This window comes from Mytilus edulis, chromosome 3, assembly GCF_963676685.1.
Source record: "Mytilus edulis chromosome 3, xbMytEdul2.2, whole genome shotgun sequence".
In the NCBI taxonomy this organism is placed as follows: Eukaryota; Metazoa; Mollusca; class Bivalvia; order Mytilida; family Mytilidae; genus Mytilus; species Mytilus edulis.
The window spans coordinates 50,878,926-51,023,104 of record NC_092346.1 but is presented as its reverse complement, the minus strand read 5'-3'; the positions used below and the strand labels follow the sequence as shown (position 1 = coordinate 51,023,104).

At 31.4% G+C, this 144,179-nt stretch overlaps 5 protein-coding genes across 6 annotated transcripts; 2 read left to right on the top strand and 3 right to left on the bottom strand.

Moving 5' to 3' along the window:
- Positions 1-63,704: 63,704 nt before the first annotated feature.
- LOC139516742 (dual specificity protein phosphatase 10-like) lies at positions 63,705-70,189 on the bottom strand. The gene is made up of 4 exons (XM_071307026.1): positions 69,295-70,189; positions 67,030-67,176; positions 66,484-66,669; positions 63,705-64,757 (listed from the first exon to the last, which is right to left on the bottom strand). Exons 1-4 carry the CDS (start codon positions 69,887-69,889, stop codon positions 64,492-64,494), a joined length of 1,194 nt encoding a protein of 397 aa, XP_071163127.1. The 5' UTR covers positions 69,890-70,189; the 3' UTR covers positions 63,705-64,491.
- Positions 70,190-85,498: 15,309 nt separating this feature from the next.
- On the top strand, positions 85,499-88,152 carry LOC139516740 (uncharacterized). The gene is made up of 4 exons (XM_071307023.1): positions 85,499-85,732; positions 86,164-86,503; positions 87,006-87,237; positions 87,546-88,152. The coding sequence occupies exons 1-4, from the start codon at positions 85,595-85,597 to the stop codon at positions 88,057-88,059; spliced, it is 1,224 nt and encodes a 407-aa protein (XP_071163124.1). The 5' UTR covers positions 85,499-85,594; the 3' UTR covers positions 88,060-88,152.
- Positions 88,153-89,572: 1,420 nt separating this feature from the next.
- On the top strand, positions 89,573-107,005 carry LOC139516741 (kelch-like protein 9). Of its 2 annotated transcripts, XM_071307025.1 has the most exons (6): positions 89,573-89,655; positions 91,404-91,786; positions 96,417-96,603; positions 105,198-105,313; positions 106,112-106,270; positions 106,571-107,005. In XM_071307025.1, the coding sequence occupies exons 2-6, from the start codon at positions 91,405-91,407 to the stop codon at positions 106,792-106,794; spliced, it is 1,068 nt and encodes a 355-aa protein (XP_071163126.1). In that variant the 5' UTR covers positions 89,573-89,655; position 91,404; the 3' UTR covers positions 106,795-107,005. The 2 variants fall into 2 exon arrangements, with proteins under 2 accessions (XP_071163126.1, XP_071163125.1); XM_071307024.1 differs by lacking the exon at positions 89,573-89,655 and having other exon boundaries at positions 91,298-91,786.
- Positions 107,006-109,548: 2,543 nt separating this feature from the next.
- Positions 109,549-127,860, bottom strand: LOC139516739 (uncharacterized). Its single transcript, XM_071307022.1, has 6 exons — positions 127,504-127,860; positions 126,356-126,386; positions 124,450-124,636; positions 118,559-118,699; positions 115,898-118,027; positions 109,549-113,360 (listed from the first exon to the last, which is right to left on the bottom strand). The coding sequence occupies exons 1-6, from the start codon at positions 127,762-127,764 to the stop codon at positions 112,508-112,510; spliced, it is 3,603 nt and encodes a 1,200-aa protein (XP_071163123.1). The 5' UTR covers positions 127,765-127,860; the 3' UTR covers positions 109,549-112,507.
- A 3,669-nt stretch (positions 127,861-131,529) lies between these two features.
- On the bottom strand, positions 131,530-142,834 carry LOC139516738 (delta(3,5)-Delta(2,4)-dienoyl-CoA isomerase, mitochondrial-like). Its single transcript, XM_071307021.1, has 8 exons — positions 142,682-142,834; positions 139,389-139,557; positions 138,058-138,146; positions 137,207-137,325; positions 135,957-136,070; positions 135,353-135,495; positions 134,541-134,691; positions 131,530-131,710 (listed from the first exon to the last, which is right to left on the bottom strand). The coding sequence occupies exons 1-8, from the start codon at positions 142,719-142,721 to the stop codon at positions 131,615-131,617; spliced, it is 921 nt and encodes a 306-aa protein (XP_071163122.1). The 5' UTR covers positions 142,722-142,834; the 3' UTR covers positions 131,530-131,614.
- Between the last annotated feature and the right edge of the window lie 1,345 nt (positions 142,835-144,179).

Genomic DNA, 144,179 nt, shown 5'->3' with positions numbered 1-144,179 from the left:
GAATTACATCTAGAAACTATCTTAATTTTAAGTTTTCTGTAAAACGTTTTATTTACTGGTTTATTTTTTTTTTGCCATGGTGCTTGTCCGCTTCTATATTATTATTGTCCTTTTTGGTATATTCTGCATCTTTTTATCAATCCTCTGTTGGTTTTAAAGATGAAAATACATGATTATGTGTTCCCTAAAAATGCCATACTTGACATACATAGTTACTTTTTCGGTTAAAAGTTCCGTATCGATTTGTGACAATGCATGTGCTTGTTCTTCGACTTCGTTCTTTATTTTGCCTTTTTAACCTTTTTTTTATTTGAGTGTCACTTATGAGTCTTTTGAAGACGAAAAACGCGTGTCTGGCGCAAATACAAAATTTCAATTCGGGTATCTATAATGAGTTGATTTGTATATGCTTTGATACTTTTCGTAATATTATATATGTTTGAGAATACCATTAGTTTTGAAGACATGCATAGGAATTCTTACAACTTACAATCAAACTACTCAGTTTGACGAGGCCTTACTCCTTTTTGTTTTATTGTTGGGGTCAGAGAAAGAAGCGAGGTCAGAGAAAATTCGTATATACTACGAATTGCAATTGCAAGTTTAAGAGTCATGAATGGTGTACTAGCCTATAAAATTTGATTATATTGCTTGACATTGGCTGTTACCCAGATAATTCGTTGTGTGCTGTATGTCGAATACTCACTCCCTTTCTTGTGTCATTCTAGCTATGTTATCTCCCCTTATTTGTGAGTTATTTGAATATCATTTATAAGTGTTGATTATTTATTTTTTTCGTTTGAGGAAACACTTGATTAAGTTACGATTATTATTGTACGATATTTTATATTGTGTACTTTGTTAATGTAATTTTCTACCTCAGGAATAGACTACCTTAGCTGTATTTGGCACACATTTTAGCAATTTTGTTCTTCAATGGTCTTCAACTTCGTACTTTATTTGGCCTTTTTAACTTTTTGGATTCGAGCGTCACTGATGAGTCTTTTGTAGAAGAAATGCGTGTCTGGCGTATATAAAAATTTAATCCTGGTATCTATGATGAGTTTATTTACAACCACTGGGTTGATGCCACTGCTGATGGGGTTTTAATTCCCTGAGGTTATCACCAGCCCAGTAGTCAGCTGTGCTGACATGAATTATCATTGATATGTCATATTTAAAAAATTAACTGTTTCCAAAATTTGGAATTTTTCAAATACTATGGCTTTTCTACCTCTGGAATAGATTACCTTATCTGTATTTGGCACAACTTTTTGGAATTTTAGTCCTAAATGCTCTTCAACTTCGTACTTTATTTGGCCATTTTAACTTTTTGGGATTCGAGCGTCACTGATGAGTCTTTTATAGACGACAAGCGTGACTGGAGTATATACAAAATTTATTCCTGGTATCTATGATGTATATGTTATAGTTTAAATCCTGTCCTCTTATGCGTAAGAAATGTAAGAAAAATGATTAAAAATTGTAAGATATAAAGTATTATTTCTATACTATATATTTTTTTGTTTTCTTTTCTTCTTCCATATTTAATATGTTATTTAACGAACACAAGTAAAATTTCTGTCGCTAGACTTTAAGCAACTATGCAATAATCCTTTAGTTTGTAATGACTCTTGTGAATTAAATTTGAGAAATTAAATTCAGAAATTAAAATTCTATTATATTGCTATTTGATAAATAAGTAAAATGCATTTCTTATTGTCTTATACACATTTACAAATTGTTCCTGATTATTAATTGGTGTTTGGAGATCTTAAAATAATGCATAAGACTAAAAACAGTTGTCTACCGAGCTTGAAAATTATTCCTATTGTCTTTGTTTCAATTTGATACTAAAATAGTTATTCCAAACATATTCATTATTAATGTTTTGCATATTTATTTTTAAAATTATTTAATTCCAAAGCAAATAGCGCACACATAACAAGTAACTTGTTAGTCACCGGCAAATTAATTTAATTCTTTTGTAATAACAATGATAACAATGAAGATCTTGTGCAAACTTCAAAAGCTTTATCGTTTTTTTCTTTATCTTTTAATGATCCGTGTAATGCATAATCAAACTGCATATCATGCGTTTATTCTCACCTGCCGATGACCTATTTAGATGATTCATACCTGGAAACTCCGACACGTGCTTCGAAATGAGTAATACCTTTTACAGAACAATATTAAATTCGGATTTAGATTTTCTTTCTTGTCTTAGATTTTGCATGCTATTCGCTCATTTCATTCATTATTTTTGTTTTTTAATATACATTCACAAATATATATGATGCTTAATTACAAACTTTAAAATATATTATTAAAATATTGCAGTATGTTACAAAAAATTAATTAATAAATATGCTACATGAATTATGATGTTGTTTTCAGGAGTAACACTAATCCGTGCATGCCGTCATATATACTAAGGTAAATTCAATTTGACTTTTAAAGTCTGAAGTTTAAATTTTTAAGGAAACAAATCATCTAAAGTTTGCTTTGCATCTACGACAAATTCATTCTATATATCGGGGCAGGAAGTGTGCGTCATCGGCGCGTTTCGTAAACAAAATGCTCATCAGTAACGCTCGAATTTAGAAAGTCAGGAGTCGGTTTCACGAAAAAAAACTTTAAGACTAAGATTGATCATAAGTATACTGAATTGTTCATGACTTACGAGCAATCTTGGTCGTAATTTTTTTGTTGTGAAACCGATTCCTGAAAGGCCAAATAAAGTAAGTTATTGAAACTACCCTTGCAATGGTTATAAGACGGTGTTAACTGACCGTGATCGATTCAATTGTTTTTATTAAATTTAACCTTATTTGGATCGTTTTGATACGACTGCCATACAAGTGAGAGGTTTAGCTAGCTTTGAAACTTAGTTGAATCCACCATTTTTGACATAAGAAAATGCCTGAACTAAGTCCGGAATATGACAGTTGTTATTCATTCGTTTGATGTGTAAAAGCTTTTGATTTTGCCATTTGATTAGTGACTTTCCTTTTTATGAATTTTCTCGGGGTTCGGTATTTTTGTGATTTTACTTTTTTCTCTAAAACCGACTTCCTCAGTGGAACTTAAAAGATCCATCGTAAGCTAACTATTCACTCTCTACAATATGTGAACAAGCTTAAGATCATTTCTCTACCCCATAGTAACTAGATTATCATAGATCGATAGCAATCGATTACAATCGGTTATACTTGTTCAAGGCATTACAGTAATAAGTTCGTCAAATAAGTGAATATAATTTCTTAGTAAACCTTTTCAATCGAAAGGTAAACGTATTTGTCATCTCCAGTGATTGGGCGGGTACTCAATACAACGTGCGGTAACAATAAGCCATGACACAACATGGTTGGTTATTTCCCGCCACATTGTCCCTTGACTTGGTGCCAGGTGTTCAGTTTCAACGGTTGCTGTTTATCAAACTGGAAATAGTTTAATAGCACCTGGTGGCCGGTTAAATTTTCATTGTTATCTCCTCCGATAATCAATGTTCTTAATGCAACTATAGTCAGGGGCGGATGCAGGAATTTTCGAAAGGGGGGTGCTAACCCAGGGCACCCAGGGCAAAGGGGGGGGGGGGGGTGCAAAACATATGTCCCGATACAAATGCATTGATCGGCAAAAATAAAGGGGGGGGTGCGCACCCCCGGAACACCCCCCCCCCCCTGGATCCGCCACTGATAGTCAATGAAAATATATATTATTTTTTAGAGAGGGAAATGATATATGTAACGTCTTTATGTGAAATTATTCATAACCATCCCAGTAGCCAGTACTTCGGTACTGACATGAAAATACGGATATTGTGCTATTGAAATGCTGTAACAAAATTATAAAAAAATATTCTAAGTAAAGGATTATATCTTCCTCATGCTAAGTAAAGGTCTGTTTCCTTACCTGACTATGGCTATATACCTTTTGTCCATTTTTGGTTTTTATATCATAAGCTCTTTATTATTTAAATAAGTTTTGAATTTTCAAATACTTTTGCATCGGGCATTACTGGAGGGACATTTATTGTCAACATGAGCATCTGGTGTAGACAAATTTGTACATTAAATATTATTACAAAGAAATTCATAATTTCGAAATAAAATGGTGCAACCACTGATGTTTAGGGTTAAAAGTCAAGATACCTCAACTTTGAAAAAAATCAAAACAATAAATTATATATAAAGAACACGAAAGGGTTACTTTATATTTCAACCTTAAATGTCTTAAAAGGTGGGTTTTTTTTACTTGATGGTTGAACTAAAATAAATTCTTTATTATCATTTATTTCAAATCCTATCACTTTTCAACTACAATAATTTAGTGATTCTTTAGTTTTGTGACTTTAATGTTTGCTATTCTCTCAACACACAATATAATATGAAGAGCACGTCAAAATTAACAAAAAAATGTCTGATTTGTCATCACAATGCTCATCCATCGGAATCTGGCTTGTTTAAAATGTGTCATCAAGATTTTTTCACATCAGAATCAATAATTCTGCAAATTTACAAGAAAAAAGTGGATTAGGTCACCCTCATTAAGATTTGACCGCGCGTGCTTCTAGAAATGCTGAGTCATTCTCTGTCCTATCATTCCACAAAAATGAACTGACTTAACATTACTAATTCTTAATGTGTCAAATTAATTGAAGAAACCGCCTTATCCTATCAGAAGGGATGATCTCATCTTTACAAGACAAAAGAAAGAAAGAAAGAATCCGGAATTTTCTTTCTAAATGTGATAAAGATATTTCAAAATAATAAAATTACCCTACCAATAATTTCAATTTGAAATATAGTATATTTGAATACAAGTACCAATGTAATTATTTAAGGAATGATATATTTTAACACCTCTCAAGTCGAATATGCAAATGCAGTGAAACATTAGCGGTACCAATATTTCTGCACCAGAGGCAGAGACACATTTCGACAATAAATGTCTCTTTGATACAGTGATGATCGAGGCCAAACTATTTGAAAATCCAAAGCTAATTAAAAAAAATGAACAGCTTAAATAAGGTCTTATAAAATGAACTCTTTTTTTATCATGTTACGTTTCTTTTTATTCGTGTTCTTTAAGTAAAGATTTTCAATAGACTAAATTTTACAATAAGGTTTCAAATTTTTGCAGTGGTTTTAGGGTTCTGGTTTTTGAACCCCTCAATTCTGGAATAATTTATTGGATTTGAAGATAGGAAAAAATTACTTTAGTCACTGTTTGTCAAGTACATAAATATATATTAATCACCAAGGCGTATTAATAGGGAACTGGGCACTACGTTATAATTGGAAATCAGATATGAATATTTCTTTCTCATTGCTGCAACATTTTCAGCATCCGCCCTTGAACTATTACAGTAGCTGACTGTTAGCGTTTGTAGTATGTGTGACACTTAAAGATAAAATGAAAATCTGAGTCATATATTTTAGACATGAACTCATGATCACTAAACCATCTGTTACAGTCGTCATTTATTATATCATATGAAGATTGATATCATAATCATCCACAGGCAGAAAAGGGACATTCGTCGTGTTTCAAAAGGGAACGTGTATTTTTTTAATTTATCTGTAATTTCAGTTTTGCAGAAAAGGTGCATGCTGCAGCTTTTAGATTGTAGTGAAGAAGAAGAAAATATTTGAAAACCGTTTTAAATAGAAAATACTAATACTCATACTCATACTCATATTAATACTAATACTAATACTAATACTAATAATATTGCTATTGCTAATACTAATACTATATAAATACTAATAGTAATACACATATTAACACTAATACTTATTATACACATACTAATACTAATATTATTAATAATTACTTTTATTTAAATCATTTATTAGTTGATGCAGTTTGCTTCTCTTTGGTAATAATTTAAGTATCACAGATATGTCCAGGAAAACCCTGAATGTATAAAGATATCAAGCCAGGTAGCATTACCAGTTTTGTAAAACAATTAAATCAGAATCAAACAAAGCAAACACAAAACCATCAAACAAAGCTCAACTAAACATGAAAAAGATGCATTGCATTATGAAAAAATGGAATTGAATATAATAGCTTTGCGTTCTATTTAGATTTAATCGTTTGTCTTTTGCATTCTACATTTAACAGTAATACTTTACTTTGTGTAATGTTAAACGGTTTTTTAGTCGTTTAATTAATAGCGAATGTTCTCACGATAATTTTTGATTGCACGAACGTATAGTTTTCAATTAAAATTAATGTTTACCTTCGAAACAAAAAATGATAGAGTTTTGTCATTAAACAAAAGTGATGATATTTTCAGGTAATGATCCGCATATAAATCAATCGAGTGCTCCTTTTATCATTGAAAAAAATGGAAAATATTTACACTATCAAGAAATCAGTTCCATCATATTCAATTACAATAATTTGTTCGATTGTTCTTTTTTTTACAATGATATAGATTAAACATCATATTTGATATGAAAAAAATTATTTGATTGATAATATCAAATAAACAATGAATCATCTAATAGAAATCGAATTTCTATAGCAACTATATAAAAGGTTCTTTTTATACAAAAACTATAATACAGATTTGTATTAATAAAAAAATCCTTAAGTGATTGAAAATAGTTCTATGATATATATTTTTACTTATATCATTGAAAAGTAAAGTTAAAGATACAATTTGCATTTAAACTTATGGTTACTTACGCGACCTTATTATTCTATCAATTTCGCCTGATTTGAAGTGGAAATAGTTTGATTATTCATAAAAAAAAAAGATAATCATATCTGCAATTTGCCCCGAAAAGAAACATGCAAAGACCTAAGAAAATAATTTTAAATTGGCCTCTTGCAATTATATTCTTTCAAATTGGCATCTTTTTCGTGAATAATATGTCTACCTCGGGTAATATAAAAAAAATTAATAGTTGTTAATTTGCCACTTTAATTTTTCTGATTCGTTGCTAAAATGTTACATTTTAATTATGACTCTTTTTTTTTTTAATTTCTGGAAAAAATAGAATGAAATTCAAAACAGTGTGGCTGTGGCCATTGATTGACACATTAAATTCATCCATTGACTGGGACAATTTAGGTGAACGTTTGTATGTAACGAACACTGCTCACTATGTACTTTTTAAAGACACTTAAACTATGGGGTCACCAAAGGTTCTCAACACCTTAATAAAGTAATTCGAAAAATTAATCAGAAATAACACGATGTTTTGATTTATATCAATTATATAAATCAAAACATAAAGGTTATTCCTGATTAATTTTTCGAATTATTTTATAATTAAAGGCGTTAAAAAACCTTTGGTGACCCCACAGTTTAAATGTCTATCGTAGGTACGTCGTGAACAGTGGTCGTTACAGACAAACGTTCACGTAAATTGTCCCAGCCAATTGATGAATCTAATGTGACAATCAATGGCCACAGCCACACTGTTTTGAATTTCATTCTAAGCTTAAAGCAAGATGCAGCTCAGTATATTCTATACATAAAATAAGTTATCTTTTCTCGAAGGACACTAACTGTCAGTTTGATACTTAATCATATTGTTTGTTGTTATATTGACCAAACTTACCAAGGTCATTCACGTACCGGACATATGCCAGGTCATGTTATTGAATAGCAGTATATATCTATTATTATTCTATGTATAGATATGAACGCACGAGGCAGAATTAATGAATAGGAAAATATTGATCACTTTGAAATATAATATCGTAATAAAAGATCGAGGTAAATTGGAGGTTATATCTTTTATAAATACATTCCACATTGAAGAAACACGACATGTCCAACTTTTAATTAATTTTGGTATAAGATTATATCAATATTAAACTATACGAAATTACAAACTTCATTTTATATATTCTCGTGCCAGATTTTCCCCTAATTTTTTGTTACCTTAATCTGCAAATTTGTTATGTTAGACCAAATGTTTTAAATATGCATTTTTTTTTAAAGGTTTGGCCGCCTCTACAGTCTCATGGTAGTGTATTTATGTATCGATTGCTAGAGGTCATGGCTGGGTTTAATCTGGACGTGTCAAATAGAGAACTTGTAATTGGTATTGCTGTTTTTCTGCCATTTAGGAGTCGAAGCAGATACTGGTCGACTCCGAGTCAAAACTGTGTGACCGTCACAGTGTAGATTAACTTGTCATTGTGTGGACTGTTACATTAGAAACTAGCAAGTAAACATTCCAGCTATGCTTGTCGGTGAAAGCAGAATTTATAGTCAAATCTTATCAACATGTCCTCGTTCTCATCATTGTAAAAGAGGGACGATAGGTACCAGAGGGAGAGTCAAACTGATAGATAGAAAATAAACTGACAACGCCATGGCTAAATATAAAAAGACTAACAGACAAATAATAGTACAGAAGACACAACATAGAAAACTGAAGACTAAGCAACACGAACCCCACCAAAAACTGGGGGTGATCTCAGGTGCTCCGGAAGGGTATGCAGATCCTGCTCCCCATGTGGCACCCGTCGTGTTGCTCATGTTATTACAAATCCGGTAAATCCTGTAAGGTTTGTACATATGTAGGAACATATAAAGAATTGAACTGAATGAAAAAGGTTCAGGTTTCTTTTCCTGCTTTGTATATTCAGTAGCTATTTACAAGATACAGAAAATAATCTGAAGCCCCATATACCTATTTAAAAAACTATTTCTCCCTAGATGTGCTCGAAGACAAAAACTGGCAATTAACAATTAAATCGACGAAATTAATGCTCTAAGTAAAATAATGGAGAATATAAATAATGTATTTCCAATTTTAGTAGACTCGTATCCATATGATGAATCAAATCAAGACACAAAATCACTTCAAGATCTTGAGAAAAAAAACTTAATCTTGCAAAACAAAATCAGGTTCAACATTTTAAGTTTTACGCTTTTCTTTCATCTTAACTGCAATTTTTACCAGATTCATACTTCGTGATCACTGTTAAAAATATGAAACATTTTAGGATTGTATTATTTGGCAAAATTCATGACGATATTTTAAGTGGAATTATTTTAAGTTGAAAACTATTAATTTCTAACTTCGAGTCTATAGTAGAAATGCTAGTTTCAGCTATGACAAAGATGATGATTCAATCGTAGTGAGGTCTTTTAAAGCAACTATAAAAACAGAAGAAACAAATATTATTTTTTTTTTTACAATAGTCATTTTGGCTTTTACGGAGTTTTATCGGTCTTAATGTAAGGTATGGTATCCTTTACAGATTAAACATGGCTTAAAAGAACATTTTTCTGTCTAGAATCAGATGGTGCAATTACAGCGGATGAAATGAGAGGTCATTCCGGTGTTATGTTGCTGCAGAATTCTCTAAACCCAAAAATTCCGATAAATTTAATCATAAATGTGCGGTAAACAATTGTTGCAGCAATTTTGAAAATTTTATTTTAAGTAACAATGTTGCAATATGGTTTGATAGCCAATGAGACAAATAACCACCAAAAGACAGCATGAAATATACGGAAGTAAACAACCACGACCTTCAATAATATTTTTTTTAAATGAATATATAAAGACTTTATATAAGTTTTACTTTTGCAGACGATTGGTGATTATTATTACGGTTATCATGGCGGATGATCACTATTTTTATTTATAAATATCAGTGAACGTGTTCCTACATCTAGATAGTTGATATCATGCACAAGGTATTTACGAGACAGGTAGTAGCGGGTGGTTACAGTTCAAACACCTTTCAAATGATTCCATCAAAAGATGTAGGTGTCATCTCATACATCATACAGAAAACAAGCAGAAAGAATCAGGAAAAATATGTACTTAATGTCTTTGATGGATGGTACCGTGCAAGAATATGTCTATACATCAACGTATAACAAGCCTTGAGGAATGATATATATATATATAAATATATCTAAATTCAGCAACAGAAGATAAGCAACACCATGAATGGTTTATTAAATCAAATGTGTAATGTTTTGACTACCCCCTTAATAATGATAACAATGAGAATTTCTCAGTCGTCTACTACTTTTCTAAGAAATTTCAAAATATCCACAACCTATTATCATAGTTTTAGAACTACTCATATTTCCCTTTCTACAATTTCAGGTTTCCTTATTCTCTTATCTATCTTTTTAATAAAGCATATGAAAAAAAGGAATCAATTTATTTTGGAGTGTAAAAAAACTCTAATTTTTAGACAAATTACATGCTTTGGTGGCCCTTTCAATTCTGTTGACGGTTTACCTTTCCTACTCTATACACTAGCCTCCAAACACAGCCTTATCGAACAGAAACTTTTTTATTTAAATCAATGTTCATTTGAAAAATATTATTGCAAAATTTGCTTCAACTCATATAAAGACTTGTTCTGAAATGAAAGATAAATAGGCTAGGTATACTGACTGGTACTTTGATCAGATGCTTAAATTTTCTTCACAACATCATAAAAAAACAAAGGATATAGAGTATTCATCAATGACACAAACATACACACACAAAAAGCGAAGGAATAGCTCTTTTGTTGCTGTTCTTCATCTCAAAGTCACAGTGAGGCCTTTTGATGAGCATTTTTTTTTTCCTTTCTGCAGAAGCTGTAAAAATAAACAAACACCTGAATTACTTTGATACTGTCCACTCACTGACTCAGATAAACTCTTTAACTCACCTGTATTTGTGAAGATAACTCTTGTCCATGTCAATTAAGGACGATCAAAACAATACAAACCAGTTTTTTACCTGAGGGAGCATCTCATAGTTGTACCACAACTTAGTTAATTTTCACACCTTTTGCATGAAGGAAAAAAATGCCCATCAAAATCCAAAAGAGATTTTATCTTTCTGAAACACAAAATGCATTAACTTTATTATATCTTGTGGATGCCAGGCATTAAAACTTGTCCAACTTCACAGGTAAGTCTGTACTCAGAGTAATTTTTGGCATGAAAATACAGCCATATTTGTCCGTTTGTTATGATGAACCTTAATGTGCTTTTTATCTGTCTGTTTGATTGTTGGTGGGTTTTTTTTTTACTTTTCATGTTGTGTTGTTGGTCGCATATATCTTCTTTAACCGCGCTTCAAATTATGTATGTGCCGGACTTAAATCAAGTCAGGTGCCTGTAATGCAATGGTTGTCGTTGTTCGATGAATGTCAAATTTTTTTTCGTAAATTGTCGTATCATAAATTAGAACGTTGGTTTTCTCATTTAAATTGTTAAACATTTTGTCATATCAGGGCCTTTTATAGCTTACTATACAGTATGGGTTTTGCTCATTATTGAAATTTGTATTGTGAGTGTCACCTGCAGTAACTTTATGTCTGGTGTAGAGTTTTCTCATTGGAAATCCCGCATTTACTTATTTCTGTAAATGTAGCAAGAAGAGCAGGAAATTTGCTGCTGAGTATATTCAGTTATTTTACCATATAACATTGTTAATCAACTAAATGTCTTTCCTTGAGAACTGCTGTTGAATGCCAGATGCATTTACACGTCTTTTACGATTGTTGTCAAAGGACATTGATCATTAAAGGTTTTATTCGCCCCAATTCAGAATAATGTTTTAATTTAGCCAAACTATTTTCATTTTGCATTATAACCTGTTTTAAATAACTAGGTAGCGGTTTTACGACCCTTGTGCGTCCGACTGATAAGAAAACAAAGCATATGTACATCAGAAACACTATCACGATAAAAAATGAGGGGCGAAAGATACCAGAAGGACAGCCAAACTCATAGATTAAAATTTAACTGACAACGCCATGGCTAAAAAATAAAAAGACAAACATACAAATAATAGTACACAAGACAAAAAATAGAAAACTAAAGACTAAGCAACACCAACCCCTCCAAAAACTGGGGGTGATCTCATGTATACCAAGATATACCACTTTCAAATGTTGACGTTTTTTAAAATATTTCTATGCACTTTTATAATTGCTTTTCCATATCATGGTGTTTTATGCTAATAAATATTGATTTATAGTAATAATATGTAATATGTAATGTATTTTTAATGTGCTATACAGTCTCTTTTGACTCTTAATAAATTGATCTGTTATTAATATATTGTATATATCAAATGTTTTAAAGAGGTGAGACTCTAATAAAGCATATGTTTGTTTGTTTGTTTGTTTGTTTTTAGTTTGTCCATAATCTCTTCCGATTTTGTTGGCTCGTGCTGATCCTTCTGTAAATATCATTACCTTGATGCATGAATGTATTGGTATTCATTAATAAATACTATCATATGATTATTATTTATACATGCCCTTGATGCAAGGGTAAATCTTTCTGGTTAAAGTCGTTCGTTTTCTTCATTGCATTTATTTTACTGTAGTTTGCAGGTAAATTTAACCGTATCAGACACATATAATACGTCTCTGACCGTATTAAACATAAAAACTAAATATTTGTATGTAAACAATTCCCCCAATCCAATTTTTATTTGATTTTTTTTTAACTAAGCCTTTCATCAAACACTACTGAAAATCGAATATACAATCTGCTAGTTGAAATAGAAACAAGTACTTAATAATGTCGCTTTATGATGAATCAATGCGCATGTTTGGTTGAACATTCACTCTCACTATTATCTGTTGTGGTAATTCCGTCTAATCAAACTAAATCGGTCTATATTTGGAAAGATTTAAATTTTCATCAATATTACAAATAATATTGTTATGTTTATTCTGTTTCTCATGTTTGTATAAGAAAACAAAAGCTTAACCTTCTAGCTATTTAAAAACCCAGAAATGTTAACGGACAACATATTTGCAAACATAAATACCATTATTTTCTCTAAATAAATAAGAGTAAATGTGAGGTTGAGACCGATGTGGCGAAAATATGTCTATACATAACCGACCTTGCATGCTTTATCTATTTGTAAGACAATTTCAGACTTTTCATGCATTTCAATACAAATTGCAATTCCAAAAAATTTACTTAGCAACGACCACTTCATTGTTCGCTAGATTGCAATTAATGCTACAAATAATTAACTCTTTATTCGTCCCACTCATTACACATAATGACTATGATGATCTAATATAAAATCTATTTTACATAGCCTGAATGGTGATTTGATTACAAAAATATGCAGCGTATATATGCATGTAAATTGCAGAGGTACAATTCATTCTCAGTCGACTAGCGTTCTGACTGATTTAATTAGCCTGATTTTTTGTAACATTTGACCCTACTAAGTATGCCCCCATCTAACTAGTGGCTGTCACAACATATATTCGTTTCTCGCATTTGTCCGTCTAAAAATATAAGGGAGCTACCATTTGAGTTTAAGGGGGGAGGGGGCTACGATGAATTTTTTTGTCCTGCATTATTTTTTTTTAAGTTGTTATTTCTGTACTGCCTTTTTTTTTATCTTGTTTTTTTTAGCATAAATTGTCTATTCATGTCGCACACTTTCTACCAAAGACCAATGAGCAAGGGTGTCAATTACTACAACTCACTGAATGGCCTTCAACAAGGAGTTACTGTAAATCCCATGTAATATTAGAACTTGGGATGACAAAATTGATATGATGTAATTCTTTAGTGGGATCCAAAAATAATATATGATTCTAAGAAGATGGTTTTCCTCTATAATATTGAATATCCATTTATTCAAGTTAAAAGTTTAAACGAAAAGAAAACTGTTTTCAGTAGAGACAAACATAAAGCTGTCGAAACGATTGGTAGTTTTGGAAAGTTTTCTGTCCTGTACTATATCATTTATCCAAGTTATAATGCACGCACGCGGGTAAAATTAAATTAATCAAACATATATATTTGGTATTTAGTCCTAGTCAAGCAATCCGGACCGTGTAGATATAAAATTGAAGATGTGGTATGATTGCCAATGAGACTAATCTCCAAAAGAGACCAACTGACACATAAATAAACAACTATAGGTTACCGTGCGGCCTTCAACATTGAGCATTATAGAGTTTGTGCTTTTTGTCTTTCAAATTGTACTATTAATTAAATAAAAAGAATCATCAACAAATATTATTATTATCCAACGCTAGACGATAGGAATAAAACATAAAGCCACGATAAATCACAAGGACCTGTTTTGACATTGATAACATTTTAAAAAATGATGTGGTATGATTATCAAAGAGACAACTCTCAACAAAATTAAGATACCAAATGACATAGAAAGTATCAACTGCAGGTCACCTGTAGCCTTCAACAATTAGCAAAACCCATACCACATAGTCAGCTGTAAAAAGCCCCGAAATGACAAATGACAAATGAACAATTCAAAGAAGAAAACTAACCGTCTAACGGTCTGATGTATGCAAGAAAAAATGAATGAAAAACAAATATGATATACAGCAACAAACGACAACCACTGCATTAGAGGCTCCTGACTTTCGACAGGTACAAACAGAATGTGGCCGGGTCTATCTGTTTTGAAGGCACCAACCCTCCTCTAATCTTGAATAGTGGTGTGACTGTACAACAAATCTATTCCTAAGGTAGAAATTCATTAGTATTTCAAAAATTCAAAGTTTTGTAAACTCTTCGAAACCCTTAATTAAACATTTACCAGCAATACATATGTTAATACTCGATGTACATTATATTGTATATATTCAGGTTGCACTCTAATTAACTATTTATTCATTCATTCATTCATTCATATTACGTTCATTAAAGCTTTATTATGGAACACCTTCGGATATCCCAAGTGCTAGCTTCTGATATCTTTGATGTTTTAAGTTTACATTTACCTATATTGCATATGTAAATTGCATTGCACTGAACTGAAAAAAGAAAAACAAAAAGCAAAATGGTTGTTAATTGATTGTTTTTGAACAAGAAGTTAAAAATTAATTAACAATGTTTATATAAAGGCGACTGTGTGGGGAAAATCAAAACATCCAAAGATCAAAACAAGACCGAAACAACCCTGAAAGAACTACGCCTTTCTTTTGTATTTTGTGAAATACCGTTTATTAAGCTCAAGGTGGCTTTCGACTAATTTTCTGTTTCGTAGGTTCCTGTCCGCGATTGACGTTTACCCGACGTCTGCTCACAATAAAATGTAACGGTAATATATAATGAAGTATTATTATACCATATTGTAACAAAATCTGAAATATCCGGTAATTTAGTCATGTCATATTCGGTTTTAAAAACGATACATTATGAAGAAAAACGTGTCCTTTCGTCTCCAAAATAGAAATTTAAACTTTTGACGGCGAACAAATAACAAATTCAATGAAGATACCAACCTAGTCTGAAAGATTCCTTGAGTGCTTTCTGAGATATCTATTTCCCGGAAAAAGTAGTTATTGACAAAAGCTCTTAAACATCAAATGAACTAATTTCTGCGTCATTTGGTCTCTTGTGAAGAGTTGTCTCATTGGCAATCACACCGCATCTTCATTTTTAATCTCGAAATGAAAAACAACATGTAGCAGAAAAAACAAGTTTATTAACCTTTACAGGAAAAGAAAAATTATCTTTTCTATAATTTAATCAAGCTGATGTATTTTGAACTGCAAAATAGGACAAAGAAAAGATAGACTTTATATGGAAACTATAGTCCTAGTTCTGTTCTTTATAGCTCTCGCCGTAATGGATACGCGCTCATTTTAAAAATGAAACTGCGTTATTAAACCAAGTGGCGAATCCTGGATGTCCGGGGGTTGGAACGATCAATGCATTTAAATAGGGACATATGGTAAAAGCCCCCTTTATCCTTGGTTGGGGACCCCCTCTGTTTTTAAAAATGGCTGGATCCACACTTGATTAAACAAAACCAATTGTTGTTGTTTTGACGCATACCTGTATATTTGCACAAAATGAACTTCGTGGTACCCGAACTAAATAAACAGAAACTGTAAAGACTTTATTATTCATTGTCAACAACTACAAGTTTACTTGCTATTCTTAAAGACGTGGTTGTTATGAGTTACACTTCAGTTGACTAAAACATTTGATCAGTAGTATCAGTGGGAACTATGATAATATAGAAAACACTCTACTATCAGACTTTGTCATTAATATTAACCTGAAATCATCATGTTTGGTAAAACAACTGCTGCTCTTTTATGTAATATACACCAACAAAAATTATTTGACGTCACTCCCACGAGATAGAACGACACGAACCGCGTTCATCCTGATGTAATAATATAAAGTGTAACTTGGAACTGGTCCACTTTGGTGTAGGTGGTAACTAGTAACGTGTGTGCGTTTATTTTTGGCTCGTGCAAAAGAAGAGTTAATGCATGTTATGCATGTACAACGGTAATATCGTTGTCTGTTTACCTGTGTGCTGTGCACTGGTAGTTGTGTTTCATTTATTAATCTTAATAAAGGTATTTCGTTTCTTCGTTTGGTGCTTTGTTATGATAAAGAGGCTGATTGCTTATCGAATCCTAGAGAATCTGTCAATCTTTGATATGATTTCCCACAAAGTATATCCGAGTAAAATCTGCATGATCCTATTGTTCAATTGAAATTTTACTGAAAATTTAGATTGACATCTGAAAAATAGGTATAGTGTCATTTGGTCTCTTGTGGAGAGTTGTCTCATTGGCAATCGTATCACATCTTCTTTTTATATATAAAAAAACGAAAAAGCACAATGGCGTAATTATTTGATTCTACCATATAAAACACAATATAGTTGTTATTTGAAAGGTATAACAAATCATTAATGATGATATCAATGTAGGAAGGACTACGAAAAGTGTTAATGATTCTATCGATGCAGACATGAATGGTGATATCGATGGAGAAAGGACGCCCCAATGGATGATTATATATATCGATGTTAGAAGGGCTTCCCAATGGGTAATAGTTATATCGATGTAGGAATGGCTACCAAATGACTTTATTTATATCGATGTAGGTTGAACCACCAAATGGGCAATGATGGTTATAGCAATGCTTAAAGGACCTATAAGTTTGCAATGGTTATATACATATATATTAGTACATGGTTAATGGTTACATCAGTATAGGCTGGACTACCATTTAGGCAATCTTTTTTTGTTATACAACTTTAAATAAAGTTTGATGAACAGATCTAGCGAGTTCTATTATGTTATGCATTTACTGTTGTTGGTATAAAAGAGAGGCGAAAGATACCAGAGGGACTTTTGTCACTAGCTACTAATGCAAGATATTTTTTTAATCTTCGAGTTAGTCTATGCTAATGCAGCAAAATGCAAAAAAAAAACAATTCGCCGACCATTTTTTTTCCTTAGCAACAATAAATATCACGAAAAGACAGAGAGTACTACAGAGATAGTTTATTTGAAAACATCAAGTCATTCGCCAAAGTATAATAAAAGAAGCATTGAATGAGTATGAGTCAACTTCCCTATTTGATATTATATTTGGACGTAATCGTGCAAGCAGACGACCAACACGATCCATGTCGTGTAAACAAGACACCAAACACTATGAACTTTTTGAACTGTGTTTTTGATTTCTTCGGTGTATTGACATCTGTGAATCATGTTTGTATAATATAATCCTAATTATTTGTGCGTTTTGGATAATTCAAAACTGTAAGCAGGACTAATAAATCTTTTGCAACTAATTACAGTTTATTATTAAACGGTAGTTACCCTATAGCTGATAAACTGTGTCTTTGTTCAATGCCAAAACATCTATTCGTGAATAAATAATGTTTTATCTATGACGTAATGTATTATCTTCCGTCAAGGTTTTTGCCAAACTGAAATCATATTCATTAGCTGAAGTGTTTCATCTCTTCAAATAAGAGTCCTTAATGCTTATTTTTATGTTGTTAACTATATGTACTTTGTCGGCAAACATGATATGCGTAGAACCTTTAGAAATGAGTAATATGTCAACTCCAGGCGAGCTTTTCTCACCTGTAATTTGCGTCAACTATGTCCATGTTAGTCTAAAAAAATAAGATTTTCACACTTAGAAAGACTATACAAGAGGCAGGTTGATATTTTGATGTCTTTAATATGGAACAGGTATTATTCGGTTACCAATTTTCGTACTTTGCATGTTTGTTTGAAGTAATTACTGTTATTGCGATAAAAAACAAAAATGAGAAATGTATTCATGATGACATGTTTAAAAAACTAAAGCTGGAAACACATTTTACAAAAATTTGTGTATTTTGCTTAATCATTGGTGTATTTATTTTTGTTTTTCCTGCTGTAGAAGTCCAAATTTCAAATTTATTAAAGTGACTTATTTGGGAAATAATCCTTTTTTTTTATACGAAATATAACTTATCTTTTATACTGTCGACGATAGCTTTGGATTTATTGCTGAGTATAAATTACGAAAGACATTTTCAGACAGGAGTGTAAATGTGCTGTTTCATTTAAATATACAACTTATTTAGATATAAGAAGAGTGGTATAAGTGCGTCATTAACACGGAGCCTTGGCTCACAATGAAAAACAAGCGTATAAAGGCCTAATGATAAGTGTAAACTAATTCAAAAAGAACAACCAACGGTCTAATCTATATAAAAAGCAAAATACAAAAAAAAAACCCACGTACGACTCACAATATCAAATGACAACCACTGAACATCAGGTACCTTGCTTGATTTAAAAAAGGACCGGAAAAAAACTTGTAATTCCGTTTTTATTAAGCTACTAGTAGTTGCATTTACTTTATCTGATAAATATTACATTTGTCTTATTGTTTTGCGTATAGTTTAAGAAGAATTCTAAGACTATGGGTGGCCCATCAGTCTGAGAGTGATCTCGGTCAGTGATTTTGATTTTGATTAATTTATAAATTAAAATTGTATGTCTTGTGTACTATTATTTGCCTGTTTGTCTTTGTCTTTATTAACCATGGCGTTCTCATTTTGTTCTCGATCTGTGAGTTTGAATGTCCCTCTGGTATCTTTCTTCCCTCTTTTGTATGTTAAGATGAAACAACACATTTGCATTGTCATTTTACTAGACTTTTCATTTTATACTGCATTACTCAACTTCAACATGTATATTTAAGCGAAGCAACACATTTGCATTGTCATTCTTTTCAGTATTTATTCTTCATGGAAATCGGATTTGTAACAAATTACATGGTAACCGCGAAATAATTACTCTATTAAAAACTAATCATTTCTAACCATAATACCATGCTACAAACCTATTTCTTGTGTTATGTAATTATATTATCCCCTAATTAAAGTTAATGGAAATATGTTGCTTCTGAGGAAACTAAATCTTCGGGAGTCCTTAATAATGGATGAAAGAGTATATAGCAAGGAGATATTCGAAAGGCCCATGAATGAAGACATTGTTGATATATTATACATACAATCAATAATATCGTAGTCTTTTCATTAATAAACCATGCAATATTCACAAAGCAGAACAGGAAGCTATGTCAAGACCTATTTCTGCTTGCATGACTTTCTGTATATTTACTGTGGTTTATCATGAATATTCTCACTAAATTGTCTATGATCAGAAATTTAGCTTTCGTATGCATGCACATTAACACATTTAATTTAAATCTCATCTTATTTGATTTGAAATTTTTGATTCATGTCACAGATACAACAACCTAATGACACACTTAACTAAAACAACAATATAGGTGTAAAATATTTACTATGTCTCGAAAATGTAAAAATATAACTATTCATATTTTTACATATTAAAAGCCGATTTTCAAACTTAACGTTATATTCAATTATTAATTTGCAAGGTTTGAAATCAGCTCGAAAACCCCTTTGTTTTTTGTTTGCTGACTCTTCACATATGTATCTTACAAATGTACCTCCGGGGCTTTTTTTTATATAACAATGTTGCAGTCACATTTAATCAGGAACCTATGACTTCAGATTAAATATAAACATTTCAGTTTGTGATCTTGTAAATCTGGTTTATCAGCAAAACACAAAATAACAAAATAATGCGCTACTGCAATAGCTGGTTCCGTAGTGATTAAAAACTGAAACAGTTAAAATATTTACTAGAATTACATAAAAAAATCGAACACAGCTTTAATTTCAATATTATTGACAAAGGTATTTGATCAAAATATTCACCTTTTCTCCACATGACCTGCAATGGGAGTTAAAAATTGCACAATGAATAGATATTTACAACAATTTTCAAAATTTTTGTCAAAGACGCAAAACTTTTGCAAACCATTTTAATATATTTGTTATATTTGTGACTTTTCTAAAGCACAACCTGACATGACTTTTCCGGTAAGACATGCTGTCTTTACCATTTTTGGCAGGTGTATAATGCTAATACACGAATGCTCAATCGACAGCCAAATCACCACTTGTTTACTTTTCCACCATTCTGTATAATAAACACAGGAATGATATGATATGCCATCGCAGAGTGATTTATCACTTGTTTTTGCGGTTAACCTGCTCGCGTGGCTAATTCATAGATATGACCAATAGAGACGTCCATAAGGGTTGCTAATTATAGGTATCTCAGGTAACCACAGGAATGCAAGAGATAGGCAGGTGCTATTTTGATTGACAGATGATAGTCATTCTACTGATAAATATTAGTTCATTCACTTCGCCAATGCATTGGATCAAAATATATTAAGTTGATGTTAATCGTCGGTCACCTTTATTTCTTTCAGCACACATGTACTGGGTCAGAAGATATTTACGTGTTTTTTTTAAAAGGAGAAAAATATCAAGAGGGCAACGAAAAACCATACTGACGCAGAGAAAGTCGGACAACACAACAACTAACTAGAAAAGGGAAGAACAGACACACATTAGTTAACTAAAACACTCATTGCCATTTTCATCGTAAAAGTTGCCATCAATAAGATATTTTGTTTTACTATTTTTTTTTTTTATCTTTTAGATTTAATTCCAAATTGTTTGAAGCAAGAACAGAAAATTCGTGTATTACAGGGGCTTGTATTAGAGAATTTTAACCCAGGAGTTGCGAGCATTCTTTGAAATAGTACTAATTATTGTTATTTTAGTTGCATCTTTGTTTTCGTTGTCGATATAGAACAAAGCATTTTTTTCGGAGCTGATTTTAGACGCTTCAAAAATTGCAATCACCTTTGTACATCCGTCCGTTCGTCGTTCACTTTGTCCAACAAATATTTTCGCCACACTTTGTATAGTAAATATTGAACTAACTGTTGTGAGTTGTAAAGTGTGTTAATGTTTTTGTCATACAAAATGACTTCATATTTGGTTAACAGTGATGTATTGAAGCGTGTTGTTGCATTTCGATCCGTCAGAAACCATTTTATTGAAATATACCCTACATCATAGTCTACATATAGACTATGCGGTAAGACTATGCGGTATGGGCTTTGCTAATTGTTACAGGCCGTACGGTGACCTATAGTTATTAATGTCTGTGTCATGTTGGTCTCTTGTGGACAGTTGTCTCATTGGCAATCATACCACATCTTCTTTTTTATATCATCTTTAATATATTCATATCAAACTGAAAAGAGTGAAATGTTTTTATGCTTTGTTATATCAAACCGCAAAAACATAATAAAATAACTGTCCTTTTCACTATTCCCTCTTTCTCTTTTTTTTCAACCTACCTATTGTAGTAAAGCATGAAATATTTGACACTGGACGTCTAGCAAATATCAATTATGCCTCATTTTCGTCATGCAGTTGGATTGTTGAGTATCGTGCACTGTGTAGGAGAAAAATAATAAATAAAATATATTTCAATTTTTCAATTATATTTTTTTAAAGAATTGGATAAACTATCTCGCAATAGTTCTCACCTTGCAATCACAATATGTTTACAATCAACTGTAGTTGAGCGCTCCTTTTGAATGACGTAAACAAGCTTATCGACAAATCGTGACAACAATAATTCTGAAGAGGATTTCTTTTATTCACAGTTTTGTCATCCTGTCGTATTGAAGAGTGTGCACGTACAATTGGGACGATTAATTTGTGTAATTAGTCACTTAATTTGCCATAAATTACCCTCCACGTTGAAGAGGTTTATTATAGAGGATCATATCGATTGGATCCCACCATAAGTGCTTGTCCAGACAATTATATGCACTAACTTTGTATCAGGCATTGGAAACATGGCGATTTTTATTCTGTTTAAATTTTATAAAATAATTACGAATTACTAATTAATGATCAACGCAAAACTTATTAAACATATATAGCAACTAAAAGTGGAGGAAATAAATAGGGAAGAGCGTATTCAAACATTTATATTTGATATTGAAAGATTTAATCAATAATATTAATGAATTTCCCATACTGCCCTAGGGTATATTGAAAAAGATAAAAATGTTGTATAATGTGTGATGTTGTTTTTGTTAATTGTCCTCCAAAAAGACTGCAAATTTTTATAAAGATATGGTACACATGTACTATTGTATCAGTAAAGTTGGTCTTATGCAATGGAAACGGAATTTCTATTCCAACAGATGAATTAATTGGCACACTTATATTGTGCATCAATACTAATTTACTGCACATCTATCTTTCGCCTATCAATCAGCTGTTGTGTGAGCCAAGTTTAGAAACAATTAGTAATCTGTCTCATCACATTGAGGGCATCTAAGTATAGTTGATGTTTGTGTTTTGCAGTTTGTTTTCCCACGTGCTGTGTTGTAAAGTTGATGATGCTCTCAGATGAAAACAAAATGACTTAAGCTGTAAGGAATTTCATCAGCTTACCTATGACGTTCGATTGCTCGTTCTTCCTTTAATGGAACGCAAATGATCATTTGGTCGGCAGGCTGTGAGCTAAATTTTAAACAAGTTAAAAACGTTATTCTACAGAGACTATATAACAATAGAAAAACAAAGGATATAGGGTATCTATTCATGACACAAAATCAGTACAACAACAAAAAACACACAAACAACAAAGACACAGCGCTTTTATTGATGTTCTTCAGCTCACAGTGAGACCTTCAACAAGGAGCAAAACAAACTCTGACCTAACTGCAAATTCAAGACGCCCCATAGCACTGGTTTGAGCGGTATGCTTTGCGAAAGTATTTATGAATAGACTTTGTAAGATTAAACATAGTCCAATTTATCGGGCCCGGTCAAAAAAGAACATACAGACAAGTAGTACAAATTGTCCATTTCCACTTCAGCCAGTAAGCTTACAGTCATACATATGAAAATATGAAATCTTTTTCTCGTCAAAAGAATATCTCCTTTATGTTTAAACTTGGCTTAAATGCATCTTTTCCGAGTTCAAAGCACGTTATCTTGACGGTCAATCATGAAAGGTGCTTTGGGAGCAATATACTTAGATACTAGTAATCTGATTTCCCTTCAATAAACTTTGCAATTAGAATGCATGTATTCGGATTTACTGCATAAGTTATCAGGTTTGTTTTAGCTGCAACAGATTCAAACAAAAACTCGTAAAACGGGTCTAAGGTTTCCAATAAGGGTCCTCTTTTTCACTTTACCATAAGTAACCTCAACAAAAAGGGTCTATGTTAAAGCACAGTGTAAACAGTGCATATTGATTTACTTGGTACATTTTTTTACAACATAATGATGGATAAAACAAGGTCAGACAATCTTTCATCCAAACAGATATGTTAACATCAAATGCACGTACACATTTCTTCAAAAGTACAGTACTCGCAAAAGGTCACGTTTAAAATCAAATGGAACTAAGACGGTATCCTTTGAAAGGAAACCAGCATTAAACAATCTTGTTTTAATAAGAGATGTATGATTGATGTAAAACCAAAAACAATAATGCTGAAGATATACACTAAAATAAAAACAATCTGTATTGTTTCGTTATTTATGTTTAACTTAATCAATTGTTTAATTAACAACTTTTCCATGTAAATACAACAGAATTTGACGAAAATCCAAATTCGACAAACTGACACCAAAAATATATCTTAAGCTTGCATGCATAATATATTCTTGAAATATATCTAAATCTATCGATGCAAACTTATGCCAACCAAATGATCTAAAAATAAGTAATCTGGTTATTATTGATTGAAAAAAATGAGATTTCCTTACATTTCGACCTCAGAATATATTTCAAAGTGAATACATAATGGTTCTAAGAAACAAACGAAAAATGTTTGAATCAATCGTTTATTAAATGATTGTTAAGTTGTTATTGTTCAGATTAATTTAATTTGCACAACCTAATATAGTTTATACAGTGGAATTATAGAGAGAAAATATATCCAGGGGGCAATTACTAATTATTAGTTGAAGAGAAACAGACAGCAGTATGGTGAAAGCTTACTCATAATACTAACTTCCCTTTGTATTTTTTTTGAAGATTTCAATTCCGATATTTAACGTACAGAAAGTAACAAATCTTACAGTGTAAACAAAGTAGAATTGAACAGACGTCTTTCTGGGCAAGACTCCAAGTAATTTTATATAGATACTTTATTAACTTTGTTTTTAAGATTTAAGAATGATAAGAATAGATCTAACAGGTTGGAATATCTAAAATTAAATTGTATGATTCACTATACTATGATTTACGCTTTTTCTAAGTTCATTCATGAAAGTTTGAAGAGTCAGTGGCCTTGTTTTGTAGCCTTGTGATCTTGAATGTTTAGAAGAAGCGTGTTTGATTCGTTTTTGCACACTTGTGAATTTTCTGAAGATAAACTTTTCCAGATGTTAAATTGAACCAGTTCTTTTGAATAGCAGGTCTAAGGTCATGTACAACATGTATAGTTTCTCTCTCGATATCTTCTGCTATTTAGTTTTTTTCCAACTAAGCAATTATTCCACCTAGATTATCAGAGATATGTGAATCCGTTTTTGTTTTTTTTTTTGAAATATTAATATAATGTGCGTCAAAAAGAATTTGATCTTCCTGAATAGAATTGCAAAGTAACAAATGTTTATGAAATATTTTAAAAAGTGAATCATACTATTAGAAAATCCCGATGTTTTTAGTTTTTAATTGAAAATTTTTACATAGATTTTCAAAAATTGCAGTTCTATAGAATTACAAAAAACGCCATAATACATAAGCCAACATTTTAAGCTTTCCAAGGTTCCTATGTCATACAAGTGAGAGGTTAAGCTAGCTATAAAACCAGATTTAACCTACCATTTTTCTACATAAGGAAATGTCTGTTCCAAGTTAGGAATATGACAGTTGTTTTCTATTCGTCTGATGTATGAGCCTTTGATTTAGTTATATTATGAGGGACTTTCTGTTTTAAATTTTTGTTTGAGTTCGGTATTTTAATTTATTATTATACTTTTTACTTCTTAATTTTAATATTGGAAAGATATGTGTAGATTTTATCATATGTCTCTATTTTCCGTTGACTCCAAACCAAAGGTCAACCAAATTATTTCATAAAAGGCTTTGTTGAAAATAAAATGGGAATATACCATTTGAAGATCGATTTATAGAAGATAAGAAAAAACATCAGGCAATTTTTTGATTTCACATTTAGATATATGAATGATGTCTTTTAACCCAATGATATCTAATAGTTGAGTATGTTAATCTCATAGAAATTTAGGATACTGCAAACATAAACTGATTGAGGAATCCAAACAAACATCCATGACAATTTTAACTTTTTCTTTTCTTTTTCATCATTATGCTTAAGTAATAACAAATCAACGACTTCAGCAATTTTTGTCATTTAGCAACTCGATTATTTATACATCCTTTGCTCCAAGTTATAATTTTTCACAGATGTGATAATTTCTGACGATGGTCACTTAGGGCTCTAATATCTATCAAAGTGTTAACAATTTCTTTAGCTCTGGATCTATGCCACTTCAGATTTAACTTCCTAGAGGTTATCAATAGCAGTGGTTCGCCACTAACATAATTTATAAATTGTATTTTTAAAATTCTTAATTTATACATTTTGAAGAAAACTAAAGGTTCTTACGCACTTTGTGTTTTAACGTTAATTTTCATAATCTAAAAACGCCATTCGGATGCTAAAATTTTCATTTTGGGGTTCGAATACTTATATTATCCCCTATTTTTTAGATTCTAAAACGTCAATTGATGCATCCAAATTTTGGACAATTTTACCTATTACATACAAGTGAAAGGTTTATCAAGCTTTTAGACCCTGTCACAAATAATTGTAGCCGTCTGTCTGTTAGATAACTTGTGGATGCAATTAATCATTCTATGTGTTTGAGATTTTGATTTTGCCTTTTAATAAAGGACTTTCCGTTTTGAATTTTACGAATAGTTAGGTATTTTTCTTTTGTTCGGTGGTGGTGATACCCGACATACATATTTTGGGATGTATACTCTTTTCGAATCCCTTTCTTTTACTGGTATATAATAATATTTATAGTTTACTATGGTTTCGTGTAACATTTTCCTGGATCTGGAGATTCATTTAACACTCATCAAAAGGTCAAAAAACAATCAAACAATTTATCTGTAAAGAATAATAATTGAACTAGAACGCTTTTTTTTAGGAAAATATATTTTGCTAAAGTTTGCCTTTTTTAAATTGTTTTCTTTGATTTTCTATTTCATTGTTTTGAATACATATCTTTTTCACTTCAGTCTTTCCATAATTTTTGTTTTGTTTACTATGAAACGTGCTATTTGTCCACGAACTGTTGTTCTATCCCTTAGGATTTTTTCAGTACTTGTAAACAATGTCTCTGACCTTGCTGCTTTTAATATCTTAAATGATGAAACAATAGTAAAATATCAACGTCTTTAAGAAATTTTTCAAAAGATTGCTATCAGATAGAAAATTAAGACTTTTTTTGCGTCATAAAATATATTTCGGTCGATAATAGTTGTATCTTCATTAAAAGTACTACGTCTTGAACACTATGGTATTGATTACGATTGGAATTACTTGAGAGAACGATGGCAATGGTCTAGGCCAACATTATTTCAATTATTTCTGAGCATTATATTAGGAAATTGACTTGCATGAAAATGGGAAAAAAAGATATAACATGGTGTGATAATAATGAAATAAAGTCCAATAACATTTAATAATAGAAGTTATGTGTCCAATGAACACTTTGATATTGTGTTGACGAGGGGTAATGTCAAATGTGAGAAATTTAAATAAGCACAGAGAACATACAAAGATAGCATTCGAATATTACAATTGAAAAAAAAAAAACGCAAAACAAAATCCTTGGCCAAACGAAAGACAGATAACACATACAACACTATACAATGGACAATAAAGATTGTACAACCGGGACCCGTGGGCTTTTGGGCAAATAGTTAGGGCAATACAATCTTTTTGAATTAAAGTGTACACATCATGAATCAATGATTAAAGTATGTTTTGCTTCTTGATGCAGTTATGAATGAATAGTTATGCGTATACCACATATTAAATAAAGGCAACAGTAGTATACCGCTGTTCAAACTCATAAATCCATGGACAAAAAACAAAATCGGGGTAACAAACTAAAACTGAGGGAAACGCATAAATATAAAAGGAGAACAACGACACAACACTACAATGTAACTAACACACACAGAAACGGACCAAGCATCAGACAAAATCCCACAAGAATAACAACTATAACATCAAAACCAAATACATGAATTTGGGATAGACAAGTACCGTGACACGTCTTATCGCAATGTCAATTTACACTCAAAAATAAGAGAAAATATACACATATTAACAGTTACATCTTGGGGTAGTAACTTACTACGATATACACAGGTAAGTAAATTCTATATGGCTCGAACAATAATAAATGGTGGGGTTTTTTCAAGAAAAAATGCTTCTTTGTTGGGTACCACATTGATCCAACTTATTTCAAGAACAAATTCACTACGGAAAATGATATAAATATGCTGGATTTATACACCGCGGGACGTGCACCTGACACAAAAAAGTGCTGCAACAGAGTTTGGAGGAAAAACGACCAAATTCTACATACGTTATACGGTCGCCATCACAAAACGGTTGAACTATAAGATGTGCCTGTGTATCAATTCACCAGCGACATGCTTTTGCAGTCTTAGATACCAAGATAGTAATCGCCTTATCTGAAAATTTACCGACTTTGTCCTTTTTCAGACTATGACATGTTGATTGAGTGATGATTCACATGGTATGTGCTACGTGCATAGTAGGAGATGTGTACTTATAAGTGCACCTTGTTTCACATCTTTGGAGTCCATGTGATTTCCTCAGTTTTTTGGTTGTTTTTGCTTTGATTTATCTTGGTAATCGATTAATGATATTTGAATATCGGGAAACTACTGTTGCCTCTAATTTACATTTTAAGACTATGTACCTTCAATATTCCAAAAAACACTTTTAACCTTTTCTCAATGAACGTTTATCTGCAATGATAGTAAAAATGGTTGAATAAATTGTCTCTATTTTAACGTTGTATGGAAACTTATTAAAAAAATTTAAAACAAGATCCCTTATTTTGCGTTAACTAATACTAAAGTGGAAACTTTAGTAACATATATAGATACAGTGACAGTTTACCTAGATATAAGAAATCTAATGAGTGCCAATGGACAACTGTCCATCCAAGTCATTATTTGTAAAAGTAAACCATTATAGATCAAAGTACGGTCTTCAACACTGAACAGCAAGCTATATAAAAGGGCTTGCATATTTCAAATACACTTTTAGATCTTATTGTTAAAAGTTTACCTCTTATCCCACTGTCCCTTAATGGCTATAACGTTTTCTGTTGTGATTGGTTATATCGAATTTAAGACACATTTTTGAATATCTGTGATCATTTTATAAATGGCGTATACCATTTTTGAGGGATCGTAACAAAATTAGTTCACCATATATTAAATAAAATTCAAAAATTGATGATAATACAATCTTATTATTTTTATTTCTTAATTAATCAATCTATAAACTGTGCTATTAAAACTAAATTTAGAATGGCGAAATTCCGATAATCATAACATATAACTGAATATCATTTATAATCAATAATCAATGAGTCATTAGTGTTACGTTCTACAGTTGTTTATAGTATGGACATTGTTCTCTGAATAACCATGTTTATAGCAACTAGAGACTCAGTTTTAGGTGTGATTCTGACACATCGTGACCATACAAATTCTGATAACAAACCTTAGGGATATTGTTGAATGGTTTTAATATGTTTTCGGAAATTTAGCGATCGTGATTATCTCATCCCCATGGCAAATATATTTGTTGTAAATTGACTGGCTAAATGTGTTCCAAAAAACTGTGAAATTTACAAAAAAGTAAAATCACAAAAATACTGAACTCCGAGGAAAATTCAAAATGAAAAATCCCTAATCAAATGGCAAAATCTATAGATAAAACACACCAAATAAATGGACAACAACTGTCATATTCCTGACTAGGTACAGTCATTTTCTTATGTAGAAAATGGTGGATTTAACCTGGTTACATAGCGCTAAACCTCTCGTTTGAATGACAGTCGCATCTCATTCCATTAAATTGTCAACGATGCGTGATCAAAAGAGACATAATAGGTAAAATTGTTAAAATAGTGGTTCAACTGGGACACAGTGCAACATTTTCATGCAAAGCTCTGATTCCTTGGTCGATTTTTGCTTAACTTTTTTGTTAATTTTTGTTTATAAGCTCTATATTTTTTAATGAGCTTTGTATTTTAAAATTATTTTTTTTCAAGCTTCACTTAACACACATTTATTGTAGAATTATGCATCTGGTGCAGATCATTGGCAACATCAATGCTGATCATCAACAGAGATTAGTGAAGAAAACAACACAAACAAATTATTAATTAAAAACTAATTTTAGATTGAACACATAATTTTGATATGAATTATTTGCCTCTTTTAGTTTATATTTTAGTATTCATTCGAACGTTTTGTCTTCGTATCAAAGAATTTTAATACTCAAAAGCTCACATTTGTCCTTATTGTTAAAGAAAAACCTAAAACGATAAGAAAAAACACTCTTTATTTCGGATTAATTGTGAAATGTAAAATCACAAAAATACTGAGGAAAATTCAAAAAGGAAAGGTCCCTAATTAAAAAAATCAAATGACAAAATCAAAAGCTTAAATACATCAAACGAATGGATAACAACTGTCATATTCTTGGTACAGCCACGTCATAAATGTATCAAAGAAACATAAAAGGGCATATACACAAAGCACATTATCAAAAATGAAAGACAAGAATACAAAAAAGTTTTATAATATCACACTAAAGGTATGTATAAGAACAGATACACGTCAAATGTATCAAAGAAACACCGAAATGCACATAGAAAAAGCACATTAACAAAAATGAACGAAAAGAATACGAAAAGTATCATAGAAAAATAACACAATGACGGGATGTATAAGTATTGAGCCACATCAAATGACAGGTTCCATTTACAAACTATTTTATATTTGTATCAACATTTGAATAAAATTTAAGCTAATCTTACGTTACAGAAAACTATAAATAGAAATATTTGGCACCTACTGAAGGATATAAAATAATTACATATCGAAATCCAGGATTTTTTTGAATATTTTCCTAAAAGGCAAAGTAAAACCTAGATATTAGACATTTATGCATTTATGTCTAATATCTAGGTTTTGCTTTGCCTTTTAATTTTTCTACGTGCACAGGTTTGTCTGTATTAAGAGTAAATCTTGTGGTTAAAAATACAAATGTTTGTCAATACGTATATCTTATGATAAATCTTAAATATTTATAACACGCAGGTTGATCAATTACAATAAAATATGCCAATGATAAAAAATATATGTAAATATGATTTTTTTTTCTTTCCTTTTTTTAATATCAAATGGATTGGTACAAAAGATGGATTTCTAATTAAAAATGGTGAAACAACACAAGCACCCGAAATTATAACTCCATACTTTTAACTGATTCATGACTGTCCTTAGTGATATATGCATAATATTATGTGTACCCAGTATATGATTAAATCACACATTTTAGATAAAGTGTTATCATTTTCTAAAAATAAATCTTATTATGACTTTTTTGTATTGTCATATCTTTGTCATATTTAGAATTTCAGTGTGGAACAATTCTCGACATAGCCAGTCAAGTGATGCTGGATGACGATTTCAATAATCATACTAATATGTAACTCATCAATATATTTTTTTTATTAATCATTTATTACTATTTTGACTAGATGTTTTTCTTACTAACTATGTACTTTTTTTGCAGCAGGTTTTTAATTCATTTATTTTGGATTTCATTTTTATTGAAATTTTCTCCCCTTCCAAAATAACAGGTGAACCAAAGGTTGACCCTTGTATTTTATCAACCATGAAAATATTTATAATAAGTAAGAGTAAGTCGATTAATCTCACACTTTCATAAATGATATATTGATCAAACTATCTTGTTAAAGGAGTATTAATTCAATATTTTAAAAAAAGAACTGTATTTAGCATTGATCGTAAGAAAATACAAAAAAGTGATACACCTAGAATTTGTCAATTTCTAAAATGTACTTGTTTGTTGCTACTAGAAATAGATCAACAAACAAGTAAACAAACACTGCAACAGAGCGATGATTTATAAGAGGAATTCCAGAATCTGAATGAGTTGTCATCTAATTATCGATGTAAAAAAATACTGTTCACTGTATCATTATGTCTTCTTCTATTTAATTAAATCTATACTTAAACAGAATAGTTTCTTAATTGTTTTCAATAGTAAGCTCCATACTAGTATAAGATGTGTAAAATATGTGTCGGAAAGGAACAAAATTAGATCACATTGTTATAAACGGATGCACACACATTAACAGACCCTTATAGAAAACGACATACATCCACAAATCATAACATATATAACATAAATACTCATGGTAGTCTGTCAAACATCAATTTCAAATGTTCAAGTCAAGGTTTCAAAGATAAATAATATGAAGAGAGATGGTTGCGCCTGTCCTAAGTTAGGATCCCTGGCCTTTGTTACTCTTTGATGATTTTTTTGTTTTAGTTTAATTAAATGTTTTGGATTTTAGTATCAGGTCCATTTCCAGGGAACTTGTTCACATTTTTGTTTCGGGACCAACTAGAGACCCTACCGGGTGCGGGATATTTTGCTGTGTTGAAGACACATTTGCGGACTTCGGCAGTTTTTTTTTTTTTTTTTTGCTGTTGGTTGGTGTTGTTGTCTCTTTGATACATTCCTGTTCCTGATTTCCATTCTCAATTTTACATTTATATTTGCAATAAAAAAAAATCAATTACCCTGCTTCTGAAATGTCTTTAACCCTTACGTGTCCCTTCAGTTAAAAAGTTTATCATATGCTTTAGTCTAAAATAAATGTTTGTTAAATTAAAAAATAAATTAAGTTAAGTTTGAAGCCATCGAGTTCTGAATCATTACATAAAAGGCAAAATTGGAAAATTGAACAATGCATCCATACAATGTGTTCCAGTATCGAAGAGAATTAACAACTGATAGTTTACTTTTCTATATTCCATCTAGTCTTTGCGTACTGTGATAGGAAGGATTTTATTGCAATCTTATTGCCTATTATTGAAGTTTTTATTGAATGGTTATCCTTTTAATGAATTCCTATAAGAATTTATAGTGTGATGTGTGTTTTTATGGGGATTCTTTAAGGTTTTACGACAATCATCGAGAAGGTGGTTGTTTAACAGACTATTCAAAAAAGATGCAAAGGAGATGTCAAAGTGACAAGAAAATTCAAGAAACCGGATACAACCAACACCGTTGACAGAATGGAAGAAAGACGATCAATGGTCTACAAAATGCTACAAGGAAGACTAAAAAATATATAAAATGACCCCACCCCCGACTCCCAAAAAAGAAAAAAAGAAAAAGAAAGGAGGACGAACATTAGGGATTCGGATAGACAAACAATTTTCCACAAGTCGTCAACTTGCTCCTGTCAAGTATAAATCTCAGGAGTAGCCGCAGTTTTGTCTAACACGAAAAAGAAAGGGGAAGGGAGTGTAACTGTCACGAAAAGAACACATTCATTGAAGATAACGACATGTTTTACACGAAACAACAAACTGAAAAGATACAGTATCCTGATTTCAGCTAATATTACGAAGAATGCTTAAAACCTCAAAACTTTCATTTTGATTTATGACGTTTGAACAGCGGTATACAACTGTTGCCTTTATGAAATATACATATGGAACTTAACAATGTAGTCAATTTCAAAAGTATTGGTTGCTCTGTATGATCTTTTTATGTCCTAAAACTTTGAATAAATTTGGACATCGTCAAAACTTAAAATATTGCCATGATTTCGAATATTGTCATTTCTTTAAAATATCAAAAAATTTCCCGTAGCAAAACATCGAACTGAAAAATAATAATCTCCATGTATAGTAACTTAAAAAATATGAATGCTTAATAAAGATTTAAAGTTTAGATTAATGTGTAACTTATTCATAACCTTTTTTATTAATCATAGTAACCAGTAACTTCTCTGACTAATATGTATGTTGCTTTCTTGTGGTTTTTTATTCTTGGAAAAAACACGTGTATTGGTAATCTCATTTCAATTAATATTCTTTAATATCACAATAATTGGAGAAATGAACTGGTGACCCCTGTATATGATCAACCCGCAAAACAGTTCAAACAATTCGATTAAACTTGGGGGTTTTTTTCAGTGAAAATAATGATCGAATTATTAAATATTTTATAACATAAAAGGTATATCAGCGGGGAATTGTCATTTGCACAAAATTCTTAAATGCTAGGTTTATAACTTAGGAAACCAGAAACGCGTTTCATCCAGATGAAGTGTATTTTGTCTGCTACGAACAGAAAATTCATAGAAGATACTAGGTTCCGTCTATATCAAGTGCATTTTGTCTGTTACTTTAAGAAAATAAAGCTCAAAATATAAGTACTCATAAACTTCAACAAAGTGATGATTCAATAGAATAAGAGGATTTCCAAAATATATCGTGATATATTCATCTGAATATCGATGTTGAAAACAGTTTTTAGAATAATTTACAGAATTACAACTTTTTGCCAGATTTTACGAAATCTACCAAGCAGTTTCTGTTCCATAGTGACACCATTCATTCTGCTAATATCGAGTAGAAATTATGTAATAAGTTTAAGTAAGTTGATTTTTATCAGAAAGTCACGGGATAGTAGATACATATATACTCATAGTCATCTATCACACATGCATTCCATAATTTTCAAGTCATGGTGACGGCGGTTAATAGTTGATATCTTTACAGCACAAATAAAAACCTATCTTTAGAAACATGGACTTACATCAGCAATAACACTGCTTCTTCATATATAGTCCTTACTTGTCCCTTAAAAAATGTTTCTGTAATATTGTAAAATGAAAGAAACCTAACGTATCGTATCATTTAAGGTAAGAAGATGCAAAGGAGACAAATTAAACCTTATAAACTGAAGACACATTGAATACGAAAAAAATGAATAGTTCACATAACACTACAAGGTCACCTAAAAATAAGCAATACGACCCCTTTCCACCTAAAATAAACGAGGACAAACTCAGGTACTCCGGAAAGATAAAATAAATCCTCTACGCATACTGTTACGTCCTGCTCGTGACAAGATAAATGTCTGTAATAAGTCGCATTCTAGTAATGTCATAAAGAATGAAAGGTAATTTGTAATGTGATTAAAACGGGTAAAAACATGTATTTATATCATATTGAGCTTTTTCGATTGTTTTTTTTTTTACACAATAAACCGTGTGGAACCATACTTTTGGGCTTTTTGTGCTCTATGGTCGGGTCGTTGTCTCTTTGACACATTCCCAATCTCCAATATCAATTTAACTAAATGAAACGAAAAAAATATAATATGTTGAGTATCTGCTTTATATTTCAAATATTTTTTTTCTTTTTTCCATTACTACATTTTGTATGTGTCTGTCCGAATTCGGGAGCTTCCATATAGTAGTTTTCGTTTTTTTTTTCTCGTTTTGATTGGTACACTTCTTCAAAATATTTTGGCCTTATAAAGCTGGCTATACGGTGTGGTTTTGGTAATTAATGAGCCATTCGGTTACCTATAGTTACTTTCACTTACATCAGTTGGACATTGCTTATTAGTTGTCTTATTGACAATAGTACAACATCTTCTTATTTTGTTTTTTATATTTGTTCAAATGGTTAGAATTTATTCAATATTGAAATTTCAAGTCATAATAAAAGAAAGGATGAAGATTTGTTGACAAAAGTACAATCACAAAAATAATGAACTCCGAGGAAAATTCAAACGGAAAGTCCCTAATCAAATGGCAAAATTAAAAGCTGAAACACATCAAACAAATGGATAACAACTGTCATATTCCTGACTTGTTACAGGCATTTTCTTATGTGGAAAATTGTGGATTGAACCTCGTTCTATAGCTAGCTGAACTTGTCACTTGTATGACAGTCACATCAAATTCCATCTTCTCATTACTTCTATAGTCCTTTCGGAATACAAAGAGGCATTTAATTTCAAACTTATTATCTTTTATTGCATATTTTATTGACTGGTTATTTGATAAATCAATTTCTACAAGAAATTAATTGTGTATGTGGTGTGATGATTTTCTGAGAGCTTAACGATAAGCCCCAAGTAACTGTGTATTAAACAATTACAAAAGAAGCAGTATAAAATGGAGACAAAAAACGAAAAGTTAAAATCAGTCACAAAATATCACAAGGAAACGAAAGATTGGTAAACACGAATCCAAACACAAATTAAAGTACGCAGAGGGATAAGCAATTCCATTTCCTTGGTTACATCTTTCGTTTTGCTCCTTAAAAGTGAAAATATTTGAGGTTTCAACAATGAAGAAAGAGCACAGGAATGATGTGTACGGCTACCACAAAAAACCCCACTAATGTTCAAGATATAAATGAAGTTTTACGGTAAACTTTAGAATAACAATAGGAATAAAAATTATCAATCATAAAGTTAGGGTATGTTTATGTACAGGTAGTTTTGTGAACTCTGCTTTAAAACTCACTGGACAAAATTGGACATTAATAGATTAAATTTATTGACAAAGGTTTTATATTTTGGTAAACGTCTCCTAAACATGAATAATTATTGTGAGATTCTATATCTTCATATATTTTAAAAATCAAGAAAATTCGCCTATAAAATAAACGAGTGTGTCAAGAATTCTCAGGATAGTTATTCAACGTATCCATAAAAGTTTCTCACTGAACTAACTAATAATGTAACTCATCAATGTAATTTTTCATTTCTTAATCATTTCTTATTAATTTTACCAGTACTTTTTCTGACTAATTGTGGCTTTTATAACTCTTAGTCAAACACGTTTATCGTTAATTTCTCTTTTGTTAAACTATTTTATAAATATAAAAAAAAATGGGAGAAACCAACAAGAGAACACTGTATTTTATCAAAAATCGAAAAGTTAAAAATTGTTTATTCAGCTTACACTTTTCTGATTCATGTTAAAATTTTGATCAAATCATTAAAACGCAGTTTGAAACTAAAGAATTCACATCTTTATACTTGATCACTAGCAATTATAGAAAGAAAATACGAAAATGGGATACAGCGAGGATTTTTCAATTACTAATGTTATCTTGTTTGTTTCTGTTGGAAATAAACAAACAATCAAGTACACATACACTCATACATAGTGGTGATTTAATGAAATAAGGGAAATTCCAGAATCTCAATGAATTATATCTTAATTGTCATCTAAATATCGACGTGAAAATGTGTTTTAGAAGTACTTACTGTATCACAATTTCTTTAATCTATACTTAAAAGAGAGGCGAAAGATACCAAATGGACATTCAATTTTTTAATATGTGTTTTCAGTTAATCGTCACTTTTATTGATATTGTACCATATGTGGAAAGTTAATATTTGACAATAAAATTTAAGATAGCCAGGCACTTATATATCATCGTATCTATTTTTGACATTTTTACCCATGATGTCTTTTTGTTTTGATCACACATCGTCAATATAATGCTAATGTCGTACAATAGAGAGGTTTAGCTATCTATAACATCTACTCAAGAAAATGTTGTACCTAGTCATGAAAATAACACTTATTATCTATTCGTTTGATGTGTTTGAGCTTTTGATTTGCCATATGGTTATGTACTTTCCGTTTTGAATATTCCTCGGAGTTCAGTATTTGTACTTTTGATCCTAATAAAAAAAAAGCTCAACAACACTAAAAATCGAATGAACCCGAGTGCCCCGAAACAATTAATGTTAAACTAGATTCACCAATCATATAATTCAGGTAGTTGCTATGGATTCACTAATTCTCGTGGGTACCAATTTTCGTGGTATAAGGAAAACTTGCATATTTGTTGATATTTAGTTTCGTGGTTTTGACTAAGTCTGCATGCATACCTTTGAACGATTTGTAATTTGTTGAACATTTAAATTCGTTGTTCCTCTGTACTCACGAAATTCACGAAAATTTGTATCCAACGAATATCAATGAACCCACAGTAGTTGTAAGTATTGGCAAGTCGTGATGTATCAGTGATTAGTCATTATTTACTATTGCTAAGTCATGATTTGTAATTTGTGAGACATGCTTTATAATTGATAAATCTTTATTTATATTTGATGAATCATGAGTCATAAATGATGAGGCATGATTCATAATTGATTAATCATGATTCATAATTGATTAATCATGATTCATAATTGATTAATCGTGATTCATAATTGATGAATCATGATTCATAATTGATGAATCGTGATTCATAATTGATGAATCATGATGCATAATTAATGAGTCAAGATTCATAATTGATGAGCCATGATTTATCAGTGATGAGTCATTATATATCAGTGATGAGTCATTATATTTCAATGATGAGTCATTATATATCAGTGATGAGTCGTGATTTATTAGTGATGAATCATGATTTATTAGTGAAGAGTCATGATTTTTCAGGGAGTGATAGGATAGTCAGTATATGCTTAATAATGGTCGTAAATGACATAGATATTCTAGAGCAATGAAGTTATGATCCCAAAGGTATTTGTTTTTAAGATTTTTTTGTATCATTACAATAACAACCAATAACCTATCTATCTTCAGTAGCTCAAATCAACATATCTGCACGTATCTACTCTACCCTTATCTGTCCCTGAAGTTGATACGATAAAAATAAACCTGATATTTTTTTTTCTAAATAGGGTAACTTATTTGATGCAGAAACCTTTAATAAAAAATAATGAAATTTGCAATCCATCTGTGGACAGTATGAAACAATGATTTAGAGGATCAACAACGAATGAATTTACACCGTTTTCATTTCTTCTAAGTCTTTGTTGAATATTAAAAGAGGCCTTTTATTGCAATCGTATGACATTTTATTGTAGCTTTTATTGAATGGTTATGTTTTTAATCAATTTATACAAGAATCTTATTATGTGGTGTGAGTTATTATTGTGTTTGTGTATGGTTTTAAAGCAATCATCAAGGAACATGCTAAATCTTGTTCCTCGTATTATTTAAGGTAAGAAGATGCAAAGGAAACAAATTAAACCTTATGAACTTAAGACACCAAAAATACAAAAAATAAAGAATAGTTCACATAACACTTCAAGGTCACCTTTAAAATAAGCAATACGACCCCCTTCCACCTAAAACAAACGAGGACAAGCTCAGGTACTCCGGTAAGAGAAAATCAGTTCTACTCCTCTACGTAAACTGTTACGTCCTGCTCGTGACAAGATAAATGTCAGTAATAAGTCGCATTCTAGTAATGTCATAACCAATAAAAGGTAATTTGGAATGTGTTGAAAACGAGGAGAAAATATGTATTGATATTATCTTGAGATCTTTAAATTTTTAAATAACTACAATAAACCGTTTGGAACCATATTGTTGGTCGTTTTCGTGCTCTATGGTCGGATCGCTGTCTCTCTGACACATGCCTAATTCCCATTATCAATTTAACTAAATGCAACGAATATTTGGAAAAACAATATAGTATGTTAAATACATGCTATATATTTCAAATCTGATGAACAAGCAGCCATACAGTCTAATACAAATGCATTTTTAGATGATTATTGAAACCTTTTCAGTTTTATCAACAAAGAATTTAATAATTTTGGTTTACATATTATGTATTTCCATTTAAACTGCATTTTTTTTATATACTCACAGTATATTACTACACATCCTATATCATGAATAAGAAAGTAACTAGAATATATGACGTTAAATGTTTATATACAACTACATTGTTAAATAAAATATGGCATGATCTGTAACTAAGTAGAATGAAATTCATAACAGTGTAGCTATGGCCATTCATTGACTGGGGAAAATTAGGTGAACGTTCGTCTGTAATGCCCACTGCTCACGACGTACTTATCATAGAAATTTAAACTGTGAGGTCACCAAAGGTTCTAAACGCCTTAATAAAATAATTAAAAATACTATCTCAGGAATAACCTTTGTAATTTGAAAATAAATAAAAATGGCCTTCAACACGGAGTCTTGGCTCACACCGAACAGCAAGCTATAAAGGTTGAATACTTAATATTCTTTACTTGATTTTTTGTTATGGTTTGACCATCAATTTTCCTAATATGATATCGCACGTTCTTTCAGATTATTTTTTTTACTTAATTGGCTTTAAAAGTTACAATGCATGATGTCGTCTGTTTATGTAGTTCATATGTGTTTTTCGTTTCTCGTTGGTTTTCCCGTTTGAATGGTTTTACACTAGTAACTTTGGGGCCCTGTATAACTTGCTGTTCGGTGTGAGCCAAGGCTCCGTGTTGCAGGTCGTACTTTGACCTATAATGGTTTACTTTTATGAACTATTACTTGGGAGGAGAGTTGTCTCATTTGCACTCATACCACATCTTCCTATATCTATCTATATCTATACATTTTTTTTCGACAAAAGAATACATCACAAGAATATAAGTTTTGTAAGAAACGTGAGAAATTGTGTTGGACTTGAAGATAAGGCAAAGTGACAAATATCTGAAAGAATGAATCGTTTTATGGTATTAAACAAAGAAATCAAATGATTTTTTAATTATCCAGAACTCTTCACAAACAGAACCCACATGTATACGCATTGAATAAATAGTAGGCTTCTTAAATGATCACACCGTAGAAGTAGTTGTGCTCTTAATCAATGAGATATTTTGTTAATGAACCCCATCAACTTAATAGTTTTTTTTACAATGGATAAACCTATTTTTTTATTATTATTAAATACTATCATCTCTGAACATTATTATTCTTATAAATGACACGGTTGTATGTGATGATTATAATTAATATTTAAAACAAATTCCTTTCAAGCTTTGTAAAAAGAAAGTTTCATTTTATGTATCGGAATGTGTAACAAGTGAATATTTCAATCCCCACTGGAAGGCCTCTGACAGACTGGGTGAGCATAAAATAATAGCCGTTGACAAACAAGTTACAACCTACAAACGTTTTACTGTCGACCACACTGTTATGCAATTAATTCTAATCATTGAAAATTAGTTAATAAGAAATGAAAAAAATATATTTCAGTCACTTTTATAGAATTCGATTTATGCATGATAAATTATTCAAACTCATTAAGAATAATATGTGTCATTTTTTCGTAATGGAAAGTACATAAAATGACATGAAAAGATGGGGGCGTCGACGTAATTTAGTCTTGATTTCTTATGAAAATTACATTAGTAAATATAGTAAAAAAAATGAATATCAAGACAATATCAGAATTAAAGCAATGGTTTATTGCATGATATGGAATTTGGTACCTGTACCCGAGAAAATTGTATCATTCATGTTATTCCTATCACGATTTAAATGCGATGTCACCTATCAAGAATACTGGAAAACACATATCAACCAACATAAACTGATAACCTACAAACAATAAAATTCGATCAAAAAGTGAATGAGAAAGATTTAATCAAAACACGACATGTATCTAATTTAGTATTAGTGGGTCGTTTTTCTACTAACTGTAACAAATACCCTCTATCACTGCTATCAGAGATAGCAGTATACTATAAATGTTATATAATTCTGGGAATTCTAAGTAGTGTGTTTTTTTGTTTTTTTTAACTTTGCGGTTTCTAGAACCAGAATTATTTAAGAGATATGATTGTCAAATAGTCGGCTTCTGATATGATAACTTGACATTTACTCTTAAGTTGATGATGTAACTGTCTGCAGTCAGTTTTCTGGGTTATGTTTTATTCTCTAATTTCATCAGTATGGTCGAGGTTTCTTCTTGATTTTTTCTTCCAAATTGTATTTTCAGATTATTTGTTTCTCAATAAAAACGATCCCTTGCAGTTTAAGGACGATTTCATTTCAAATTGATCGATATATATTGTGATTCACTAAATATGATAGCTTCGTGATTTAAAAATAATACCAACATTAATAATATTGCAAATTCAAAACCACATCCTTTTACTTTCACGCACACGCAATCCTGGGTACATGTAACAATTGTATATCATTAGTCAATGTAATGTTAAAAATTACAAAAGAACATTATCAGGTTAAACATGGTTAGACATTTACAAAATGAATGATAATTGTTGTATGTAAACCAACAAAGTATTTTGTAAGAAATATATTTAGTTTCGTCATTATTAAAGTAGCATCCACCTTCCTACTGAATGATTTGATCAACCAAAAATAATAATCAGACATTTTTTTTTCAATCCAAGCAAGAAAGTTTGGTATTAAATTCTAGATACTAATATGAAAATAAAGAGAGTTAGCGATATATGTCTTATCTCCTCATTTTCCAAAAAATGGGATAATAGATTTAATCAGATATAAACACTCCCTCCCCATGCACATATTTAAATGATGACCTTTTTGTTTTCATCTTAATACCTATATAATTATGAAATCATTTTCATAAAAGAGGGGCTAAAGATACAAGAGGGACAGTCAAACTCATAGATCGAAAGCAAACTGACAACGCCATGCATGTCTAAAAATGAAAAAGACAAACAATAGTACACATAACACAACATAGAAAAAGTAACAGGAACCCTACCAAAAACAGGTTTCATAACACCGTGGACAAAACCATTATTACTGACTCTTAAATGTGAAATTGAGACGTATTTGTAAAACTTACATCAGTTGTTGTTAAGAGTGGTCAATATTTTTGGTGACTGGTGGACTATATCTGTATTACACTAAGTTAACTTATTTGGAATGGACTATACAAAAACAAATGTCAACATATCAATTTATTATCAACAACAACAATTTCAAACAGACTTTTTTATTACAATTTAATTAACAGCATTCACCATAACAAATGTGATATTTGCTCAAAAACTTCTTGGTGATGAGGTAAGATAAATTTGTAATCACTCCAACCTTCTACAGTTTACCAACAAATGCAGGTGCCATGATCATTTATGCTAAATCCAGGATATTTTGACATGAAAAAAAAAACATATTCAGCTGCTACAGTGTTATTTCATTTGACCTTGAAATAAATGATTAGTTATATAATAAATGAATATTGAACAATAATCTAATGTCAAATCATATCACACATTTCTACTGGTAATATAAAGATTTCAACTTAAACTACATTTACAAGGATGTTTTTCTGATAATATGATGAATCTGTTCTAAAATACAATTTCGCGACCATCTAAATTTTCTTTATATAAAAATTCCTCATTTTTTTTTTGTAATCTTGCTATGTCTTCTTTATCGATTGATGACCTTTGAACATCGGTAAACCATTGTTACCTCAATTTATGAATCAAACCATTAAGTCCGCCATTTCTATTGGTTTTATTATATTCTAACTCTTGCTTCTGGACGGGACTTGAAATCGTGTGACGACCGATTTATGTATATTACGAAACATTTACTTTTCTTAGCTCCAGGGACTTCGGTTATAAAAAAAAGTACTTGGAGTACAAAATGTTTGCTCGAACCTCCAAATTCAGATTAGGTTCAAGTTCAAGTATGATAATTGAGCTCGAAATGTTATGACTGCAAGGTCACAATCCATTTGGAGCTCAGACTATTTGTTTGTTTTCCCTTTCATGAGTATTTATTTATTTCCCTTGACTTTGACTTTGAGATATTACCTGAAAATCGATGTACTACTTTAATGTTACCAAAGTCTTAAACTCGTTTCGGCGGATCGATGCGAATGTTATATGCAATATCATTTATATCTTGAAATCATAATAGAATTCTTTATAAATTAAATATCTACATCTGTTTCATCCTAATTATTATTCTTAAAAAGTGAAACTTTATTACATTAATAATCCATTGCATTAATGTTTACAGAAATGAGTGTACTTTTATATGATTTACCTTGACTGAGATTCTACTGGACTTATCGGGCAGTTCTTCATGTACTTTCTAAAGAAGGGCATCTCGAAATAGGTATGCAAAATGCAATGCCTCGTTTATGGAGGGTTCCATTCTCCATTTATGTTAAAACATCTTTAAACAACGTTCGAGTGGTCAAAAATGAGAAGTTACAAATGAAATGCAGAATAAAAAACATATATTCTGCCCTATTCAGCATAACCGATTTTTTTTTGTGGCAGTCGAAATTCCTGCATTAGTTTAATTCGACCAATTTTGAAGAATCTACCTATAAAGTTATTCTTAATTGTTTTGTTCATAGGGATGCATTAAAAAAATCCATTTTATTCCTTAGAAAAATGTGCAATATGGAATACAAAATGCAAAATTGAATGTGGTTTCATATCAAATCAATGTTTAACGGCTGCATGGAATGCCGGTTAAATTACTATTATATACTGGCATAATAAATAAAGTACATTCAGCATTGTATGGATCGAATTACATATCTATTCTTCAGCCACAACAGTTCTACAATGATGCTTTTTTACGCAGAGAAAATTGAATTCTAATCGATATCGTATGATTCATTGGTTCTGAGCTATGATCAAATATCAAATTGTGTAGTACTTTGATTCTGTTCTGTTGTAGCCTTTCCATCTGTTTTATTTGACGCGACTACAGATATAGAATACAGATTAGTTTTATAAAAACAAAATTGATTTAACTATCTTGAGGGAAGACCTTTAGTTTGTGTTTGATATAAGATGCCGATAGCTGCAAAACAACTTGGTTAAAGATCTATGTCTTGTATGCAACAAAATCGTTCAAATTCAGAAAAGGTGCAATGTTCTTTCATTGCAGTAAAAGTAATTATTTCAAATACAGATATGCCACTACACTCACTCATATATTTTCACACAATCAGTCACATAGGACATATGTCAATGGACAAACCAAACAATAACTTGAAATTTGATAATAAAAATAAAACCAGAACTTATCTTCCCATTTTAAAAAAGGTTTCTTCGATTAATGTCAATGGTGCCAAATATATGTCTATTTCTGTATATCAAATACCTTCTTTATACTTATTTTTATTTGAATGAATCTACACAAGACTCATCAGTGACGCTCAGATTAAAATGGTTATAATGCCACACAAGTACAAAGTTGAAGAGCATCGAGGACCCAAAATTCAAAAAGTTGTGCCAAATACGGCTAAGGTAATCCATTCCTGGGATAAGAAAATCCTTATTTTTTCGAAAAAGTCAAAGTTTTGTAACCGGAAATTTATTAAATAAAGACTATATAAATGATATTCATGTCAATACCGAAGTGCTGATTACTGGGCTGGTGATACCCTCGGGGACGAAACGTCCACCAGCAGTGGCATCGACCCAATGGTGTAATTAGTTTTCAAATGTACCAGGATTATAATTTAGTACGAAAACCTTCTTCCAGAATCGAGATCAATAGTTTAGGATGGAATTTGTTTTAATGCTTGAGAGATTCAGAATCAAGAAAAGGGTCTTACAGAACAGGCAAAATGAAAATGACCAACATATTAATACTTCTTAACCCTATTATCCGACTTGTTACTCCGTTATCTCGTAAGCAGTGTACACTGGACATGATTAGTATGGTACATTAATTGTATGGTGATATTTAACGTTGGTAATATATAGATGATTTGGTTTTTCATGTGTCTAAATGAAATGTGTACATATTAAATAACCTTACAGTTATTGAACGGTGTATCTTACTTATGAATGATCCTCTGTTAATTTCAAGGCTTTAAAATCTGTCCTTTTCCAGGTAAATAAAATATTGATTGTTTCTATTCTCGTCAAACAGTTTTGTTTCGATGTTTTGTCTTATGAAGTACGCTGACAAAACGAGTGTAAATTATACTTAATTAAAATCCTGTTCTTTTGTTTCTGCACCTATTGCTAGACGCTTGACCCCAAAAGAAAGGAATTGCTAACATCTCTAGGAACGCATCTCTAGGAACGTGTCTGACGTATTAAATTATGATCCTGGTACCTTTGATAACTATTCACAAGACTGGGTCGATGCCACTCCTGGTGGACATTTCGTCCCCGAGGTATAACCAGCCCAGTAGTCGTCAACACTTCGGTGATGAATATCAATTATATGGTCCTTTTTATAAATTTCCTGTTACAAAACTTTATTTTTTTTCGAAAAACTAAGGATTTTCTTATCCCAGGAATGCATTACCTTAGCCGTATTTGGTATATTTTTTTGGAATTTCGGGTCCTCAATGCTCTTCAACTTTGTACTTGTTTGGCTTTATAACTATTTTGATCTGAGTGTCACCGATGAGTCTTATGTAGACGAACCGCGCGTCTGGCGTATTATATTATGATCCTGGTACCTTTGATAACTATTTACACCACTGGCGATGCCACTGCTGGTGGACGTTTCGTCCCCGAGGGTATCACCAGCCCAGTAGTTGGCAATTCGGTGTTGACATGAATATAAATAATATGGTCCTTTTTATAAATTTCCTGTTACAAAACTTTGATTATTTTTCGAAAAACTAAGGATTTTCTTATCGCAGGAATAGATTACCTTAACCGTATTTGGCACAATTTTTTCAAATTTTGGGTCCTAAATGGTCTTCAACTTTGTACTTGTTTGGCTTTATAACTATTTTGATCTTGGCGTCACTGTTTAGTCTTATGTAGACGGAACGCGCGTCTGGCGTTTTAAAGTATGGTCCTGGTACCTTTGATAACTATTTACTCTTGTCGAGTTCTTAACAACAATGTTTTTAATATCAATAAGTTCACAATGTTCTTTAAAATTGTTTTATAGAAAAAAAACGGTGGTTTCGAAAATTTTTATTGGTTTTAAACATTGAAGTACCAAAGTTAGTCTGATGATTACCTAAACGTTCTTTACTGATGAAGCGTCATTGATTTACGGTAGATTCATGGTATATCGCCATCTTGGATTGTACAATCACAGTACAAAATCGGTCTAGTTATTTGCCTAAATCTGCAAATTTGGAGACATATTTGCAATTAAATGGTTAGACTGTTTTTTTCTATATTAAGAAAACTTGTTAATTACTTGTATTGTACAAAATATTTTAACAAATATCAATTTTTTTTGGTTTTAAAATCATTTTTTTCAAATGAGCCATTTAAGTGGAGATAACTCTTTTAGAACAAAATTTATACTGGGCTAACAGGGAATTTTTTTATTTTTACTTGTAGCAAGAAAACAAGTTCGGTGACACCATGTTTTCTTTTTATTTTCTTAAAACATATTATGAAACCTATCTTCTCACAATTTATTTCAAAATTCTATCTCATAGAATTTTTTCTATGCACACTAATGTGTTCTTTCATGAACAAACTAACCAAATTTAGTCAATTTTCAACGACTTATAGCTTGAAAAATAGCACGGTTACCCATACTTTTTATTAAATTTTTGAAAAGAGCATAGTAAAATCTTCATTTTGGCAAATTATAAAAAAATTCTGTCTCAAAAAATATATACTTATGATCTACCTTAATGAGGAAACATCCTCTTCAATATGAAGTGGACTGAAACAGTATCAAATTAACGAATTAAATGTTTATATTTATTTAATATTTAATTACAAAAGATACATTTCATAACCAATACAAATGGATTTTGTAATTAATAGACGATAAAATTCGAATTACCTTGATTTGCATGCAATGATTTAGTTACTTTATCAATAAACAATGCTAATTATTTATTTGATACCATATGGCCTCTTGCCTTGCTATTTCCTGTATTAAAGTGTAACTACATATGTATTGACATACATTGTAACAAGTATAAGAAAATAATTATAAATATTTGCTGGAAAATATAGGTCACGAATGAAGAACATTTGGGGAATGACGTGTTACAACAAACATTTCTTTATTACTGACCAGCAGCAAGATCGACGGAAATGCCTTCGGACGGATTTATATGCTATATATAGTATAAAGTAAAAGTATGGATAATGAATCGGTTCTTAGTTGCAATAAATCTCCAAAGTTTGTTATAATCTTTAGTAAACCGAAATAGACATTTGTCTTTACAACATTTTTACAATTATTAGAGTAAATATATATGTTAAGGCAAGCGCTAAGAGTATAATGTTTATTAAATAGGCGCTATATAAAAGCTATGAAATAAATAAAATAAATAAAATGGGTACAAAGGTGTAAACGTAACGTTAGTTCATTAGAAAACAAAATATTCTTATGTCTCCTATCTATCGTATTATGATATCATTTGGGTGTTAGCGCCAAAGATAACATGCATTCAATCGTAGAAAATATCACTTTCATAAATTACAACCACATTAACTGTGTTACTTTGTCTGCAAGCGCGTTTCATTCAAACATTATACGGCTACACCTTTGTAGTACACTATAACACTCGCTGCTTTGATTACTGATGTTTACTTGAAATATTTGGTCGGTGTGTGTGCATGTTCGCAGATCGTATACGTTGCTTCTGATTTGCTTGATTCATATTAGTCCTCTAGTTTTTGAGCCTTGACCTTTTACACAATCGGTTCGATATAATTGTTTTTATTTAGACCAAAATTTAAGCCACATCGTTATATATCAATTTCTAATTTCTAAAAAAATGATCTTAAAAAATATTACCAAGGTGAAACAGTCCTCCAAAAAGACCATCATTTTAGATATGTCAATTTGAAGCTTTCCAATAATGAAGTAGGATCGAGTGCTCACAAACATGTTTAACCTCGCCATATATTTTCTTGTGCCTGTCAGGAGCCTGTAGTTGAGTGGTTGTGTATTCATGCTTGTCATACTTGTTTAACGAAAACTGTTCCTAATAGTTGATTGTTCCAATTGATTCACATTTATAATGTCGGGGTCTATTGTATCCGACTATACGTTATCGGTTTTTCTCAATATGAAGGTCCTACGGTAGCCTAAGATTGCCTACATCCACTTTGTTTGAACTCTGGTGGATGGATAGTTGTCTCTATGGGAATCATAAAATATCTCCTAAGTCCTAAAACAAACTTGTCATGCATTCTAATTTCTAGGTTTAACCCACCATTTTATTAAAAAATTGCCTGTACAAAATCAGGAATGTGATAGGTTTTACTTTTTGCGTTGCTTGATAAAGTTTTACTTTGTCAGTTTTTGATGGACTTCTCTTTTTTAATAAACCTTGGAGTACGGTATTTTTGTTGTCCCTATGTTTAGTTACAACTATCGGGTAAGTTCAGCTGCTAGTAGTCTGGATGTTCCCAATATCCTTCAGTTACCAGTCCCTATCATAATTTAAATGATGCCTCTTAATTGTAAATGCCCAGTTATTCAATCATGTAATCTAGACTTGTTTCATCTGTCTATGCACCTATGCAATTTTGTTGCATCTAATATGTTTACATCTTTTTTTTCATCTTTTGGTTTCGAGCGCACATGGTGATGTTTAATACTTTACAACTTTTTGTGCGATTGAAATCTGAAAGTGTAGTTTACATAAGGAAAAAATAAGAGAGGATACCCCGGGACAATAAACAAATTACTTTAATTTATTGATATATCCTTTTTTATATTATTAAAAGGAAGTTTAATTCGACTTCATAACATAAAAAGTCTTCCAAAAATATATTGTGTATTCAGAACAACATTATTTGAAGACTGTTTACTGTTATAACATAGTTGTATATGGCCTTCGATTTCTTTTTACTTTAAGTAAAATAAATTGTTTGTCAGGAAACGATTTTTATGTAATTAGCTTTGTTATAATCTCTGAAGTAGGTAAGTTTATGTTAAAGACAAGCTGCTGCTAAAAAAAAAATAACAAAAATAACGGAATGTCTAGTTCACAAAAAAATATTACAGTATGCAACACTTAACTTTCTCAATGGTTGTTTGATATAAAACGGCAAGTGTGATAATTACGAGAGGTTTCTTTTCAGAGAGTAAAGAGAAGAACATCGAAGAGAATGTCTCACCGCAAGCACTTGTCTCTGAAAAATATACCTATATACCTTAACATTAATCTTCAATCAAATTTCTTAATGAACTCTGTTAAAAACACGTTGAAAACTAAGATAACTTATAGCAGAGCAAGATACATATTAAAAAGTGCAAAAAAGTCATTTACTTTTATCTAATATGGCAACATCAAACGAATCATCAAATGAATCGAAAACAACTGTCATATTCCTGACTTGGAATAGGCATTTCCTTGTGTAGAAAATGGTGGATTAAAACTGGTTGCATAGCCTGTTAAACCTCTCACTTGTATGGTAAGATAATGTTCAAAATATGGAATTGTATTATATATGACCCCTCAAATTGAATCTCCTCTCGATTAACCAGCTCATTTGCGTGTTCAACATTATATGAACTGCATGCATTCTTAACGAATAACACATCACCTCCTTTGTATAAAACTTGAGTTTTAAGGAATCTACAAATAATCATCGCTAAAATCTTTTATCAGAAGATTTTGAATATATCAGCACACGTTGTATACTTTTTATTGAGAGTTTATACTAATATGAGCGACACGATTAGTTTAACATTCGGAGAAAGATCTACTTATTCTGCCGGACCACTTGAGATCACTACTTAGTATAAGGGCTTTGAGTTGCTCAGTATTACATTTTCTATATTTTGTTTAGTATACCGTTGTTTATCTTTTGATTGTTTTCTGATTTTTTAAATGGTATTATAAGTTTGTTTTCTACTTTTGAGTTTGACTGTCCCTTTGGTATCTGTTGTCTCTTTTTACGATGCATGTATCGTTAAACAAGTAGTCCAATCCAGTGATCATCGCTGACTTGCTATAGCATATTATTATATTACGTTTTTGCTCGTTTTTCTCTAATTTTGTCTTCATTTTTGAAAACATTTCATATTGCAGTTCATAGGGGTAAAAAGTACTTTTTCGTTTTGTTTGATATCTATTGAAGTATGAAAATGATGATAGTTAATATAGCGAGACCTAAACATATTAATTTCTCATCCTGTCACCATGACACCAACCTCATCATTATCACATAGAAACAATTCTAAAAAAACAATTATATTTAAATGCTGCTCTGTGAACCTAAATATATATATACAACAATTCTGACTACTTAGTTAGAAAGACAAAGTAATTGAATTGATAGTAACTAAACTCAAGTGTTATACAAAGGAGGTGAGGAGTTATTCGTTAAGTATGCATGTATTTCACATAACGTTGAAAACCCAAGTTAGTTACAGGAGGGGAGGATTAATTAAAGAATTCATATGTAACACAATTCCAGATTTTGAACAATCTCTTAATTTAATAATTCACCCCCAATTTCTGGTTTGGTGCGTATTGCTCAGTCTTTAGATTTATATGTTTTGTTCTGAATACTGCATGTTGTATTTCTTTTGATCATTTCTGGTTCCTAGCGTTGTCAATTTGTCTTTGAATTATGAGCTTGAAAGTTGTTCCTTTTGGTTTCGCCTCCCTTTTGCTAAATCTAAAATCATCCAAAGGATTTCAGGTAAAGTGGTGTACATGTATGAGAGATTTTGAATTGCAAATTTTATTTCAATGATGGCTGTTTATATTTGATGAGTAACATTAATGATACAATAAGTGCATACATTTTTCTATTGGCTACATTGACGTAATTGCCTTTCCTGTCAGGAAATGCAATTTTATTACATTTTTCAATTTATTTGCTTATTTTGCTCTTCCTTTCAAATACATCAATGACAATTTAAATAGCAGTTTGTTAGATCTTAGTTCATTAGTGTATTTTCAAAGTATCTCTTTTCTGAAAATTAGAGGAAAATCTACGTTTCTTTTCATTTTAATGAGTAAAAGATTAAAGATTAAGATTCTATACATTGTTCATTTTTTTCTACAATGTTTCTATGAACCTTGATTGGCCTACATTGTTATTTATGTTTTTCGCATATGCACTCAAACGAATGTTTTAGTTTGCTTTTATGCTGTTATTTTGGGTTTGTTTTTCTTCAAAAAGGCTTATACTTCCGAACTTTTCATTTGAAGTCAGATGAGAAAATTTTACTTACTTTCATGGAAATATAATGTTAATTTCTCCATTGATAGTCGAACGTATTTCGGGAGGGGGGCTTTCTTCTTTATCTTTCATAGCATGGCACCTTCAAGTTGTATATTAAAAACAGTGAACTGATTAATTGATTTATTAAAGGTCGTCTTTCCGTGTAGTACAGCGTTTGGTGTCACAGCAAGGTTGCTACTCCATCAGCAAAGTTGATCCTCGTCATCTTGATAGTATTGGGACATTTAATTGCTTGGGTAAATTTATGCATGTATTTGTGTCCAGTGTACCTAAAATATAAAGTCAACAGTAGTATACCGCTGTTCAAAGGTCATCAATCGATTAAGCAAAAACAAATCTGGATCACAAACCAAAACCGAAGTAAACACATCAACTACAAGATAAAACAACGGAACAACAGAAACAATGCAACAAAACAAACGCCAACATACATATAAATGTTTTAAAAGAATCATTCGTCGGTCATCTTCGACTTGTGATTTTTTTTTTATCGTCTACTAAGTTTCTTCTGTCTCTTTTTTTCTACGCTTCTTTTCTGATAGTATTTACATGAAATGAAACTCCTTAAAATCAGTGTTTATATATGCATGTATGCATTGATTAAACTGTTGTTAATGCCGTTATAACAGTTCATTTTATAAAGAATTATTTAAAATAGTAAATCAAAAAGAAAAGTCACCAGGATAAAACAAAATATGAAACTAATAGGAATAGAATACTGCTGTAGACAAATTGAAAGAAACTTATAAAATTTGACATGAGACACACGTTTTCCTAGATTGAGTGCATTCATTTATAAATTATCAAATACAAACACGATAAACTGGCCGAATAACCAGGATGACGAAAAACTATAAAACTAATAGGAATATATGAAATAGCTGTGGTGCAACAACAAAAAATGTATCAAATATATTGTTTTGCTAATTCTTTCATTTCGATGACTAAGAACTTGTTGCAAGTAATCAATATTCGGACTGCAGAAAAATCATTCCACTTCGTTTGGTCCTATACTAAATATATAAACATTTATAGAACAGAATTGCCATCTGTTGCTTAAGGATAATTCTCACATGTGTCTCACATGATGTCAAGGCCATCATACATTGACTCATAATATTAAGTCCGACATCTGCTATATAATCAAATCGTTGACAATTACATAATATCTACGATTTATGAAGGATTTATGAAGAAAATAAATGTATGCATAGCCAATAGAGATTTGTATGCAGGATCACTCATCTTACACATGATATAGACTTTCAAAAATAGAAAAGATGCGTTTGAATTTTTAAACATTTATAACTCAGTTGTACGTCATCTGTCCATTTTTAAATTCAAACTTAAAACAGTATACCTTTGGAATATATATTTTTTGTTTGTTGCTAAATTAGAAATTGTAAAGCAAGACTAAAGCGAGTGTGTTCTTTTGTCACAGTCTTTACCTGTTTGATTCTTGCATTATTTTTTTGTTGAGTTGTCTGTTAGAAGTATAAACCTGTCGACCGGGTAAAATCAATTTCTGATATTGATTGTTTCATGATTTTGCCCGGACAGGAAACTACGAAATATATTTAATTTAGTGAAAATGATAAAAAACATGCTTAATTGAATATGAAACACTTTTTTCATATATTAATGCACTGATTTATGAATTTTAAAATACAACAAGATTTTTCATTTATTACAAGCTTATAGGATGAAATTAACGTTTGGTCAACTTCATCAATATATAACAATTAAATAAATAACTTGTTTATTGGTTTATTTCTAGTTATAGAGACTTCCTGCATGGAGGCCGAAATATGGATTCCATTTTGCTAAATTCAATCTATAGCTTATGAAATTTCTAATTACTATAATTTTAAAACCTCATGCACGGGATTTATTTTTTTCAATCATTCCAATCTATTTCCCATAAAGTAACACTTCTTGTATAACAAAATTTAAAAACAGCTTATGTAATCAATATGAAATTGAATGCATGTTCCGCATCTGGTGCAGAAAAATTGGTACCGTTAATGTTATTACTACCACTGGGTCGATGCCTCTGCTGGTGGACTGTTAGTCCCCGAGGGTATCACCAGCCCAGTAGCCAGTACTCCGGTACTGGCATGAAAATACGGATTTTTTTTGTGTTATTAAATTTGCTGTTACAAAATATTAAAAATTATTATAAATTAAGGAATGTATCTCCCTCGTGCAAAGCTCTGATTCCTTTCACGAATTTGGCTGTACTTTTTGGAACTTTTGGATTATAGCTCTTCATCTTTTATATAAGTTTTGGATTTTACATATTATGGCCACGAGCATCACTGAAGAGGCATGTATTGTCGAAATGCGCATCTGGTGCAGAAAAATTGGTACCGTTAATGTTATTGATATTTTCATTATTTGTTGTATTTTTGCAGGGCCATTTCCAGGATTGTTAAAAGGGAGCGTAATTCCAGAAAACGGGAATTTAAACATCCGATAGAACCTAGGCAATATTTCTTCATCCGATTTCATACTAAGAAATGACATTATATTCTAATTAAGGGAAAGGCGTACACCATCTACGCCTCCTGAATCAGCAACTGATTTGTGATTTTTAATTCAACAATATCATTTTCAATTTGACTGATACATTTTCACTTTAAACATTTATTTGTTTTTCATCATTGATATTTTCCCTATAATTTCTAAGTAGTTTAAATGAATAATGAAAACGTTTGTGTGAGAATCAATTCTTCCTTAGTGAATTTGTTGTATTATTATTGTTTCTATATTATTCATAATGCTGTAAAAGGCACACCTTTGTGACTTATATATTGATTATTTTCAAATCATTTTTTTTTTACTATTTCATTAATGCTTATATATATATGTTGAATTTGATGAATGGATAAAAATTTGAAAAAGAAATCTGCTGATAAAGTTCTCTTCAATTGATAAAAGTAATAAAATTCAAATTCAAGGAACTGAAACTTGTATGCTTTACATTTAAAAATAGTTTTCGTTATGTGTGTCATATCATCAATATGGGTAAACTTTGTGGCTAGCACACTATAACTGATAAACATTGCGGTTTGTATTACACTTGAGTATTCAATGTTTCCGTGATTAATAAAAAAATATATATAATTTTAGCCAGACTGAAGCTGATGCAATAGATCAAATGTAGTATTACATGTCCGGGACGTTAAATGTGTTCAATTTCCTCTGTAATTGTTTAAGTCGAAGCTATTTTTGCTCTAATGATCAGCATTGTCTTTTTCCTAGAATTGTTTTCAGGAGGTGAACTGATGTTTGAAATTTTAGGAAACTTATATCCGTGTTAGAAAACATAACCGAATACAAATAAATTGGTGTTAGATTGCGTTAAAATCATACCTATTCATTTAAAAGTAAACAGGTGTGTAATTTTTTTATAAATCAAATATCTATCATGAATGAAACATTTAAGAAAAGGCAATTCTCACTAGATTTGTAATAAAAAAAAAACACGTTAACTGTAATCGTTGTCAAAACATATATGTTTAAACCAGATAATGGTTTTTATTAATGTAACATCTTCCAAAAAAACTTCTAAAATCCAAAATATATATTTTGTGAATCTATACTGTCTACATAGCTGTAGTCAAGTATTGAAGAAATTGAATTTTATGTGACTGTCATATAGCGAGAGATTTAGCCAGCTATGCAACAAGGTTAAATACACTATTTTCTACATAAGAAATGCTTGTATCAGAAATATGACAGTTGTTTTCCATTCTTTGACATTTAGATGTTGCCATTTGATAATTAATTTTCCTAGGGATTCGGTATATTTTTGATATTTTACTTTTTCTTTAAGGTGGAACAAAACGGGATTAACTACTGACAAAAAAGAAGATATGACCAAAACAAATACAAAAAAAACCCGATAAAACAAGAATCAAACATATTACACAGAAAACTAGAGATTAAGCAACACGAACCAAACCAAAAACCGTGGGTTAACTCCGGAATAGTAAATTAAAAAGTTTCTGGTCCATGTGTAGATACAAATCCGGTGATCTATCGCCTTCCATAATATCACCATCAAGGAAAAGAGGATGCAATTTTTGTAACGACAACTGAAATATATCAGTGGACATCTGTGACAAAGGTAGTACATAAAGGTTATATATCGTGATATCGTCCATAAACTTTTCAAAGGGATGACTATGGTGTGTCTTCTGTACTATTATTTGTGTGTTTATCTTTTTATTTTCAGCCATGGCGTTGTCAGTTTATTTTCAATCTATGAGTTTGACTGTCCCTCTGGTATCTTTCGTCCATCTTTTTAAACATTATCCTCCACTTGGAACCCTTGTTATAATAGCATCAATGCAAGCCATAACCTTGTATCAAAAGATTTTATGACAGGACACAAAAGCTCAGGAATGTCGTATGAACTACGAAATATATATTCAATTCTCAGACGCTACTCGAATATTGAACAATAGGAAACTCGGAATCATCTCTGTGTAGCAAAGTTCAATTCTCAATCGACCCTCATTGTCAATCTCTTGTTGTAGTTTTAAGGCAGACTTAATGATTTATGTAATATTTTTTATTCAAATTCATTTTGATAAATACATTCATCATAGTTACCAAACTTGAAATCATTTAGCAAAAAAAACATCATCTATATATGGAGTTCAATATTAATTATGACTTCTTGTTCCTTCTTTATTTTTCTTGAGAAGCTTATGTTTGAAGTCATAAGAGTAAAATCGCAATCTGAGGGACATACTTGTATTTGGTTCCCATATATATGCCGCTTGTCTATTGAAAACCAAGTCCTCAGAATGTAACAAATATGTCGTTTATCAAAAGAGCATTTTGGTGATGTAAGTTTCAGTTATCATTCTGCTAGAATCACAGAATTACAAAGTGTCATTTTATTTCTCATTCTAAAACAAGATATCTGCATGTGCGTTGCCCATTATGTTTTATAAAACAGTTAGAGAGTTTCTTGCAATCTGTATTTGATTTAAGTATAGAATCCGGAATTCTAGTGTAAAGTATGGGGATGGCAAATATATTTACACTACTGCGTCAAGAGTTGGGATTTAATGAAAATGATGATACGATTATTTTGTCCCTTTGATTTCATTCTCTTGTGATAGATTGATTTTTTAAAGATTTTATGTACTTGTTCTCTTAGGTCAAAAGTTTGTCACCTATTGGAAATTCCCTATATTATTTCTTACCAAAACATGTTTTTTTAAACATTGTCAAAAATAAATTTGTATATATTTCGTCACCGTCTACATTTTTGTACAACATTTGGTTGATTCGTAGGTCGGGATTGTGGCGAAATTTGTCGCATCATGCTACTAAAGATAAAACATGATATCATTGTAAACGAGATTAATTAGATATATATAGCATGGCTGAAGTTTATGCAAATACAATCATCAATTCATGTAAGAACTGTGAGATAACATACTAGATACTTATTAACATCGTTTATTACATAATGCCTACACTTTTACTAGACTAACAATTATCGTATTACTTGACCTGCAAGAATAGTAGATCAAAAATTGAGCTCAAAAACAGACAAAAGATATCACAGTAACAATCAAAATTATAAGTCGAAGAAGACAGACAATACCAGGGATGACCTACGTATAACGACCAAAAGGCATCACACAGAAAACTAAGTCATAATCAATACATACCCCCGCCATAACCCGGGGGTAATCTCGAACGCTCTGTAATGAATGCAGTTCCTCCTCCATTAGTTGCAACCCACCGTGTTGTTCATGACAAGTACGAACTCGGTGATAAGTGGCATTCGGTAATGTCACAATCAAAGAAAAGAGTACGGGATTGTGGCAACAACCATTTGAAGATATCCATTGATTCAGATTATAACACAATGTTGACTGCTGCACCCCTAATTTTGACTTTTTAACCTATTATTTCTGTTTGTTTTGTTTACGCATCGTTGTCATTATAATAGAATTTGATGCGACAGTCATACAAGTGAGAGGGTTATCTAGCTATAAAACCAGGTTCAATCTACCATTTACTTCAGCAGAAAATGCCTGTAGAAAGTCAGGAATATGACAGTTGTTATCCATTCGTTTGATGTGTTTGAGCTTTTGATTTTGCCATTTGATTAGGGACTTTCCGTTTTGAATTTTCCTCGGAGTTCAGTATCTTTGTGATTTGACTTTTTGCCATCTGTCTCACAAATATTCTATCTAATCATATCATAGCGTCCATATAACTTGCAAAGAGGTGGCTTTATCGGAGGGAAACTTTGGTTTTATACCTAATGTGTAATCAGCAACTCTCTATGAAAGAAACGCAAGGTGTGTAATATCGATTCAACTTGGAGAAATATACTCTATATACGTGCTGGGAAAAAAGTACAACAAAAATACTGAAATCCAATGCAAATCAAATCGGGGGAAACCATAAATTGTTTTCAAAGGTACCAGCTTTATAATTTGATATGCCAGACACGCGTTTCATCTACATGCGACTCATAAGTGACGTTCAGATAAAAAATAAATAGAAAGCCAAACAAGTATAAAGTTGAAGAGCATTGAGGACCCAAAATTCCAAAAAGTAGTGCAAAATACGGCCAAGGCAATATATGCCTTGGATAACAACAACCTTAGTATTTCGAATAATTCAGGCTTTTAGAAACAGTATTTTTTTTTTAAATGTCTATATAATTGATATTCATGTCAACACCGAACTCCTTTTTATAGGACATCATCAATATAGTGGAATGTAAAATTGAATAATACTGATTTTCTTTTGAAATAAATATATCTTACATAATGAGTTGTCTCTTCCTTTATAATGACATTGTATCTACCCTTGTCTCATTCATAAAACAAATTTGGATTGATTCTTTCGATCTGTCTTTAAGTTAGGAATCATGAAAACTTGTGTAAAGGATTTGTAGGAAGCCAAATGTTTTTTATGTTTATGCACACGGAGAGAGACTCAGATTATATATACTCTAACAGATCTTTGGCTTTTCTAAGTGTTTCTAAGTTTGCAAAGAGCAACTAGGGAACCAGTGATATTTTTGCCTATACTAAAACAAAATGAGTATAAATGATTTTATGAAAAAGTGTATCTTCACTTCAGTCAGAATAAGATTTTAAGCAAACGATCAGATAAGAGGTGAAAAAAATAATGAAAAACAGTATATATAGGCTATATTATTAGTTCTCATGCTGTCTTTTTGAACCAAAAATATGTTGTATTGTTTTACCTTTCTGTTCAATAATAGACAGAGAGCAGGATAAAGATACCTCTTTTTAATAGAACTAAAAGAGTATTGTTTTAGAAAAAATCGGTCGAATGGAATCTTCGAGAATCTTCTCATCCAATCTCCATAATAAAAAGCGACAGATGACATAATTTTGTGCATATATTCAGTGTGTATGTCCTTGGATCTACTGATGTGTAGCTACGGTTGGTAACCGTAAAGGTTATTATCCTTTTAAAAAAAAAACTTCGATTTCATGATTAGGCACAGCTTATATCAACTATATTGATTCATCATTCATTACAATATATTTACAATCTACTATACTTCTGTTGTGTGAATGGTGTCGATCGATATTGAGTTCTCCGTACAGATACAGGTATAGCTGCAAAAAAAGTCGGTTCTGGTAGCTAAAAATGTTCAGATAGCTCGCCACTATGACAACAACCCACGCATTTGGGATTTTGAAAATCGGTTTACTGTCATCACTTCGATACCTTTAGCTTGAACGAATTGATTGTGTTACGTTGCGATAAGTACACGGAAAGAACTGATAAAAATGAATTATATACTATGCTAATAAAGGCCATTTCAGCAATAACTATAACAATAAAAAAAGTTTCATTATAACGATAGATACAAACTTCAAACTGTCAGCGTTTTTGTTAAGTTTTACATTGTTCTTAAACGAGTGCTGAGGTTTATTTGTTATGCACTACAAATTGTATCAAGTAATTTTGAATATTCAAAAGCTATTTAGGATTTCACTAATGAGAGTATACTTTACTGTTATTATCAACTATGTGTTTTGAAAAGTTAACAGATCAACTTTGGTACATTTATATCTACTGGAGTAAAGTGTCCAACATTTTACATTCCTTTTTCCATACCTGATTTAACAAAATCACCAAACTTCTCTTAACGTCATTATTTTCCTCGTTGCTTCAAAAACACTAAAATATGTACAATGATTGTGCTAGACAATATCGAAATAGAAAATGTCCATAGAACACCATACTCCACTCACAATACCAAATTACAATTTAAAGTGAACTGCGAAATCAAGATCAAAACCCTATTTGGCATATATTTTATAAAGGTTCTCTCTTCAAAACAAGCAGTAAATTTTCAAAATGAGTAGACCACAACTGCACGTTTTAGTACCTCAGATAAAATTATTACCTATCATAAACCACAAACTCATCCGGATACAGAATATAGAACGGACAGACACAGACCGGTATACACAATGGTCCCCAAGATATAGTGACTTTGACATGAGAAATGTTAACAGACCATTGCTGGTTGCATCTCATGCGATTTTTAATTTCGTCGGACTGTAAATAAACTCATCAAAGATACCAGGATTTAAATTTTATATTTACGTCAGACGCGCGTTTCGTTTTCGAAAAACTCATCAGTGACGCTAGAATCAAAACAAGTTAAAAAAAAAAAAAGTGTTGCCAAATACAGCTAAGTCAATCTATTCTTTAGGTAGAAAACTTTAGTATTACAAAAATTCTTAGTTTTGTTAACAGTTAATTTATAATTATGAACATATCTATGACAACTCAAATCAACACTAAATACGTGCCGACTAATGGGCTGGTGATACCCTCGGGGAATTAAAACTCCACCAGCAGTGTCATCGATAAAAGCGTAGATTTGATTCCATATATATACTGAACAATCTGGTGGCTTCTTTACACATGATGATTTGATTTGTAATCGGTAATTTGATGCGATGGTTTTAATCAATCGCAGATTTCGTTTGATGACTGTTCAATCGTCGATTCGATTTGGGGGCCCTTTTTTTTTAATTCACAATTGTTGATTTGAGTTGATGGACGATAAAAATGTCAATTTAATCCGACGACCTGTACAATCGGTGAATTGATTTGATGGTTTATCACTGACAAGCGACGGTTTGATGTTAAAGATTGTTTGACCGCTTGTAGGGTTTTCTTGCGTATCCAAAGGCTATTTTGAAATTATATTCTCTATAATCACTACATTTGATAATGTCGACTCTACAGTTGAGGATTTTTTCCATGGTCTCACATATCGCTGATTTGAATATTTTTTGTTGTCTTTACAGTCATTAACTGGGAAAGATTTTTTTCATTCTTAATTGGTAGAACAAAATTCAATAAAATAAGAGCTTGGATTGTCTATGGGGTTAGGTAAAAAAAAAAGGACAAACAATACTTTGATCGTTGATTTCCAAAAGTGTATCCCACGAAAGGTAGAAGTAGTGAACCTATTTTTATACGTCCGTCAAACTTTTGACCGGACGTATTATGTTATACAAATGTCCGGTGTCCGTCCGTCTGTCCTTCTGTCCGTCTGTCCGTCTATCCGTATGTCCGTCTGTCTGTCCGGCGTAAACATGTCGCACCGTAACTTAGAACGACTTATCCAAATTTCATGAAACTTCTTATAGTTGTTTCTTGGTCAAATGATCTGTATACTTTTTGGTGAAAATAGGATTAAAACTTTTTGAGGTACGGCACTTTGTAACTAAAACAGGTGTGTGTTTCTTTCACATGTCGCACCGTATATCAAAAACGATTTTTGATTATTGCTTAAAACTTTACACACTTCTTAGTTATATTAATCTGTATACTTTTTGGTGATGATTCATAATTTCATTTTTTAGTTATTGAGTATTTTGTAAAAAGGGGGAGGGGGTTTTTACATGTCGCGCCGTATCTCAAAAACGATTTATTATTATTGCTTAAAACTTTACACACGTCTTTATTATATAAATCTAAAGATCTGTATACTTTTTGGTGATGATTCAAAATTTTATTTTTCAGTTATTTAGTATTTTGTAAAAAAGGGGGAGGGGTTTTTTTACATGTCGCGCCGTATCTCAAAAATTTTTTATGATTATTGCTTAAAACTGTACACACTTCTTTATTATATTAATCTAAAGATCTGTATACATTTTGGTGATGATTCAAAATTTTATTTTAGTGATATTTAGTTTTTTTGAAAAAAAAGAGGGGGGTTCATATGTCCCTCCGTATCTCAAAAACAATATATGGTTATTGCTTAAAACTTTCTAAGAAACTATTTATGATTATTGCATAAAACTTTCACACAAGACAACGGGCGTATCATGCGCTCATGGCGCAGCTGTTTATTAATTATTCAATACTTGATAATGTTTTGCCGATTCTGTAAATGTACATCCCATTTCAATTTGTTTTTGCCTGTCCTGAGTCAGAGCCTGTAATTCTAATTTAAGTGGTTGTCGTTTTTTGCTATATATCATAATTGTTTTTCGTTCATAAATCAGGCCGTTATTTTTCTTGTTTAAAATGTTAAACATTCTCATTTCGGGGCATTTTGTAGATGAGTATGCGTTATCGGTTGTGTTAATTGTTGAAGTCCGTACGGTAACATATAGTTAGTTGTTAACTTTATCGTCATTTGGTCTCGTGTTGAGAGTTGGTTCATTTGCAATTATACCACATCCTCTTATTTTTATGTGTATGTGTGTTCGTGCATTAATTTCTACTTTTTCTCTTCGTTACTGCTCGTCAAATGATAATCCGTGTGCGTATTTCTAAATAAAGCCAAACATAAGACAGTAACTGGACGAGACAAGAGAGGAGACTTTATATTTAGATTTTTTGGTTACATGAGCACTTACAAATATGATTCAGAGTTTGAAACCATATAAAATAATGCAGACTTATATATATATACAAGAATCAAATTACTTCTTGAAAGTTTGAACTTCCCGATTGTAAGTGAAAATTATCCATTGGTACTAAATAAAGGCAACAGTAGTATACCGCTGTTCGAAATTCATAAATCGATTGAGGAAAATACAAAATCTGTTTTTGTGACATCTTTTTTAAGGCATGTCTTTTATTCGTCGTATAAAATTTGATATATACTTAAAGGTATATAATCTATAGGTATTCATTTGATATCCTTATTACGGTAGATTTCGTATTATATATTTGGTCCATCGTTAATGCTTATTTAAGTTCAAAATGGAATATATTGTATATCTTCCGATTATTTTGTTGTATTTTTGTTGTTATATCTCTGGCAATGTTTTCCTCGTGTGGATTACTACAAAATCTTTTCATTTTTTTTATTCATTTATAGTATTCTTTTATTTGTCTTTATGAATATAACGGTTTAGTCTGTTTTAGTGGTATCAATTTGACGTGGCCGTGTACTTAAACATCCAGTTATTGTGTTATTGTTCGATGATAATTTATGTTTTCTTTACTTTCGTTTTTGGTAATATGCTTAGTCTATATGCCTTTATGCATGTTTTTCTTTCTTACATATGACGTGGCTCTGTACTTATACATCCCATCATTGTGTTGTTTTGCTATGGTTAATATGTTTGTTAGTATATTTGTTTGTTTTAGAGTGATTAAGATGATATCAAAATGTTGACATCGTACCCCTATCTTTGATATATTTACCCGTTATGTCTGTTTGTTTTATTCACACATCTTTGTCAATACAATGGAATTTTATGCGACTGTCATACAAGTGAGAGGTTTAGCTAGCTATAAAACCAGGTTTAACCCACCATTTCCTACACAAGAAAATGCCAGTACCAAGTCAGGAATATGACAGTTGTTGTCCATTCGTTTGATGTGTTTGAGATTTTGATTTTGCCATTTAATTATGGCCTTTCCTTTTTAAATTTTCCTCGGAGTTCAGTATTTTTGTGATTTTACTTTTTTTTACAAAAAAAGCGTTAATAATAACAAATTTTACGTTTTACCGGAGTAAAGCTATCAGAAATAATGCTAACTCGCAAAGATAAAATTAAGAAGCGAGGAATGCATATCTCTTATATAGAAGTATAACCCTCAAATCTGTTTCTATTGTGAAGAATCGGTGAGTGTTCTGCTCATATTTTGTATATATATGTAGGAGATGGTATGTATTATCTCTTGTTAAGTTAACATACCCTTGAATCAATTGACGAAGTACCAAAATCTCGTGACTTAAGTCTTCTGGTGAATTTGTCAATTTGGTTTATTTCCTAATGATTCGTTGAAGAATTGTTTTTTTACATATGTCATTTATGTTCTTGTTAATTTTTTCAGAGGGGATAGCTGACATATGGTTTATAAAATACAAATAAGATACTTATATTTTTAATTCTTTATTCAATATACCAAACATTATGTTCTTAACAGTTTAAACTCCAAGACATCATAAAACCACTATTACCACAGTGAAAGAGTCACATCTTATCTAATAAATAAATCTAACAAATACACATATTCATCTGTTCCAAGTTTGTCACAAATCTAAACACAAGTGCACATTTCTATGTGCCACAACATTTTCTTCATTTGCACTCACATAAAACACATATATACTCATATAAAAGTTTTACAACCATGTATAACTAGAAAAAGTCACTACTATATGAACAAATTGAACTTCCGGTTGAACACAGAAGTGTAGTAGGCCATCTAGTGAATAAAAGATAGAATATATAAGGCAGTATTAGTTCTATTTCGTCTTCAGTGGTCGTGGGTTTGGCATTTTTGAACCATTGAATTATTTATTTTGTTACGAGTCTTATAAAAATAAATTAAATACGTATAAATCTGGTGACAATAATATGAATGATCAAATTGAAACCTGTATAGTTTTTTATCTCCTGATTTTATATCATGATCATGACCATGATACATGGACATTCGTTGGAATGTTTAGAATTAAGAAAATATGCTTTTCTGATCATATACACACGTGATTTTTCAAAAAGTGTACTATTAATTCAACTAGAAGTGACTGTCATCATCAGTACTAACGAGTCAAAATATTGCACAAATAATTCTGGTAATTGGTACGTTCGGAATACCCTGAGTTTTAATAAATAATTCTTCCGAACGACACCAAAACCAATTGTTAAGTAAACATCGGGCTACACATCACATTCAATCTCCGGAATATTTGGTTGGAGAATCCTTTGAACTTGTCCCTGGTTTAAACATTGTTCGAATTCCATAAGCTGTCCCATAAAATTGAAGTTCGGTGCAATAATGACACGTTTGTTTTTAACATGGCGATAGGCCTCCATGACGTTCATTTTTGAATGATTTAGGATATATGCAATTGTTGCAGTTGCTGAACGGGAGACTCCCGCTTGACAGTGTACTAAAATTTTCCCGCCATCTGCTCGTGCTTCATCTATAAATATAAAAAAAAAAATGCATCGTGAAATTTTGAAGTCTTTTATTTAACAACGATTTGGTCATAATACATTTTGAAGATTGTACTGCGACTGATTATGTTAGTGCAAATTTGATATTTGATAACATTATTTACTTTTCTTTGTATGTACAAACAGCTTCTTATATATAACCATTAAAATCGTTTAAGTCTATAAAATTACATAACCATCCCCGTAAGTACATAACCATCTTTTATTCCAACAATCATGACCTACTTTATATACATACAAATAGTATAGGTATTGATTTTCGGTCAATATTTCGATCTAATAAAAACTGGCTGTTTACAGATGACTCATACCCTTAAAGGCCTAGTTGTCGCCAGATGTAACAACCTACAGATATATACTTCCCTGTAGGAATCGATTTCACTGGTTTTACGACTTTAATACGACTTAACCAATCAATAAAATAGAAGCTGGAGATTTATGATACCAAATAAAACCTCCAAATCTTTAAGTTTGTTTTTCAATTAAGCATTCTAGAAAAAAACAACTAAAAGTGAATATTGCTTGCTTTGTATGATCTCGTTTGAAAGATTTATGTTGTAACCCCCTCCGTCAAAAAACAAAGAAAAATCAAGATGAGTCTTATTTTAGGATCTTTTGAGCAAAATCGGTTATTAAACTCTAAAAATCTCACAACCACTCGTAATTATTTAATCTATAGTTTAATAAGTCTAATTTTAGGGAAAGATGTAATTAAGCTCTTAAAAATCTCACAAACACTTTTAATTACTTAATGTAGTTCAAAAGTTTACTTGGGTAATGGTTAAAGGGAAGTATTACATGTACGACTCTTAATTTCAATATTATATAAAATGATTTTATCTTTAAACCTCGAAATTTGTTTCTATAACTTTATTTTAAATTCAAATTCAAACAAATACGATTATTTCGTATGATTCATCAACACATCAACTTGAAAATTGAGACCTCGTATTGAACCGATGAGTGTTCCGCATTTTTGTCAACGTTTAATTTTACCTGGGAGTTTTTAAATATTCCTTTCAAGTTCGATTAAAGAGCGATTGATAAAGCAGCTTTGGAGGGTAGATCATGGCTCCCATGACTCATGGTCATTTTTAAACACGTGTCATTGACTGGACGAGAATTAGATAAAATGCCATCTGTCGAAACTGACATCCCTCCCCTCGTTTTATTCCAGTTCTTGAAGAATCCCATTATTTACTTTCTTAACAAAGGACGCGCGTGCCTTGTTCGGTGACTCACCTACGTGTCAAAATGTATGAAATGTGTTGTGTTATATAGCTTTCAGGTAACTTTCCCCGCCACCTGATCTTTATAATATGAATGACTTTTCAATAAAATGAATTGGAAGCCTTACAATAATTTATTTAAATTATTTGATCACTTGTTCCATTCTAAAAATTTAGAAATGTCAACAGTAGCACTTACAAAAATTTGTTTGTAGTTTAATTAATACAGCTTATGTTTGTCTAATTCTATAAATGGACTTTAAAGGATGCAATATATTATACGGATGAGCAATTAAATACATATATATTGTATATCCGCAAGTTACATGTAAACGTTAATCTAAAAAGCACCAAGTGTGTAAAAAGAGGGGGGTGCAGAAGGAACTGCTTCTGTAATGCAAACTCTCATTTACTATATACTAGTCAACTATTAGTACTGAAATGACTAATTCACAAAACTCACCAATAAATTGAATGGCTTCATCAAAGTATTGCCGGAGATTTTGACATCCACTATCAGAGGCTGGCAGTCTTTTGTATTTGATTCCCTGGTTTTCAAAATATTTTGGGATGTTTGATGTGATATTAAGAATATGACTAATGTTCAACTCTCGTAAACGTTGGAGATTTGATGCATCTCTTTCGTTTCCTGCAAAGATAGAAAAAGCATAAACATCAATATTATGATTTGTGACATTCTTAGTAAGAAATTTGTTATATATCTTTTCATTTATTTGATCTTTTAAAGCACTTGGCATATAGATAACCTAATGTTAAAGAAATATCAGCTAATAACATGGACAAACTGGTTAAAATCATCACTCATATTACATAATAGTATTTATAGCTTTACTAAGTATAGTTTGGTTTGACTTGGCTCTTTACATAAGAATAAGAATATAAATTGTTCCAATGAAGGGCACTTGGTGAAAAGCATCAAATTTTAAAAAAAAACAAAAAACAATACACTTTGATTTTGTTAAAATAATGTTTAAAAAATTCAACTTACCGAGGTAGAGGAATGGTAAAATTTCAGAGGCAGTTGCGGTTTCTATTTGGGGTTCGATGATGGGCGTTGTTGGGCTGTACAGGGGACGGGATTCCTGAGTATTTATGTGGTCATCACTACATTGTGTTCGGAATTCTTCGATACCACCTGAAAATCAAAAATGTTAATTCATGAAAAGACGTATCTGGAGTTTACACCTATTTAATTTTGTTCTGTACTTAAAACATATTTGAAAGTAAATACAAAACTTGTGACGACACTCAAATCAAAGAAATAAGATTTGTACCTATAAATAAATTGTATACTATCATTCTGTATGTTTAGTCTGGATCTTACAAGAACAATGTCTTTTTAAAACTTCTTAGAGGGAAGTATAAAACACTATATTTTCGGTTTTATCCGGATCGAGTTGGTGGAAATTCGTTAAACCACTACCATAACGTATAATCGACTTTATAAAATAAGAATTAATTTAAAATTACAGTTAACCAGTACTAACGGGTTCAGTACACGTAGGTATGAGTAAATATGTATTTGTAATAATAATGATTAATCATAATAGTAATGTGTATTCTATTTACACGATTAAATAAAGAGTTATTTAGGAAATTGACATCGTTGGTCACAACCATATAAGTCATACATGTGTTTGATGTGTGTTTATCATTCAGGATGAGTCATGCCTCAGCGAGACACCTTGAACTACCTTCGCTTATAATCAACATATCTGCCAGATGGTAGCTTAAAAAAACCTCTCTACCATATCTATTTATACTTATCTTTGAAGTCTATAGTTAGACCTCCTATCTTAATGTCTGATTTCGGAGATAGATAGAAACTTAAGCAACAAGTGTGTGTACATATGTACTGGTATATTTTCCTTTAAGTTTGAATTTTTAAAAGTTGATTACTAACATGATAATAAAACAGACAAGGAAAATGACTAATTGGTAAAAATAAGAACATTAGTATTTTAGGAAAAGATTTAAGTTTCTTAGTTATAATATCGTCCTCTTCCGCCTTTGAAGTATTATGATTCATTTTCATCTATTTTGAAAACGGATGAATTAGTGAACTGTGGGAAAATATCAATCACATTTCCTTGTAGGGTAAAATGAAACATTTCGAAGGAAATACAATTTAAAACCTCCTAATAAAACTCATTATATAATATCTTATTTTTGATAATTTGTATATATTAAAGCTGCTGTGTGCTCGAGGAGAAACTCGATAATTAACCAGCAGCGTATTATGACAACGAAATCGATTGAAATATGAATCATAACTGAAAACGACATCTGCAGCATCGTTAAATGATCAATGTTTAATATATATATATATATATATATGATATATATACATGGGATCTACTTAGACTATAAACTACACGATTGTCATGTCAAATAAAATATTAAAAATGAATTAACTTTTTAAAACTTGTTTAAATTGCTAAAACAGATTATTTAAATAAGATAAAGTAGTTTCTAACTTTTCAAACTTTGTAACAATTTTTGCAGAAAGAGAAAAAGAAAATTTAAGTATCATATATAAATTCAAAATACATATATATTTGAAAAATAATCATAAAAATCATGTTTTGCAGTGGTGGTCTTTACAGTTCATTTAAAACCAAATAGTTCTATCGGGGACAAGATCGAATGAGTAACATAAATGGCTTGAACAAAAACCACATTCCTTCCTTTGTGAGTCTTTCATTTATTTGTTCACCTTTGACCCCTTTGTATACACAAATTACTCTAACTATGAGTGACTCATGACTAAAACTTGCATCGCTTTGGTTGACCTATACATGGTTCGATTTTGATCCCATTATTTTCTCAGGGGTTATTATATCATGTTAAGATCAACAGATTAACAATACAAGATAAAATCTTATGAATCATGATTTGGTGTGTGAAATTCACCTGTAATACGTAAAAAATGTACATCGGTTTGTAAACATCATGTTCATGATATCTTTATTTATAGTAACTGTATTACAAGGCAGGTGCTTCTCCTTCGTAATATAAGCAACTGTTTGATAAATTTTAGCAAAAATTAAGAGTGAATTGCAAAGTTTCAAACCTCTGAAAGATTATATTGCTAAGCTCAAATGCATCAGTTCACCAGCATGACCAAGACTGGTATATATATGTTTACTAAAAAGCATCTTTAATAATAATATACATAATTTGGAAAATAAAAAATATATATACTACTGTTAATTTCATGCATATATATAAATAATTGAACTGTAAAGTATACCTTTGAGAATATAAGCTTCTCTTCCCTCTCTCAGCAAAGACGCTAGCACTATATGCATTGAGGTTTCTGGAGAAAGTTGGTGAATGTCTTTGGTGTGGTCATCATAAAGAATTATATCTTTTGACCCTCGTCGTTTAAACATGTCCTTTCCATCTCTGGAAGTCACTAAATCAACAATAGTTGCTTTTCCTTGTTGAAGTCTTTTTCTATTAAATCTGTCCGAGCAGTTCACATTGAGAGCACCATTAATATGGGCTATATTATACGACACAAATGGTCTACAGTCCACTAATAACATTGATTTTGATTTCCTCAGTTTAGTGTCCAGTTCTTGAGGTTGAATAGTCCTTGCTTTCAATGACTCTGTGTTTGTATTTTGCTGTTTCAAGGCACTGCCACTAATAGAATAATTCATTGAGTCCAATCTACACCTTTTCGGTAAGTGATGAAAATCGTCCGTCTTTCCACAAGTAAAATCAAAATCTAACTGTAATGCTACTCTTCTTCTGCCCGAAACTATTTCAGAAGTCACGGACGGTGGGGGTAAGACTTCCAGATCTCCGGATTCGGGCATCGGAATTGATGGAATATACATGAATCTTTAAAAACACACCGTATACAAATACTTGTATAATTTACAATCTGTATTTGACTATCCACATATTATTTAATTTTAATTAAAAGTAAATCCCTCTTTGAATATTTATAATTATTAAACTACGTTACAAAAGTTATTTCACAATCAGCTGTTTCTTATTTCAAATTTTGTTTAGATAGACGATCCGATATCCTAACGCTGTAATGTTTGTATGAAAATTTCAGCCATAAGATTATCGGTTTTTATACTACTGCCTACGTCACAGCCGATGAGATCACCTTTCTGTTTACAATCTATAAATAAGTCTGTGTTTATCAAAATAATTGGGGCATCCACTTATAAGAATAGGTAGGGGAAATTTTTATCATGTGAGGAAAAATACTTATCTTGTTAAATATGTCGAGTTCAAATTTTACGAAACAGAATCATATTTTCATTCGAAATTTGAAAAATAATTTGAAAATTAAAAAGTGCATACTTTATTGCGTCAATTATCTTCATTTAAAAAAAATCAACACGACATGCATTCACAGATGTTCATTTAGAGTATTCAAGATTAATGTCTGAATGATTTTTAATTCGTAATTTTGCATATTGCATGTTTGAAATAATTCAAAATAGAGTACAATGGTTGAAAGGGTCATTGTTGGAGAAACATCGTTTGCGATTGTTTCGAGGCACTTATATAATATTTTTTTCAATTCAATTCAAAGTTTTATTGCCATATAAACTTTACAGTTTGTGACATATACACAACAAAAACAAATGATGTATAGTCCTGCAGTGATAATTTGATTTTGATTTAGCATTGAAGGGATCCGTAATTTAAATCTTGTGACTACTGAAAACAAAGCTTTATTTATAACATAAATTTAAGATACAGTATATACATATTTTAATTTTCCGTTTTCTTTCTTTATTCTTATTTTCATTGTATTCAAATTGCCATTTTATGCATCCTTTTTGGGTTTGAGTATTCCTACTGAAAATGAAATCAAAGAAGTGCTTCGGACGTACCAAAATTGTAAAGTGTTTTTTTTTGCTAATTACAAAATCTTGTCCCCGGGTCCTCTCTTTCTTTGTGTCAGTGTGCCAACTTCGCTTTATTTATAGCACATTACACAACCCCCTGTCAGTTGTCAATTATTATTGTTCTGATGTAAAATTGCCTAATGGGTGTACTTGAGCATTTATACCCAAGTGCATTGTGGTAAAAGTAGGATTATTTCCGTGTAATTTTTTAATGAACTTGCATTTTTATTTTTATTTTCAACCCCTTTTAAGGTCCTTGTTTCTTCCAGTAAAAAATACGATCTGTTGTTGCGTTTAGAGTCCCTATATACTTTGACATTTTCCATGTTTTAAAAAGATGATTTAAAACTCGTTGAAGCTTTAATTTAAGATTACACAACTTCTGATTTTAACATTTTGTTCTGGCTTCCTAATTCAATTGTACTGTATGGACTTTTCAATAGCATTTTGTTTCATCAGAACAAATTTAAACAGTTGAAAGTTTAATGAAATTAGAGCATTTTTTGTAACAAAATATTAAAGGATAACCTTTATATACTATGTAATTAGCACTAAAAATATTTTAACATTTTACCATGTTTAGACAGAATATTTTGTGTCCTGTATATATACATATATGGACAACGTCAGTTATCAGAGTTAACTGTATGATGTTTTTGCTGTTGAAAAAAGGAATAAAAAATAATGAACAAATGTGTTTGTCTTTTTTTTTTAATCCAAATATTGTGTATTTATTGGGTGTACGAGGATTGATAAAAGCTTTGTTAAAAACAATGTAGCAAACCGATTTTTCTTTGTCATTGAAATGAAATTTGCTTGTTATTTCTTTTTATACATTTTTTACTGATTTCTAAGACGTTATTAATCATTTTCACAACAAGACATCGGTAAGATTTTACTTCATCAACCGTGACAAACAGTTAGTCCTGAAATATGTTAATTTCACATCGCTTAGCTGATTCACCATACAAGCCTGCATTTGAATCAGCCCGCATTAGTATGAATAATTTGCTAATTTTGATTTTTTAAAGATTAGTAATAAATTATATAAATTTGATGAAGTGTACAATGTACAGTCTGGACACAGTGTCCAGATTATTTTAAAAATGACCATCATCTCGCTAATATGTAATCATTGTATGAATATATATAATTATGAATCATTTAGATTTTAATCTGTGTAGATCATGCATTTGGGATTTATTAGAATGTATATATAATACATATGATTAGTATAAAAAAACATTGTCTACTGGTATGATGCCGCTCTATGGTACTTAAAGTTCATTGAATACAGTATATGTGATGATTGATGGAGCTTTTTAACGTTCAGTGGCAAATAAAATGTATATTCAGGACGAAAAATTTATTGATGCAATTAAGTGATGACTATGAACCCTGCTTTAAAGCTATTAACGATTATTAACAAGCTGAACCGGATTTTAAAATTGATAGTTCGATCATAAGGCACCGGTCTTTCTCTTGCCATTAAATGCCGTATCCTTAACAGAGAAGCTGCAACTGCCAGTTGCCCAGTCTTTAATTCGACTGACTTGTCCGAGGATCGACCCCACGATCCCCTCAACCCGCATACGAGGTGAGAACGCACGATAACCACAAAACTTTAAGACGGCTCCATCAGTAGTAGGATTGACCCTTACCCATACTGTTTAGCTAGTTATAAAAGCCATGACATAACAAAATTAAATAATTAAAACGGGAACACTATAGCGTTTTGATTTATGACAAAACAATTAGCAAAAAAGAAATATGACATACAACGACCAAAACGACAACCACAGAAAAACGGGCTTCTGACATGGAAAAAGTACATAGTTAAAGGATTTTGTGGGTTCAACACTTTTCTGAGTGCTCAACACATCAACTTAATGTCAAAACACAATAAGAACAAACTGTAAAAACTGTTGAAACTACTAAACTTAAGTTGAGTTAAAGTATTCATGTATTATCATCGAAGTATTTGTTGGAAATGGCTTCACTCAAATAGAGTATGTATGTACATTCTTTAGTTAGCATTGTCTTTAATATGTTTGTTTGACTATTTTCTTTTATTTAATGAATGGATATAGATGACATGAAGCGCTTTTGTCTTTTGTTCAAAATATGACGTGTCATTGTACATTACACACATAAATTTATCTACAACCTACAAGCACTTAACCTGGTCATATGCACAATGATTATAAACCATTAATATGTTATCTTTATTACCTTGAGATAAATATTATTTATTTAGAACAATCTCGAATATTGTCACATGTAAACATTGAAAACAAAACTACTGTGTTTATACTATATAAAACCACTTCCTTCTGGAATATTGTGCGCACGTATCTAGAGGTTTGCAGTCAAGGTTATAAAAAGTAGAAGTGCAGAATGGTGTCAAAGGATATTCAAAACTATAAGTCGAACACAAACTGCGAAAGCAAAATACGAAAAACAACCAAATGACAAACAAAGGTATATACAAAACCCAACATAGAAAACTAAAGGGTTTAGATAGATCGGGCAACTTGAACCCAACCATAAAATCGGAGTGATCACATGTTCTTTGGAAGGGTAAACAGATTCTGTTCCACATGTGGTACCCCGGCCTTTTGTTGCTGAACTTATTACAAATTCAGCAATAAGTTCACATTCGAGGAAAAGAGGACTGACTTGTGGCAACGACAATTGGAACGTATACCCGTCGTCATCTGTGAAATATGCAATATGCATATATTCCATAACGGTCAACCAACTGCATGGTGATGACTACCGTCAAGTTTTCGAAAAGGGAAGACTTCTAATTCACCACTTGGAATAATCTTGGAACAGTTTGTTCACTGCCCAGATTTCTAACTTGCAGAGAAGCCTTCTGCAGTGAACCAGGTGATCATGGTCGTTTTTCTATTTTGTTTCAGATTGCCCGGTATCTTTATATCAGAAGCATTTTTTGGAGCCGAGTCCAGTTGATATGATAAAATCGAGAATGGAAATGAGTAATGTGTTAAAGAGACAACAACCTGACCAAAGAGAAGAGCACCCATTGCTGACGAAAATTTTATAATGATAGCTAACAAAATCTTTTATGTCTTAAAAATGATAAAGTAAGCCTTTTACAGCGTACTCTACTGGTTTAGATAAATAGAAAAAGTGTCAAAATGTTTTAGGAGAAAAAGACTGATAAGGATTAAATTTCATTTGTTCTATATGGATACATATTTTTGCTTTTTTATTCTTTTAAAAAATCTTCATCCAGACAGGTCTGGAATACGTCAATGGTCGTACATATCTACATGCAAAATATTTCCTTGCTTTAAACGTTTGACCATTCTGACTCAAAAGGAAAGGCTCCTCTTTGAAGAAACCACATCGATCTTAATCACCGAGTTTCCTATATACGATATAGGCTCATGCCGTATCTTGACTGACGCCATGTACCTCTGGCGTTCAAAAGTATGGACACGGTTTGTGGTTTTGGTCTCAAAACAACATACCCAGTTGTAGTTAATGATTTGCAAATCATCGTGTGAAAATATATGTTGAATGGTTATAGAAATTTTCATTCATAACCACATGGGAAACTCAACAGAGCGTCAAAAGCCCTAAAGACAGTAGTGCAAAGTCTACCACAAAATTACAAATTTCCTCTCTTGAATTGGAAATAAAGGAAATAGATACGTATAAATATATGAAAACGGAAATGCAATTGGATGAATCAGCATCATGAGTGATCTTTTCCTGTTCAATATTTATTTTTATATAATTGTCACAAATATGCAAAATAGAAAAGATTAAGAATAAAATCAAATTGAGTATTCCAATTATTTTCATTTTTTTAATTGCATGTCTGCTTCAATTCTTATTATTCTGCCTGAATCCAAACAATACAAGACAAACGCAACCTTTCCTCTATACGTACTCTGTATATTTTATTTGCTGTTTACAGATGGTGTTATTCTTCAAACTATGATGTTTTCTTTGCCGCATTAAAGTCCATGCTTTAGTCCATTTGCGTATGGCCCCTCTTTAATAAGTTGTAATAAAGCTCTGGTTCTTAGTTTAAACAATATTTATTCAGATAAATCAACATTAAACATATTATACAATGAAATAATTTTAAGGATTCAGAAACAAGCAATTTGCTTTTACAAATCTGTCTCCCTTTACAGACATAATACACTTATTGAACAATACGTAAATATAAATACTGGCATGCTCTGTAATAAATATATGAATATGAAAAAGGAGAAAAAAGGAAGAAGAAAAAAAAAGCTCTGGTTCTTTTGCTTGATAGGTTTTGGACTTTTGAATATTTTTTGGCCTCGTGTATCACTGAAGTTACATTTATTGTCGAAATGCGCATCATCTGCATGGTGCAGTAAAATTCCTTTATATTGTAATATATGTGAAACGTTGCACTATACTGGTGTCACCTAACGTTACACACTCAAAGACGTAAGCCAAAATATAAACGTTGGAATGCATGTTGTTCAGATGACTTTTTTTCAATAAATTTTAAAGGATTGATTTTTTTTCCTAAGAAAGGATTAATTGTTTTTTCTTAGATAAAAGATGTTAAGCTTTAGTTTTATTAACAAATCAAAAATAAAAAAGTAACTTGAATTGAAACCATTTGTTTTATATACATTTTAATTATAAAGGCAATCGATTACTTTTTTTTATAGATAAACTATGCACTGCAAATGCACTCATCTTTGCACTCCAGAATGTCAATCTGAAAGGACTATGGCATATCTAGCATGTCAGTTCTGCACAAATATATGCAAGGGAATTAGCAGGAACAATTATTATTGCTGTTTTTTCTATTAATTTGTATTATAGCGGATCCGACTATTATAGTCCGGAAAACACTTCAGTTCCGCGAGAAAATATCTCCCAACCCCTTCTCTATGAGTCGGTAGAGCTTCAACATAAAACATTAATTTTAAAGTTTTCTTATTAAGCAACAAAATAAAATAGCCGTATTCCAAATTGTCTGTGAAAACCGCAATAATGACAATTAGACGGAACGTTAGAAGTATATTTTATTAAATAACGTCAAAATCGTATGTGGGGACATTGTATCGGACATTTTCGTTTTGTCTGATATCTCGTATATTAGATTTAATTCATGGGAATTTAATATCAAAAAAGAGATATTTTTTTGTACTTTTATCCATTATAATTTTTTTTTATGTAGCGAATGGCACTGTATTAAATAAACATCATGAAAAAAACAGAAAACGTAACCCTACGTTTAATTTGGTTTGAAGGGGACAAAATGTCGGACATTGCTATTCAACTCGAATAATAAGAATTTATTTTAAAAATTCCTGATTATTGCATGAGGCGAAAGTGTGATCTTTGTACAAAATACTAGTATAAGAATTATTTACTTTCGACATGGGGATTGCTCTGGAATTCCCTTTTTTGGGACAATTTAACAAAAATTGCGGCAACCTTTCGTGCATGGGACACATAATTTGTATCATCTTGATCCCTTTTTTCTATATTTCCGTCTTTTCGAGAGAAAAAAATTGACATTACGTCATCGCCCAATTATGAATTGCTTGTTCTAGACAAACTTTTATATCGTTTGGTAATAAAATTTATATGTTTTTTACGGTATTCAGAATTTCACAAAACTAAAAGTGTAACGCGGGACAAGGAAATCATATTGCAAAATAATGGTTTTATTGAGTTTTAATTAATGAAAATGGTCTGTTACATATACAAAATTGCAATAATCTGAAAGAAGAGTTTAAAAGCTTTAAAATGATATACAACACTTTATAATATCAATTTTTATGTTTAAAAATTAATAAGATGAATGTGTCTTGTCCGTGATTTTACCAAAGTAACACCAGTACTGTAGTACGCCGCTAGATTAAAACTGACGTGGAAAGGTAACACATGGCCAGCGAAAGCTCTTTTTTGAGAGCCCAGGTGGTCGTGTGGTCTAGCGGGACGGCTGCAGTGCAGGCGATTTGGTGTCACGATATCACAGTCGCATGGGTTCGAATCCCGGCGAGGGAAGAACAAAAAATTTGCGAAAGCAAATTTACAGATCTAACATTGTTGGGTTGATGTTTAGACGAGTTGTATATATATATATATATATATATATATATTACACACATTTGTCATACTCTTTTTTCTCTCTCAATAGGATTCGTTTTGGAATGAGTGAATATGCTCAAATGTCAAGTGGGAAAGTGGACGTTATCAATTGGCTTAAGTTTCATTTGACATATTGCCACGGACAATACAACAAATGTCAAGTATCTTAATTTTGTGTTGTGTTGTCCTTTTGCTTAAGTGTTCGGTAATTGTACGCTCTTTTTGAAAAACTGACTCAACACATTGCAAAAAGAATACATGTCAATGGTCTGCTATATGAAGTAATAGAAGGATGTATAGTATGTATTTAGCTATAGCCAGCAATACAGGATAAACAGGAAAATATCACTCATGATGTTGAATCATTTGTAGCATTTCCCGCTTATAAGTATATACATACTATAATTACTTCCACTATATATATATACGTTCTCTACTTCTGCGATCTAACTTGAGGCGAGGATTGTCACATTTCTATTATGTAAACAAGGTTGTATTCTGACCTTCAGATGTCTTTCGATTTTATAGTCGTTCAATTGCTGTCTCGTTTCATTCATGAATGTGACTTATGATATTACTGGAAGCAACGCAAAATGACAAAATATATACCGAGTTCAATGACAACCTTTAAGGGGCTGTCTGATGTCTTTTCAAATTAAAAAAAAACTCTTTTTTTTCTGACAAAGATGATTATTAGCAATCGTATTGGGACGTTGTGACCTTAAAGAACACACAACACAAAATATACACTGAGTTTAGTGACAACAACTTTTAAGGGACTGTCCTTTGTTTTATTCAAATAAAAAAAAATGTTTTTTTTCTGACAAAAACCCTCATTAGCAATCGAAATGGGACGTTGTGACCTTAAAGAAGGATTGTTCTAACATATCTCTGCACTGAACCTATTATGATGATTGAATTCGGACACAGTCCCAAAATACTATTACCTTGGATGTGTTAAAGTAATCACCATCTTGTGGTTTTCAGCTACCGCAGACTGTTAAGAGATTCTTTGAACTGTGACTCAGGGAGTTCGGGCCAGTCTGACACATATCTGATTTATCATTCAACTCTGGGTATGAAATTATATAAAAGAAAGATTATTTCATATCCATGAATCTACAACGATGACACACATAAAAAAGAAACCGCACGTTTCCGCATCGATGATGTGTAAAGCAGGAAGAAAATATGTATTTGTATGTTTACAAACACTGCTATGGTATACATTAACAAATGAACCGTGAATTTGAAACCACAGAATGATTTCATAAAAATGGATAACGATTCATTATATCTTTAGATAATATTGATTTATACAATAAGAAATACTTGATTAAATACATATTTTCCCATTATTCAGTGCTCAATTATTTCTACCTTAAAAGGTAAATGTTTTAAATAAATATACTGCAATCAGCTTATTTAAATCACTTATTCCTTCATATAACCAAATAAATCAGTCAAGATATCTTTATCTAATATACGAATCAAGAGATAGAGACTATTTTACCTGATTTGAAATAACAGAAAGACAATCTTAAAAAGGTTTTTAATCCGACATTGCTAAAATTCACAGTATCATAAGTTTTATGTGTATTTAATGATCTCTCAATATTATGTCATTTTCAACATGTAACAAGATCATAAATGCAGAACTGTTGTTGGAAACCGCAATGTTGATAAATATAAGCAAATTTAAATACGTAAACCCTCAATTTTTTTATCGGGGAAAAAAGGAGTGGGTTCCAAACAATAACCAAAATATTGTCCGGCGAAATAAAGAATATGTATTAATTTTTTTATATAATATAATCCATTATCATAATGGTTCTTCTTTTCATTCTAAGCAAAAGCAGTAGCTGATTCAAGTGGGGCATTCATCCTATTACCTTTCGGGAGAGAATATCCATTTCTAAAAAATCGGGTGTTACAATTACGCCCCCTGTCTTTCCTCACCTGTGGCTCTGTCCATGAAAATTGCATTTATACAAAGAAAATGTCGATTGAACCGTATGGAATGTTTACAGTCATTATTTTTCATCAGCGATCCGATTTTGAACATCTGAAACAGTAAAGCAATTATTTCATATATATGTGTCCCTATAGACATGAGCTGTTGCTATATAGAAGTGAGATCATCTGGTTTTCAATGAGTTTCAGACAACACACTTACCAATATCGTCCGTCTAAATAAGATACATGTATGCACAGGGAAGTTATAAGGGTAAATATATTAAGTTAAACGACAAAATATCCCAAATGTTCAAATTTCTAAACCAACTTCCTTAACATTTCTTTAAATAACTTAAGAACTAGACAAATGCAGAAATATGTCTAAAAATGTGTCTGATATTTTGCTGTTATTATATGCATAACCAGCTACTTAAAGATTTAACAAAATTCTTCCGGTTGTCGACAGGTTTTGAAAATGCACGTCTATGAGTGCGTGCATGGTTACTGCCTGTGTAGGGTATGGGAAAGAGAATCTAATTTCAAAACAAGCATGCTTTTGGGACATTTGAATTTCTTAACTAATTCATAGTGATAAAATTTCAGGTTTTTTTTTGTGTTTAGTAGCTCCCAATGTTTCGTCCCGAAAACGTCTAAACAACTACCGTTCCGAAATGTATTATCTGGTCATGTAGTGTAGTTGTGAAATGTGTCTTTTATGCGTAGTTAGTTAACATGGAATTATATTATATATTTCAGAAAACTAAAAGTATTTGTTACTTGCAATTGAAATTTTAATTGGCATGAAAGATGGGTTTGGTTTTACAGCACGGCTCGAGACTTTCATTTTTGAAATTTTCCAAAAACTGTAATAAAGCGGTCGTGTCGATGTTGTAGTCTATAAAGGCACAGGCCATGATTCTTTATCAGCAAATTTCTTTATCCACAAATTATAACTTGGTTTAGCTTTACAGGAATCTTCTGTTTTGTCCTCTGGTCTTTGTATTCCTAATGATAATTGGGTTTTTTTCTGAATTTATTGTTAATGTGTACTATTCTTTACCTCGTTTGCTATTCCAGAGACACACACGAAAAGGATGGGGAGCGGACCCAAATATACTTGCTGATATATATATATATATCTTATAGATCTTTGGAAGTCTTTGTTTAATTGATTTACAATTTGTTTTGAATTTAGATGATTAAGAGCTTGACATCAGAAACACTTGACACTATTGTTTTAACGTCTTGGTGTCTTTCATTTGATTGTATTGTTAGATTAATGTTTTATTGGCGTATAACCAACATCTCTTTTTTAAAGCATTGCATTTAAACGTCACTTTCTAAAAATATCGTATTTAGGATCCACCTCAATGTGTAAGATTCCTGTACACACAACTTATCATGGTTAAAATTTTGATTCATTAAATTTTCTGAATGAAATTTACATGAAACTGACATTTCTCTAACATTTTTCATATCACCTCCAGCTGGGTTGATTGCATTTTGTGGCAACTTGCACAACTTACGCCTAGACGGGTGCACCTACTTCTGAGGTTAGAAAACAGCTGGATTCTGTAAAAGCTCTAAAGATATTTTTAGGTTTTAATGATAACAGAAGATTTGAAAGCAGTTTATATTTTATTTTGACGTCATCATTTTATAACGTTATAATATCAAAATCAGCTTTATCACTGATTAAAGGTAGATAATTTATATCATTTTGAATCTATCATTTTTTATGAATATCATCATATAGATAGTAATTAAGCTTTACATTTTCCGAACGTGATGCAGTTAAATGTACGACCTCTTCATGTATCTTTCTGTTATATTTAACAAACGAAAACTTTTTTAAGCAGCAAATGTAATCGCTTGATTGACCAGTGCTTACAAAAAGAAGCGCACAGACTTTATGCGATAAAATTGGCTTCTTATGTTTGATTGATTGAAATCAAAAGATTTTTTTATAAAAGTGTTACTTTACACTTGCCTTCAATTTTTGTTACGATTAGAAACATCAAAATATTTTAAACAGATTTGTATAATAATATAAAAGGGTATATATGTGTAAACAATGTTTGAAATTTATAATAGGGAAAAAAAATATTTAAATACGGTAACACTATACACTTGATTAATGAACAAAAAATGTCATATTTATAAAATTTATTGGCTTATTCAGTGAAATAAAGTTAAAGATGTTTCCCAAGGCAGTTAAGCTATGACTCAGTAACAACAAAACACCAAACATTGTATAGTCCTTGGCTATAGGGCATTGTCCGTTTTAACTGTAGCCTTTGTGGTCAATATTTTATTGTAATGGGAACAAGGATCAAATGACCCATCAATTTGTCGAAATATTAATTGAGATATGATTGAAATATTTTACTGATGAATAAAAAAATTATAAATTATTCACCTGTAAAAAGGTATGAAAAAGAATTCGGTTGACCTTGCAGAATACTAACTACTTAACAATACGAAAAATGACTCACTTCTTTTTCTTTCAAGTTCAAATATTTTTTTAATACGAAAAACAACTTTAATCAGATTTTAAAGATATCATTAGCATGTTAAGTAAAGTAACATGAATTGTAATTAATATTAAAATACAATTTTAAGTCTACCTGTAGTCAACATGTAAAGGCGTGTCAAGAAATTCTTCACAATACATTATTACAGATACTTGTGGTTTTAAATATGTTGATTCACGTAACATTCAAATCGTAATTTATGAATAAAACAAATATGTATATATATGTGTGAGATATATGTTCGAAAATGTCTACACATAGCAAAACGTTTTAAATTGGTCTTCCTGCAACTATGCAGATGTGCACCAATTAACCGATTTCTGCAGATTTGATTAAGAATATCAGAATAATTTTTAAAACATCAATTGGTTAAACTTATTAAGACTTGTATATATTTATTGTATATCATTTGTGTATATAGGCTTCTTAAACCAATATAAACAATAAACAAACAATAAAACCAACGAGACAGACACCCAACAATTAAGAGCAATCAGAAATGAACAATATTATAAGAAGTATGACCAACGAGTTTTGGTTTTTGAACACTCAACAGGAAATAACTTATATGCATTCCAAATAATTATAAACTGGTTTTGTGCATCTTATCTTTATTTTATTTCCTTATCACAAGGTTTTTGCATATCTTTAAATTGTAGAAACGCCTCATTTCTAATTAATCTTAGCTAAAATAGTATTTAGTTCAAAATTAAAGTTTGAAAAGCGATAGGTTCTAAGGTTTTTATTTAGGTTTTTGATGTTGTCTTTTATCACAGTCAGTTTGTTCGTCAACAAAAATTATTTTGAACATGATTCATTTGTCCACTGTATTTTTAATGCTCGTTAGAAGAAAGCGCATGTTGTTCTTGCAAAAACAGTGATTTCGGGATGTAATGAATACATCTAGTAAGAAAAGTTCGCAAAATTTTGTAGGAACCGCAGTTGTTCACTTGCAACTGCATATGCAATATAAATGTTATGGAGGTTTTCTATTTATTTCTTTCTTTAGTGACCATTGCAAAATATTCTTTTAATATCAAGCCGTAAAATAATCGAAATTTCAATTCAAAACTCTATTGTCATTTAACTTAAATTAACCTATATGTGTTTTGACAAAATACAAATAACAATATAACTAACACGTATAAATGACAAAATGAAAGCATGTTTGCATTTACACAAACTAATGAAAGATAATATTTCAATCACTTATCGCCTATATATCAATATAACATGGACTGTTGGTTTTTTTTTATAAGAATCTATGTTTTCATTCATACTTTGTTTGTGTTGTTGAACAGAGAATACATTTCATTGTTTCATTATCCTTTAAGTCATTTAACTTCTAAAAACCGAAATTGGTCATTTTGTAAAATTTGTTTAATTCAATTGTTAGTTTTAAATGTCCACTATATGACAATGACTGGAATCAGTTTGACTACGCTAATTCATAGTCACACTATGGTTAGTCACATTTGACCACGTATGATGATAATTGGGACTATATATATATATAGAACAAAAGAAGATGTGGTATGATTGCCAATGAGACAACTCTCCACAAGAGACAAAAAGACACAGAAATTAACAACCATAGGTCACCATACGGCCTTCAACAATGAGAAAACCCCATATCGCATAGTCAGCTATAAAAGGCCCCGAAATGACAATATACATGCTAGTTAGGAAGTCGGAATGACTACTGTAGTATATTTTATAGTCATAAGGACTAATGTTATTAGTCAAATCATGGACAATGCCTATTATGTTTCTTCCATTGTTTTTAGTTTGTGTTTATCTTTTCTTCATTTTTATCTGATTGACAAATAAATCTGGACTTTATGGCATAACAGGTATAACGCAAATAACATCAAAATAAACAATTGGCTCAAAGACATGTGCATAACGTTAAAATTATCTCGCCAATTTCAGGAATAGGAACACACAATCATTAACTTTTTGAAATACGATTGCTCCTTGGCTGGCGATTAAATACTTGCTTTTAGTTCTTTTCACGTGATGCTACAAAAAAAATGTTCTTCTTTCTTTAAATTTTTATAAGACAAACCATTGTTTAAGTTGGCATGTGTTTTCAATAATGAGTGACAACTTCTGTAGTCTAAAAAGGAATAAAGAAAATCGATTTATATAAAGACACTAATCAAGGATTCTCAAAAAAAGATGTATAAGCCCACTAAAAAATGCGAGTTCAAACCGGTACTCAAAACCAAGAGGTTTATTTAGTTTGTATTTTTAGAATCCAGCTAACATGAGCTTCCGTTGCAATTTATTTCATGGCATATGTAAACCATGTTTAACACGTCAAGATTTTGTACAAGAAAGGATTCACAAAGTTACAATGTTTGTAATAACTTTTGACCTTTATTGACCTATATTTTCATTTCCAAAGGATAACAACACTATTCTGTTCTCGGTGTCAAATCTAAGACATTTTTTTTTAGTTTTCTTGAATAAATTTACAAAAAAATATCAAATAAAGTTTTTCAGAACAAGATGTCATGTCCGATCAAATAATCAATATCTTTATGGGATTCGCTTGTACTATGTGTGGCCCTGTAGAAAGTTAAAGAATCTCTGGCCTTTGTTATTCTCATATATGCTTTTCATTTATTTGTTTCGGACTTTAAAGTGATTAATTGTTTATTTGTTACAGGAAATCTTTTTGCAAGCCTTCAAAGTTTTGATACTTGGTATAAAAAAGGGTATTGATTAATTGGTTGGTTGATTGGTTGTTGTATTTACCACTTTTTTCAGCACTAGTATAAAGTGATGACGAATGAATTTAACCGAAACGTCTGTTACAGCGATAGACTGTTTTTATACTTTGTTTTATTAACTGCAGATATTTCCATTTCACTGATCAATAAAAATAAGAGGAGGGCATTGATTGATTGATTGATTGGTTGGATGGTTGAATGTTTGATTGATTGGTTGCCGTGTACAACACTTTCGATAAAGTGACGACAAATAACTTATTCCCAAAAAATGTTTATGCGCTTGACCCTAGTTAGTTACCACGTTTATGAATGGTTTTATAGTCACAAACCTCGTTAATCATGTTAATGGATGTTTTCATTTAAATCTTGTCTTTTCTTCCTCTTGTAATGTCTATTAAATAATTGTCTCCGTTTTATTTGTAGGTTACTGGATTAAATTCGTTGAAATTTACAGCTTGAAATATTGTATAGACCCATTAGTATTTGACCTTGAGATGCATTTTGGGTTTTCTGTGGTTTTGCGTTTTTGTTTTACTGGCATTAATCCTGCTCCTTCTTTCACACATGCATGTATATGAATACCACTGTGTACTGTGTACTGTAATAAAAAAAAAAGACACATGAACATTACTCGGATTTCGAATCGATTAGCTTTTTATTTAACTATTAGATACCAAACAGGAACTTTGCCAGTTTGAAGTCTGAAGTTTGAACCAACGATGATCAAAGATACTAAATCCGAATCGCTGCAATAAGACAACGGATGGGGGGTGTCTCCTTTGTTGTTTTCTTGACGATTGGCAAAGCTCCTTTTCTTTATACAATCATCAAAATATGTATTCCACTTAATTCGTTCCACGAAAAATTCTCTGTTTATTGAAGGAAAATCCATATCAACAAAGAAAATTGTTATTGTATGTTTAACACAGAGCGATATTCTACTCTGTGTAAGAAAGAGTCTTATGAATCTTGCAAAGTCGATGGTTTCTAATCCGATTGTGTTTGTTAATCCTTAACTTATTTGGAAATGATGGTTGTAAATCATTCAATATATTTAGGTTGACGTTGATGCTATATTTGTATTTTTTAATACCGTTTTTTGTAATGATTGTAATATGGCTGGAACAATTTGTAAAAAGATTGCATGGAACCAACTAGCAAAGTTACGCCTTCCATTCCTAACGTCACTATGTCCTGTGACGCCACTAACGTTGCGCTTGGAAATTTAATCACGTGACGATCTCACATTTGCACAGCGCTGTATGACTACGCTCTGCAAACATCCACGCTTTCGTTAATCTCAGAAGACAAACAACATGCCGACATCTAGTCAAGCCTTGATAGTTATCACAGATGAAGGGGATGATCCTAGGATACCAAGAAGACATTATCCAGCAACAGCATCCAGTTATCCTGTGTTGAATATTGGAAATTCCGATAGAACTTCTAGCAGGGTAAGAAATCTTTACATGCACGTTCAGTAATAGATATTTTAAGATAAGATGATTTTTTTCCCTAAATTATATCAGACTCCAAATATATTTATATAAATTAAAGATGTATTTATAAGACTCTAAATATTCTGTCTAATCAGTATGTATACAGCGATGAAATACTTACAGTATTTATTTGATTAAAAATAGATATATAACACTTGGTACCATATTCTTAGGGTAGCAATATCGAAGAATACAATAAATCAATTTTCAGATATTTTCAGGCGATTACGAAAAACATATTACTTGCACAAGTCTTTATTGAAATCATATTATAATAATAATATGTAACGAACTACTTCATACGATTTTTATCTTATGAGTATATTGGCCATTGGTAATATCCATATGCAGTGAGATTTATTTGAACAACTTTCATTTTTTAACAGAGCAAGCTACCAGGATTGAAAAACACAACCAAAAGATCAGGATTTCAGAATCTAGTCGACGTAAAAGGTTATCGAGGAACCATTTCATATGATGCAACAACAAAAGCTCTACGATGGTTGGTTGCTGCACAACAGACTCGTGGCAATGTTCTACTGGCTCCTAATGGTAATGTTCCACTGGCTCCTAATGGTGATGTTCCACTGGCTCCAAATGACAATGTCCCACTGGTTCCTAATGTCCAGACTATAACTGGTACCGACAAAGCTGCACCACCTTGCTATATAGACCACACTGATCAATGGGCAACTTCTAGGAGCAACAATACTTTAGAATATCAAGGTAAGCAGCAAAGTTGCTATTGAAACTTTTACATTACTCATTTCCTTAACTTAAATTTCCAATGATGTATGATTGTCAAAAAGATTGCTTATTTGTTAACTTTAAAACGCGAATCATTCATTTTCAAATGAGTTAAAATTTCTATTTTGTATCAAAATCCTCCTTTGATTCAGATTATCGAGTATTTCATAATCTTAGTAAAAAGGAATCAGATTTAAAAAGCTGCAAACACACTATTTATGAATGATACATTCCTGTACCGCTATGGTATCTTCAAGGCACATTTTAAAAGATAGTTTACCTAAATGATGCATAACAACCAAATGTATATGTCTTACAAATCATTAAATATAAATTTACATTCATATTCAGTTTACCAAAAAAAAATTGTAACGGGTCAAATGATTTGTATACTCGATTGAATGATGTTGCATGGTTAACTTGCCTTCGCAGACATGTTTTTGTTTCCTTAAACAATTTGTATAAAAAACTACTTTATTAGCTTCAGAAAAAAGACGAGCACAGTTGGAAACTCTTGGTGTAAGAAAGAGAACTTCAGGACTTGTAGCAGGACAGAGTTCAAGAGATATAATATCATGCTCTTCAACTGTACTTCCAAAAGGTGCAAAGTTTATGCCATCACCTCCTGGTCAGAAGTCACGCCCAATACCAGTGGGAAACTATAGTCGAGACAACGTTGGGGATATGTGTGCTCCAAATGCTGTAAATGATAGGTATGCTAACTATGCTCCACGAGACACACAACTCAAACAGTAACGAATTAGCACATGGCAAAGATGGCAGGATTTGGAACAAGAACAAAATGGGGTGGGGTTCGATCAGTTTTCTGCGCACAGACACACACCCCTTTGTCTATCTCAAAAGTAAAACATACAATTGAAAATTATCGTATCATGTAGCTGAAGGTTCTTGTATAAATAAAGTTATATCTTTCGCTCACAAAAAAAACCGTTTACTTTTCAAGCTAATTTGCAAACAATAACAGACACAATTTAACCATTACTTTGAATTATTTTTTTAGACTGGTTCCAAAAGAAAAAAAGAAGTCTCTACTTGATGAATTAAAAGAAGCAGTTTCGTACGACAAGAGATTGTTTCCGTCTATGCACATGCGCAATTCTCTGCCTGCTTCAAGTCCCAACAGCGTTTGTTTCAGTCTAAGGAGCAATGAGGAATACACACACAAAGAAATAATTGACTTGGTTAAAAATAAAACTGGTTTCAAACCACGCACTATCCAGTATGACCCAGTCGATGTTCGCGCAGGAAATTCAGAGGTTCCAAGCAGATGGGTTGTGGAATTTGGATCTGCTGCAGAAACAAAAAGCTTTCTTCAAAATGGACTTGAAATCTGCGGAGAAAAAGTAATTGTAAAGTTACTAGATGACGTACATAAAATGGAATTCACAGCCTACAAACTAAAGCAGGAAGAATTGAGAAAACTAGCTGAAAGACAAGCAATGGCTTATGTCCCTCGTAAATCTCGCCGAACCCGAACAAACACAACACAGAAAAGTGAACGATACAGGATTTGAACAATGAACAGCTAGGAAGGATTGTTTTGTTTTGTTCTTATTTTATTTTATTTTGTTTCGTTTTTATTATTAATAAATTTAAATTCTTGTTCAGTTGTGTATGCATTTTTTACGTGTTTTTGTTTTTGTAGGGATTGGCATTGGTAAATAATACAGTTGCTTAACTTTGTTTATGGTTTGTTATGCTGATTTTCTAGATTGGCAACTTTTTGTACTATTGTGATCAGCTATACTTGTCTTTAAATGACTTAATTGATTTTTTAACGTAACATCTTTTACTTAGGTGTCACTATGAAAACAGAAATAATCAAAAATCTGTCATGTTCCATTTTTCAAATAACGAACAGCATTAAGGAAACTCTAAACTATGTTCTTACATAGGACATTTACATGACACTGTGTTTGGGGTTTAAGTAGTGTTTAGGTCTCAATTCTCAGCCAATAAGTGTTATGATTTATTGAAGACACTGAATGTATGCTTGTCTCGATATTTCAAATTTGAATAGTAAACTTAAACTCATATATTTTATGATAGTATGATACTAAACCCCTAACGGGAGGGATTGTACCTGATATTCATATGATGAAGACATAATCTTTCAATCAGTTTAATTGAGGTCTGGAGCTGGCATGTCAGTTAACTGCTAGTAGTCTGTTGTTATTTATGTATTATTGTCATTTTATTTATTTTCTTTTGTTACATCTTTTGACATCAGACTCGGACTTCTCTTGAACTGAATTTTAATGTGCGTATTGTTATTGTTTTACTTTTCTACATTGGCTAGAGGTATAGGGGGAGGGTTGAGATCTCATAAACATGTTTAACCCCGCCGCAATTTTGCGCCTGTCCCAAGTCAGGAGCCTCTGGCCTTTGTTAGTCTTGTATGATTTTAAATTTTAGTTTCTTGTGTATAATTCGGAGTTTAGTATGACGTCCATTATCACTGTACTATTATGCATATTTTAGGGGCCAGCTGAAGGACACCTACGGATGCGGGAATTCTCGCTACATTGAAGACCCATTGGTTGCCTTCGGCTGTTGTTTGCTCTATGGTCGGGTGGTTGTCGCTTTGACATATTCACCATTTCCTTTCTCAATTTTATTAAGTCCAACTTCAGATGTGTCAGCCATTCATGGTTAAATCAAAAGAAAGGAATGAAATGAGACAAATGTTTGAGGGTCATGTATGAGACCTGAAAGGAGACAACTGTTTGAGGGTCATGTATGAGACCTGAAATGAGACAAATGTTTGAGGGTCATGTATGAGAAAGGAAACACGAAATACATGGAAATATTCGAAAATACCATGACACAGCATTCGTTTAAAACATATTAAAATTTACAATTATTTTTTACGTTCACTGTTTATTCGGATTTTCAATGAAGGTGTGACAAATTATATTGGTAGATTAAATATTTTGTTTAAGAGTCGTTATACGAAAACATACACACATTACATACCTCTAGCTTTTAATACGGATAATAATTAAATCATTACAATTAAATACATGTGAACTAAGCTTGTTGATAGGTATACATTAATGAAACATGGTTTGAATTGTGATTATTTCTTATATTTCAAAAACAAAAATAAGGTAGGACACTGATTGACCTGTCGATGTTTTTTTCCACGTTCTTAATTTTTTTTTATTTGTTTGAACTGTTTGTTGAATCAGAATATGAGTCTTTATCTTCGTGTTTTTAAAAGTTAAGATTGAACCTAAGGAGGGCGTGAAAGGGTCCGGTAAAGCACGCTCTCTATGTAAGACAAGGACACTACAGGATTTGTTTGTCGGAAATGCCGACTAAAACTTTACAGTCATCCCCCACCTACATTGCAATACTTATATTATTAAAGCACAAAACCATAGTATTACATTCAAATGGGGAAAATTACGTATGACATGTTCACAAATCAATTCAAACGTTTGAAACATATTTCCTCTTAGAATTATCCTTTTAAGTACCAATGGAAAATCAAATCGATATGCATTCTGAATATAGCTGTTAACTTTTTCAGTGGTTGTCGTTTGTTGCTGTAACAGTGTATCATATATTGTTCTATAAATTAGTTTTCTCGTATGAATGAATGACTTACTTTTGTCATTGCGGGGCATTGCATAGCTTGCTATATATGTGATATTGGTTAAAATCATTATCGAAGGCCGTATGGTGAACTATAGCTGCTCACTACTACAGCATTTGGTCTTTGGTGGTGAGTTGTCTCATTGGTAATCCACATTTCCTTTTATTTTTTTATGTTGGAGATTAAAAGTTTAGGGAATCAGGTAGCTGTATGTACATATCAATAATCGAAAGTCCATTGTTTCACTTGTATATCACTGTTTAATTGTATACTACATATATTCTATAATAATCTACTTATAACTTTTAGCGTACATATTAAACAAAAAGTCTCCACAAGACAGTAATCCGCCATGATATATACTCGAGACAAAAAACATACCAATATCATATTATCCTTATGTATGATAAAAAAAAAAAGAGATACGAGATATTCCTTTTCATCAAATGGTCCATATAGTCTCTTTTTTTTTTTAGAACTACAGGAGTGCAACTTCAGTTACAATATGCATTTACCGATGTTAAATAGATGCTTATCTATGAATTGTTTTATTCTTACACATTTATAAAATTCCTAAAAAAAACAACAGTGAGCAAGATTCTGCGTGACAATTTAAAAGATCATACAACGCCAAACAGTCCCTTCGTCAAAAGGATTCAGTATGCCTGGCACTTGTTGAGCAAAACAAAACACATAATTCAATGACTTCTTCAACATGCATATATATGCGAATGTGTTCCATCAAAATATTAGTCAACAATTACTGTGAACTATGTATTTTTTTTTCACAATATTTCAGTTTATTACCATTCGAAGACCTGGAAATTAATAAAACGAAGAAAATGAAAATTCACTATTTCCATGTTAATCATTGTGTTTGTCGTAAAGCTTCATTTTTCTCGTGAATGCAGTATTACGTTTTTGTAAACATATTTAGCATGTTTTCTTAATTCATTCAGTGCAAGATGCAGAACAGAAAAGACATATATAGTATAATATGACCGACTTTACAATGGAATGAACAAACAGTTACCGGAATGAGAATTGGTTACAATGAATGATAGATATTCGAAGCCTTAAAACAAATTGTTGTCAAATACACGACTTTCTGACATTACAAACTTATAACTGACGTGATAGAGGTCACCCAAACCATTGACATTGTTTTAATCCAAGGAGTACAATTTGATTTTGCATAAAGCTTTATATGCTGGTTTTGAGACCACTGCCTATTTATTCGAACTTTGTTTATTTTAGAATGTCCTCTATGGAAGCACACAGCAGCATTGATGATGCCAATATCGGTATGAAATCATTCGAATTTGTCTTCATGTTTAACAAGAGTACCGGAAGCCCGAAAGTTTTCTATTTAATGGTGGACCCTATCGGAAAATGTCGACTTTTTCCAAAAACGAACACAGTTCTTTTCCCCAAGTTGAAAAATCTTGTGAACTTTCGGGCAGTTGTCTTAGATGATTGTCTATATATTATTGGTGGTAAAGACTGGGAAACTGGAGAACATATAGATAAAACATGGAGATACGATCCCGCAAACAGTCGTTGGAGTCAAAGAGCTAGTTTGATCAATGCAAGATGTCGTCATACAGCAACAGTACTAAATGGATGTATTTACATTACAGGTTTGTGTGTTAACCTATATACGAGTAATTTGTTGAGTTTTTGTTTCATTTGGTAACTCTCTCATTCTTGTTCACTTCAACTCTGAAAAAGAATATAGAAAAGAAGATGATTGTGTATGATTTTCAATGATGCAACTCTCCACGGGAAACCAAATGACACAGAAATTAATAGCTATAGGTCACCGTACGGCTATCGACAATGAGCAAAGTCCATGGCGTATGATCATCTATATAACTCCCCAAGAATGTCCACCCGGCATTCTTAAAATGGTTAAATTTGCCTAATTTTAGCGAACAGCTGAGGGAAAGATAAGAAAACGATAACACATGTAAAAGTTTGGAAAAATGATAATTATACTTGTTTCGATGGCTTTCGGAACATATGAATAATACTTTTACAAATAAAAAATAAAAGCTGTACAAGAATATGATAAAAGTATATTTGCTTTTATTTGGGTTGAAACCCTTAAAATGAATAAATAATATTGACTCAATTTAAAAAAAAACACCAAATCAGAGTAAAAAAAATATAATGTGCGTGAGGGTGAAAAAGAATTGGAATTGAATCCGAGTGAGAAATGAGAACCGATACGATTACGAAGATAATTACTGCCATATATATATATGCTCGTAGGTTCCTGCATGGCTTTGGACATATACTATCAAACATCACATAAGTGTAGTAGTCAACCGAGAAACAGCTTATCCAAAAGTATTCTCTAAAATTTGAAGTCATAACTAATTATTTTAGCTTTATTATAAATAGTTCCAATAACTCATAAGAGTGCTTTTTTTTTTGTCTTTACAAATTAACAACCAACATTTTCATAGTTTTAAAATGCAAGTTGTTAAGTAGAAATATTGGATAAATCCTCATGATAACTAAGTCCCTTTATATGTTAATTAATAGGAAAATGTGAGGTCTAGATTGAAAAAATATTTTTAGAAAGACAAGTGAAGGTCTATCTACATGTTGCCAACATTTCAGAGAATTTTCCAAACAAGTATTAGTGTTACTCTTTGTTTATCTTCAATAACTCAGATTACAAAAAAATGTCTATAAAATCATTTTTCCTCTACAAAAAATTCCCGCGAATTTGGCTATAAACTGCATCTAAAAGTAATATTACAAAATCTTTAAAAATATTTTATAGTTTAAATTTTATAAATAAAGTGATTTTTTTTACATACAGTCAATATAATTAAATTATTTGAAATCTCAACAGTAATTATGTGCGTTATGATTTATAGTATATATAATCCTAACGAAAGCTTCTGCTAAATTAATTACTAAAACATCTTTTTCAATCAAAGAAAATTGTTTAAAAATGTGAGTCATGCCACTTTTCAAATAATTAATTTCCAGAATGAATCATGCACAGATTAATAACCAAATACAGCAAACGACCAATTATTTTCGCTGTTTCTAATACATATTAATTAATTAATATGATACTGCACAGGAATCCACCAATAAACAACCTGACGCGCTGTATCAGCTGCAAGATTGAGCCAATCAAACACGTGCTTTACTGATGTGTAAGTTTCGTCTGAAATCAACACGATCCAAGTCTGTCAATTCCATGCTGAATTAAGCAGCATCGTGTTTCCTTCTTTCAGCGATATTAAATGTAACGGAATTTTTCCAAAGAAAACGTTGTTAGCGCGACTCATCTTAATTTAATAATCTGAGAACACTGAAAAGATCGACAGGCTTGTTTTCCAATGATCAAATTACAAGTTTATTCTTCAATCTTCATTAGCAGGCGTTAATTATTTATGAACATTTATCTTTTTTTCCTATTGCCGCCTTAACCAAATAATTGATACGTGATCGGCCTCTAATGAGAATGAGAGAGTGAAATATACGCCTTGATTTGACAGTTATGACAAATTAGAAACGACCTTTTAACGAAGAATCGCCATCTATAATTATTTAGTCCTTGTGTATTGTGGGGCTTTTTTCTGTATTATTTCATCTTTTTAATGAAAACAAAAAGAGCAAAAGAAAAATGTTTCCTCTGTTTTTAAATTATTACCATGAATAGAATAATCCCTCTTCGCCGCCTTACATTTTCTTTTACTAGACATATGTTATTGATCTTCAGAAAACATTGCTTTAAGAAATGAAAGAATTGTTTTTATTTAACAAAATGTTTAATAAGGATAGTTCGTTGTGTCTTTTAGACTACAATTGAATGTAAAATAATTTGAATTTGAAATGGATCTTTTATTTGCGACCTGGTACAATAAGCGTTGGGTTGCATGTTTTTTGTTCTCCCTATATCATGTTTACATATCCATCCTCTCAAAACCATGAAAAGTTCCGAGACTGTTATGCGAATCTTCTGCACCTGCTAATAACACATGTCTTTCATTTTATTTTTTCACAATGTTCCAACGATATAGTAGAGAAACCTCGGCTGTTCCTATAATTTTGAGTCATGCTTAGTACAAGAACTATTAATAGTATGAAAGAATCGACTGTTCTGCTATACTTGAGATGTCCTAGGCTACTAATTAATCATAATTTAAAAACAATCGTGTATTTGTTATTTGGATTTATTCTACTGAACTTATAGAACAAGAGGTTCATACCTGGAAAGTTTCAGTGATCGATTTACGCTAACCGATTGGCTGTTTTATAGATTTTAATTTGCCGTATTCACATATTTGTTAATGTCAAATGGCCCCTCTTAAAAGCGTTTTGCAAGGACGCAAACATATAGTATAGGTGGCAAACTTTTTAACTAGAGAGGATTGAAATTCTATCACAATTTTGTTTTATAATTTCAATTGAAAGAAAAGCATAATTTATTATAGTATTTCACCCTAAGCAATGTGGCAAATAAAATCATGCTGTCGCGTTATCTTCGATAATTGGTGGTTTGGGGAATTATAAGCCTTTCAAAATGAAATGAGGATTATTTGAAGCAATCACCGTGTCGCAGTCTTAGTCGAAAAAAAAACAGAAGTTATACTGGATAACCGGGTCACTCTAGTGCAGTATTTATATATTGCTTAATCTGCAGAACTTTTTCTTCTTACCCTATTGCGTATTCCTTTGGATGTTTATTTGTTATTATGTCTACAATTGTTTGTTATTTTAAAAGTTCAGTATATATATAAAAAAAAAAAAGAAGATGTGGTATGATTGCCAATGAGACAACTCTCCAAAAGAGACCAACATGACACAGAAATTAACAACTATAGGTCACCGTACGACCTTCAACAATGAGCAAATCCCATACATCATAGTCAGCTATAAAAGTTCCCGAAATGACAATGTAAAATAATTCAAACGAGAAAACTATCGTTATTTTGGTTCAGTATATACTTTATTATTACTTCTGTATAGATATTATTAAAATGACATATGAAGTCATTTTGTCAACCGATGAAAACGCAAAATAAACAAGGAACACAATTTCGAAAGCTATGGTCGACTGCCATGCAAAAATAAAATTACTTGTGCGCCGAGTTACTAACAACTGCACAAACATATGCATCCTTATCTCTTGTAATTTATTCATGGTCTTTTGAAAAACTGTGATTAGTGTCCAGATACCACCTTTATTCAGATTTAAAAAGGTCATTTTTCTGAGTTTTTCTTATTTTACGACGTGTAGGATAATACAACACCGAAACCAGAGTGTGATAATTTCCGAAACTAACTGAGATATTTAGAGAATAGCAGTTGGAAATTCAAATCTGTCGAATAACTGCTAGTAAATCAATTCTTGTAAGTTTGTTCAGAATTCTTAAAAATAATAGGACATGCAATTTCTAAAACCTTTCTACTTAGAAATTCTCGATTATTTGAGCAACATATTTCGAATGTGTGCAACTCAGCATGAACTTGTAAATGGATTTACATACTGTCCAAGTACCTATCAGTTTTCAAGGTTTAACTCTTTTTGATTTTAGTTTTATAGTTGGAGCTGCCTACTAAGAATTTTCTTAGAATCATTTTCATAACAGCGTAGACAGCCGCGATACTTATGTTGGTAATACTACTGAATCATTTAACCCGAGCGCTCCAAGAAATAGTCTTGTCCTCGCTGTTATGAAAATGATTAAGGTTATGTTGAATTAATGAATGAATGAATGAATACTGTTTTTGTAAGAAGCATATGCATGCTATGGCAAACGAAAATATATACAATATATATGACAAACAAAAGACAACAGAGAACAGTAGTTAAAGAGTATACAATAATATTATGACAAATATATGTGATCAAATTTTCCAAGCTGCATTTAAAAAATTGCATAGTTTTACTGTCAGAGATTTAGAGTGAGTTTGTAATAAATTATCTAACTTGTGCCGATTTGGCCAAGAACAATAGAATAAAGGTAAAAATCTATACGCACAGATATATACGCTTGACATGATAAAACAAAATGATATTCGTCATCTAAAACATTCATATTGCAACATATACAAATTCTATTTTCTCTTTGAGTATTTCGATAACGACCAACTTCAACATTTAATCTAAGTGTGCCGCTACGCAATTTTGTTAACATAGATACATTACAATGGTTAACTAACAGCTATAGGTAAATTTTGTTTTATTGCCTATTTTTATTATTTTCAAATCTGAATTTGCGATTAAATACATTTCAGGGGGAGAAGTTATTGGAGGAAGAGTTACAGAAAGTTGTGAATGTTATGACCCAGTAAAAGACAAATGGACAGAAATCCTAGATCTACCCAGGCCAAGGGCTGATCATGCTGCCTGTGCGAATGGGCTGAACTTGTATGCTTCCGGTGGCATCAGTAATTTGAAGCATCAATGTTCTAACGTATTTTGGTAAGTATAGGTCAGATATTATTTCACCTGAATGAATTATAATATTTGATTTGTATTTTATATTGCAAACATTTGAAAAGCTATGAAATTTCAGAAAATTATATTTATGTAGAACTTGACTTAAAATTTCATTTTCATATTTATCGCTTTTATAATACTTATACAGTCTTGGTTCTAACCTATTTGGCTTTGAACGATTCCCATAAAGTAAAATCCAGAGAGGCGTTTCGGATGTAGAAAATTTATAAGTGATACATTTTTAATAGAATAAAATCCCAATATCAAAATTCAATACCTGACAGTGATTTTCAAGAGATTTGTAAATTACAGTTTTTTTTTTCAAATGGTTGACGCACAAGCAGACGTACTCTTTTGCTTACCTAAATTCACATATTTTAATGTTCTTCCCTATATCATGAAGACAGAGATGTTTCAGATGTGAGCACGTTAACCATGCAAACATGAAAACATTCAAAATGATCTATAGAAATACTTGATCTGCATTTTCCCCATTTGCGAGACCTATGATCTTTGATTTGGTTTTATGCACAAACGTACTATTTGTACCAATTATATTTATGCAGAAATATCAAACAATCATCTATTTGTCAAGAGACTTTCGTTAACTTTTTCCTCTCTCTTTAAATGGTCGGCTACAATGTGACTCACACTATAGGAAGACATCAAGTCGGCATCTCTTAAAGAAATGGTCAGGATGCGTCGATTTTTTTTACAGATGTGGAAAAAAAGCTTTCGTCATTAGTTTAATCGTTACATCATGGTAGTGATTCATAAAGTCAGTAGAATAATTAGAGTGAAATAAAGCCAAGCAGTATTTGTTTCGAACATGAATAGTTAATTATACTATCTAATAACAATTTTACCAATTTGTAAATAAAACATTTTTACGAAAACATCTGTTCCTGTATATATTGGAAAACTTCATTATCCTATTTATAGGTAGTCAAATGGAGCTTTATTTCTTTTCTTTGGTTTACATTTTTGATATATTGAAAAATAGAATTAGCAATATGTGCATTATCAAAAATATTTCCCAGCTGTGCTCGCTAAAGTGCATTAGATATGTATATAAAAAAAATGTCTAAATTATTGAAATATGCATCTTAATTTCAATTTCAATTAGAACAATATGGTTAAAACATTTAGTTTGTCCAGCTAAGAGAAGATATATATTGTGTAGATATTGCTACAAAACCGTCGTTATTTATCAAATAAGAAATGAGAATGCATTTCACCTGTATATTATTTAGCTCATAATTCCATGGTCCAATAAAGGAGCCGGTTCGCTTGAAATTGTTTGGTTTTTGACTGTGCCTAAAAAGACTAATTTTACGTTTTTTTCGATTTATTTTCCAACAAAATAGAAGTAAAATTTTCTGCATTTTCAACAGAAATATCTCTAGGCGTTTAATTTATCCCACTAATGGAAGGATAATATATACTTTTTAATTTCAAAGAAATATGAGAATAATTTTCAATTATATAATAGTTAACTCCTGTATTAATATTTAATATGCATCAAGTTGTTCTATACAATAATGATTACTGCGCATAGAGGCTGCATGTTAGTAATAGCTATTGGCTAAGTTTCCAATACAACTAAATAATTACTAAGCCAGTTTTGCAAAAACCATTCGATGTCTTGATTCGTAGTGTTCACATATGTTTGAAGTTCATCAGGTCACATGATATGTTGAGTCAGGTATGCGTCGTGATAATAAGAATCATGCCGTAAAATTTTGTAAAGGTGACATCATGTTTTTAATAAGCTTGCATTAATTTGCTTATATTAAAAATTTAATTATTAAACATAATTTTATGCGTTTTTTCAAAATGACAATGTTATATCTGTGTTAATTTTGCATTAAAGTTTAACAGGTTTGGAGTTTATCAGATTGCAATACGTCGTACAACACGGTTATATATGGGTAATGTTTTCAGGATTAGAATTATATTCAATTTTAAAATCATTTCATTTTATGTGAAAAAAATATAAGCTGTTAGAGGAGTTTTGCAGACAACTTTTGTCCATACATAGGACATTTTACCAAAATATAAAGTAATCATTTGAAAATGCAAAATTATGTTTTCTGCAATAAACATCTTTATCGTCTTGAATTGCAAGGAAATACCAACTAGTTTTTGTGTGTTATTTTTTAACTTATGATTCACATTTTATAGAGGAAATAAAGGATACAAAAGAAACATTTAAGTCTGCTTCGTATCTTGACTTCCATTTGTAAATAGCCGGCAATTCATAGGGACGGTTGAGAACAAAACTTTACGATTAAAGAGGCGATTTTAGCTCCACAATTGTGAACTTTCCATTCCTATGTAGCATTATAGCAATATTCCAGAGCTTTCATTTCAATCTTGATAGAGGGTTGTTCGAATATGACCAACGTAGTTAGACTAATCACTGAGTTTATTCTGACCTTCATAACACTACGGGTGCTAAATGTAGAGCAGGATCTGCTTACTCCGGAGCACCTGAGATCAATCCCGGTTGTTGATGCGGTTCGTGTTGTTCAGTCTTTATTCTGTGTTATATTTTGTGTTTTGTGTTCTATTGTTTGTCTGTTTATCTTTTTTAGCCATGACGTCGTCAGTTTATTTTCGACTTTTTCGACTTTGAAAGTCATCGATATCTTTCGCCTCCTTTCTGTAACTGTTTGAAAATCGAGTTGATATTAGAATCTTAAAAAAAACTACTAAAATTAAACTTTCATTTTGAAATTGAATGTTCCAAAACCAATCAATGTATTATACATGTTCATGTATACATGCATTTGCATAATGTCAATTTTTATCTGACGCAACTCAATTGTCTATGCAAAAAGATCAAACATTAAACAACACAATCAATCTAGAATCAAATGTAAATGTTGTTGACTAGCGATTATTGCAATTATTGCTGTTAACGGTAAGCAAATGAAAATTAAAATTTGCCAGCACTGTAAATTACAAACTTATGCATTCTCACGATCTTTCAGAAAAGATCAGAATATATGCATATAAATGAATTTGGAAATTATCGCATCATTGAAGTTATATCACTTTTTTTTTCAATAACAAAATGAAACTACAATGCAGTTCCTTTTCGCTATTAACAGTTCATTATTATGTTTTAATTAAATTCAAATAACATTTAATGATAGGAAATTGTTTGTTATACTGCACCACACAAACCCCTTTTACAAGTCGAAACCACAAATTAATTACTTGAAATAGTAAAACGTGTGTTTCTTGACGGTCAATTTACCCCTGCACAATACGCTAACAAGTCAATCCGAGTTTATTTGACGCACTTCATTACAGAATGGTAATATACTGATCGGCACTAGATGCTGCCAGGTTATTGGTAAACTATGTGAAAAGATGTCTAAAAATGAAGATTTATAAAATATTGCTCATATAACTTTTTCGTAAACATTTTTTATTGCTTTTAAGTTGAGTGCACATTTATCCTTAATCAGCTGATCCATGATAGGTAAAAAGGAAAAATGCTTAGCTCCAAGGTTTTGCTCTCTCAGTCTGGTACGGAAATAAAATGTTTTGGAATAATTCAATAAGAAAATGGTTTTATAATGTGTCATTTGTAAAAGAAAAATTTGATATTATACGGAAAACTATATGATTACTATTGGACAATTATAAGAATTATTCATCCAAGTTTTAACTGTTTACTTTTGATATAATTACTAAGCATTAATGTGCTTTATCATATGATTTTGAGAGCTGATAAGTTTGCCAAATACTTGTTTTATTGTAAAATTAGATAATTGTTTCTCGTCCATAAAACAGTAAATGTTTCTGAAGGATGTTGATAGCAGTTAAGTATTGACCTTAGCCACAGTTAACGGTTTCCAGTACACAAAATTATGGTCCATTAAATTTATCCTCATCGCCAAGACAGTAAATTGGTCTTATCGTCGATAAATGCAGATGAATTATTTATCCCGCTATCAAATTTAAGCAACAACAGCCAATGCGTCATCTTACGTCCATTTACCTCTTCGGGAACCAATGCGTCATCTTACGTTCATTTACCTCTTGGGGGAACGCTTATTTTTTTTGTAAGTTGAAGCATATTACAAATTGCAAACAAATTGCTATCACGTGATCAATGTGGAGTTTTAACTTATTATACCTATTATATCTGATTGTGGAATACGTTTGATACATTAAAAAGTTATTTTTTTTTATTTTAAAACATCATTTTGGTTTTTCCAGCGTTAGTTGTTGGATACCGTCACATTGCTTATGTACTTAAACCGTGTCATGCGGTTATATATAATAATACATCAAACAAACAAAATCACAGAAAATTATCAATCTATGACATGTATTGGGAATTAAGAATTATGCGTCACTGGATTAAAGCAAATTATTATCAGTCAATCAGAGAGAGAGAAAAAAACGTTTTAAATAATTTGATATTGAACATGCAGGGAGTATTATTTATCGAAGTGTGCATCAAAATGAATATCAAGTTTATAAAAATTAGAAGATGGGTTGTGATTTCCAAAGACATAACTATCCACCAGAGATCACTTGATGTAGATTTAACTTCACGTACAGTGCATAGGTCACCGTTGGGGTCTAGCAGCAAAACAAAAGAACCAACTATACTTAGAATCAGTTGAAATTGGCTCGCCACAAAGCTCAAAATGCAACTAGCACTTAGTTTTCACATGACCAAAAGTGATTTGTTTTTTCTCAGGGAAAGTGAACGAAACAAACTCACTGTCGCAAGTGAATCAATGCAAACAAAATGACATGAATATGATATTTTCAAACAAATACGTTATTATCATCTTAAGATGATCTCCGTGTCATCTAAAGGGATTGACACCTTACAGGTTCATTGGACTTCCTACTGCCAGGAAAATGGACAGTGATGCTGTCCAACCAATGTCCAACAATCGAACTAATGAGCATTTATTGAACTGACCATGTCCAGTTGTCATATTTCATTAAAATATGATTGATTTTGAAAAAGACAATAGCGTGAGTCATGGTGGAGATTGACTCGTAATCTCCGATTTAATCACCGGTCAGTTTCCGTAATTATGACCATTTTACCAAATGATAATAGCCAGTTTTATAATAGATGGTTCTTATGTGCTTCTAGCTTAATTAAATGTTGAAGTCGTTGTTTTCTTAGTTAATTTTATAGTAATATAGCTCCTTCGTGGTGAGATTAGTGGTGGCTAAATAATGTTAATTCGCAAGCTTGTACCATGATTCAGACATTAACGGCAATTAACACATGCCATTGCAATAGACATGCCTATATTTGTATCCATTTTATTTGTTATTCGTTGCAGATTTTCCCAGATATATCAAATGCAGCGGCTGTCAATGTGTTTCCCAACTCGAGGGCTACACATGCAGTGATCTGAACATGATTTTTATTTCAATTTCTACTTCATCTTTAAAAGTTATATGTTAAAGGGGCACTAGCTACGAGATATGTAAAAAAATCTAAATCATGATTTGTTGTTTGTTTGTTCAATCAATTATGAAAGTGATATAGTGAAGTAATAATTCGCTTTTAGTAGCCAGTTTGCTCTGAGCCAGTATGGTTCAAATTTGTCAAATTAAGCTAAGAAACATTAATGATGAATTATTCACTTTAAAGTGAATATTTCGACCTCATTGATTCGTATTCATGTGAACTACAATTTAACCCCTTAGCTAGAGATGGATAACGCATGCATTGTGCGTGTTTGGTTATTTAAAGGAAAAGAATGTCAAAATTGAGAGTGAAACTAAGGTAAATCATTTGATTCATTTATTCAATCCACACAAGAAATTCTAATAACGGAAAAATCGATGTTTTACATATATTTTTAATCTATAGTATGAAGTTAAACAGATCTATCTAATTGCACGAGTTCGCTTTCTTTTTATATCTATAGTTATGTCTTTAACGCTTAAATGACCATCGGAGGTCTTCGGACGTCAACTCAATAGTTAATTAGATGGCGTCAAGACTAAAATACACACGAAACAAAGCTTCACATTATCGAGCCCATACCCTGTAAATTGTTCATTTTGTACTTTATATAATTGGTTAAATTTTTTACATGTTTATAAATCAAATATGAGAATTTGAGTCAAATCGGTGAACATGAATTTGACAGCTATTTCCCCTTTAAGAGGAATGTTTGAGATAAATTTATTTTACCAGTGATACGTATCCATCTCCTTAATACTTTAACAGAAATATCTGTATCCTTTACAAAATATTTTATTGTAATTGGTCTAAAGGATGACCTTGGTAAGATAAGTATGTATATAGGCTACTTAGCTAGTATGTATGGTCGCTGTTCTGACAAATACGGTTCAGCTCTAAACTATTTTGATATACATATTATCTCTATTGTTAGAAAATTAGTAAATTAGTAAATCTTATCAGAAATTAGGGGGAGGGGCAGGCCCCCTTATGGATCTACATTTATGGTAAATCTAGATGCAATTACTTGTGTTCCAATCCGCTATTATATAAATAAATAGAATTAATCTAAACTGTGTCTAGTATAAGGTCCCCCTTTTTCAAAATCCTGATTCCGCATCTGGCATAACTGTATCTAACGTTGATGAAATGAACTGAAATAGCTGTAAAAAAATTGTATATGTTCCCGACTATTGAAATAATACAAAAAAGCACAATTTCATTAGAAAACTATCGTTAGTTTTATCTTTCTGTGTTGCTAGCAAAGCTCGTTAAATTAAGAGGCATTATCATTTTTTATTTGAAAAATAAACAAACTATTAACTGCATCAATTCATTACTAAATACTGAAATTTATTAACACTACAAATTTTCTGCTTGAATTTCTTTTCAATATTTAACAGATATTCATTTCATAAACGGTCTTTTAACAAATGATAAAATCTAAATCTTAGACATCTGTCATAATATTTTTCATTATTTGGGTCATTATCCTAGGAAATTGGACATTAGATAAAAAAAAAATTTATAAACGTGCCAGTATTAAAAAAAATCATTAATTAACCCAAAATGAGTCACAAGTCAATGCGAGCGAGGTCGTTTTCCTTTGGTTTTTTAATTAGCCGCTTGTGTATTTGCCAAGAGCAACGTCCGAGAAATTTATTTGTGTCAGACGAAGTAGAATGAGAAAAGTCAAACTTTTTTCTTCATTTTAACAAATAAAATAAAAAAAGGATTTACACTAACTTTTATCTTTTAACACGTTTATTTTTGATAAATCATAATTATGTCAACACAAATCATCCAATTTATTATTTAATAAAATGTTCTTTATCTCTTCTCCTCTTCTCAGTTTTACAGAAATGAACAAAAAAATCATTTAAACTGATAAAAATTGCGGCCTTATAATTATTATTGATCATTAATAAAGACGTAATACTTGTGTAAAATGTTGACAAATATATGTTTTAATGACATAGCAAATAAAAATATATAGAGCATTACAATTATTATTGATAAATACTATTACTATAATAGAATTACAATAAACCGTTTTGGAAAAATAATTGACAAATATTAGATCTATTTTATTTTGAAAGTATCAAACTATTTATTCTTAACATTTTATGCTTTTACTTGAAATCGTTTATATTCAATAGAAAACTAGCAACATCTTGTCTAATGTCGAGAGGTAAAACCATAATGTGACTCACACTTTTTTATAAAAGGAAAACAATGAATTATCTTTTCGCTTATTCTATCAATAAAATATGAAAAAAAAAGTAAAATTAACATAAAAAATCGAACGAATTGCATTGTCTAAAGCAAGAATCAACTGTTTCCAAAAACCGTTAAAACACCTGAAAATTGAAAAATGATAATGAGTGATTCATACAATTCTATGAGTCAGGTGAAATAATGAAAGAATTAAAACAGAGAGTGAAACGCTTTGAAATTTTATACGTTAAAATTATTCTTGTTGACAGTGTGTTCGTTTGTACCCATTTTGTCGTGTTTAAACAAATTTGTTAATAACTAAATGTTTTTGTTCCGTGTGATGGACAATTACTTTACTGACTTTGTTTATTTTAATTTCTTTTTAATAAGTAATTACCGCAGAAACAAAGCAGGTTCTATTAAAAAAGAACTCTTCAATATTACATTATACTATACTTATGTATTGTATACCCTGAACTATGGAAAAGAGTGAGCAACCTATTTTATTTAAATAAGCGTTTATTGTTTATATATTTTTTGATAACTATTTAAAATAAAATATTAGGGAAATTAGTACAGTTCTGGTCAGAATTACAAATCTACGTAAATTTTAATATTTTAGTTAATTAAAATAATTTCATACGTGTGAATAGATTTTTGCAACTATAATGATGAAGAAAGCACACACAGAAGAACAACAGGTACTCCTGTACAGTGTGTCATACGGGCGGTATCAAATTTGATTGAAAAGAAAAAATGAAAATGTAGGAATATTGTTAAACTCTAATGATACAACACAGACCCTCTCTGGATACCATCATATCATACAAAGTAAAATAACACTACCAAAAAGATAAAACTCAAATGTTGTTATTATTTCTTCTTTTACTTTTAGGACATACGACCCCATCACTAATGAGTGGACAGAGCCTCTTCCTGGAGTTATTCTCCCGCATGAAAGAGAAAAACATAATATGATCTCAGTTGGAAAAAGAGTGGTAGTTATAGGAGGTTTGTATCTTTCACACACTAAATCTTGAATTACAAGATTTTCAAGATGAACAATACTGCACGGACATTGGTATTCGGAACAAAGTTCATCAAATACACACTTGCATCTGAATATTCAATTTTACTGGTATAGGAAATGTGCTTTTTTTATTAGCCCTGTTGACAATATCAAGGATTTTGTTTTGTTTTTTGGGTTTTGTTTTGTGTTTTGTTTTGTTTGGTTTTTTTTTTGAGGGGGTGGGTGACAAATTCATTGTTTAAAGAAATTTCAGTTTTATATAAAAGTTAGTTGAAATAAGATGTTGTGCTTTGATTCCTTAAAAGATGGCCATGCAAACGATGCGAATAGGCAAGTTAGAATTGAGTTTATGGATTATGCAGTTTCGTTTTAAAACAAATATAACTTGTGAATTTAAGTGTTGCCGTTTCAAAATCTGTTGGAAATTTCAAACTTGTCAATTGTTTTGATATACTGTATATATAATAGTTAAAAGTTCGAGACTAACTACTTCTCGGAGGGGACTGAATCGTAACCATTGTCTAACAAAGATGCTGAATTGCTATATCGTGATAATTTCTGATGATAATTTGACTGTCCCACTAGTATCTTTCGACCCTCTTTTACATTTCTTTCATTTTACATCCATGAAATAAAACATCACACATAGAGCTTATTTGAACTCTTGTTCGGTTTCCCCGCCAAAAATGGGTTCGAGATAGGTACAACTGCACTGAATCAATCGTTGTTATAATATTTGATGATATTGTCATATATAATTCATTTTATCTTATTTTTAGGACGAGGATTTGATCAAGAAACCTTCTCAGAAAAAGACGAGGGAGCCGTTTGTAGTTATAACACACATACGAAAGGCAATGCGAGAAAAGACGGGATTTGGGATATATTCCATCCTAATGTTTTTAATCCAAGAGGAAATGCTGGTGTTGTACTGTTGGGTGAGTTTTCTTGTCACTGAAAACTTTTGTTATATAGGGTAAATTACTATATACATAGCAAAATTAAAGAAACTACTTTGCCTGAATCAAACGAACTTTTAAATTAATTATTATTTTGCAGTCGAGACTGGATTAACTTTTTTGTCAAAACATGTCCTAATCAAAACCATGAACATACATATATTTGTTAGATATACTGTTCCCAGGCAAAACTTTAAAAGACCAATGAACACTAATTATTCGTCGCAAAACCATGGGTATCTTTGTGTCATTCAAAGCGGAATAACTCTTCATTTTTAGGAAGAAATTTGTACCTGATAGGCGGTAAAAGTTACCAAAAGGACTGTGATGTCAGGATGGTTGAATGCTATAACACAAAGAGACGGAAGATTAGAGAATCGTTTCAACTACCAGACAGTTTTAGCTATGTCAACGTTGATTGTGTTGTTCTCAAAGTGCCTATCACAAATACAGATATTAATTTTGATGATATATTGTTGTATGACAAATATATAATGTGGTAGAATTTTACACTAGTCAATTATGTCAGTCTTGCCTGAAATTATACTTTTTAGTCAGTTCAAAAACTGTACCTCGAAAATATGAAAAGCTTTACAAAGAGATAAAAGTATATGTTTTTGTCTAAGAAAAGTTGTCACAACAAAATACGGCCAATTGTAGATACAACTTATTTTTTTATGCAAGTGCTAACGATTCCAATAAATATAAGTTATTTGTGTAAGCTTTCACTTTTTTCATTCATTTTGAAACTGAAATGCAAATATGCAATCACAACAACATTACACGTATCAATGGTCTAATATAAATCCCACCAGGAAACTTGAAAACATAAATTTGAACAAAAGAAAAAAATCAAGTCAGTCGAAGTTCATCAATACAATTTAAAAATTGTACCACATACGAACGGTGTAATGTGTGTATACTTTTCAAAAATGCACCAAATAAGAATTCCACCTGTCTTGAGGCAATATTTCATGCATATTCAAGCCGAAAACAAATTACCAACATACAATAGAATGATAGTCTTCTTTAATTGAAGAAAGCATGAATTCTCCTTTCACATGGCATCGGATTATATAAGTGACCTCATTTCGACCGGATGTGGCTACATATTTTTAAATCAATATACCGCCAAACGGGGGCGAGAACCAAAAGACATTGATGCTAATATAATACCATACTATAAATCAATGACATATCATGAACAATTCTTCTGATATACAAGTCCCTGATCAACGACGAAAAGAGGGCCAATATGTACAATAGTTATAATCAAGCAGAAATTGAAGAAGAAAAAACTATATCCGATCTCAGCTCTAACCTCATACAATTTGGCATATATCTGTGTTATTTACTTTGATATTTTACTTTACCCTAACCCTGATGAATCATGTTTAATATGAGTTCAAGAGAGACGTGTTAATACAAACAAACTGTGGATAAGAGAACATATGCTCGAAAACATCCTGGTGTTATCCGAAGATCCAGACAGACAGTGCCAACATCACACACTAAACTCAAACAGCTTCACAGAGCATAGACAAATCGTGGACGACCAGTTAAAGACCAACTATAAGCACTAACTCTTCAAAGGAAAAAAAAAACAACAAGATAAAAGCATTTAACAACTGTAGATGCTATAGACTACGGTCAAAAGACATAATAAGATGTGGTATGCGTCCCAATGAGACAGCTCTCTATCTAAGTCACAATATGTAAAATATAGGTCAAAGTATGGTCTTAAACACGGAGCCTTGGTTCACACCGAACAGCAAGCTCCAACCTGTGACAAGTGTAAAACAACTCAAACAAGAAAACTAACGGTTTTACGTATAAAAAATGATAAACGAGAAACATATATGAACCACATCAACAAACGACAACCACTGAACAACGGTTTCCTGATTTATAACGGGTTTAGTTTAAACATATTTATGTATTGTGGATTGGGAAACTAGATATTACAACTTATAGTAATCCCTTTTCACTTTGCTGGTGCGAGTGCTGCCTTGTAAAGACAGGGGAACATTTACCCGGCTTATAAATTTATTTTCGGGATCAACCAAATCTCACTCCTTTAATTTCAATCACTTGAACTTTAAAACTTACATAGAAAAACGTAAAAGATAGTAAAACAATAAGTTCAGAAAAAAAACTCGGGTCACCATGTGTGCAAAATTCTATATTTTAGATGCATTAACTACAGAAACGTGTAAGAATATAGGCCAGACGATGTCTCAAAATTGAACTTGATGAAAGTCCGTGAATTATTAAAATAGAGTCTGGCAATACAGCAAGCTTTTACGGTGCAAATGATAAGATGCTATAATGAAGGTGACTCCGTGACTTGACACATGGAGATCAGATATGCTTCATTATTGCATCAAATCTGGAAATACAGTTTTATATATTAATAGTATGTGCAAGATTAAATGCAGAGGCTGTCATATATCCCATAGCAATTCATTTGACTACTAAATTTTGTTGTAATTGTCAAATGTAAAAAAAAATGTTCAAAGGTAGGAACCTACGAAGAACAGAGCTGAGAGCTCAGCCTCATTTATTTTTATCACCAAACAAGATATAGGTAATGATGATTAGTTTCGGAAATATAATTTATTTTCATACTTGAAATAATGAAGCAGCTATGCACTTTATTATTCATTAATTTCACAAATCAGAGACCAAAGACTAGAATAAAGAGTTTGAAAACATCCATGCCATCTTTCATTGTGTAGCTGGACATGAATAGTAGTAGGTAGCTTCCATTTTCACAATAGATGGAGACACAATTGACAACGTGGTTCCTCCAGCTAACATGCATACACACAAGCTTCACAAATCCCTGCTGTGAATCAAAATGGACAGTGATGAAGAAATAAGTGGAGTAAGCAAATGTATTTCAAACTGGGGCCATCGTTTACTAGAAGTAAGTTGTGAACTTTTGCCAACTGTTGAGGGATATATCATGAAGTTAAGATGAGGAGCAGCAGTAAAAGTACTTTTTCCTTAGTTTTGGTTTTCTTTTGGTTTGTTTAAGATTTTTGTTGTGAATTCATCCTTTACCATTATTAAAGATAAAACTTTTGCAAGCATCATGCATGAAATATTTTAAATGTTTCCTTATAAAAGTGTCCTGAACAAATGTTACTGCAAACAACAACCACCTGTTTGAGAGCTGCACAACAATCCACTTGGCTAAATGTAATAGCCAGCTCATCAGCATTTCAGTAGTCAAAAGAAGAAGGCAAATCTTATTTGTGACCAGATTTCATTTTTTTAATAAACAATGTATGTAACAATAAAATAAAATATCACAATTGTATTCAAGCATAAACATTATTCATATAACAATAACAACAAAGTAAAGCTAAGGACATATTAAATGATGTCCTTAAAAATTTCAAGTCCTCAGCAAAAGCTCCAAATTTTTCTATTTTTTTTTTATTATACAATTATAGGATCTTATTCCTTACATATCCACATTTATGATGATCATTATTATGCATACATCATATACCAAAGTGCAGTTTTTCAAAAACTAATTTAAAATGTATAAGTTTGTATTAAATTAATACATCAATGGTCCCAAATTATAAACTCAATTTTGCAAGTCCAATCATGATCAGTACATGTACTTAAAATAATTGAACTCTGTTTTAGGGAAATTACAATTTGTCGATATATTGATTAGCAATAAGATTTGAGACTTTGTATACATGTATATGTATGCATTCTTTTTCTAAATAAAGATACATTTATTCTATTAGTAAAAAAATTATTCATTTGAATTAAGTACTCCAATTCTTTTATGGAAGTCATATTGTATATCCAAAGATGATACTAAAGCAATCATTGATAATCTAATGGTCCCTTAAAATTCACTATTATGAAATTTATGGCCTTTCAAAAATATATGAGTGCAAACATAAAATTAAGGCCTGGAAAATCAATAAGCAAACTTAACTTTATATCAAGAAATTATGGATTATTTCAATAAGACATGACTAAAATCACAATAATAAAAACTTGTATTTTAATTTTAATTCAAAATATGAATTTTTCTTCATAACTCCAACATTAATTGTAATTGTTTTGATTAATCAAAAACATAATTTTATTCTGTGTTAATGTCAGTGGTTGGAAATACACAATGGCAAAGATACATATTAAATTCCTAAATTTTTAATACTGAAATTAAAAGAGTAGAGTCATTAAGGCTTGGTATAATTTTGGCCTCAGAAAATGAAATGTTTTACTACTACATGTATTTCAAATTAGCACATAATATTTAGAAATGCATAGGGTAAAAAAAATCATAAAAACAAAGATTTTAATCTGATGAAATTACATCATAATATGTACTATTTAATAACCACATACTCCGCAGGCAAAGCTTTATATGACCGCAGAGGTCGAACTCTGAACGGTTGGGGCTAGTATTGACACAACATTCAAGCTGAATACATCTCTGAATTTGGATTGTGATTAAATAGTTGACACAGCATAGGTTTCTGACACAGAATGAATGTGGTCTAATGAACTTAAAATATGGTTTTTTTTTGCTTTTGAGCAATTCACTATGCTGTTGAATATTAATCCTCTCAAAAAACAAAATATTTGAAGACATTTTCTTTTTAATTTCTGAAATCTGAAATGAGAAAAATTGACCCCCCCCCCCCCAATTTTTTTTTCACCTCCCACTTTCCCTTATTCCAAAAATGATATCAATTCAAATTTCTAATGGAGTTTGCAACAATAACTACTCATTTAAATACATCATAAAATATTTAAATATAAAATGTCATACATTCATGGTTAAAATCAATATTAATTAATAGCAACTTATAAAAAAATAAATGGGGAATGTGTCCAATGGGACACAGATGATGCCCCCTCTAGCATATAACGTTATATAGGGACATAACTCAAGAACTATAAAAGTGATCAGCCAAAAATTGAACTTGAACTGAGTTTAGAGGTTATAAGCATTATCTACACATTTCATTAAATTTAGCTGAGACAAACTTAGATTAAGAGAACAGAAACTAAAAAAATCTTCAATTTTCCATTTGTAAAGGGGCATAACCCTAGAATGGTCATCAAAGTGCTTATAATCACTGAATGGTAAAGACTGCTTTAATTTATCAGTTGGTAGTAAAGTGAATATTGCATTGTATATTGTATATAGCATTGATTTAAGTTGATTCAACTACTATTCTGGACAAAGAAAGATAACTCCAATTTTCAAAGATTTCATAAAGCATTGGTTTTAGGTGATTCAACAACCATTCTGGACAAAGAAAGATAACTCCAATTTATTGTCTTGAAACTACAAAATGCTTGTTTGTGGCCCCTTTTTGGCCCTTTATTCCTAGACTGTTTGCCCAATAACCCAAAAAATATATCCCAACCTTCTACTTATGGTATTAAACATTATGCTACAATTTCAGAACAATTGAAATAACATTGTGTTAAGATTTTATTGATTTCTATTTTCTTATACTAAAGTTATTATCCCGAAACCATCCGTCTCAGACGACGCCAATGACGACGCTGACGCCGAAGACAACATGATACCAATATACGACTGCAAAAAATTTTGTGGTCATATAAATCAATTAAAAATATGGAATTTATGCAGCATTCCATCTTTATTTCTGTTGTAAAAATATCATGGGCAACAAAGAAACAACAAAATAATTTAACAGAAGCTCTTTTCTTAGGTGCACACATACTTTTCCAAATTTGCAATTTTGTCATGATTTGTTGCCATGGTATCTCGTTTCATGTGAAATTTGTTTTTATTTTCAGAATACCTTGTTCCTTAGTCAAGTTTTAAGAATATGTATGATAACTTTTTAATTTGCAGTAATATTTGGGCCAAATAAGAGCCTTATTGCCCCTACTCCTTTCAGAAATCTGACTACATGTATAAATACCTCATAAAGGTTTTCTCAGACTAATATTGTCATCACTAAATCAAAAATGTCAATTCATTGTTATTTGTGGTTACCAACTTTTGTCAATTTTGTGGATTGCAGCGAACCACAAATTCTTATGTTCAATGAAGCACAAATTTTCTATAGGCTTAAATGCAGACTTTGGCAAAATCACAAAATGAAATATCAACGAAAATATAAATTTTCCTCAAACCACAAAACTTGCACCCACAAAAAATAATGGATTCATAGTACAAAACATGAATACAGAAAACTAGAGAGAACTGGTGAATAAATCTTTAAGAGTCACCAGAAAAGCTTCTTTATTTTGTCCATATATAAACTTATAAAGTCCTTTCATTCTTTCAAGATTATTTCCCCTTTTTGTCACACAAATAACACTGTCGTCTGCTAAATCAGAAAAATCATGCAAAAGTGCAAAGTCAAAAACATGACAACAGGATTCAGCTGTCATCAAATGCTTGGATAAAACTTGTAGAAGGAATGTTTGTAGTCTATATACCAGGTATTTAATAGCCAATGAGAAGACTTCCAAACAATGATAGACATTTTCAATAGATTTATCACAGACCAAAAAGTGACCTGTAACATGACATTTATCAGTACATTTATACAGGTAATGTATCAAATAGCGAAAGGCATAAAATGTCGTATCTTCTATCACAATTTCGTTTTTATTGGCCTCTGAAAATTTCCCATGAAGCATAGCAGTGAACAATGGTGATGATTCTGATAGTAAGTTTCTACAACATATCAGTTTCTGGTTTTCAACTAAAAATACAACTTTGTGTGACACCTCAGTACCATCAAATTTACATGCCTCAAATTCCTTGCTGATATCCATGTCAAACCCATTTAGACAATCTTCTGATTCAGGTACAATATCAACTATATCTAGACAATCTTCAGATTCGTGCACAACATACTCCATTCTAAAACTTTTATCTTCACATTTCATCTGGAAATTGATCATCTTCCCCAGAAAAACCAAACCCTGAAGTGCTGCTTGGCATTTAGGAGTATTAACTGTTTTATTCTGTAGAATATCTAAAACTTTCGTCAAAAAATGCATTCGTCTGAAGTAGTGTTCATGCATGCCTCTCAACCTGTAAAGTATGAAATTTTCTTAATCAAAATATACAAATTTTGTTACATATTTATAACATAAAAATATTGAATATCCGATTTTTCAATAAAACTCAAATTTATGTAAACAAGAAAGATCCTTCTTGATACATTGAACGACATGTACTAAATATTGCTGATTTTTTTCTGGCACTCCAAGCTGTGTCATCAAAATTGATTCAATTTCAATATACATGATATATGCAAGGACGTAAATGTCCTTGATATATGGAAATGAATCAAAATGAAATTATGCTTATTTTAAGTAATAAAATGAACTGCACAAAGGGCTACTTCAATAAGTAACCCTTTGTGCAGTACATTTTTATTATATAAATTTACATGTCAAATTTTCACAAAAAAGTTTTTTTTTATAATTATATATAAATATAAGGAACATATATTCATGTCTCATGCATGTATTGCTGAGTGTTTGTTTATTCTACATTGACTAAAGGTATAGGGAGTGAGGTGAGATCTCATGTCTCATGCATGTATTGCTGAGTGTTTGTTTATTCTACATTGACTAGAGGGATAGGTAGTGAGGTGAGATCTCATGTCTCATGTATGTATTGCTGAGTGTTTGTTTATTCTACATTGATTAAAGGTATAGGGAGTGAGGTGAGATCTCATGTCTCATGCATGTATTGCTGAGTGTTTGTTTATTCTACATTGACTAAAGGTATAGGGAGTAAGGTGAGATCTCATGTCTCATGCATGTATTGCTGAGTGTTTGTTTATTCTACATTGACTAGAGGTATAGGGAGTGAGGTGAGATCTCATGTCTCATGCATGTATTGCTGAGTGTTTGTTTATTCTACATTGACTAAAGGTATAGGGAGTGAGGTGAGATCTCATGTCTCATGCATGTATTGCTGAGTGTTTGTTTATTTATTCTACATTGACTAGAGGGATAGGTAGTGAGGTGAGATCTCATGTCTCATGTATGTATTGCTGAGTGTTTGTTTATTCTACATTGACTAGAGGGATAGGGAGTGAGGTGATATCTCATGTCTCATGCATGTATTGCTGAGTGTTTGTTTATTTATTCTACATTGACTAGAGGGATAGGTAGTGAGGTGAGATCTCATGTCTCATGTATGTATTGCTGAGTGTTTGTTTATTCTACATTGACTAGAGGGATAGGGAGTGAGGTGAGATCTCATGTCTCATGCATGTATTGCTGAGTGTTTGTTTATTCTACATTGACTAAAGGTATAGGGAGTGAGGTGAGATCTCATGTCTCATGCATGTATTGCTGAGTGTTTGTTTATTTATTCTACATTGACTAGAGGGATAGGGAGTGAGGTGAGATCTCATGTCTCATGTATGTATTGCTGAGTGTTTGTTTATTCTACATTGACTAGAGGGATAGGGAGTGAGGTGAGATCTCATGTCTCATGCATGTATTGCTGAGTGTTTGTTTATTCTACATTGACTAGAGGGATAGGGAGTGAGGTGATATCTCATGTCTCATGCATGTATTGCTGAGTGTTTGTTTATTTATTCTACATTGACTAGAGGGATAGGTAGTGAGGTGAGATCTCATGTCTCATGTATGTATTGCTGAGTGTTTGTTTATTCTACATTGACTAGAGGGATAGGGAGTGAGGTGAGATCTCATGTCTCATGCATGTATTGCTGAGTGTTTGTTTATTCTACATTGACTAAAGGTATAGGGAGTGAGGTGAGATCTCCTGTCTCATGCATGTATTGCTGAGTGTTTGTTTATTCTACATTGACTAAAGGTATAGGGAGTGAGGTGAGATCTCATGTCTCATGCATGTATTGCTGAGTGTTTGTTTATTCTACATTGACTAGAGGTATAGGGAGTGAGGTGAGATCTCATGTCTCATGCATGTATTGCTGAGTGTTTGTTTATTCTACATTGACTAAAGGTATAGGGAGTGAGGTGAGATCTCATGTCTCATGCATGTATTGCTGAGTGTTTGTTTATTCTACATTGACTAAAGGTATAGGGAGTGAGGTGAGATCTCATGTCTCATGCATGTATTGCTGAGTGTTTGTTTATTCTACATTGACTAAAGGTATAGGGAGTGAGGTGAGATCTCATGTCTCATGCATGTATTGCTGAGTGTTTGTTTATTCTACATTGACTAAAGGTATAGGGAGTGAGGTGAGATCTCATGTCTCATGCATGTATTGCTGAGTGTTTGTTTATTCTACATTGACTAAAGGTATAGGGAGTGAGGTGAGATCTCACAAAACATGTTTAACACCCAACATTTTTGCACCTGTCCTAAGTCAGGAGCCTCTGACCTTTGTCATGTCTTGTATGTTTTTTTTAAATTTTGATTCATTTATGTGTTTCAGAGTTGAGTGTAACATCCATTTTTGCTGATCTAGTGAACATTTTTGTTTTATGGCCAACTGAAGCCCACTTCTGGCTGTGTTGTAGACTCATCATAAACCTGTCACTTTTTTCGCAATATTCAAAACATCGCAATAATTTCTGAATTTTCAGTAATTGAAATTAGCAGTACCTTAAAAATCTTACCATAAAATATATAGCACATCTACAGCTAACCATTCTCTAATTATGTCTGGATGTCTGTACACCAAACATTCAACTTCACCTCTACCAAAATGGCTGTCTGCCTGGATACACAGATCTTGTAATAAAGTCAATCCAACTTGTGCATTAAAATAGGACTTTTCCTCAGTTGATGTCATGGTAATTTTCTCTCTGTCTGCAACAGATCTTTTCCCTTCATTTTTATCACTTGTTACGTTTTCAGAAGTGGAAAGTTTAGTTAGTGTATCAAGAAAAGAATACTGTGAATTATTTCTGTAGCCATAGTGATCAAATCCTGATGATGATCCTAATGATTTTCTTCTGTCAGTACATCTCTTTACGTTTGATGTTTGAAGGATGCAGTTTTCACTTTTAGAGAGCTTATTTATTTCATCTTCATGTTTGTACAGGCATAACTTGTAATAAATCAACATAATAAATTTCATTTTCAGTAATTTCTCGAAGCACAGAGGGTTTTTAGCAAGTCTGGAGAGAATTCTGGCTGCTCTTGGTTGTGAATTATCAACTTTGTGTAAATAATCTAATAAGCAACAGACAGTTTCTATGGTAACCATGTGTTGACTAGGATCATTCATTTGTGATACACGTGACAACAATATCAATATTTGATTTTCAGTTTCTTTAACATGTCTGGACGATCTCAGATCAGCATCAAACGATACAAGCTTCCTTCTTTTTGAAGGGTTTTCTACATCAATGTAGCTATCATCAGACATCTTAGTCCTTTTAATCCCCTTCTCAAACTTCTTTGTATCTGTATGGCTTATACTATCTCCATTTGTCATTTGTTCCATAGTTGTCTCCCTTTTTGGCTTCTTTAATGTTTGATCAATTTTATCAACAGTGTGTTTGATTTCATTCATATCTAAAGTTTCTTCCATCTTTTTTTGTGTAATATTATCTGATAACAGAACATTGCATTGTCTTTCCTCTGATTTCTCATTTCTATCTTTAGAATTCTCATCTTCTATTTCATCATCTTCAGACTCACAACTTGAAAATTCTGCCTCATATTGCTGAAATGGTATCGGTGATGACTCCATAGGACTTTCACATTTTTCTGGACTTCCACATGAGTATGGCATGCTACAAACCATGCCATAGTTTGGATCTTTATTAACAGTTGAAACAGAAAACCAATTTTCTGGAGTACTTTCACCAACACTCCATGATGAACAACCGGGACTACTGAACAAGAATCTGGATGGACTTAAAGAATGATTAGAACTTGTGGGACTTTCTTTGCTACTTTCAGAGTTATTTTTTGGTGAATAATACGAAACAGTACTTAGGGGACTATATTCTGATGATTCTGTATTATTCTTCACAAATACCTGCTTACATTTTTCACCTTTGGTATATTGGTCAATATCCCATGAGGAATGTGGTATGTAGGATGGACTATCAATGCTGTAAACAACAGATTTACGCTTTTCTTCTTTTTCCTGGACCTTGTCTAACTGAACCATTGTTTTCTTTTCTTTTATCTTCCCGTTGCACCTGGAATCAACTTGATGTGGAAACTGATACAATTTCTTAAACATTTCTTGCTCTTTTAAAATTTCATCATTCATTTTGTCTTCACTGATAAAAGTTGGAATCAGATCTTCTGCTTGGCAGACAACACTTTCAAACTCAGCAACTCTTTTCAAATGACAGACCAGAACTTTTATCAAACCATGTTCCAGTAATATTGTAATACTTGGATCGTCATATAGAAAGCATTGTAAAGCACTGATTACTTTATCATGTAGCCTACTGTATTCATCCTCGTTAAGACATTCCAAAAATAATTGCAAAATTTCATTGTCACGAATTTTAATTCTGTTGACACCATCTTTGCAGCAAATGCAAAGAATATTAAGCAATGTGGTTTTGTCAATACCATTTTCTTTATCATGAAAAATATCAAGAATTATTTTTATTCCTCCAGCTGATCCCAAGCCGGCTCTAAAATTAGGCTGGTTTGATAGTCTATTTATCACTGTAATGGACTGGTTGACTACATTACTATCACTGTGAAGCATTAGGGACAGTATTTCTGGCAGGGCACCAGAACTAACAATCTGACTGGCAAAACCGACAGAACAGCTGAAAAAGAAAACAAGTTACAGACTGTAAAAGTATAAAAAGTAGATTTCATAGCATATAAAAATAATTAATATTCACTGTCATTTGAGTTAATTGGTGTGTTGATGCTACTTGAAGACAGTCCCCCTAAAACTGCTGTGCTGATTATAAATTAGAATCATGTTGAGCAAGGAAGGTAAAAAAATATGTTGTTATATTGCACAAATTATTTGGCAAATCAAATTCTTCTAATTAATAATCAGACAGCAAACATTAGGGAATTGTGATTAAGTACCTAAGGAACAAACATAATTGCTAGTTTATCCAGCATAATGACGCTTACAAAGACCTGTTGAACTTTAATAGTGCAGGGATACAGGCGGTAACCCTATCTAGTAAATGATGTCATAATGGAGTGCATAATTGTTGATTTTCTGGTGAAGGTAATAACTAGAAAGTGGTCTATTCCTAGAGAGAAACAAGTGTAAAATTTGAAAAACAGTAATTTGTCAATGATACTGTTAGTTCTTTATTAATCTATTGGAATCTTACCTTACAGCAGAAATCTCATGAATAGTTCTTAATATAGAAAGCTTTACTTCTTCCTCTGAATCACTGAGGTGTTTTGCTAGATACCGAACAACATCATCTAATAGCAGTTTCTCCATCTGTCTGTTGTTACTAACAAGCAACCTAAAATTCAGATAAAAACTACTACTTATATATATGTTTCCTTTTTTTTTTTAGGATTTCAATAAAAGGATCACACCAAAACAAAAATCTATGTGAATGTGGTTTTACCTTGTATATCTAATTCATTCTTTTTATTGGACTTCAATGGGAAACAACTGAGCACTATAAACAATACCAGATGCTCCGCAGGGCGCAGCTTTATACGACCGCAGAGGTCAAACCCTGAACAGTTTGGGCAAGTATGGACACAATATTCAAGCTGAATTTGGATTGTGATTAAATAGTTGACACAGCATAAGTTTCTGACACAGAATGAATGTGGTCTAATGAACTTTTCTTAAATTCTGAAATCTGAAATGAGAAAAAAAAAATCGACCCCCACCCCAATTTCTTTTTCACTTCCCCCTTTTCCTTACAGGTCTGTAACTACATTGAGGTAAATACCTCATGTTTTAAATTAAAAAAAAAAACTAAAACAAAAGATTGTCTTCATATGATTGTCTTCATATCAAATTGTTTTTACTGAAAGTGTCTTGCAAGAAGCAAGTTCTCTCCACTCTCTGATGTCGCCCCTGCATATTTTTCGTATAAATCCATGTTTCTATTTTACTTTTGGTTTTCAGAGTTGATGGTCTATTGTTTGTACTTCTGTGTCCCAGGTTTGTCTTTTGTTCATTTATTGTCCTACTTAATGACTAGTCTGAGTGTTGATTTTCATTTGTAAACGTGTCACACTGTGTAATGTTGCATGTCCACCGATGTCCAAGCATTATGCGAGAAAATATTTTAGGAATAAACGATGCTACTGGACACAGAAAAAAGTGGTCGCTTCTGCATAGAGAATTGAACTTGATATCAAAGAATACAAAACTGCCTTTCTTGTATATAAAACCATACCAAATTTTTCTTAGAATGGATTGCAAAATTAGGTATTTTCTGTAGGTGAGATATGCACAGAAGTGATAGATATGTATTATAAATATAGAAAATTGAATATCTTAATCAACAACAAAATTAAAAAAAATAACTGTATCATATATCCAAGTGCCTGTGGATAAAACTACATAGCTGACATGGTTTAAATTAAAGTAAGACCACCAATTTCCCGGTATCAAATCATTTGTTGAAAAAAACATCAATGTATTGCCATATGACCTTTTACTTTCAAGGGTTAAATTTGCATTAAGTCGTGTTGAGACCCTTAAACAGAAAATAAAGGAATATGAAGTACACGTGCACGGGAGCTAATCGCACACAATGTCAATGTATAGAAAAAAATACAAATAATCAATGGTCAAAGTTTTTATTCCTGTTCTTCATCTTGATAGTTTCTGGAGGGTCTTCAATAATGAAAGAATCATAAATACCGTAAAACAAGGTCAATATGGTCCCTAGTGTCGACTTGAGCAGTACTAGTATTTAACATATATTACTGCATTAATGACTGTCATTATATTTAAATCTAGTCATAAAAAATCTCAAGTCAGCACAATACAAGAAAAGAACAGACAGACAGATCCAGTATTAATGATTATGAGCATTACGATTTTTGCTTTATCCTACATATCGGTCTTTTAATGTTTTGAATTTCCCTAAAACTTTAATGTCTTAAATAACAATGAACCTATGTTTTTGCTTTGAGACCAGAATATTGTCGAAAAAATAGCTAAAAATGATTTGCGTTTCTATGTAAGAAAGAGTCTGGGAAAAGCTCAGAATGCACGATTTTGTGTATTTTTCTCAGAGCTTCTGGGGGCCTAAAATGGCCCCCAGACGCCTCACCAAAATTTTTCGTATATATTTTGCCTCAGTATTAAAAGGGGCTAGTTACAGCCCTGCCTTATTAAAAAAATTATCTCAAATTTCTAATGGAGTTTGCAACAATAACTACTCATTTAAATACATCATAAAATATTTTTAAAAATATAAAATGTCATACAGTCATGGTTAAAATTAATATTAATTAATAGCAACTTCTAAAAAAATAAATGGGGAATGTGTCCAATGGGACATATAATGTTATAAAGGGACATAACTCAAGATCTGTAGAAGTGAAGCTGCCAAAAAATTGAACTTAAACTGAGTTTAGAGGTAATAAGCATTATATATATACATTTCATTAAATTTAGTTGAGACAAACAGAACTACAAAATTCTTCAATTTTTCCACTTGTAAAGGGGCATAACCCTAGAATGGTAATCAAAGTGCTTGTAATCACTGAATGGTAAAGATTACTTTAATTTATCAGTTGGTAGTAAAGTGAATATTGCATTGTATATTGTATATAGCATTGATTTAAGTTGATTCAACTTCTATACTGGACAAAGAAAGATAACTCCAATTTTTAAAGAAGATTACATAAAGCATTGGGTGCTATTATAAACAGTTTCATATAAAAAAAAACTAGGGGTTATTCCCCAACTATAAATAGACATGGAGGGAAGTCCCTTTTTATCAACATAATTGGTGAAAAAGTATCATGTTTTTTGTATTTGGTTGTAAAAATATGTTAATTAACTTCAATTACAGCAGGTTGAATGATTAAAATAATTAAAACCAGGTGCTCCACAGGGCGCAGCTATATACGACCCCAGTGGTTGAACCCTGAACAGTTGGGACAATTTGGTCACAATATTCAAGCTTGATTCTGTCTGAACTTGGATTGTGATCAAATTTTTGACATAATATAGGTTTTTGTCACAAAGTTAATGTGGTCAAAGATCTAACAAATCTATTGCACAATACTGTGCAATTTAAGATTTCTTCTTGAAACTTTTCAAAATTCAAAGCCCTTCAAAAAATGGTAAACAAAAAATCCCTCCCCCCAACTTTTTGAAAACCCCTTGGAACAATAACCCTTAAACTCAATCTCATGCTTTCCATTGCAGAATTGATCCATACACTTAAACACAAGTTATTGTCATGATTGTTTGGGAACTAGAAGCATGCTTCTTTTTGGCCCTATTTTGGCCCCTAATTCCAACATATTTTGGGCAATTAATCCAAAACTTAATCCCAGCCTCCCCTTTGTTATATAGTACATTGTGGTACAATTTCAGAGAGATCCATACAATTACACATAAGTTATTGTCTTGAAACTAGAAAAATGCTTATTTTGACCCCTTTTTGGCCCTTAATTCCTAAACTTTGGCCCCATAACCCCTAACATAGATCCAAACCTTCTACTTGTGGTTTTAAACATTACAGTATGATTTCAGAGCAATTTAAATACTTCTACACAAGTTATTATCCTGAAACTAGAAAAATGCTTGTTTTGGGCCCCTTTAGGGCCCCTAATTCCTAATCGGTTGGGACCATCATCCCCAAAATCAATCCCAACCTTCCTTTTGTGATATTGAACCTTCTGAAAAAATTTCATGAAGATCTATTCACTTAAACTAAAGTTATTATCCAGAAACCAATGTGTCTTCGGACAACGACGACGCAGACGACGACATCATACCATTATACGATCCAAAAATTTTTTTGGGGTCATATAAAAATTAGATTAAATATACATTTTTGAAAGACCAGGTAAAAATCTATGAAATTCATACAATTTTGATTATGAAAAATGTGCAGGTATCATGTATTCTGGGGCGTGCACATGACCTGATTTCAGGTTTTTTAAGCTTAAATTAGGCAATGTTTACCCCAGTTTCTCTGGATAAAACTTTTTTATACTATTAAAAGTACTTTTTTGTTATTCCATTATAAACTAGAGAACATTCTGATTCCAGTGATATCTAGTTTTATACAAGTATCTTTATTAATCAGTCCACCACTAAGGGTCACTTAAACATGGTCCCTCAAAATATGACGTCATAGAAAAAAACTGTTGATTGCACCTATTGGTTTTAGGTGATTCAACAACCATTCTGGACAAAGAAAGATAACTCCAATTTATTGACTTGAAACTACAAAAATGCTTGTTTTTGGCTCCTTTTTGGCCCTTTATTCTTAGCTATGGACTGTTTGTCTTATAACCTTTAAAATATATCTCAACCTTCTACTTATGATTATTAAACATTGTGGTAAAATTTCAGAACAATTGAAATACTTATACACAACTTATTGTTCTGACACTAAATAAATGCTATTTTTGGGCCCTTTGGGCCCATAATTCCTAAACCGTAGGGACCATAACCCCTAAAATCAATCCCAAGCTTCCTATTGTGGTTATAAACATTGTGTTAAAATTTTATTGATTTCTGTTTACTTATACTAAAGTTATTATCCGGAAACCATCCGTCTTTGGACAACGACGACGATGACGTGATACCAATATACGAACGCAAATTTTTTTGTGATCGTCTGAAAATGGGTTGATAGTACACAACGCCCAACCCTGTCCCACTAGCACTCATACTATCAAATTTCCCTGTGAAGTGACTGCCATTATAACTGGGTCCAAATTGAATTTGTAAAACCCCTTTTACCACTCTTGGCTGTATTTTGTTGGCAAATTATATAATGTCTGATATACATGTAAACATTGCAAAGATTCTATATATATATGGCCCAAGACCACAATTAATGACCCCGCTTTTTGTTGTCCACGAATATAGTTCCCTTTAAATATAGTGTATTTTTTCTTTGTTTTTTATCTTTCCCTTTTTCATACATTTCTTAGCTTTTCTGGGGTGGACATGAAAGCAGAGAGCTGAAATAAACTTTTGGATTTTTTTATTTTATATGATTTTGATAAGGAAAGAGTGATTCGGCCAGGTGCAAAAAGGTAATATTTACACTTTTCTGGACATCTCTTGACATGCCTATAGGGGTATCAGGCCCGTAGCCAGGAATTTCCAAAGGGGGGTTCGTTGGACTCACAAACTCGACTTTAACAGTCACAATTCGAACAGAACATTGACTTTAACAGTGCTTATTTGTTTTCAAAGGGGGGTTCGTCCGAACCACCCGAACCCCCTCTGGCTACGGGTATGGGTATGGATGTGTATTGGCCAAACTTGTATGATGTAAACATGCAATTTTCAGATTTCTGAAAATTGCATATATTTGCGGACTTGCACTGTTCATTACATACACAAAAAATTAGACAAAAAGAATAGGCAAATTTTGTTTAATGCGACAAAACGCTATAAAGAACTCATAGAGGAATTAATTGTAGTCTCGGGCCTAAGAACTTCAAACGTAAAAAAATCATCGTAATTCTATCTTTAAACTATTTTCAGAATCAATTGCATATAAACCACATTTTAATTTTATTTTTGGCTTCTGCAATCAATTTAATTTTGGATTACTTTTTTATATTTTTCAAACCAGCAATTAATTTTTTTCATTGAAATCCTCACACAAAAGGATGTTAGTGAATTTTTAACATAAATATAAGTTTTTTCTATTGCCAATCCCTAGTTTTCACAAAAATATGAAGTTTTTACATTAGGAATCAATTGTAAATACATGTACCTGTACATGTATACATTGTATCATTTTTTTTTTAATTCTTTAACAAAAATTGTGATTTCTGAGGTTTTTTTAATAATTTTTGTCCAAATTTTATAAGAAACACAATGAATTTTCTTTTATAGGTTTGAAGACTGTATAAAATTATAGAAATACATTTTGTTATACATGTAGTTTGATGCAATATGGCTTATCAATGTCAGACAAGCAGATAGACAGAGTGGTAATTAAATGTAGAGTCTTAGTCTGTTGTGCTCTAAGAAACAGATGTTATATTGAAAAACCCATATTATATTATCTATTTATTTAATCCATTATTGTACCTTACAGTTCTGCTGTATGTCAGAATATTTTCTTTGTTTTTTGTAGATTCTAGTAGTTTTCCCAGTGTTTCTGCAGCATCTGCCTTAAGAATAATAACAATATTTTCCTTTGTTAAAGCCAAGTTTGCTATGGTCCTAGAACATCTATTTTGTATACTTTCGGTCTTTGATTCAGCAAAAACATGCGCTATAAAAGAGAAGTAAAAGGAATTTCATTGCATATTCACGGTAAAGAATTAGTTTAAGAAAAGTCCATATGTGTGCACATGTGTACTGCTAGAAATGCAATACTCAAAACGAAAACAGCAGTGTTCTTACTCTAAAGCATACATGCCAACCTGTTTTTGAACTCAAAATGGGACAATCTTGGGCATTCCAAAACCTTTACTTACAGATTAAACAAGAATGTGTCCATAGTACACGGATGCCCCACTTGCACTATCATTTTAAATGTTCAGTGGACAGTGAAATTGGGGTCAATACTTTAATTTGGCATTAAAATTAGAAAGATCATATCAAAGGGAACATGTGTACTAAGTTACAAGTTGATTGGACTTCAACTTCATCAAAAACTACCTTGACCAAAAACTTTAACCTGAGCTTCACACTATCTTTTTCTTTGTTCAGTGGACAGTGAAATTGGGGTCAATACTTTAATTTGGCATTAAAATTAGAAAGATCATATCAAAGGGAACATGTTTACTAAGTTACAAGTTGATTGGACTTCAACTTCATCAAAAACTACCTTGACCAAAAACTTTAACCTGAGCTTCGCACTATCTTTTTCTTTGTTCAGTGGACTGTGAAACTGGGGTCAATACTTTAATTGGCATTAAAATTAGAAAGATCATATCATGGGGAACATGAGTACTAAGTTTCAAGTTGATTGGACTTCAACTTCATCAAAAACTACCTTGACCAAAAACTTTAACCTGAAGCGGGACGAAAGGACGCACTGACGAGCAGACGAACGGAGGCACAGACCAAAAAACATAATGCCCCTCTACTATCGTAGGTGGGGCATAAAAACAAATTGCCCCTCTACTATCGTAGGTGGGGCATAAAAACAAATTGCCCCTCTACTATCGTAGGTGGGGCATAAAAATGACATGTTCAACCATAGTCATGATAGTGAAAAGAAAATTTCAGAGTTAACAGAAAATTGAAGATATTCAATAGGATTGGCATGTATGCTTAATATTATCATTTGCAAACAATTATATAGGATGAATTCAAATTTGTGTACATAAACATCATTAACAAGGCTTAATTAGGAAATCTTTGAGCATTGAGTTTCAAATTTAAAAGGCCGTGACAGTACCACACCTTGGTTTTGCCTCTCAACTTGCTCAACCTTTTCTCAATTAAAACTAGTGCTTATAATTCAAAACAGGACTGAATATACTAGTTTTAGCAGCAGATTGGACAACCTCCCTAATGTGCCTCGAAATGAGGAACTCAAAAGTCACGTGTAAAGAAAAAATCTCTGTGTAGTGATATTGGCCATGTTTCTATTTTAAACAAATGACTGAACTTAATTATTTGTGGTGATTAGGAAAGTAGAGGAACATAGAATAAATGTGTAAAAACTATGGAGCTATTGAATGTGTTCAAAGTATTAAATTTTCAAAGAACTTATTGTGTTAAAAAGGGGATATTTTACCACAAGGAGCCGCATCACAAAAGGATGTTCTGGGTTTGCTAATTTACGGAAAAAGTAATCTCACTTCGTACCCCGTAAATTTAACCACATATGTGAAAATGTCACAGCTTCGAAACGAGCTATCATACATATCCAAGTTTACGATATGGACTGAGCTACAGGAAAAAACGTTACCATTACCGCCTATGTAAAAACAATTAAAGATATTGAGCCAGATAAAAGCAAAATTTTTCAAATCCTTACCTATTATTTCTATACCACTTGATCTTCTTACCTGAATAAAAAAAAAATACATCATATGTTTATGCCTTGAAAAGAAACATAGATAGTCAACATTAAAGTATCACTTCAAGACCTTTGCTTCTTACCCTTATATAAAAAGATCATATCAGCATCAGATGTACTGCAACTCTCATATTTAAATTGAAAAGTAAGTATTTTTGTGGCTTTTTTCTTGTTCTGTGGTTGATTGGTTAAATATTATTTCCAATGATATGGTAATAATAATTAACTTAAGGCTGTGAATGACTTTATAAAATACCATTTTAATAATCGAGTTTCAACATGTTTGATGGAGCATTTAGCTGATGTAGGTATTATGAGTTGTCTATCACATTTGTAACACAGTTGGTGTTTTGGTAGTAATGTACATAGGTGCTTGTCACTTCTGTGATATCTAGTAGCCATTTCTCATTATTAAGTACCCAAGTACCATTAAGTATAAAACTGAGAATTGATACGGTGAATGTGTCAAAGAGAAGACAACACGACCAAAAAGGTAAGTCAAATATATAAATGAAGACACAAATATCAAGTGGTGTTCATGGTATTTTAAAGGTGTTCTATACGACTCCTATAATCTTTTGTCTGTGAGGTGAAGACATCAACTGACTGCTTAATACACAGGGGCTTGTATCATAGATATTTTGGGTGGAAATGTATTCCAGTCGACTGGTATGCGTTATACATTGTGTTAATAGCAGATAGGGCATGTATCATAGATGTATTCAGGCATGTCAGGTGGAAATATATACCAGTTGATTGGTTTGCGTTATACATTGTATTAATTGCAGACAGGGGGTGCATCATAGATGTTTTTGGGTGGAAATATATGCAAGTTGACTGGTATGTGTTAAAATACGTTGTGTTAATAGCGGACAGGGGTGCGAATTATAAATGTTTTGGGGTAGAAATATATGTAAGTAGACTAATATGTGTTATACATTGTCTTAATTAATAGCGGTATCATAAATGTTTTGGGGTTGAAATATATGCCATACCAGTTGACTGGCATATAATTCGGCCCCAAAACATCTATCATACACGCCCCTGTGCTCATAGTCCGAGATTACTCCGACTACACTGCACAGTGGGTATATATATATTTTTACCATATTTCTGGCATCATTGTCCATACATAAATTCCCCAGTGTACTTAAAATGACATCTACACTCTTGCTATCAGTATCACTTTTCTGTAATATTTGTAAAATCTTCGGGATACCTCCGTTTTTCAACAGATAGCTTATCCCTTCTTTGGTTTTCAGCACATTTTTACGGATTTCAACAAGACAGTTGAATGTTTCTTTCTCTGAAGAATTGTCTAGTTTCAATATGAGTTTCTGGATTGTTTTTCTTGCTTTTTGGTCCATGACTATTGTAAATTAGCAAATGGAGAGGATATTTCATGAGGCAGCAGTTTTTGTTGATATTCGGTTTTCCATGGATTATCTCCCTTACGAAGATCTAACAGATGCCCCCAAAAATATCTATATAAAAACCACCGATAGAACGAACTTGTAAAAAACATTTTTTTTATAATTAAAGCTTGTCGTCTCAAAGTTCATAGTAATTATATATTGAAAGGTGTGGAATTTTTTTAAATGCTAGTTAAATGCTTGCAGAATAGTCCATTGCATGTCAAAATTTGCCCTCAGGGAAATGGATCCCCATTTTTCTACATGTATAAAATTTTATTTTTACTAAATATTCTTTCATATTTTAACTTATTAAATACATTCTTACTATTTCGCATAGTATAATTTCACAATAATATAAGTCTTTGGTTTCCTCTGCTTTTATTTTCCACAAAATAAGGGTAACCAGGTGCTCCGCAGGGGACAGCTTTATATGACCGCAGAAGTCGAACCATGAACAGTTGGGACAAGTATGGACAGAACATTCAAGTTTGATACAGCACTGAATTTGGATTGCGATCAATTTTTGACATAATATGAGTTTCTGACACAAAACAAATGTCAAGATCTTACAAATATATTGCACAATATTTCTTCTTTTAACTTTTCAAAAATTTGGAATTTGAGAAATTTGAAAAAAAAAAAAAATGAAAACAACTACCCACCCCCTTTTTTTTTTGCAATTAGTCCAAAACCTGACATTTCTTTATACATAATATACAAGAAGTGAAAGGGAGGTAAATCTGAAAACATACCCAATATTGTATGTTTAATAAATATTTTAGAATTACCTCCCTTACGCTGCTTTTAAATCATCTTAATTGTCCATTGACCAGAAATACCTAGTTTTTCCCCTTTTTTGCCCCTAATTCCTAAACATTTTGAGCCATAACCCCCCAGAGTCAAAACTAACCATCCCTTTATGGTATAGAAACTTGTGGTTTAATTTTAGAGCGATTCATACACTTAAACATAAGTAATTGTTTGAAAACTACAAAAATTATTATTCTGGGCCCCCTTTTTGGCCCCTTATTCCTAAACTATTGGGACCATAACCCCCAAAATCAATCCCAACCTTCCTTTAGTGATATTGAACCTTCTTGTAAAAATCTTTTTGGCCCTTTTTTTGGCTTCTTATTCCTACAAATTGGGGAAAATTAACCCCAAACTAAATCCCAGCCTTCCATGTATTATATGGAAACATGTGGAACAATGTCAGAGAGATCCATACAGTGACACACAAGTTATTGTCTTGAAACTAGAAAAATACTTGTTTTTGGTCCCTTTTGGCCCTTAATTCCTAGACTGTTTGCCCAATAACCCCTTAAAATAAATCCCAACCTTCTACTTATGGTATTAAACATTGTGGTACAATTTCAGAACAATTGATCGAAATACACAACTTTTTATCCTGAAACTAGATAAATGCTGTTTTTGGCCCCTTAATGGTCCCCTAATTCCTAAACCTTTGGGACCATAACCCCCAAAATCAATCCCAAGCTTCCTTTAGTGGTTATAAACATTGTGTTAAAATTGATTTCTTTTACCTTATTCAAGTCATTATCCGGAAACAATCCGTCTTCGAACGACGCATACCACAGTGACGATGACGATGCCAACAATCATGTGCTACTAATATATGACCAATTTTTTTTTAATTTTTGCGGTCGTATAAAAACTGAGGGCAAGGAATTGTATATTTTTAAATATGCAATTCCTTGCTCAGTGGCACGGTACGCTATATATCTGGGGCTGGATCTGGGGCAGGTCCTTATGTTTCTCTTAATACTCAGTGTAACATTAGTATATGTCAAATTCATTATGCTGCATAATCCAAACATTTCAAAAGATAATAGAAAATATTTAAGGATTATAATTTAGATAATTAAAAAGAATACACTTGATGGAAACAGAGTTTAAATTGTTATACTAAAAGTAAATAATGATCTCTGAATGTATAGTACAAGTATGTACCCCACTGAATTAGTATTTTAAAATATTTTAATGAGCACCTAGATACGTTAATATAGGTTCTCATGTGTGAAATTGTTAAATACATGTATAAGCTTATAGACAATGATTGATAGGATACCATTGATGAGTACAGTAGTATTATTGTACATGTAGTTCTACACATGTAATTGTAATAGTTTCATGACATTGTCCTTTAATATCAAAAGGCTATTTACTACTTCATGGTGAATTTTTGAAAAAAACTGCTTTGTATCTGCTGAGATAAAATTGGTTTTTCCATTTTATGATTTATATGTGGTTTTGTTGATGTCTACCACTTTTCCTCTTAAATACTATTATAGTTGAAAAACTTCTGCTTGATTTATCTTATCTACAGCTATAAATTGTTCTTCAGATCAAAGTTATCTGATTCTGTTCCTTTCAATTGTGTCAAACCCATTATAGAGTGATGTAAAGAAATGATTCTCTGAAGAAAATGTAGAAAGATTCCAGACATACAGATGATGTTAAAAGTTTAGCTTTCTATTAATTTAACTGAATACCATAGCTTTCTATTAATTTAACAGAATAGCAGTGTATACAACGTAACAATACTGTGTCTTTTCCAATCATTCTAAATTGCCAAAACCGATATGGAAAATTCCATAATCATCTTGAATATGAACAAGTTGTGAATATATTCAACAGAGGCGAATATATATTTGACTGTTCTGACATAAAAAAAAAAAAAAAAACTTAGCAAGAGAAAATGTCATGAAATGACAAGATTCAAATTCATCTGGGACAAAATTTGTTTGGTTAGAATAGTACTAATTCAACTTATCTAAAACATTTCTTCTATGATCCAATGTAAAATTACCAGGTAAATTTATGTTGTCCAGGTAATTTGCACTGAAATTAAAGTATCTAAAAATTACAAGATGCTATTAAATTCTTATGTTTTTAAGGCTGTAATTTGAACAGTATAGGAACAGAAAGTCACAACTTATAATATGACAAAAAGTCAGTATATTAGGTAAAAGCTAAAAAAATATTAAAAAATTGTCATGCAAGGGCAAATACTCTTTAGGAGCCAACTTTGGTGGAAATAAATCTTGACATTGTGTTTTTTTTTTACCCTGTAAGATTTTCTCTTATTTTTCTATACAACTTATGGGTTAATCTTTATGTTCTATTTTAAGACATGGTAGTATCTTGATTGATTGACAGGAAAAATGTACACAATCTTTAGCAAGATACCATATAAAGAACCAAACTTAAGCTACATACCATAGGAACCGTTCAATTGAATTATGGTTGAAATTGGTTAAGTGCTTTCAGGGAAGAAGTTAAAAACCATGACATATTAAAATAGACAAGGACAATGGACAGCAATGACTGGCATGGTGGGCCATTGGGCCAGGGAAGCTAAAAATCTATTCAATTTTAATCCATTTTTTGGCATAAATATAAAGATATAGTATAAAGAACACCTTTGTTTTGTATCAGAAACAATTGAATCAAGTTTCAGAAAAGCTTTTCATTGAACTTCTCTCTGTTAAAGTAAAATCTGGTCAATATGTGCAGATGCAGATGCAGTGTGTCTTTCCTCTGAAACTTATGTCAGAAGAAAGTATGAAGTCAATATACAAACAACTTTTTTCTTGATAATATCATATTAGTATAAATGTTAAATAAATCATCATAAAATTTACAAGTACATAGTAATTTAATTATTATCACAGTAACTTTATGATTATTTCATTGTATCCAGAATTTAGTCTGATCCTCTATATGTTCTGTATATATTCCACTTTTGCACATATCAAAAATCAATTGTCTATAAATTATTTTATAGTTTTGAAAATTTGGGTTCTTTCTTTTGCATCATTGCTTCTGCAGATTTCATAACATCTTCACTCTGTAGCATTGCCTGGTTCCATAAAGCCTAAAATAGAGTGTTTTCATTATAATTACATTAGATTACATAAGTTATATATAGAATATATTAAAAAGAATGTGTCTATAGTACTCTGATATTCCACTCATACCATCATTTTTCATGTTCAGTGGACCGGAAAATTGGGATCAATGCTGTAATTTGGCATTTAAACTAGAGAGATCATATCATAGGGATCATGTGAACTACAAGTAAGTTTCAAGTTGATTCTACATCATCGTCATCAAAAACTACTTTGACCTAAAACTTTAACCTAAAGCGGGACAAACGGACATACAAACACATAGTATTAGTGAATGAAAGCACAGACCGAAAAACATAATGCCTATAGTTTGGGCATCAAAAGTCACCTATGAATTAGAAGACTAAAACAGTTCATCCAAATTGAAGTTTGGAATTATCTGAATCACAATTTTTCAATCATGCATGTACATAATGGAAATTTTCTTCTTTGATATTGTTAATTCTGGTTCTAATTTTTCATATCATATCATTCGTCAGTTTTGTCTATATAGAGTGCAAGTGAGAACCAACTAACCAATTTCTATTAGCATTTGTCTTGTTGAAAACAATTCCTTCTAAAAATATTTTATTGGTTCTTTTCCAACTCATTACAGTGAGTTGCTTATAGGTGTTACTGTAAAACTTTACCTATAGCTCAACCTGTTTTTAAAATTGACAATACAATAGGGACATTTAAATTGACCAGTTGGTATTGTTAGATTTAAATCTACCTTGATGCTACCTGTAAAAAAATTTATTCACCTAACCCAAAGTTTCAGCATGCTTTTTTCCTGAACTTTTTCTTACCTAGGATTATTCTATTGAGAGATTTTTATTTTACTGTCATTCAAAATATTAGGAGTTATCAAGCCAAACAAGAATGACTATATCATATATGTTATTTTCTTGCAGTTTATTTAAAATTGCATGGCCTAAAATGCACTACATTTCATCTTAATGTTTGCATAGCCACTACTAGCAGTGTTTAATACCCTGAATAATCCAGTCGTAATATTTCACTCACTTTATGAAACATCAAAATCATATTTGAATAAACAATTTCATTTATTTTTTTACACTGATATTTGACATCTCATCCAGAATTCCAAAGTTTTTAAATAATTCCCAATTTTATTAATTTTTCACTACTTCACTAGATTTTTTTCTAAATCCATAGTATAAATTCTGATTAACTTCCCATGATATACATCCTAATTTAACAGGTGCAGAATCTATACATAGTTCAGAATCTTGTAATTTTTTTTATCATTTCCATTACTATATTCCAAATAGTTATCCTCACTTTACAAATATTTTGTAATATTTTATTTATATTTTTACTATATATCACTTGATTTTTCTATATCCACAGTAAACATTTTATTTCATTTCCTATTATAAATTTCCAAATCAAACAATATTTGATCCAGAATTTTATAATGACTATTTCCAATTTCACATTCACTTAAAACATTTCCCCACGTTAGGAATATTTTAGAATATTTTACTTTCATTTTTCACTTTATCACTAGATTAGACTATATCCACTGCATTAATTCAACATTTTATTCATTTCCAAGATCCCATTTAAATGGTAAATCATCTTAAGTTTGTAATAGATCCCAAATTAATAATGAATGTTTTTAAAATCACATTTAAAGCCACAGAAACATGTTGGATGAACTCACACTATATCTCCTACTTGAATTCCAGTTTTGAAATTTTTTAATCTTTAACATAACTAAATCCCATCGTATGAAAATTTGAATTTCCTTGAGCAAACACAGCATTTTATGCACAAAAGTCCCACTAATATTATAATAGATTTCAAAGAAAAAACACAGCAAGGTATACTCCAAACTTATTTTCGAATTTTACATGTACAACATCATATGTAAGCCCCACAAAACAGTTTGAATGAATTATTTCCTCCTTGATGTCCTTCATGACAATAAAATCTTGAAAAAAACACATCACATTTTAAGAAGCAAAATTGCTATAAAAAATCTAAGAAGTGAATTAAAATAAAATAAATCCAATATTGTATGCACAATGACACCAAAAGATTTCAAACATTGCAAATAATAATCCAAAATGAGAATCTTGAAGGGACATGTGAAGAAATGAACAACATATCCATCTGAAAATTTAAACTGTAAACACCTGAACAGCTATTTCTTGTTTCACTGGCAGCTGGACAATACTATATATAAGGGTTAGAATTTTAAAGAAGCATTTAGTGTGTAAAAGCAGTTTAATTTTCAAACATAGTAATACATATTTAATTTAATCTTTTACTGATTTAGAATTTTAGGTAAAAAATAGATAAATTATATATATCAGGGATTTAAAACAATGAAAACCAAAACTATTTTCTTCCCTATCATTTTTTTAATAGAATAATCCTAGGTAAGAAAAAGTGAAGGAAAAAAGCATGCTGAAACTTTGGGTTAGGTGAATAAAAATCTTTACAGGTAGCATCAAGGTAGATTTAATTCTAACAATACCAACTGGTCAATTTAAATTTCCCTATTGTGTTGTCAATTTTAAAAACAGGTTGAGCTATAGGTAAAGTTTTACAGTAACACCTATAAGCAACTCACTGTAATTCAAATCTAAATTATGTAATTTTTGGAAACACATCAAATATGCCTTCTTTTGACCTAAAATCTATTTGAATATTCTTAATGTTTGAAAAGTTGTGTAACACCTAAAAATTCAAACCTGTTTTTAGCACAATTTCAGCATGTTCACAAGTCAAGCAGGTATAGTTAACCTGAGGCCCAATCTTAGAAATAATTTGAGAGTAACTTACTATATGAGCAAGTCCTTCAGGAACAGAATGGTCTCTGGAATAGACCATACTAACTTTGGTTCCTTGTACTGCCACTGGACTTTTACTAGCAATCAATGATGCTAGTTCTATTGCAGCATTTATCATAGCAGCTTTGTCAGGAAAAATACGACTGTAAAGGAAAGCATACATTTTTTTAAATAGTTATTATCATAGCTTTTATTGATATGTTTTATAATTCAGTTTTTCCAATTTGTGTTACTTTAATCCCATTTTACATATGTTTTGGAAGAATTCCTTTTTTCATTGTAAATCAGGGGAGCAGCAACTGATCAATTGCATGAAATAGAAATGTATGAATGCTAACATGAATGTTAATTATTTATTATAAGTACTTGTACTACATTTGTAATACATGTACTTGTAAAATGAACCAAAACAAAAAACTTTGCATTTGGTGTTGATGACATTGGGAATAGTATAATCCATATCTCACTATGGGGACAATTGTTAGGAATAAGACAAATAAACTGTATTTCTCTCATTATATAATGAGCTAATAATCAAATAAACCTCATTCAGTAAAGAAATATTTTACTTTAGTAATACTGTGGATTCATTATTATTTGGAGAATACCAATTTTTCGAGGATTTTGTGGGTACAGGTGAACCACAAAAATTAAATGTTCAACAAATTTCTATAGGCTTGTAAGTAGACTTCTGCTAAACCATAAACTTCAATACCCACAAACATGTAAGTTTTCCTTAAAACAAAAATTGGTACCCACATAAAAATAACTAAATTCACAGTGGATAATTGTAGATATTTTTACCTGACAAAACCTATTTCTTTTGCCTCATCACTATGGAATTTTCTCGCAGTATAACATAATTCTCTTGCCAAGCTATCATTTCCAATTATCTTAGGTAACCTCTGTAATGTTCCAACATCAGCTGTCAATCCTACATCAATCTCCTGTATTTAAAAAAAAATATAACATACAAAATAAATAGATAATCAGTTTCTGTCAATTTTAAACATTGGGAATCTCTTAGAATACTAGTATACCAATTTATGAATTTCTTTATATAAGAGATTTCCTTATATTATATATGAAACTATCTTTATAACAGTAAAATTTGAAATTACTGGGGTAATTGATGTAAACATTTTGGAAACTGTAACAAAAATTTAATATAATAATAGCGCTGGACTGTTTACATTTACAAAATTTCTAATGCATACATAGCATATATTTTCTATATTCTAGTCATAGTCACCACACTACCAAGTTTAAGAATTCTAGGTATAAAGTAATATACCAATTAAAATTCTGGGACAGAAAACATGTATACAGCCAATCATCAAGTTTTCATATATGTCTTTTTTTCAACAACCATATGAATAAATGTGTTAAGCATATTGGATTTACTAACCTTAATTTGAAACCATGCATCCTGTGTACAGTATCTGATGTCACAAGCAGATGTTAGGTCAACACCTCCACCAATACAACCACCATGTACTGCAGCAATGACAGGTTTTGGACACTAAAATACATAATGATATTCATCTTAACTACTAAACTATCAAACTTATTTTATATCTTTAAAACAATAATGTGCCCTAGTACATGGATGCCCCATCCGCACTATCATTTTCTATGTTCAGTGGACCCTGAAAATGCAGTAAAACTCTGATTTGGCAACCAAATTACCAAGATCATATCATAGGGAACATGTGTATTAAGTTTCAAGTTGATTGCACTTATAATTAAAAAAAAACTACCTTGACCAAAAACTTTAACCTGAAGCAGGACAGACCAGAAAACATTATGCCCATAAATGGGGCATAAAAATGAAAAGTTGGAATTAATTCAAATATAGTGAAATGTTTATCAAAAGATCAACCTTAAAAAGTCAGTGACACATGAAATGGATGATGTGACCTAGGCATAATGATACTAGTGTGTGCTAACATGCATTTGCATATAAAAAAAAAATTACTTTCTGCAGTTGGTTTAAAAAAAAAATATGACTGTTTTCCAACATATCTCCTTCAACATTGTATATATTTCAAGAATAACTAATCCAAGAAACCAAAGATAGAAAAATATTCTGAACTTGATCGAACAAATCATCTTTAGCTTATACACATACATTTTACAGATTTCAGGATTAATGTTTTAGGTAATATAGGAGTTACCAATTTTAGGTGAGAGTCATGTTTACATACAAACCCTTTCTTTTTTCTCAAACTATAGTAAGGATGTTCGCTTGTCATGTTTTAGGCTTTTTGTCATATTTTCAGAATCCTCTAGTTTTATTCATTTGAATGCCTTAAAAAATTTTGCCCATTGACCCCCATTTTTTCATTTACAAAACTGTCACATGTATAATTATAAGCCATCTGTAAAAGTCTGATAAAATCATTGTTAATTTTTTGATAGTTTTTGAGAACTTAAACTTGTCAATGATGAAGCTATGAAAATCAAGAGAGAATATTTTCCCGCCAAAATTTCAATGGCTAATATCTGGTAAACAAGCACATTGACCTATATATTTGTTTTACTATTTTGGTTCCTTTATTAATTCCCTATTGGTATATACTAGTGTTATGAAAAGCTTGTTACTTTGAAACTGAGTAGCAAATTTCCTTAAGTGAATTTAGTATTTATTTTACAGACCTTTTCTATAGATGTAAAAGATTCTTGATATTCTTCAATTTTTGGTCTCATTTTAAAGCATTTTCTTGCTACATCATTTCCTGTTGGCATAACATCACCCATATCCATCAAATCCAATCCTATACAATAAAGGAAACATGCTTTTATATATAACATGTATATACATTGTATATATATATATATATATGAATTTTTAAAGTATTACAATGATGAAGGCATTTGTTGTGCCACAGTATTTGCATAATATATACCGTGGATTCATTATTATTTTCGTTGGATACCAATTTTTGTTGATTTAGTGGGTACAGGTGAATCATGAATTTAAATGTTTTATGAACTGCAAGTTTTCTATGTTGTATGTAAACTTTGGCAAATCAAAACATCCACGAAACTGCATATTTTCATCAATCCAGGAAAAGTTGTATCCACAAAAATATATGAATTCGCAGAATGAGATTAATTCAACTCATTCATCATTGTTCATATAGTTCTATCTTCTATCAGTATCTTTATACAGATCTTTAACCTACATATACAAATGTCTTTGAATTTTATTACATGTATTTATTAACTCTATCAACAAATTAAATTGAATTCTTACTTAAAATTTTACCATATCAACTAACGCAGAGAATGGCTTATCAACTTAAAAGATAAAACAAACAGTGTTTCAACATATCAGAGGTAGATTAAGGAAGAGGGCAGTGGAACCTGGCCCCCTTTTTGAAACTACATATATGGTGCAACATATAGACTTTTTACATGTCTTTCCCAAAACATTGCCTAGTTAGGGGATCTCCACCCTTTTCAAAAATCCTGGATCTGCATCTGCTTTTTTACATTTTTCTCACCTGCTGTAAATAATCTCCCTGCTCCAGACACTATTATCACTCTGTAGTTCTTATCTATTGCTAATTTTTGGAAGCATTCTCTGCATTCTCTACAAAGATCAAGAAGATTTATCTTCAGCAAGTGTATTTCAGGAATTAAGGTTTGAATTTCAACATTGTTTTCTGTTACAAGGGGCAATAACTCTTCTAAACTGAACATAATGACTAAAATAGTAATATATATAAAAGATGTGATGGCAAGTATAACTTCTATATTCATGAACTGTTAAAGTTATTCGTTAACCAAAACTGTATGAAAAGTAACTGGCATAAAAAATTGCTAAATACAATTTATCATGGTAGCCAGATATAATGTTATGATTTATTTACATAAAAATTAAACCACAGAACATTCTTTCATTGTTTGGAATGGTTGTGTTTTTGTAAAATGTAGTTCTAATTGTAGCCATCTAATGAGTTAAGCCTTTTTCAACTGATTTTTATAATTTCTTCTTATATGCTTATGTTGTACTGTCCCAGGTTCGGGGAGGGTTGGGATTCTGCTAACATGTTACCCCCCCCCCCCCCCCACACACACACACACACTAATACACACATTCTGTCTGTATGTATGAGCCTGTAATTCAGTGGTTGTCCATTGTTGATGTGTTACATATTTGTTTTTCATTCATTTTTTGTACATAAATTAGGCTGTTACTTTTTATCATTTGAATTGTTTTACATTTGTCATTTCAGTACCTTTTATAGCTTACTATGCAGTATGAGCTTTGTTCATTGTTGAAGGCTGTACAGTGACCTATAGTTTCTATAATTTCTGTGTCATTTGGTCTCTTGTGTAGAGTTGTCTCATTGGCAATCTTACCACATTTTTTTTTTAATAAACGAGGACTAGAGAAGACATTATTATAAACATAATAACTGAAAAAGTCACAAACATTTCTATAATGTTTATACTGGAGGTATTTAAATCTAATTTTTTTGAAATGTGATTAACAAACTTAGTGGTATATAGTTCACCAATGCATTTTTAATGATTCTGATAAAAGGAATTTGATGTAAAAATGTATCAAACAGTAAAGCAGGCTCACATGCATCTTGATATATAGTTTCTGAAAATAATCGAACACAAATTCCATACACAGCCTTTATGTGTTATGTGTACAAATAAAAATATTTGGTTTACAAAAAAAATACAATAAGTTGATGAGCGATGAATCTGAAAAATTAAATGCATCCAACATTAAGTGGGCTCAAATTAAGATGATAGTTTTTGTTTCATCAAAAAAAGTACAATGAATCATATGCATGCATAGACTTAATTATATAATTACCTCCAAAATGCAATATTCATAGCATTAAGCCTGTCTGGTCTGTTAAGTTCGACATGAGCAACATCCTCTCTTGGAGAAGAAACCTTTAATGTTTCAAAATCATAACTAGTTTCACCAGACATCTTTCTTACAGCAAGACAGGTCAGTGATGCATTTCTATCAAGAGAATCTGTCAAAACAAAATTCAAAACGTGTGTACTACATACTGGTATATGTTAGATCCATGTGCACATATTAAATGAAATGTCAAACTTAAAATGCAAGCAATTAATTATTCAAAATACCAATTGATTATGTTTATCATGTATTCTGGAAATCACAACTTTTGAAGTGGCTAGTGCCATTTGATTCTAGTCTATATGCAATTTACATTAAGTACAAATTTATATTTTTATAGTATACACTTTGTCTTTTAAATTGTATCAATTAACATTTGTAACTGTGTTCAGGATAAAGTTTATTTAAATAGCTTTCGGGTCAATCCGGCCCCACGTAGATCCAGCCCATATGTAAAGTCAATTGGGCCCCCCCCAAAAAAATATTTATAAGGATTAGAAATAAAAATAAAGATATATATTAATTGTAATTGATAAATGTTTATGATTTTTGTCGAGCCTGCAACTTTTGTTGCAGAAAGCTCGACATAGGGATAGTGATCCGGCGGCGGCGGCGGCGTTAGCTCACTTCTTAAAAGCTTTATATTTTAGAAGTTGGAAGACCTGGATGCTTCATACTTTGTATATAGATGCTTCATGTTACGAAGTTTCCGTCAGTCACATGTCCAATGTCCTTGACCTCATTTTCATGGTTCAGTGACCACTTGAAAAAAAAGTTCAAATTTTTTGTAATGTTGAATTCTCTCTTATTATAAGTAATAGGATAACTATATTTGATGTGTGCGTACCTTGCAAGGTCCTCATGCCCGTCAGACAGTTTTCACTTGACCTCGACCTCATTTCATGGATCAGTGAACAAGGTTAAGTTTTGGTGGTCAAGTCCATATCTCAGATACTATAAGCAATAGGGCTAGTATATTCGGTGTATGGAAGGACTGTAAGGTGTACATGTCCAACTGGCAGGTGTCATCTGACCTTGACCTCATTTTCATGGTTCAGTGGTTATAGTTAAATTTTTGTGTTTTGGTCTGTTTTTCTCATACCATATGCAATAGGTCTACTATATTTGTTGTATGGAATGATTGTTAAGTGTACATGTCTAGCGGGCAGATGTCATGTGACCTTGACCTCATTTTCATGGTTCAGTGGTCAAAGTTAAGTTTTTGAGTTTTGGTCTTTTTATCTAATGCTATATGCCATAGGTCAACTATATTTGGTGTATGGAAATATTTTATGATCTTTATGTCAGTCAAGCAGGTTTTATTTAACCGTGACCTCATTTTCACGGTTCATTGCACAGTGTAAAGTTTTTGTGTTTTGGTCTATTTTTTTAAACTATAAGTAATGTGTCAACTATATATGTTGTATAGAAGCATTGTTAGCTGTACCTGTCTGCCTGGCATGGTTCATCTGACCTGGACCTCTTTTTCAAGGTTCATTGGTCTTTGTTTAGTTATCTTGGTTAATGTAAAGTTTATGTGACAGTTGTAATAAAGCTTAGATTTATACTTAAGACTATCAACATAATATCAATGATTAGTATAGAAGGCGAGACATTTCAGCGTGTGCACTCTTGTTATTATAATATAAAAGGTGTACAAGATTTTTTTCAAGATTATTGGGTATAATTATATTAAAACGTATATATAAAAAAGAATTCAGACATCAACATTAATCAGCAATAATTAGCAATTTCTTTCAATTGACTGTGATCCTAACAAGTCTTTCGTCTTGAGTAATAACAAATAGTTACATACACAATGGTACAAGCGGATCCCCAAGCTGATACATACAAACTTAAAAAATATATTGGCTATATGATGTTACAAAAAAAAAGTGTTATAGACATGATAGAAGCCTCTGATGTTACCCGAAATAAAAATACAATTAATTATTATTATATACACCAAACAAAAGATTGAATTATAAAGACCTTGTTGATTACGTAACTTTAATTAATCAGGATTTGATTGAACTAAGTGATTACAAGTGGCATTACCATAGTTCACAATCACCAGACAATTGTTGAATAAACAAACCAATTATAGACTAATGATTTCGTTTATATATACTGTTCAAATTTGTCACAAGTTCCCCCATAAAGTGAATATAGTTTATTCATATTTTATTATGGGGCCGGATCAGAGTGGGCCGGATCGACTTTGGGCCAGATTGACTTGGGGCCGGATCGGTTTGGGACCGGAACGACCCAATACCTTTAAATATTGTCATTTTCTGGTATGTTGATGGAGTTATAAACACTAGTAAAAGTAGAGCTTTCTCTGATCTGGGGTTCAAAACTTACAATAACATATAAGTTTATTAGTGTCAACTTTAAACATGTTAAACATACCAGTTTGATACATGAACCTTCCATTTTTTTTTTAAATCTCTCTAATGATCGATTGTTTTGGAGATCTATGAATTTCTGTTCCTTGAAAAAAAAATGTTTTGAAAGACACTAATTCTTCTCTGTGTAATTTGATTTATTGGATATTTGGTACTAATATTATAAAAGGAAATATTAATATTTTGAAAGTTAAGTCCAAGTCAAAAAATAACTAAGAGCTACAATTCTGCAGCTACTTGGGATGGAGCATCTCAAAGAGTTACATTTACCAAACTTTGTTTATTTTTAACCAAAGGAAAAGTGACCCGGATTCTTTTTACACCTTCTGCAGGAATGACAAAAAAAGGCCAATCAAAATCCAAAAAGATTTCATCTTTCTGAAAGTTGAAACACTTAAGTACATTTTGTAAATGCATTTCATTTGTATCTAGTGAACATGGTGAATGCTAGTTCAAATAATTATGACGTCTTGAAAGTCTATTACTTTTTTTTCTTTGACACCTTACATCGACAGGAAGGTGTCAAAGCAAAAATTTGCCTTTCAAGACGTCATAATTATTTTGACTAGGTGAATGCCTGCAGGCCTTAAAACTTTTCAAACGGCACAGGTTAGTCTGTACTCATAGTATTTATTGAGTTGTAAATATAGCCATTTTGTGTCCATTTGTTATAAAGAACCTTAAACAGAAAAATGATCACTGAACTTCTGAAGTCAAGATAATTTTGCAGAAGTTGCCAGAACCTGTAAATATCTTTTGCCCATGATTTACATTGTTAAAGTCTAATCTTTTTCTCCCTACTTTATCCGAATGTATTTTTCTACGTACAATTCAGTATTTTTCTCGTTATATTCCTTATTCCATGCATTTAGATAAAAGGGGTAAAGTCCAAGTTTGCTGTCAGTTTCTTTTGCAGTTGAATCTGTTCCTGTAATAATTTCCTAAACCAAATTCGTTATGAATGAATACGGTAAACCAGTCAAAATATAAACTTCTCTTCATACTCGTACGTGAACCGTAAAATTTCCGGATTTTATTCTACAACGTTATGGTCAATATTTTATGCTTATTAAAGTATCTGTCTATCTATTAAAATTTTCATGATAAGAATTTTTTTTATTTAATGAAAATTGACAAAAGAGGCCAATAGAGAAAGTCAAAATAGCTAAAAACAGATAAAAATCACCAATCAGGGGAAATAACTCATAAAAAATTCAGCAATTTGAGTTATTTGTAGGTATAATTGTGCTTTATAATCTTTACATTTTATCACTATCTATTATTGTTTTTTCTTGATAAAAAACTAAATAAATTAGGGAGCTACCATTTTATTTTTATGGGGGTAGGGGCTAAGATGAAAAATGTTGTCCTGCCTTTTTATTTTTCACTTTTTTCAGTCCTGTCTTTTTATTTTTCACCTGTCCTATTTTATTAATTCATTCTGATTTTTTTTCTTCAAAAATTCAATGACGTTGAAAAAGAGTTTATTACAGCTTTTTTCATAATGCTAGCAAACCAAAGGTTTGGTAAACTTACTTGCTTTGTTTGTATAAATATTTGCTCAAGCATTGCAATTAAGTTTGACATCTGCAAACAATATAAGTAGTGGAGCTAAACCTGTGGATAGGTAAATTTGATTATTTGATAATGTCCAATCAAATTTAAATATAATGTTAACAAATTTAAAGCTGCCTTTTTATGTTGTTTTAAGATGTCAATCTTAATTACATTGCTAAATAAGCAAACATTGATACAAACATGGCAAGCAAGACAAACAGACCTTTTTTCGCTAGCATTAAGAAAAGAGCTGTAATTATGCATACATGTTGACTTACTTGCTGATCATATTTGCATTATATACCCGTATGTATTTAAAAAGAACACTACTATATCATAATTAGTTTTTTAGTGGCGATCCTGAAATTTTCATATGGGGGGTCCCACTGACTGCCGTAGAGGGGTGCCACCTCAAGTGGTGACTCGGTGATTCCTCATATAATCAACAATTTACTCGACATTGACTTGATAAGATTGAAAGAATGATTGCTTCACAGTCTATTTTGTTAGAACTATAAAAGGAAGTGATGAACTTTGGAAGATTTAAATATCAAGTCCGTACTATAGGGTTTTGATCACATTTTATGCAATATTTACAAAAAAACAAAGTATACATGCAATGCAAAAAAACACACAAAAAGCAAAGGAACAATTTTTGTGTTGTAAATGTCTTGACTATGTATGAAATGTTTGCCAATGGACGTTAAGCAAACATCAATCAAACAATATTTTCAAGTAAAAGGAGCCAAATTTTTTTATGGATAAAATC

What these genes read in the sequence shown, in the direction of transcription:
- LOC139516742 (XM_071307026.1), bottom strand. Translation starts at nt 69,889, where the DNA reads ATGTATATTCCATCAATTCCGATGCCCGAATCCGGAGATCTGGAAGTC. An exon ending in AGAAGCTTATATTCTCAAAG is followed by an intron (nt 67,177 to 69,294) that starts GTATACTTTACA and finishes TTTGATTTTCAG; the next exon opens with GTGGTATCGAAGAATTCCGA. An exon ending in TTTACCATTCCTCTACCTCG is followed by an intron (nt 66,670 to 67,029) that starts GTAAGTTGAATT and finishes CTATCTTTGCAG; the next exon opens with GAAACGAAAGAGATGCATCA.
- LOC139516740 (XM_071307023.1), top strand. Translation starts at nt 85,595, where the DNA reads ATGCCGACATCTAGTCAAGCCTTGATAGTTATCACAGATGAAGGGGAT. An exon ending in CCGATAGAACTTCTAGCAGG is followed by an intron (nt 85,733 to 86,163) that starts GTAAGAAATCTT and finishes ATTTTTTAACAG; the next exon opens with AGCAAGCTACCAGGATTGAA. An exon ending in CAATACTTTAGAATATCAAG is followed by an intron (nt 86,504 to 87,005) that starts GTAAGCAGCAAA and finishes CTACTTTATTAG; the next exon opens with CTTCAGAAAAAAGACGAGCA.
- LOC139516741 (XM_071307024.1), top strand. Translation starts at nt 91,354, where the DNA reads ATGCTGGTTTTGAGACCACTGCCTATTTATTCGAACTTTGTTTATTTT. An exon ending in CAATGTTCTAACGTATTTTG is followed by an intron (nt 96,604 to 105,197) that starts GTAAGTATAGGT and finishes TTTTACTTTTAG; the next exon opens with GACATACGACCCCATCACTA. An exon ending in TGCTGGTGTTGTACTGTTGG is followed by an intron (nt 106,271 to 106,570) that starts GTGAGTTTTCTT and finishes CTTCATTTTTAG; the next exon opens with GAAGAAATTTGTACCTGATA.
- LOC139516739 (XM_071307022.1), bottom strand. Translation starts at nt 127,764, where the DNA reads ATGGACCAAAAAGCAAGAAAAACAATCCAGAAACTCATATTGAAACTA. An exon ending in AAGTGGTATAGAAATAATAG is followed by an intron (nt 124,637 to 126,355) that starts GTAAGGATTTGA and finishes TCTCTTTTATAG; the next exon opens with CGCATGTTTTTGCTGAATCA. An exon ending in ACATACAGCAGAACTGTAAG is followed by an intron (nt 118,700 to 124,449) that starts GTACAATAATGG and finishes TCTGAATTTTAG; the next exon opens with GTTGCTTGTTAGTAACAACA.
- LOC139516738 (XM_071307021.1), bottom strand. Translation starts at nt 142,721, where the DNA reads ATGCATGGAATAAGGAATATAACGAGAAAAATACTGAATT. An exon ending in AACGAGAAAAATACTGAATT is followed by an intron (nt 139,558 to 142,681) that starts GTACGTAGAAAA and finishes TTGTTTTGACAG; the next exon opens with ATTCTCTTGATAGAAATGCA. An exon ending in ATGCATGGTTTCAAATTAAG is followed by an intron (nt 135,496 to 135,956) that starts GTTAGTAAATCC and finishes TTTTAAATACAG; the next exon opens with GAGATTGATGTAGGATTGAC.